The sequence below is a fragment of the Drosophila teissieri genome, chromosome X (genome assembly GCF_016746235.2).
Source record: "Drosophila teissieri strain GT53w chromosome X, Prin_Dtei_1.1, whole genome shotgun sequence".
Lineage (NCBI taxonomy): Eukaryota > Metazoa > Arthropoda > Insecta > Diptera > Drosophilidae > Drosophila > Drosophila teissieri.
In genome coordinates, this window is record NC_053034.1 from 13,210,665 (window position 1) to 13,324,473 (window position 113,809).

The following is a 113,809-nucleotide window of genomic DNA, read 5'->3' on the forward strand; positions in this document are numbered from 1 at the left end:
AGGATTCCAGGATGCCCGGATAAAAGAACATGCTGTCTGCTCCGGGTACAGTTGGCCCCACGACTGACAGTTCATTTTGTGTGGCAGGAGGTTGTGCTTGGATGCGTCTTAAACTTAAGAGGATAGCTATCGATAGCTATCAGGGTTTGCTTTAATATTCCTATATCTACTGCTTTAAATAATTATATTTAGGGCAAATAGATAATAGTATATGTATATATTTGACTTACTTTATAGCGCAGTACATGGATACCAAGAGAGCTGAGGGCAGGATGACAATGATGAGACCCATGGAAACAGCAAACAGATTGAAGTATCCTACCAAACAGAAGAAAAAAACAAATATTTATATCTTTTACCTTAAGATTATATACCCTAATATAGAGGTATATATTCCTTAACTCACCATCGTATTCAGCCAGTGGATCGTCCGAGAGAGCAGTGGCATTTCCAGAACGGCTACTTCCACTTGCGAGCAAGGGAGCCATTGCCGATGCAGATCCCGATCCCGATCCTGAGCCAGATCCCGATCCCGATCCAGATCCGCTGTCATATCGCTGGAGCAGCGTGGCATTGACCATCTCCGCCACTGGGAGCTGTTCGCGGTGCAAGTGGCTGGCGGACTGGCGGTGGGGCTGGTGGCTCAGCCCGCTGGCCACGCCCACCTGCTGCTGGCGGTGCGCAGGGCTCTCGAAGGGATAGGAGCCCTCAACGCCATCAAAGCCGCCGCCTGCGCCATCGTCGATTAGATCGCCACCGTACTGGATGGAGCTCTCGATCACATCCGGTTCGCTGTCAATGCTGTTGCTCTGGATGTCGTTCTCGTAGATGCCAATGCCGTTCTGGCCCATTCCCAGCTCGCCCGGCATGTAGTCGATCTCCTTGAGCTCGATCTGCGGTGGCAATTCCCCGATGACGGGCACACCAATGGCCAAATCCGGCAGCACTGCCGGCTGGATGATGATATCCTGCTGCTGCTGCTGCTGCTGTTGCCCCGGTGGCAAGGTGGTGCTCCAACTCTGCGGCTGTTGCTCCACCTCGATGACCGACTCACCCACATAGGTGACGTCCAGCGGTGGTGCGCCATCGCCACTGCTCGACGAGGAGCTGCGGAAGATCTTCAGTCCATCCGCATTGTGGTGCAGTGGTGACAGGATGATGTCCTCATCTGCCTGCTGCGCCTGTTGCGATTGCAACTCTTGCTGCCGCTGCCGCTGCTGCTCCTGCTGCTCCTGCTGCTGCTGCTGTAAGTCCATCACATAGCTGGCGGGGAAGAACTGGTTCTCCAGCTGGAACTTGCGCTGCTGCTCATCCACCGGCACCACCGTCGGCAGCGATTCACCCACCTTGACTTCCGTGTTGGATATGTAGAAGATGGTGTCCGAATCGCGATCGATGCTCGGCTTTTGCGGTGGTGGTGGCGGCGGCGGAGGCGGCGGGCGTGGCACTGCACCACCACCACCACCACCGCCGTCCTTCAGATCGGCCATGAAGAGCTCGTCGGCATCCTGAACGGATTGCGGGGGGCGAGCGGGCGGCGGGGGTGCAGCCGCCGCATCCGAGTTGCGGAAGGTGAAGATCGGATTGATGTGCTCGCCACTCGCCGAGGCGGAGGAGCCGCCCGATTCCGAGCTGCTGTTGTCCGCACCACTGTCGATGATCTCGACCACCAGGATCTCATCGCGCGACTTGCCCGGCTTGTCGGCCACCAGCGAGGGCTGCCGATAGGAGAACTCCAGGTCCTCGCTTTCGCTGCCAAATGCCTCGGACACATTGATGTGGATTTCGATGGCCGCCGGCTCTGGCTTGCCCACCGCTGCACCGCCAAAACCAACGACACCACCCACACCACCAACACCACCCGAGGCCGGTTGAGTGGACACATCCGCCCGATCGATGACGTACTGGGTGAACCGCTCCTGCGGCAGCGGCATCTCGTGCGACGGCTTGGTGGTGCCAAGCTCCACCGGGCTCTGCGGTGGTGCATAGAAGCCCTCGCTGTCGCGGAAATTCGTTGAAGCCACTATGGAATCCACCGTGGAATCGTACACCTCGATCTGAATGTCCGAGATCTTGGACTCGGTGCGCGGTGGTGGTGCAGCCACCTCGACCTTACTTGTGGGCAGTCGAGTGGTGGTGGTGGTTTGAAAATCGGGCACCTGGAAAACGGTGGTGGACAGCACCGAGGCCGCTCCTGGCGGTGGTGGTGCGTGGGTGGTGCTGGGCTCGGGTATCTGCTCCAGCAGCGCCGTGGGCGCCAGAATCTCCACCAAGCGGCCATTCCGCAACTGGCTCTCAATCGAGGCCACGTGCTGGTGGCTCGCTGGCTGTGGTTTCTTCAGCGGATGCACCACCCCGATGGTTCGCTCGCCCATAAATATCGGTCCCAGGTAGCCATGGTGCGGCGGCGCCAACGTGGATGGGTTCGGTGGTGTCCTGGTGGTAAAGTCATTAGGTAGTGTGGGTGGTGCCGTGGAAAATATCGCTTCCAGGAAGGCAAGGTTCGAGGGTCGCAGCGGCGGGAACGTGAACGGAAGCGGTGGTGCTCTGGTGGTGCTGCTGCTTAGCATTGTGGTGGTGGTGGTGGTGGTGCTGCTGCTGGTTGTGGGAATCCTTTCCACTTCCGTTTCAATGGTGGTGGTGGCCACCGTGGTGGTGGGAAAGTGCTGCTCCAGCAGCTGCTTCTTTTTGGTCAGCTTGCGGCCATCGTGGCCACTGTCCAACGGTGGTGCCGCAGTGTGCTCCAAGTCCAATAGCCGCACCACTTGCAAATCCTCCTTAATACTTTCTTTGCTTGGTGGTGCTGCTGATTCTACGGTTGTTGTGGTACTTCTCTCTGTCGTAGTTCTTCTGAGTGTTTCATTGCTTGCAGTTGGTTTCTCAGTGGTGCTGAGGATCTCAGTGGTGCTAATTTCAGTGGTGCTACTTCCTGTGGTGCTCCTTTCAGTGCTGCTACTTTCAGTGGTGCTACCTCCAGTGGTGCTACCTCCAGTGGTACTACTTCCTGTGGTGCTACTTCCTGTGGTGCTCCTTTCAGTGGTGCTACTTTCAGTGGTGCTACTTTCAGTGGTGCTACTTCCAGTTGTGCTACTTCCAGTGGTGCTACTTTCAGTGGTGCTTCTGATTGCAGATGCTTCTGTCTCAGCGCTAGGCCCCTCTACTTTATCTGTGGCTCTTGCCATCTCGGTGGTGGTGGTAGTGCTGGTGGCGGTGGTGCTGCTGGGATTGGGTGTTGCCTGTAGCACCACTGTAGCCACTTTCGCATGTTTCCCACCTCTGGTGGTGCTCGCCTCCATCAGCGTGGGCGTATTGCCCTGCACTCCGAATTCCAAATGGTGGTAATTGTGGTGCGGCTGCTTCTGCGCCACCACCACCACCGCTGCCGCTGCCGCTGCACCACCCACTGTGGGCGCCGCCCAAGCGGCACCGCAGAATGCTGTGGTGGCCAGCAGAAGCGTCAACCAGAGGCTGCCACGCCCCCGAACGCCCAGTGAGGGCGACATGTTGCTGCCGGGCATGTTGCAGCTGGCTATGTGGCTGCTGTTGCCGCTGTTGCTGCCGCTGTTGCTGCTGCTACTGGTGGTGCCTCCTTATTGACTACGCTTCTGGGAAATGGAGATTTTACTTCTGTGTTCGCTGCACGTGTTTTGTTATGTAAATTCAGTTTGAATTCTGCTTGACTGGAGAAAAATCGTTTCGCTGTTGCTGCTGTTGCTGCTGCTGCTGTTGCTGCTGCTGCTGTTGCTGTTGCAATGTTGCTGCGGTTGCCTTTGGCACTTAATTTCCCCCTTTGCTCGGCTTGCTGTTGGCACTTGGCATTGTGTTGTGGCTCTTGAAACTGCAACTCGGCAACGTCGTCATCATCGTCATCATCGCAATCGTCGTCGGCATCATCAGCATCGTCATCATCGTCATCAGCGGCGTTGCCGTGAAATGTTGCTACTGCAGTTGCTGCAGTTTTCATTCATGTTGCTGCCGCGCTATTGTTATCGCCGCTGCACTCGTGGATGCGGCCATTTTCTGCGGCTGCAGCGCCGCTTCAACCGCTGCTCACCGTTGCCGGCGTGGCGTCCTTGCCACGTCTTTGTTGTTGGCTTAATAATATATGTATATGTGCACTGCTCAAAAAACTGTGACAGTGAGTGGGAGAGGCGACCCTTTTTTCACTTTATTCCTTCGCTTTGCTATAATCCGTTCTTGAATACCAGTTGTGGAATACCAGCTTCAATATCTGCTTGTTGCAGCCTCCTTCGATTTCTATTTGGTTTATTTCGCCGTCGCTGCAATGGCATCCTGAATGGAAATGAAATTTGAAATAACGAAATCGGCAGAAGCAACAATTTAACTCATTGTTGTTGCCGCTGCATCGCATCGCATTGCATTGCTCAATGGCAAATCCAATGAAACTAATGAAGCAACAGCAATACGGCACAAAAAAAGAGGAAAGAAAAACGTGAAAAGTGTTTGCCAGGATGAAATGTCTGCCATAAGGACGAGAAGGTATGACGAGAAAGTAAAGGAGAGAAAACCAGAAAATAAATACAGCGCGAAAGAGTGAAGCTTTTGTTCAAAATGTAGTGTACTCGAGTGCGGTGCATAAATAAATATTAGATTCAAAATAATTGATATTATAACAAACAATAATATTGCTATACTATTGCCTCACCACATAGACCTTTGTACATTACATTCCTGCACTCTCATGAAAACTTAAAGCGACCATTAAAGTGTTTTATCCTCAATCAATTATCTAGCTGCTTTGATTTCCCCAACTGCCCGGATATATTAGCCACAACTCACGGCATACTTCTAGGTGCCAGATCTAAGAAGAACCGCCTTAATTTAATTTAGGTAACTGGCCACAGAATGTGCTGCAAGGAAGTTTAGCCCACAGAGAGTTCAAATTTAAGCAGGGAATACCTCCTAGACACGGCCATCCTGTCCCTTTGAACCCTAACTCTAACTCATCCTCAGACCATGCAAATTAAATATATAAAGCCTACAGAATGATTCGATTTCACAGCCCTGCGAGAAAAGGTTGAGTCTACACTAATATAAATGGGAGCATAGATATAAATGGGCGAAAACCGCAGGCGGGTGGGGTAGGAAAAAAGCTTTCAATTCGCTCATCATCATGGTCATCGTAACAAGTTGCTTATCATCGCTGCCGCACCACCACCGCCGCCGACCTTTGACCCTTCATTTCGCAACTATTGTGGAACATCAAAGGGCGCAAAAAAGGGAAAAGTTTGCGGCTGTGGAAAAACAAATGGGCGCAAAAGAGGCGCAAAAGGAGACGCCACACAAAAGCGGAAGCGTCATAAAGGCGTCGATAATGGCAGCCGTAATGATATGAACGGAATATCTATTTATATATACACAAACTCGCATTATAGACTCGTAAAACGAAGTCCCCCTTTCATTCGGGCCACAAAAAGTGGAGCCTAAATAAATATCACACAAACAATAGTGAATTCACGGAAAATTTAAAAAATAAGCTGCTGTAAGCTTGTGGCACGCACTTCATTTGTAAAGCAAATAAAGAAACACACATAAAAGTGTATAAACAAAAAGCGTGTGCAAACATTTATGTGTGCTGTTTAGTTTGCTTTGTATTCATAAAACATATGCAAAGAAAATAAATGCACTTAAGCTCTTCAAATTATTTATGTTAAACATTAAACCCAATTCGTCCTTTTACTCAAAACTTGGTTCGCAGTTTGACGCCATGCGTATTTGTTGATATATGTTGATGTATGTAGGTTTCAGACTCACCGCCGGCAAAGTTATATCTCCCGATTCCGCTCGCCCCGCAAGGTAATCCAAGGGTCCTTGCAGAGCCAAAAAACCCCACAGATTTCCACAATCTCTTTTAATTTTGATGATAAATAGTCACTTGAAACTGTTTTTTTTTTGTTTTATTTCAGCTTTTCTATATGTGGTTGTTAAATAGTTCAATCACTGGGGACACTGCAAAAAATTGAACAAAAAAACTAGAAACGAGAATACACCGCGAGAAACCGCCAGAGAACTCGATGCTGTTATGACAGCGGCAACAATGCAAAAAACGCGGAAAAACACGCAAAAACGCGCAGGAAACGCGCCAAATGGCTGGATGATTAACTGGGAATTCACATGGATTTCACAGGATTTTCGTAAGGATTGCTATAAGGAGTGGGCGTTGGGCTGTTGGGTGGGCTAGGTGTGCGTGGTGAGTGGGGTCGGGAGGCCAGATTATAGACTCACAACTCCTTTCTAGAATTTAACCCGCTGATGAAGCTGATTCTTTGGCGGCCGTTGATTTAATGGCTGCTACTGCTGCTGCATCCTATTGCTCCGAAAACCGCACGCAAACTGCGCAAATTTCCAAGCATCCTTTGCCTTAAAGGACACTCGACGGCACTTCGGATGAAATCCTGCCGATTTCTCCCGAACGCTCAGCGAACTTCGGATGCCAAAAGTATTGGTAAACGCGTTGAATACGCGTGGAGAGTTGTGGAGACTTTTGCACTCCAGCTGTCTGGCGGTTCGTGTCGCGGCTAGAAACCGAGATGTCAAGTAATAACTTATTTTACGCTCTCTTTTCAAAATACATAATTGCGCTTTTGTTGCAGAAATAACACACAAATTAGTAGGTGTCAGCTTTGATAATAAAATGTAGTACGATTATCATACACCTTCCAGTCTACATGGGAAAGCTTTGGAATATAATTAAATTTTCTGTATAACTTGGCTAAAAACGGTCAGGAAGCCAAGATAATTACAGTTTTTTATTCCTAATTACCAATACTAACCATCCGTATCACTTTTTGACCGACTTTGTTAAAATAATTACTAGCCAAATTTTCGTATTTTTTGTAAGGGGTAACATCATCAAAAATTTCAAAAAATGTGAAAAAATAAAATCTCCGTTTTTGAACACAGTTCGATTTGAAATTTAATTACGAATTCAACGAGGTATGACATTCCATATTTGGACCAATATTTCGAATGTTCTGATCAAAATACTGATATTTAAATCGCAAAAACACAGAAAACCGATTTTCGGCCAAAATCCAAATATCATTATCAAAAATTGGAAAAATTTTGAAAAAAAAATGTAATTTTATCTGTAAACACAGTTCGATTTGAAATTTAATTACGAATTCAACGAGGTATGACATTCCATATTTGGAGCAATATTGAAAATGTTCTGGTCAAAATACTGATATTTAAATCGCAAAAACACAGAAAACCGATTTTCGGCCAAAATCCAAATATCATCATCAAAAATTGGACAAATTTTGAAAAAAAAAAATGTAATTTTATCTGTAAACACAGTTCGATTGGAAATTTAATTACGAATTCAACGAGATATGACATTCCATATTTGGACCAGTATTGCAAATGTTCTGGTCAAAATACTGATATTTAAATCGCAAAAACCCAGAAAACCGATTTTAGGCCAAAATCCAAATATCATCATCAAAAATTGGAAAAATTTTGAAAAAAAAAAAAATGTAATTTTATCTCTAAACACAGTTCGATTGGAAATTTAATTACGAATTCAACGAGATATGACATTCCATATTTGGACCAGTATTGCAAATGTTCTGGTCAAAATACTGATATTTAAATCGCAAAAACCCAGAAAACCGATTTTCGGCCAAAATCCAAAAATCATCATCAAAAATCGGAAAATATTCGAAAAAAAAATTTTTTTTTTTTGGTAAACACAGTTCGATTGGAAATTTAATTATGAATTCAACGAGATATGACATTCCATATTTGGACCAATATTTCGAATGTTCTGATCAAAATACTGATATTTAAATCGCAAAAAAACAGAAAATCAATTTTCGGCCAAAATCCAAATATCATCATCAAAAATTGAAAAAATTTTGAAAAAAAAATGTAATTTTATCTGTAAACACAGTTCGATTGGAAATTTAATTATGAATTCAACGAGATATGACATTCCATATTTGGACCAATATTTCGAATGTTCTGATCAAAATACTGATATTTAAATCGCAAAAACCCAGAAAACCGATTTTCGGCCAAAATCCAAAAATCATCATCAAAAATCGGAAAAAATTTGAAAAAAAAATTTATTTTTTTTGGTAAACACAGTTTGATTTGAAAATTAATTACGAATTCAACGAGGTATGACATTCCATATTTGGACCAGTATTGCAAATGTTCTGGTCAAAATACTGATAATTATAACCGCAGAAAAATAGAAAAGCGAATTTCGACAAAAATGCAATATTTACGATTGGTATTTTCGGTATAATGTCAAGCAATTTTCGTTATTTATATCAGTAATTACATTAAAGACATAACTCATTTTTATTGCATTCTAATGAATTCAAATGAGCTCACAGTGGAAAACAGAACATTTGCCTGCATTTCTTGGAATCGCTCTGAAAGCATTCCCTCACATTGCATTCCTCGTGGATTCTCGGTGCCAAAATATTTTGCATACTATATGTATATATGTATAATATATAGCCATTTGATCATGCAACACGCATGATAATTCGCATAAATAATTCGCCAGAAGGATTACGTAAACATTTCGGTTTGTGGCCCGCTGTCTCTTGGATCTTTCTTCTGGAATGGATTGGCATGCACACTTCTTTTGTCTACGCTGTGGAATTCGAGGCGAGTCCCCGCGGGCGACACTCCCAAATGTCTTGGTCTTTGGACTCGAATCCAAATCCACATCCACATCCAAATGCGAGTTGGACTGCGTCTCCGTTTGATGGGCGGTTAAATACTGGACGTCGCCAGACACAAGACTAATGCCAAGCACCGTTCGATTTCGGACTTGGACTTGTGTACATACTCGTATGTCAATTCCCAGATCCCCTTGCCTGAATAACACGCTCCTTCTGGACACTGAAAAATAATGCATAAAATTTAATAAAATTTATTTAATAAAATATAATTGATATCAACAAATGTATAGCAATTAGTGTCTTCATATTAAGAATGAAAAGTGCTCTTTAGTTGGAATAGCTACTTAGTGGCCAAACATTATTTGCAGTGCAGATGTGTGTATCCGTATCTGTATCTGTATCTGTATCTTATGTTGCCCGTGGGTGAGATTGCTTTAGCAATTTGCCTGGCAAGACCATTTGCATTTTGAAAAATTAACAATGCGCATACCTGTAGCACCGCCACCACCACCACTAGCAGCAGCACCACCCACACAGGTGATAGAAAACTTAATTGAATTCCCCTTTGGCTGCCTCTGCCCATCGAGCACATTCAATTGCTGACCTCAACAAGATTCATTTGGCAGTTTGTTTGTCTTGCGCTTTTTGTTTTTGTGTGTGTGTGTATTTTTTTGTGCCCCTTTTTTTCTGCGGAACGCTTTCTTCTCTGCCAGCCGTTACACGTTCGAATCACTCCGAGGCCGGCCGCATTTATCGAGCGTAATGAGCGCGCAGCCCCGAATCCCCCTACATACCCCCGAAATGCCACAAACCGCCCCTGGATCGGCGCGGCGCAGTTCGAGCCCCATTAACACACAAATCCAAAGCGTTTCAATTGCCGTCGTAGTCGTAGTTGAAGTTGAAGTTTAAATTTAAATGCGATTCAGATGGACATTGCGTAGGGCTTCTGGCCTTTGGCCTCTATACTATACCCTTTATCGAGTGGGTACTGCGGTGTTGGTAAGAAATTTACACAGCAAGTTTGAAATAGGTAAAACTTAAAGAGCATTTGCAGAGCCTGCCAGTTACGTGGTTTGCATTTCGGGGTTAATGTTATTGCCTATGCGGCATCAATCAATGACACGACCGCCAAATGCACAGCAAACGGCCAGCGATTTTATCGGTTCAAGTCGCATCTTAACGGCTCATTTTAATTTGAGTCGAACGCACTTGACGCCACCAGACACATTCGACTTTAGACGTTAGACGTTCGACTTGAGACTTGTGACTTTAGACGGCCTGCCTATGGAAATGCAATCCCGCAATTGGCCGCCCATGGCCATGAGTGCAACTCCAATAGCAAATGCAATTGCAACAGCAACTGCAACAGCAACAGCGACGACATGTTGACAACCGGCGTCGATTTATATGCGCAGCTTTTCCATTTTCCAACGTGCCCCGCATGCCGAAGTGAACCACACCACACCAATCCGAATGTGAATCCGAATCCGAATCCGTTGCTAAATTTGCCCGTCAATTGCGATTCGCATTGCCAATTGAAACCGAACCGGTAAATGCAGCTTAAGCTCCTGCAGCGCATTTCAGTTAATTCCACGGCAAAAAAAAAGGATATCATATCCAACAGGATATAGGATTTGATATAGAGGTACAAAGCCTCTATAAGAATCCCTAGTCCCTCGCATCCTGAAAGGTAACCCAATTTTAAAGTCAGTCATCAATAAAGTATTATTTCTTAAGCCTAGCAACAAGCTTCAACACATTGTAAATGAATACGAGTACAAGTACAGTACGCTCTTTTGTAAAATTATAAATGCGTTTCTTGGTTTATTAACGCGGTATTTTGCGTCTTCCTGCTGCAATAAATCAGGCCATTGGTCAGACAATCGCATCTCGTTTATTTTGAAGATCGCACTTATGCAATCCAGATGCTTATCGCAGGGCTCTCATCTGAATTGTTAAATATCCCACCGCCGCCCAGAGTTTATGATCGTTTTATGTATGAGAAATATTTCGGGCTTTGTTTTCGTTTTTCGTTTTTGGTTTTTAGTTTTTTTTCTGGGTGCGGATTGATAACCAAACTTTCGCATTTTTCGGATGCAAGTTTTCAGGGGCGGCTGGATATGATGGTGTTAACTAAGGGGCGTGGCAGATTGAATCATCAATGGCCGCGAAAGCATTTCACTTTCGCTTCTTGTCATCGTTCGTTCATTCGTTCATTCGTTCGTTTGGTCAATTTCTTTAGGTTTCTTGTAGTTTTTTCCCCCCATTTTTGGTATCCGTTTCCCCCCGCGACAAAAGTTTCACTTTCTTTTGAGTCATCCTCGGTGGACCTGCGGCTCTTCTTTATGACTCCATTTTACGTGGGTGACAACGCGATTGCAACATCGCTGGGGAGACAATGGCCCAACTTTGTTCGCATTTCATCATCATCTCGCAACAATTAACGGGCATTATTGTCCGGGGCAGCAGGTTTATTTATTTGTTACAGTAGAAATTGTTAAGCAAATATTTTGCCTCGCTGCAAAAGCACCGAAAAATAAGAAACACAAAAAACCTGTCGAGAAATTCGAGAAAATTGTTGTGTGTGCTAGTATTTGCACAGTTGTTGTTGCACTTGTTGCTTGGCCGATGTTTTCGTTTTCATTATTTCAAAGGGTCTGCGGTGTAGTGGGGGGAGTATCATATCAGCATGAGTCAAAAGCAGACAACTTTCTTTCATCCGCTCCTCGATTCTGGCAAAGGCCCCTCAGAGTCTCGGTTTCTCAGCGTCTCGCAGTCACGTTCCTTAGCCTGCCCTGAATTGCTCAGAGTTCATTTGCCGCAATTTTTGTGGCCATTTTTAAGAGCTCTTTTCTTTTCATTTCTTTTCATTTTAGTTTTATTTATTTTTTGGCTTGTATTTGCGAGCCATGTTGGGCCGGACGCCTTTATCATCGAGTGTCCGTCAGCCTGTGCCCAGAAATCATAATTCGCTAATAAATTTCCATTTCCATGTCGCGTCGTTTCGGGCGCTCGTCTTGGCAGGTTGAGCGTTTGCGCCAAGTGAAAGTTACCCCGAATCCTCCTCGAAAATTCCCCCGCCGGATGACCTCTTTAAACGCGCCCAGCAAGGTAGGCATTCCAGCTGAAATACTTGTGCGTAATTTGAAAAATAAACAAGTCGACGGATTTGCCGTGAATGAATCACATTTATTTAGATTTAAGCCTATTATATATTATACAAATGTGATACCAAATTTGGGCCTAGGATAAATAAGAATTTATTTCTTAAACAGTACTATTATAAATGAATATTATGATTATTACATTTTTCTTTTAAGAACTATTATTTAAACAAAAACCTGTAATTAAAATTACAAAGAAAATTTGGCAGTGCCGAGGGAAGCGAAAACAAAAGACTTAGGCCACAAACTCGAAAAGTAATTGAAGCAGAATGCCAAATTGACTAATCTAATTACACTTCCGCTCAGCGGACTTTAGTTTAACAACAAATTTCACTCTCGTTTTCTGCTTAGAAAAGACTCCGACTCATAAACTCGTTTTGTGGCACGGCGAGGAGAGGAAGAAAAAAAAAAAGGAAAAAAAAGAGAGATGCCCGTAAGTATAATTTCACTTTTATTAAGTAATTTCAGCGTGTGTGTATGGCTGAAAACCGCAAAGAGTGACACTTGTCAATGGCACATACCGAGATAGTCATGCAGATACTTGGATACTTGGATACTAAATGTAGAGGAAAGCACGCGGCAAATGAAACCATTAAGAAAGTAATCGGTTAAATGAATAAATGTGAGGGCTTTGGGGCAGTCATCTCTCTTTTATTTTCTCGTATTTTCCAGATGCGTGTGCGCTGATAGCACACACTAACTCTGCCACCGAGAACTAAACTTTCTGGGCTGCACATTTGGCACAGAGTCACTTTAGAAATGGATGGAAATGAAGATGGAGTTGGACTTGGAGGCGTTCAATCAAAGTGATGAGAGTTGCTGCTGCGGATATTTCACTGCCATTAAAACGCGGCCAATGATAAAAATCAGTCGAGAGCGGCATAAATGAGCCAATTTCAGGCTACACTAGATTTCTGTGTCTCATTTGGCTGGGCTGCCAGCAGAACTTACCATTCGAATCAACCCCGATCTTCGGGGCGGTCGCATCAAAGTCAACTCTGGATTTTTCAACACTTTCTCTTGCCTCCAATTAAAGTTATGCCCTCTGATTTGGATATGCACCATATCTGGGTAATTAAAACATTAACTATTAGCTATTACCTTCAATTTTAAAATTCTGCAAACATATTTACATTAATAAATTCATTAATAAATATACAAAATATTTACAAAATTATAGCTACTGTTAAGATTAAATTATATTAGATATATCAGAATATATATTGATTTAAACACTGCTATTTTTTGTCACTTCCAAACAGTTGACAACTGCTGGCTGTCATGGCAAAATTTGTGTTTTCCATTCTGCTGCCAACTTGACTATTTTTCTCACGCATTTGTCACGCGGTTTTTCTTCGTCTGTTTTCCCCCCCTTCCCCCGCATTTTCAATGAGTGGGTCATCAACGCTGTCAGTTTTGGCCAGGCTGTAAATTATATTAACTGCATTTCGCACACACGCTCTTGCACAATTTTCATTTGTTTTTCCCCGGCATTTTCGTTGACACTTCAATTTTGTAACAAAATTGGGTAATTTTAGTGTTGGAGAAATGTATAACATATCCTTTAGGTATTTGGCCAACCATACTTTTCCCAGGCCCCCGGGTAACTTTCCCCCAAATATTTGGCCAAAAGGGCAAACCAACATCGTTTGTTGTCTTTCTTCATTCGCGTTTATTGATTTTTTGAACGATAAGCGTTGCAGTTGCAATGGCTTTTGGCTGCTGTCATTGTTGTTTGGGTTTTCCCGTTCCCAGACATGTTTTTCTTTTTATGCATTTATTTTTTTGGCCAATTGACACATCCCGATTGTCAGCTGGCTGACCTTGTGGCAGCTTTCACGTTGCTGCTACCGCTGCTGCTGCTGCACATTGCTAGTGGCTGGTGGCATGGCGTTGCAGGTTGCAGGTTGCTGCGTTGCGATGCGGAAATGTTTGCCCGCCGCCGAATCCAAGCCCCGATTTTGGCCGCACTGGCTGCACTTTCAGGCCAATCGTCACACGTCTCGATTCGCTGACAACCTGCAACTGCAGCAACAGCAGCAGCAACAACTGCAGCAGCAGCTAATCATAACACCAGTCAATTTAGCAACCAGCGACAAGTGCTTTTTTCGCCGCGATTCTGGCGCTTGTGCAGTAACTTTCTCCCGACCTCGTTTAGTTCCCCGATTCCCCAATTCCGATTCCAATTCCGATTCCTAATATAAATTATTGACACAGAAATTGCTGTGGCGTTGTTTTCGATTTTGCTCTTTGTCTTAAGGCTACAGATAGAAAAAATAGTTGCAATAAAATAAATCACTGACAAATTACTTACTATTTACAAATAAACAACATTAAATTTAAGCTACTGTTTAAATTATTTTTTGATATTGATATTAAATAAGCATAAGGATGAACTTGCTAAAATAATCTAGATCTTTAGTATTGCTTACATATATTCCCAATTAAACTTGTTCCTTGGTTTATTGAATTTCGCTCAGTGCCTTTCGATTTGGGCGTCTATTGACCCGCTGAATCATAAGCAGTTCAAGCCAAAGCCCCAGAATTGAATATTTCTGTAGAAACTTTTCGGCAAAGCCATAATCATAAGCAGCCAGTCCGCCGAAATGTATTTGCATATTTCCCCCCTCCGAAGAAACTCGAAGAATGCGTTAATTGGCCGGGCAGGCAGCCAACTGAGCAAACAGTTAGCCCTGTTCGAGCCGAGTTCTTTAACTCCGGTCTTTGGTCTTTCATTCGGGGTCTTCGCTGGGTCTTCCATTGGGTCTTCCATGGGTATTCTTCCCCAGGCGCTGCTGCCAGCCAATAACTCACCTGCCGCTGATGGGCAACGCTTAGCAGCCTAACGAGGCGTTACTCTGCTCTGGCCAACAACAACAACGACAAAAGCACTTGACACCTGCCCATCGGGCGGAGATGGGGGTGGTGTTGGGTTGGAGATGGAGATGGAGGTGGGGGTCCATCGAAAGTGAAGCCCATTGGAGGCCCACAAAGCCATTGAATGGACAGGGCCATAAAAGAATTTCGAGAATCCCCCAATGAAATTGATACGCTCAAGCACTTTGCTTTGGGAGCTCTACTCGCAATTGGGCAAGAAAGTTGGCCTTCACGTTTTGGCAGGGGAAATCAGAAAGTTTTGGCAAAAAAATGCATAAATGCAAAGTGTATTTGAAATCAAATACTAAATAAATATATGTATGCGAAATATTATTATTGGAATTTAAAGAAATTATTAAAAGATGCCACAACTTTGGAACAATATTCGGGAAAACTAAACATAAAGTACATAGCAAAAATTTAACTTTGATTTGAATACATCCTGCAGAATTGTTCAATAGAAGCCTATCTATCTATCAGCTGTAAAGTATTCAATTAAAACTTGTTTGCCGCACTTACCACCATCTTTATGTTCAGACTTCTCTTCATTAAATTATCATTATCAAAATGAAAGTTGGCGCTCGGTTATTTCTTCACTCGTTTGTTAGTGCGTGCGATGGGCAATGGGCACGTAACTGCTGGCCATCAATAAAATTGTCAAATTGGCAAAAATAAAACGAAATGAAGACAGCAGAGAAGTCGTGCATAGAATGCGCAAATGAGAAATTTGAACTTTTATTTTGAGTGGGTGTGAGTGAGGAGCAATTAAATGCAAATTTCTCCATCAGCCATCGCTGGTCATTTCCCTCTATTCCCCCCTTTCTCCACCCTTCCTCTCTCTTTCTCTGTCTTTCTCGCTGTCTCACTCGCGCACCCACTCGTTCTCGTTCTTGGGCTATATCGAAAGACTCAGGCAACGAACTCGAATGATTAGGGCCAGTCGCAGGTCGCAGGTCGCTGGGATCAGCCAGCAGTGTGTGCTAATGCCACAAATTATTGTTTTCCCGGCAGATGAAACATGTCATCTCACTGGCATTTTTTCGCCGCCTGGCTGTTGCTCCAAATGAGCTGCGATTGCTCCATTAAGGTGACACAATCCACAACGCTACCTCTGTCCAGAGCGACCTGATCCACTTGAGACGCCACCAAAGTCTCAAGTCTACTTGTGCACTTCGAAATACTGCTTGTATTTATTTTACAATTTAATAAGTTTAATAATAAGTTTAAACCGGATTTGACAAAGATTTGGCTAATATTTCAAACACATGTATTACTATTGCTATTTTAAATCTTAAATAAATTAACCTGACCAATTAATGATTAATTTTCCGAGTGTAAGACAACTGCCCTCTCTCCTCCTTTGTCAATGGCTTTGTTTTTCTTTTGATGGTTTTCTTTCTGTTTTTGCAATATTTATGGTTGCTACTGTCACACAGTCGCCGGTAGTTGGTGGTGCAGTGGTGCTGCTGCTGTTGGTGGTGCCTTATGTAAGCTCTGAATTCTCTTGGCTCCGCTCTGGACATCCACTTCTTCGGTTGCATTCATCATCGTCATTAGTGTCCAAAAATGAAATGATTGCAAATATCACAAACGCAACAAAAGAGCACTCCACTTGTCAGTGTAACAAGTGGTCGGTGGGGGTGGTGCATGAGTTTGGTGGTTTACGGTGGCTTAGGTGGTTTGAGAGGAGCAGCGGCAGTGGCTCAAGTTGGCATAGACAAAAGACAAGAGTTTTACTTTCGTTTCACGTCAGACCAGGCACACAAACACACATTTCACTAAGGGGCTTGCTTGCCTCTTGCAATTTTCTTTTTATTGTAATCTGTGGAAGGGGCGGATTACCTATCCCTTGCACTGTCCATCGCCTGGTGCCACGCCCCGCAGCCACTTTCGGTGGGCGCCCATTGCGCAATCATAAGCATATGCACCCTCCTCCTGCAACCCCCCTCACAATCAGCCCCCTCCCCTTTGAGGGCCCTCAGTTGCCACCGTTCAAAACCGAAAAGTGTTTGGTAATCTGGCGGGTAAAACTATCCAAAACCACCAATGGAGAAAAGTGGAAAAGCGGATGTTAGCCAACGCAAGATATTTGCAATTGCGAAAACCATCTCATAAGTTTCCTTAACTCAAGGGGATTAATTATTACTAATATATACATAACTGAAATATGGAATGCTTATAGCTCAAGCCATAATAAAATATTACTATTTATTTTATCTTAAAATGGAATCCAATCTTTACAGCAAGAAAAGTACATTCTTTATCGTAGAAAAGCTTTTGATAGTTTACTTTCCATTATCTAAAATGAAACCCACAAACAGCAGCCACTCGAAGTTAATCTTCGCTTTTTCATAATCAAATGCCCATCGAAGATTTGTAGGCCGCAAACTGAACTAGTTTTGTATAGATTTTCGAGGTGAAAAACGGGAAAACAAATGCTTGGAAGTGGAGCACAGTTGTCTACGCTTTTGCTGGGGGGTCCCAGAGCCTAAGGTTGATTTGAAAAGCTGAACAACTGAACAACTGGAAGGGAATATGCCCCATGGGCAACGGCAACGGCAGCAGCAGCAGCGACTCAGAACATTAATCTCGCAAGTCTCGGCTGGAAATTAAAAATAATAAAGCACTAAATGGAAAATGAAGCGAGGCTGCGAGGAGGTATGGAATGGAATGGGTTGGGTTGGGTGGCCACGGAATTGGCTGGGCAGGGAGCAAGCTGGCTCAGATGCAGCAATTCGCTCTGCTTGGCTGCGTCCTAGATTCTCCCAGTTCCAGCACTACGTTTTCCCATTTCCCGAGCCCAGCTTTTCCCCGAACTTGTTGCGTGTGCCTGGCTGCGTTGATTTCCTTGTTGTGGTCACTCCACACTAACCACCGGCCAGCAGTCACTGGCCACTAGTCACTACTCACTAGTCACTAGTTGCTACTCCCAAGCCGCTGGTGGGCGTCGTTCGCGGAGGAGGCGGAGGAGCCAGCAGCACGTGGCTATGTTGCCCGTAATGACAGTGAAAGAAATAAGTTTACATTTTGCATTTACATTATAGAAACATTGTTGCTGTTTGAAAAAGAAATGCAACTCTTCAAACAAATGCAGTTTGCATATTACAGAAATCACATATACATTTTTGTAAGTATTCTCAAGAAATAGGTTTCGATTTTGTCCAGAGAATTAGATACAGTTCCGGTTTCATTTCGATTTTCTCAGTGCATTTACAGGTTGTACTTGCTGCTGCCTGGTCAAGCAAGCGGAACAATGGGCGGCTGTGGAGCCGAAGAAGAAGCTCCAAGACCAAGCCCATCGAGCATCCACATCCACATCCCCATTCACATCCACATCCATATCCCAGCTGCGCCACTGCCATCACCACCAGGCAGGCACTTGCTCCAGCGATTTTCTAATTAAATGTTGCCACAAGCCAACTGCCTGTTTGATTTTGATTTTGATGTTGATGTTGGCCAACCCGCGGGGGAAATGCGATGTTTGGCAAGATCGAACATGGACCAATCCGTGAACCCAACTCGACAATTTCTCAGCTGGCCCCCCGGGCAGTCAGTGCGACACAAATGCCAGCTTAATCGTCGTGCGAAATATAAGGCAATCGAGTTTGGATCAAAAAGTGCAAAGATGTCAGCAAAACACCAAAACAATAATCGTTTAAAAATTACTTGCGTTATGTTGAACTCAATAAAATATAGAAATATAAATCTTATTATTAATCTAATCTTATCTTAACTTTTTCTCCATTTACTTATTTCCATTCTGTTGCATCTTTCCATCTGGTTTATCTACTCAATCGCCTTTAGCTGCTTCATGTGGAGGCACATCAATCGCTTTCTGCCCCAAGCTCCATGCCCGTGGTCATCTCCAGTTTCCAGATCGTGTGCGGAATGCTCGACTGCACTTTGCTCGCAACCCAATTCGATGTCACATGGCCAATGGCCCACCTCGATTTTCGATCTTGGCCAGCTCACGATGATCATCATCATTAGCTGGAGCATCATTATCTGGAGCATTTTTAGATTTTTGCATTTTTGCATTTGGCCCACATGTGTCACACTGCACATAACGAGTGCGATGTGTGTGCGTTGGCCGGACATTGTGGAATGGAGAAAAACTGGGATGCTGCAGTGCAGCATCCCCATGGATGGGATCTGGATCTGGATTCTGTGCGCTGCTCCCATTTGCCTGACCATTTGGCTTACTTTTCGCCGCTGCTTCGTGTGGCATGCAAATGCGGCATTGTGCAACGTTGGACATCCCAGTGTTCAATTTGCAACGTCTATTCCACGTTGAATGCTCACGTCCAGCTCCAGGTCCACAAATCCACAGATGTACAGAGCCACAGATCCAGCAGGTTACCAAGACCAGATCCATCGAGGAATTCTTCTAAATTGGTGCACTCACACAGGCGCGTAGAGTTGATGGCAGCAAGAATGGTGCACTGCAGCGAAATTTCATCGCAAATATAAGCTACTTTTCTATAAATGCTAGAAATTAAATAGAATGAACAAATATTAGGTTTTGATGTTAGCATATTTCATTGTATGCTAGTAAAGTATTTATTATATATTATTTTCTCCTTTTTTTATATTTTTTCTGAGTCAGTCTTTCTATTTGTCTTTTCTGATTGATTTTTCCCCAAAAATATTATCTGATTTTTTCTTAGTGCCCCGTTACAGTTGCATAACCTGTATTAGTTGTTATTACCGTTTTGGAGATGATGGCCCCAAGAACCGATTGGCTTGTCCATTGATCAGCGGGCCCTGAATTCTGCTTCTGCTTCTGCTGTGGCACGATGATCGGTGAGGTGGGGGGACTCGACAGTTGGCACTTGCCAAAAGCGCAGCAAGTGCTCACGCATGCAACTGCTTTGGCAGCGACGCCGACGCCGACGCCGACGGAGGCAGCGACAGCGACAGGTAAACCAGGTAGCTTACAAGCTTACAAGACGCACGGCGCGACGTCTCCAACTTTCAGTTGCTTTCGAGCTGCACAAGGCGACGGTTTACGACTTGCTCGCTTACCACCGGGTGAAAAGAGAGACTATCTCTAGAGAGAGAGAGAGCGAGCGAGAGAGATAGAGAGAGCGAGCGAGAGCTAGCGAGCGAAAAGTGAAAGACCGAGAAACCAGCGAAGAATTCTTCGTGCGCGATCGCCGACTTCGAGTAGCTTCAGTTGCCCTGCAGAATTCCCAGCGATCGGTTCGTGCAGCGGATTCTCGCGTCGCGACTTACCACCAACCATCAAAATTATTATTTGCAAAATATATTTTTTTCAAGTTCGGTGCGCAGTGTGATTAAAATAAATATTTTTTTTTTGTTTTATCGAGCATCGATATCGAACCCAACACACAACACACTTCCTGGCATGTCGAGGCAGCAGTTGAAACAATCCGAAACTCGTGCCAAGTGCTAAAATTCCACGGAAGTTGACAAGTGTCGCCAAGCGAATTGCGCAAAAGTATCGAAAACCCAAAGCAAATATTTAATCTAATAAATTTTGGAAAAAAATTCAAAATATATATTAATAACGGACGGACAGGAGTGACAGCGTGAGCGAGACAGCAACAATGCACCGCACGCAGCCGTCGCTGCCGCTGCCTCTGCCGCTGCTGGCGTTGGCGCTGGCTTCGGCGCTGGCTTTTGCGCAGGCGCAGGCGCAGAATATAGGTGAGTGTGTCAAGCGAAAGACGAAAACAAGAAAGAAGTGCTGCGAAAGGTGCCAGAACGACCAGCGGATACCCTGCACCATGGGGCATATGGGTTCTCTACGAATGCATCCCTAGGAATATTCCATAGCATTTCTCCTGAAAACATCATGCTTTTGCAGGAACTTTCTTCAGTTCAATATTCTCCAATAAAATTGCATCGCTTCTTACAGAGTATTTCAGTTACATTCATTTTCATTCACTGTTCAAGGGAAAGTCATCAGCGATTTTTAACTGAATATTAGTTAGATTTGTTGCACATCAGCTTGCTTAAAGTTCAACATGTTCTATGCATATATTTTTATTTAGAGAGCTTTGGGAAAACACCTTCGGCCATCGCCTTGACACGTGGGAACTTTTGGGATGTTTAGTTCTTATCCGGCGCATTTGCATACACTATGAAATCTTAATTGGCTTGGTCTTAACGCTTAAATCATTCCCAAAATTAATTCTTCCGACACTTAGACAATGCCTTTATCACTGCGAACCATCTGCAAAGCATTTAATTTATTTATGCTGCCACTAAATTTATGTGTAGATTCTAAGCCTGCAGAATATTCAGGCAATTGAAGTGAGACTATCACATATATTTTGCATCTGAAATATCGCCTAGTTGCGCATGCCCCATGTTGCAGGGTATTTTTCAAAACCGCAGCAAACGGCACACGGAGCCAAAGCAAACAAATTTTCTCTCGTTCTCGTTTGTTGTGGATCCCACTTGTTGCTGTCGCTCTGCTTCTTCTTCTTCCTTTTCTCCACATCTTTCTCCAGCGTTGTTGTTGCTATTATTTTTGTTGCCCATTTTCATCACCCATTTTTTGTTGCACTTTCGTGTGTGAGCGGCGCACCTTAAAAAAAAAGCCAATGCTTTTCTGTTATTTTTTTCACATTTCATTTTTTATTTGGTTTTTGCGCACATTTTATTTTTTTTTTTCGGCCGATTGTTGCTTTTTTTGATTTCCGGTTCTGGTTCGAAACAAAGGCAACGCTTTATAATTTGTATTATTTTTAATTCGGCTGCCTTTGCATTTTTCCCACGTTAATAAACGGGCGTCCAGGCTGCTGGCTGCTGGCTGTTGGCCATATTCCAGTTCCAGTTCCAGTTCCACACCCAGCCCACTTTTGGGTTCCAGTTTTGGTTACTTGCTGCCTTTAGCACCACCGACCGAGTCAAGTGCTCTCTGCCGCCGGTTAATTGTTTCGTGGGATATGCGACACAAAAAAAGAAGGCGTAGCGTTGGGGGGCGTGCCACTCGGGCATTTGCCAGGAAACGGATGTTTGAATGGGTCAGCAAACAAGCGAGGCACACGAAAGACTTAGGCAACAAACTTGCCGCATGCACGTGGCAAGTGCACCGCGAGAAATAAGATATGAAAGAATGCAGGTAGCTTAGCTAAACGAAATGTATAAAGACTTATACTTAAACTATATAGCAAATATATATAAAATTTAACAGCAACAAACTTTTCAAAGGCAGCCATCTAAATGCTATGCTTACACCTTTCTCATTACCCAAATAACAAAGTATCGATAGTTTTACTGGGTCAACGCGAAGAAAGAAACACCTGTCACCATTGGCCATATTCAATTACCTGTAACATATCGAATTGCAAACAAAGAACCCAAATTGTAATGAGGAAATGAGGAGACACAAAGGCATTAACTTTTACTTCAACACTTTTACCACCGGCACTTGCACCGGCACCGGGAGGAAAATCTTGTAAATTAACTTAAATTAATCACAGACGGAGGCAGAACGTACAGAAACTGAAATTAAAAGAAAATTTATGATCTGCGGCAGTCATTCCACAATAAAAGCGACAACAAAGGGGGAGAGAAAGAAAAACACCAGCGGAGTTCAGTTAAAATCTGTAATGTTGGGAAAGTTTTATACATATACTTCATACTTACTTACTACATACATAACTACTGCTTTCCTTCGTATTGTTGACAATACGAAAAGTAAAAGTGCCAGGCAGCGATGGCGAATCGTTGGCTGCTGGGTTGATCGAGCATATGCCCAACATCTAATGGCCAAAATATGATGATACCATGATGAGCACTGAGTTGGATGCACAGAGATGGGCAGATTGGGATGGGCATGCATGACCACCAGCTCATCATAATCATCATCAGCGGCAGATGCGGCAGATGCGGAAGCCCGTCGCCTCTTAATTGCAATGCGAAACTTCAAAAGAAACACACTCGTACTCATAGACAGACATAGTATACTCGAAGTACTTGTACTCATGCCTTTTGTAACTGGCTTGGAGTTACCTGAAACGATACCTTTTGCCATCTGCCGATTGCTGCACAATGAACCGCAGCAATTTGTTTGCTTGAAAGGGTGGTGCACGCATGCCTGCCTCCTTTTATATTTCTTTATTTTTCTTTTCCATTGCGGTCTGTGGTCGTCGTTTTTACATAAGACCTGGGCCTCTTTGCCAACCACAAGGAAGTAGGAAGCTTTGCTGGAAAACCTACCACTGTGCGTGGGACAGCCAGACCTTCGAAGTCCGCCGTTTTCACTTTCAACTGATATAGTTATAATGTAGTAATGATGATGTTGATGATGATGATGATGTTGTTCATGCGGGTGACACTGCCTGCCAAATGGTTTCAATAGTCCCACTTGAGCATGTGCGACTTGAACTATTTACGCAACTCTTTCGAGTTTGTTTACATACTTTATGTTTTTTATTTTTGAACTTTTTTTGGCTCTTATTTTCCTGGCACGTAGGTGGGCTAAGCTGGCCTTGGCAGGTAACCATGCACTCGATATGTAAATCATCACCAGGAGTGACGAGCATTCAAAGCCAGTTGCCGCAATGCCAAGCAATTGAACAAGAAACTGAAGCTGAATAAATTCAGCTTACATTTTTGTTGAACGAAATGCCTTCACAAGAAAATGGGTAATTTCAAATATTATGGGCACTTAATGCATATTGCAAACAACTAAGAAAGATATTTCTCCGAAACAACCATTTGAGTTATGCAAACATTTGGACTAGAATTATTCACAGCATACACAGTATTACTTATCTCCATGCGAAATCTTACACCTAATCTTGGCTAATAAGATGTCTCTCTGGCCAAATGCTGCCATGCCAAAAACTGCAAACTGGCGAAGAGTTACGATGGCGAGGGAGTGTCTCTGTCATTATCCAAGCTGATCTGATCTGATCTCATCGCATCGCATCGCAGCTCATCCCCAGACAGACCATAGATCTCAGTCGTTTGTCTGGAGTGTGGCATAAATTTCAATCATTTAGCTGATTTTTTGTGGGCTGGGCCAAACGCCCCACTACTGCCGACGATTCTCAGGCGTGAGCGGTGTCATAGTATCTTTTTAATTGCCATAAACATAAATGGCATACTGCAGCTAAATATTTTTCATATATAGTATCTTGATCTCGCCGCGAAATACAGAAATCGTAAAAAAAAGGAAAATAAGAAATAAAAACAAACAGCACCCGTGGTCTGTGGGCAACTTTCGCGTTTTGTTTGCTGGCTGAGATGGTCGTGTGTGAAATTTTAATGTCGCAGTGAAATGCTCGAAAAGTGAAACTAACGTCTAATAAATAAATGAAATTGTTTGCTATTAGCAGCGCATTTAAATGCCACCAAGAAAGTCGCCGGCGAAAGAGAAACACACATGCTGCACAAACAAAACAAAAAAAAAATAAAAATGGAAAAAGAGCTGGGTAAAAATGTTGGACAGAATTTATGCGCGTTTTCTTTAATATTTTTTTTCGTTTGTTTGTTTGTGTTTTCTTTCAATTTAATTAATTGTAATATATGTGCGAGTGAGTACAAGTGCAATTGTGCCGCTGTGGCCACTGCAAATTGGCCAGCAACGTGATTCACGACTCACTTGGCAGCCAACCACCAATGCCACCAGTGCCAGTGCAAAGGCAAAACAATTGAAATTGTTATTAATAATTGCTTCGTTAATAACTTTAAACGCTGTTGGAGCGTTCGAGCTGTGCGTTTCGTCACTGGCCCAAAAAAAAACACAGACAACACAGTTGCAAATTGCCATCGAACGCAAAATATATGAAAACGATCGTGAAACACTCGTAGTGACTCGAGACTCAGTGGAGAGCGATTGATAATTTGGCACAGCTGTCGTTAATTGCTGATCGATTGCATTGATCGAGGTCTCAGGTGTGAAAAGTTAACCAAGGTGTAGCCAAATGGATTTGGACTAGTTTACAGCTTGGGTTTTGGAAATGGTGTTTCAAGAAATGAAATGAAATTTAGGTTTTATCATACATATTTATAAATAATTATTATGATGTTGAGCCGCCAGGCACCGAATTTCTTTGTGCATTTTCCCTAAGCCTTTTTCATATTTTAGCCATAACGATAACACTTATAATAACAATGGCCATAACAATAACCATAGATTATGATGGGGCTGGCTACCTAATTGCGGACATCGGACATCGGACATCGGACATGGATGTGGATGTGGATGTGGCAGGCAACGCATGGAAATTGCAATTTGCTTGGCTCAGTTGTACTTTATGGTTGCTGATGATGTTGCGAGTGTTGCTCATGCTGCTCATGCTGCTCATGTTGCCTATGTTGCTTATGTTGCTCGTTGCAGTTGCTTTTGTTCCGCTTGCACGCTGAATGGAGAGGCGATGGCGCCATCTTCATTATGATGAAGATGATGATGGTACCGATAATGGGGGGGGCGGGGAGTGGGGCAAGTTCATTGACTGCTTCTCCGCTTCTCTGGGCAATCGGAAGTGCAGAGCCTCCAATCGGCACAGGCGCAGGATGAGTTGGCACTTTTGCAGCTGCGGCCAATCAATAAGAGAGCAGCCATTGCAGCAGCAACAGCAACAGCAGCAGCAACAGCAACAGCAACAGCAGCAACAACAGCAACAGCAGCAGCAACAGCAACAGCTACAGTTATGTCTTGTGGCAAGTTGCTACACCTGATTCCGAACCCCAATTTCCCATCTCGCTCCCGATCTCTGTGATGTCGTAACCAGCCCCACCAACTAGCGGTAAAAATAAATTCAAATCGAATTCCAACAAATATCGATTTTATTAACAACACCGCCACAAAGAAAAAGGTCTAAAGTGAAAATATTTATGACAAAACTGCGGTCTCCCTGCTCAAACATTTTTGGGATTTCTATTCCCGCTGAACCGGCTTTGATTTCCTTTTCGTATTGGGGCCAAGCTTTGATTTGTGGCTGCCCATTTGCATAGAAGCGTTGACAAAAGTCCAAGAAGTACCACAGAGAAAGGCCCAAAAAAAAAAACAAAAAAATAACAGCTGAAATTGAAGAAGAACAGCCAACAAATTCTCGGCTTTGTGTTCTCCTTTCTTATGCAAATTGCCCTGTAAACTGTTGTTTTTTATTCTATTTCTATTTCTATTACCATTTCCATTTCTTTTTAACTACTTGTCTGCACTGGTGTGTGTGTGTGTTTTTTTGGAAGCGGTCTGACCAAAAGATTAACCCCAGCGTTTGTCCACTTTTGGTGGCAGACACAGACCACCAGCCCAAAAAACAAAACACCGAAAACCAAAAAAAGAAAAGCCCATAAAACTAAAGTGGGTGCAATCTTCGCATAGCATTGAGAACGTTCGCAGCCAAAGCAAATTAGGCACAAAACCAAAAGGCGATGCAAAAGCCACAGAAATTAGCAACTGCAATGAGAACGCATCTAGAGTGTACAGTGGGCGCCGGCTAAGTGCCACCGCTCGCCTCATTTCCCCACCGCAATCACTCACTGTGAAATCTTGAAGTCTTGACTGTGGCACGAGCTGCAAAGCGGCGATGTTGCTGCCACTGCAGGTGTCTTGCAGCTGGCAAACACACTCACACACAAACACACACTCGCACACTCACACACACTTACACACACACACACCCAGCTGGCATTCTATCTTAAACTGCATTTGGGCCGAAGTGACCCAGTTTGCAACACAGCACAGTGAAACAAATTGGGCATGCTTTTGCTCGCTAAAAAAGGAAAAATGTTCTAAAAGCGATGGGGAATATTTCGATAATTGATTTAATATATTCGGCAAATAATATATATATATATACATATATACATATAAAGTATAATAGAAAGTAAAGTATATAAGCTGTAGAAGCTGATGAATTTTGCTTTGTGCAGCGAGGAGAAGGACAACCGCAACTGGGCTGATGATGTTGCACATTGATTTGCTGGCCGGTGCTTGGAATGCGGTCAACTGGCAAACGGCAAACGGCAAAGACGGCTTACAGCTTCCAACTTCCAGCTTCCAGCACCTATATACATAGTCGAGTATCCAGTATCTATGGTCTATGGTCTAGAGTCTAGAGTCCAGCATTCAGCAGCGAGCATCGTCGGTCAATGTCGTCGATCGTCTTTTTGGCTTGCGCCGCTGGTCCGCTGACGATTGCCGTTGCTTGGCCTTGCTTTAGAAGCGGCAATCAAGCGTTTCCTTTGCGGCAAAAGTGCCGCAAAATCATATCGAACCTGTTATAAAGCTGCGAGTTAGACCCACCGATCTGGCGATCTTCGGAGGGGGTGTCATCGGGTGAAAGATGCTGCCAATGCCAACGGAATGGATGCTGTCATTGTGGAGAGCAGCAGACAGCCAGCAGCGATTCTGCGGGTTCTTCTACCGCTGACACTGCCACTGCCGCTGCTGTTGTTCTGCTGCTGTTGTTGTTTTACGTAACTGTTTACGCTTGAAATTTATTGTTGCCGTGCGTACCGTTACATAAAAGAGCGACAGGGGAGGGGAACGAACCAACTGGCATGTTTATTTAATACGCTTAGCAGCTCTTAGCCAGCCAACTAGCTCGCAGACGTTCTTTGATGTCTCATTTACTGCGCATGATGGGCAATTTTTATGCGCAATTAATTCCAAGAGGCAAGAACGAACGGCTGGCGAGGAATACCAAAAGCCAAGGGCAGTAGTCGCCCCAGCAGAAACACCGAAGAAAAAAGCCATGGCCTGCTTAATTGAGTGTTTTCGGGCTTAATAATAGTCTAGGGACTTTGATTATAGTAACTTAAATGTGTGCGTATTCATTAGAGTTTTTAATAATATAAATATAAATAGAAATATGCTACACTGTTTAAATTTAAATTTATAATTTATTTTATAAATTTGTATAGCAACAAGTTTTCGCTCAGTGTGATGAGTAATGCGTGCCCAAAAGTCGCCCATTGATAGCCAAGTGAGATCCTCTGGCGGAAGTTCAAATCAAAAGACTTAGGCAACGAACTTGCAGCTTGCACAAGTCTCGTCTGGCCAGGCGCATCCGCCAGCAAATCCAGCAAATGCAACAAATGCAACAAAAGTAACAAAAGCAACAAAAGCAACAATGGCCACATTGCGCAAGCCGACTCACTTGCGAAATCTTTTGTCGATGTTCTCCGACTCGCTGCGCGTGTGTCCGTTGGCTTGTGTGCGATTTTAACGAGGTTCTACTAATTTGGCTTACCAAAAAATAAAGTAAAAAAAAAGAGAACTGCAAACAGCAAACAGCAACAGCAAACCGCTTAGCAAACTGGGTCAAGAGAAGAAGCTGCGTGAGAGCCCGGTCCATTCCAGCGCCAATTTATGTAAATCCAAAACCAATCAGCGGCCAAAACGCTCTTCCCCCTCTCGATCATCATCATCATCGTCATCATCATTATATTGTGGCCATTATGACGGGGAGTTAACGGTTAGAGTCGCTTTTTTCGACCAGACTCCCGCCGCTTTGGGTGAATGGAATGAAAATTTCTTTTTTCTTCATGGCATTTATTTTGCTACGGTAGGCAGGTGTGTGTAGGGTTTTCCCTCGACTATCGCAATTGGGCCATCGGGTACTAGCACTTGCACTTTCCGCCCAAAAAAACACGGCAAGATCTTAACATCGAGATCAGCAGATATAGATATAGAGTAATCGACGAAGCGTAGGCGCTTGGCAATCAGCGCATGACGTCCCAGAACTGCACTCACTGCAGAAAAAACCTTTGCGGCGAACTGAGACTGAGATCTGGAATCTCTAGTTTTTCTCGACTAAGTTTCCCACTTACTGAGAGCCGACACTAATTAGCGGCTGGGTCAAGAGCCGTCCCCAAATGAGCTGGCCAAATAAAAAGCGGGCAGAAACAATAGCTGCTGCCCTGCCCACTCCGCGCGTAGAAATTCCTTGAGGTGTGGACTTGCATTTAAAATGAAATTAGCCGACATACGCAAATTGCAGACTGCAGACTGCAAGTATGATGGAAGATGGGGAATATGGCAACTGGAAACTGGAAAATGAAGAATGGATAATGGGGAATGCAGGCTGGGCCTGGGAGCGAGCCATAAGACCACAAGGCTTAAGTGGGGGTCACCATTAGCCATTGAAGTGCAACTTTCTACGCAGCGATTGCAGGTTCAGCTGCACTGCGAGCTGCAGTTTAAGCCACTGCATCGCATTAATTGAGGGCTCCACTCGAGCGGAAATCGTGGACCATTCACACTTGCCACTCTGACTCGAAACTGGTCTTTTGCATATAAATAGTATGACATATAAGTTATAACCTTTTGCCAAGAAAAAACAGATTCATTTACATTTGCATGTTGCAAAACTAAACAAATATTATTATTAATATTAATCAAATTAAAATTATTAGGGTTTAAGTGTATATATTCTTATCAGCATTTCTGTTTCCTACCTTACACACATTTTCCATATTTTTTTATGATTTTTCAATGTGAAAAACTGTTTCCTTTCCCGAGACCGCAGAAACCAAAAATTAATTACAGCTTTCGTTTTTTTTTAAGGCACGCTTTTCCTTCCTCCGCAGATATGCAATAATTTTTCTTTTCATTCAATTCTGTTTGGTTTTTTCTTTTTCGTGAACTGTGCAAATAACAATTTCGATTTTGGTGCTACACCACAGCACAGTTTTGCTGGCAAAAAGCAAAGAAAAGCAAGGAAAAGCAAAGAAAAGCAAAGGCAATGGCAATCAAAGAAAAGGCGTTGATGGGTAATTTGTTACAAGAGCAACAACGGACCATGTCCGAAACTAGTTGGAGATTATAACGGTTATTATGATTATAATGATTATTAGATGATTTAGATCCGCGCACAATGAATATTCCGACTTCCATAATGTTGGATGTTGCTGGTTGCTGAAGTTGCTGCTGTAGTTGCTTGTTCAACAAATTGCTGCTGTTGTTTTGTCAATGGTAGCGTGCTTTTTTCGTTGTTGTTGTATTGTGTTTTGTTTTATTTATTTTTTTTGTTGCTGTGCGGGGCTTATGTATATGTATGGGGGTACTGGGGTATGGGTATCACTTTCACTAAGTTCGCGCACATAGAAAGCAAACGAAAGCAACGCAAACGGCAATGGCAACAAGTTGCTGTCTGCCTTTGCACTTTAAGGTATTGGCTCCCACTAGCAGCTCTATAAAATACAAAAATATAGAGGGAAAAAACCCGGGCACAGAAAAACCCAAAGTACAGATCCCGAAAAAAAAAATTGTATAGTGCCAAAGACTTGGAGCCGCATTGTCATGCATCGCCGACTGGGCAACCTTTGGTTTGGTTTGGTTTCTTTCTCGCTTTTCGACGCACAGCGTGGGAGTCGTCATTAAGTCTAAAGTTGGTTTGGGGGGGAACTGTAACTTGTATTTTAACTGAAACTGAAACTGAAACCGAAACTGAGGCGAAACTGAGCCGAAATTGAAAATGCCTCATGAACTTGATTTCTTAATTTGCGTTTGCCCTGCATGACAAATGACTCGCCTAAAAGTTGCCTTTTGTTAATTTCAATTTGCCCGAACTAATTTGATTTGCGCTGCTCTCTTCAGTGGTGGGGGGTATTACTTTTTATATACACTTTCTGCCCGCCTTGGAGTGGCTAAAAAAAAGGTAAAAAAAAGCGTTTGGATGAGTTGTTGGCTAAGAAGAAACCGTTATGATGAAATTGCACTGGCATTGGCAGCGGTGCATCGAGATTGTATAAGAAGCTGCTGTTGCTGCTGCTGCAGCAATTGGCTGCAATGTGTAGCAACAACTGGGCAAGACGTGTTTTTTTTTTCTTAATTTCTCCCCTTTTTCTATACCCATTACTCGCAGAGGGAAGGGTATACCAGGTCCAACCACCACAGCTGCTTAAAAGAGTATGAAAGCTAATGGTATTGGGTTTTATTTAAGCTGCTAGCTGAGGAGGTGGTATCGAATAGTCGAGACACTCAAAGTGTGCTGCTGCAGCTGCTTGGAAAGTTGCACTGCCGCTAGTTGGCTGTTGGTCAAATGATGTTGCAGTTATTCGACCATTTATGGCATGAATCGCCGCCTGGCTGACTGCCTTTTTGACTGGCCACAGAGTTCCCACTTCGCCGATTATGCAAAGTCGCACTTGGCAAAAAGAACAATTTCAGCAGTTGGCAATCGCCGGGGATGAATCAAACTCATGACATTGGATTGGATAGCTGGATGGTTGGATGGTTGGATACCCAGATAGCTGGATAGCCTGGGAACTGCTCAATTGAATAACTAATCATGTTGTAGCAGCAGCAAAAGCAGCAGCAGCAGCAACACATTTGATTATTGCACACGGCTGGCTCGCATTTTTGCATAGATACTCGTACAAAAGCGGCAGCTACAACTAAATTGATGTCTGTTTTTTCCTGATGTTTTTTTTTTGTTGTTGTGGCCATTTTCTCACGCTTTGCATTGACAACAACAGCAACAACAACAACAGAGGCCAACCAACAACTGCAGTCGAGAACATTTTGCAATCTGCGAATGCCAGAGATTTTTCGCCTGGCGACGAACGAATCGAGTGACCAAAGTGGAACGGAACTTGCTTAATTGTCAATCAAGTGGTGGGGAAAATTCCCCCGACAAAGCGGCAAAAGATATAACACGTAATAATTGCAAATGATTTAGATGCATTGATTGGAAATGAAATCAAATCAAAAGGAGTCATTATAATATAGTAGAAAACAGAAGCAACAAAATGTTTCTCTATCTTTGTTTAACAATATAACTTACTCATAGGCTAATTAAATGATATTTTCTTTCACATATGTACATCTCTTTAATTATACCTAAATAAAACAATAAATACTTTACGCTATTTCAATCAGTATTTAATCTGTTCATCTGTTCAACCAAATCAAATTCGAAGCTTTCTCCTCTTGTCTAAATTCAATTAAATAATATTCAATCATTCGCTCCACTCTAGAAGCTTAGAATCAATATTATCTCATGCCCGTCGTGCGACTTAATCAACATTTAATCGAGAACCTTAGTGGGGCATTAATTTGATAAATGATGGGGAGAACATACATACATATCTATAGCCAAGCAATTCAATTCGCTGAGAACCCCAACGAAACCTAATTGGGAAATCAATCAACGATGATGTGCTCGCTTTGGGGGCAGTGCAGTGAAGACTCGGTGATGAGAAGCCGAAGACGAATACGAGTAATTGATGGCCATATAATCTAATAATAATTCGTTTCTTTTACCTTGCAGATGCCGGCTGCAGTTTCCCGGGATCGCCGGCGCACAGCAGCGTCGTCTTCTCCAATGCGAATCTCACCCAGGGCACGGTGGCCTCCTACAGCTGCGAGCGCGGATTCGAGCTTCTGGGACCGGCGCGGCGTGTCTGCGACAAGGGGCAGTGGGTGCCCGAGGGCATTCCGTTCTGCGGTAAGCGAGAAGCACACACAAATCCAAACAGCCAAACAGCGAAACAGTCAAACAGCGAAACAGGCAAACAGCCAGGCAGCCAAACAAAAGACTGCGGACACGAACTTGCCGTTGCCGTTCGTCGTCAACTCAATTAGCGCCTCGGAGGCGACTTCGATTCCAAATCGGACGTGGCCGCTGACTGGGAACTACTTTCACCGCCACAAAGTTGGAAGCGTTCTCAAAATATAGCTCAACACTGAAAGAAATTACATCATTTCTAGATGAAAGCCATAGTTAAATATAATACAAACATTTAAATAGATTTCTTAGAGTTCTTTGAATATTAAAAAAATAGATAGATAGAATCAAACTCAAATTTGTAAATGAAACCCAAAACTTCCACTTCATACTATATTTTTTTGATGCATGCTGTGCGCCTTGAAAGAGAGCAAATGGCATTCCAATTGAATGCAAAGTTGTTAACCGAAAGCGAAACATGATTAACAAAACGCGCAAAATTGGGCTAAAATCCAATGCGTGTGTGTGTGTGTGTGTGTGTGTGAAGAAAGACTGGCCAGCGAAGAAAGACGGGGCGCGGGGAGCGAGAAGCCGCGAAGTGGGAAGAATTCAACAATTGCCGCGCTCGATCGGATTGACCCACTTTTGTGACTATGAACGTAAAGAGCCAACGGACATGAAATAATCAAAGAGTAAAACGTGTCGGGCACGAAATAAATAAATGTTCTAACTGAATTTTCCACCAGACATGCACTTCCGTGGGCAGAATACAAAAAAAAACGGAACGAAACGCAAATAGATTGCTAGTCAATGAATACCGGAATTTGTTGAATGAATTGATCGATTGGGGTGGGCGTGAAATTATTCTAGTAAAAAAGGCGGCCCTGTAACGATCCATCAACATTTCAACGGGCTCTTTGTTGCCAGAGATCTCAACGATAAGTCGATCGATCGGAGGCAGTAGTAGGTGTTGATACGCGTTGATAATGCCTGAGAAAATCTAGGCAGTTGAGGGATTAACAATTGAAAAGGCTTTGATAAGATAAATTAAAGAGTAGTTAAAACTTATTTGGATTAGAAAGCCATCCAAGGAATACATGCATGCATCGAAAGTAAAATGAAGACAAACGCTATTTATGATTTCACTTGGACTGACCCAATTTGATTTTAATTCCTCCACTCCATTAATATTCCCTTAAAATTCTTCGACACGAGGTCGATTCAATCGTGAGCTCTATGGAGCTGCTGCTATATAGCTGCTGTATCTGACCCCTAAATCCCCCGCCGTGTTGGCTGATTGCAAGTTTATGGAATACAAAGCGGAGATCGCCTGAACTGAAAATCGGTTTTTCTCTGATCTGTGTGAGATGTGTAGGCCAGGTTTTGATCCAAAGTGACTCAGCAGGCAGGCGGCAGCTAGAGACAGGCGATCGGAAATTAATTAAATGAAATTAAAAGGCATTTGTCACACCGGCAAACACCTGCTGCCTGCTGCTACACAGAGCGAAATTGGGCGGGGGCTTGGTCCCACTTAGAAAGCAGTCGTCGCAAAAAAGCACAAGCCTTTCCAAGCCGTTGAGCAGTAAAAAAAAGTACAAAAATAAACTCGGATCCAAAACCAAACCCGTCTTATCCGACAGATGCATCTGATTAATGAATCCCAATGCCGCAGAAGTGCGTGGCGAGCGATGTAATTAAGCCCGGCCAGGTGAGCAAGTAAAAGTTGAGCCGACATTAAATTTCACTTTTGCTTTTTCGGCCAGCGCACAAAGATCTCTCAGGTCCGTCTCAACTAAGACCAAGTTAACTGAAAACTGAAAAAAGACAATGGGCCCGGGCCAGAACGAAGGTCTCTTGACAAATTCGCCAGGCAGAACATTGTTAGATTTTTTCCCCCCTTTTTTTCCTTTTTTTTTGTTGGCCTTTTCGAGTTGTTGTTATTGCTTTGTCTTCACTCGTTTTGGCCACAAACCGTGTCAGGGCCCGCAGCCAATTAGCCGGGCCTTGGGCCCACTCTGGGAACTCCGGTGCTCCGGACCAACTGAATCCAACTGGCTAGCAGATCCCAAGACTGATCTGCATCGCCGCATTGCGCCTTGAATGCCCAAATAATTACCACTGACCCCCATCTTATGATTTGCTCATCAGCAGTGCAGTTAGCAGAGATTATAATTGAATCTGCATAGAATTATCACAAGGAAAAACTTCAATAAGAAAAATAGTTGCTTACTTCTAAAGTTTTTTAATCAGTTGATTTACCTACCTAACTACTTTATGATTAAACAATCGATTTGGCTTACAATTTACTTACAGTTTTGAACGTCGCCGCTGGCAAGGCGCCCATGCAAATTTCCACCGATGGCGCCGGTGCTCCACAGAAGGCCATCGATGGCTCCACATCCGCCTTCTTCACGCCGGAGACCTGCTCGCTGACGAAGGCGGAGCGCTCGCCCTGGTGGTATGTGAACCTCCTGGAACCCTACATGGTGCAACTGGTGCGCCTGGACTTTGGCAAATCCTGCTGCGGTAAGTCTTGCCACTAAAATTCCAAATTTTAAGTCCCCTCACTAACTTGGCCAACAGAAAATTCGAATAAAAATGGAAAGTGCATGCATACGCCGCACTTTGTTCCCTTTTTCGGTTGCCACAATTTGTGGCAACTTGGGCGAGTAAATGGCGCTTAGCCCGTGGTAATCCTCGAGCAAATTGATTAAATTGAGCAACTTTTTCGGCCCAACCCTAAACCTGTCGCAAACATATAGTCGATATGTATATATATGGCGATAAAGTCGAATAATAGACCTGCTTGGACCACATTCTATGGACGAAACTCTCTTTCGCCCGACCGACAGTTCAATGCCCCCGTTTTCCCAGGCTGCCAGTCAGCCAGTCAGGCAGTCTGCCAGGGTCTATAGCCAGTCTATAAGTCTGCCCAGGCTACCAGGTTTTCGAGTAGCTCTCCAGCTTCACTGGCTGAAATGGCAAATGCTGCACGATCTTCTTCCCCAAACAGCGTCTTTGTTTTATGAGAGAGAAAAAAAAAGGGTTGCCGAAACAGCAACGGCGGCAAAAGCAAACAACTGCCAGCCAGTTTTCCCTAATGCTTTCACTTGCCAGCAACCTGAAGTCCCCCATCTCCAACTCCAACTCCAACTCCATCTCCCACTCCATCTTCATCCTCGCCTCCATCTCCATCTCCATCTCGTTGAATCTTTGGCTGGTTATGTGATTTTCGTGCGGCTCTGGCGACGACAGCGAAGACTCCGACTGCGACTTCGACTGCGACTTTGACTTGGTCTTGGACTCGGTCTGCAAGCTGAGAAAAAACCCAAGAAACCCAGACCCAGTGAGTCAGTGCGGCCCGAAATTTATGATTACTTTCACTTGGCCGACGATGAGGCCGAGTCGGCGGCTTTCAGCCAAACCGAACCGAACTGAACTGAGCTGAACTGAACTGAACCCGCCTGACCCGCTGACAGACAAAGCCAAAGCCAAAGCCATAATGGTGACAACAGGAATACCAGTGGAAATAGCTGAGGCTGTGTTTGCTCACTGAAGAAGGAACTGCTTAATAAACTTGTAGATCTCAAGTGATTACCTAACCCAAGGCACTCGCACTGCCACCTTCTATTGGTTAGCAAATCAAGAAGATATAAGCATAATTTACATCATCATTTGTTTAAGAAAAACGTTCAAAGTGAAAGATTTTCATCTGTGAATGCCACTCGTTTCGATGCTAGTTTCAAAATGTTAATACTTTCTTGCCAGTAATCTAATTAACCTTTGATATGATCCCCTTGCAGGCAATAAACCCGCCACTATTGTGGTGCGCGTGGGCAACAATCGACCGGACCTGGGCACCAATCCGATCTGCAACCGCTTCACGGGCCTCCTGGAGGCCGGCCAGCCGCTCTTCCTGCCCTGCAATCCGCCGATGCCGGGCGCCTTTGTGAGTGTCCACCTGGAGAATAGCACACCCAATCCGCTGTCCATTTGCGAGGCGTTCGTCTACACAGATCAGGCGCTGCCCATCGAGCGGTGTCCCACGTTCCGCGATCAGCCGCCTGGTGCGCTGGCCTCGTACAATGGCAAGTGCTACATCTTCTACAATCGCCAGCCGCTGAACTTCCTGGACGCGCTGTCCTTCTGTCGATCGCGCGGCGGTACGCTGATCAGCGAGAGCAATCCGGCGCTGCAGGGATTCATCAGTTGGGAGCTGTGGCGACGTCATCGCAGTGACGTCAGCTCGCAGTACTGGATGGGAGCGGTGCGCGATGGCAGCGATCGCAGCAGCTGGAAATGGGTGAACGGCGACGAGCTGACCGTCTCCTTCTGGAGTCATCCCGGCGGCGATGAGGACTGTGCCCGCTTCGATGGCTCCAAGGGCTGGCTGTGGAGCGACACCAACTGCAATACGCTGCTCAACTTCATCTGCCAGCACCAGCCGAAGACCTGCGGCCGACCGGAGCAGCCGCCCAACTCCACGATGGTGGCCCTCAACGGCTTCGAGGTGGGCGCCCAGATCAAGTACAGCTGCGATGCCAATCACCTGCTGGTGGGTCCGGCCACGCGCACCTGCTTGGAGACGGGCTTCTACAACGAGTTCCCGCCAGTGTGCAAGTGTATGTATCCATGCCAGTTTGCTGCTCCCTGATTCATGCTTATTAATCTCTAATCCTTTTTCAGATATCGAATGTGGTCTGCCGGCCAGCATTGCGCATGGCTCGTATGGCCTGCTCAACAACACGGTTGGCTACCTGAGCCTGGTGAAGTACTCCTGCGAGGAGGGCTACGAGATGATCGGACGCGCCCTGCTCACCTGCGACTTTGACGAGCGCTGGAATGGACCGCCACCACGTTGTGAGAGTGAGTATAGATGAAATACTGAGTGTAGAGCAATCGATAGAGATTCCTAATCCTAATTCCAGTTGTGGAGTGCGACACTCTGCCGGGCAACTACTACAGCACCATCATCAGTGCACCCAATGGCACCTACTACGGCTCCAAGGCGGAGATCAGCTGTCCGCCCGGCTATCGCATGGAAGGACCTCGCGTGCTCAGCTGCCTGGCCAGCGGTCAGTGGAGCAGCGCCCTGCCGCGTTGCATCAAACTGGAGCCATCCACACAGCCCACGGCCGCGCCCACCGTGCCAGTGCCCTCATCGGTGGCCACGCCCCCGCCCTTCCGGCCCAAGGTCGTCAGCTCGACCACCAGCCGCACGCCCTACCGCCCAGCAGTTTCCACGGCGAGCAGCGGCATCGGCATCGGCGGCAGCTCCACCAGCACAGTGGGCACGTATCCCAGTCTCAGTCCCACGCAGGTGGAGATCAACGGCGAATGTGAGTAGAGCTTATGATCCAGGATCACCTGGCGTTAATCCTTACCAGTTTACTGGCCATTTTGCTTATAATTTATGATCATCTTCCATCCGCAGCTGAATCCGAGGAGGAAATCAATGTTCCCCCCGTGCCCGGCACCGTTCGCGAGGAGTTCCCACCACGACGCACCGTTCGCCCGGTGCTCATACCGAAGAAGCCGAACAGCACGCCGGCCGCCCTGCCGCCCACCACCCACCAGGTGCCGCCGCAGCCGCCGTCCACCTACGCACCCACACCGCCGCGCAGCTCGCGACCAAGTGGCGTGCCGAACAGCGGCGGCGGCGGGGTGGAGACCACCACGCGGAACACGCAGCAGATCATCGCCAACTCGCATCCGCAGGACAACGAGATCCCCGACAGCGTCAACATCCAGCAGAACCAGTCGCCCAATGTCAATGTGCCGTTCGCCGTCGACGGGCCCGATCGCAAGGAGACCAAGGAGGCCAAACTCAATCTGGGCGCCATCGTTGCTCTGGGCGCTTTTGGTGGCTTCGTCTTCCTGGCCGCCGTCATCACCACGATCGTGATCCTGGTGCGAAGGTGAGTCCTCCAGCTGGCGAAGTGGGCACAGCAAATTGGGCAGCAGATATGTATGTTCTGGGTCAATTAGGTTTTCTGAAGATGAACGTAATCATAGCGATGAACGGTTAACAATTTGAACTTGATCCCTTTACATTTATCTCAAAATATATATGTAGGTATTGCAATTAATTAAAAAGTTTCTTTACTTCCCATTAACATAATATGTATTTTCTGAGATACATTTTCTAGATACATTTTAATGTACATTTTTTGAAATACTTGGATAATTCTTACTTAAAGCCTTCAAAATGCAATACTGTTGCCAAGCTAAAGCAGTTAACATCATTTGATGTAGGTTAAATAAGATCAATATTTATTATAATATTATTTATGCTGTGTGTGGAGGAAAGTCGATGTCGTTGTCGGGGTCGGGGTCACCACCTGCCCAGCCCAGCCCAGCCACCCCCTGTCCCTTTCTGCTCCCCTGTCTCTCTCTCTCTCTCTCTCTCTCTGCCTCGCTCCCTCTAGCTCACGAACGCTGTCTCCGTCTCGCTCTTAATGTCACAAACTGTCTCTCTCTCTCTCTCTCTCTCTTTCGTCGCTGAGTGCCCCCGAAATTTTGGATGATTTTATTTTGCTTTCAGTACTACCCCCGGAATTTAGAATCTATCTCTCTGTGAAAAACCTCGTGAAACACTCGCACACACACCTGTACAAAAAGAGAGTCTCTCACGCACACGCACACGCACATGCACACGCACACGCACACACCTGAACATCGAACGCTTTCTCCTTCTCGTTGTACAACTCTCTTTTTTCGTTTTTGCTTCTCCCACTCTCTGTCTTTTGGCAATACCATTCGTCAGCACCCCGAACAGCCAACGGCGGCACCTAGCCAAACACTTAACCGCTTACCAACATCATCATGCTCATCATCACCACCACCAGCAGATCCAGCAGCATTTCCACCACCGCAACCACCAGCAGCACCACCAGCAGCAGCAACAGCAGCAGGAGCAGCAACACCAGCAGCAGCAGAAGTACGTTCAGCAACAGGAGCAACTGCATCAGAGCCACCGGCAGAAGAAGCAGCCAGCGCAAACGAAGAAAAACCAGGGCGGGGGATTCGGAAGTGGATTCGGCATTGGGATCGGGATCGGGATACCGCGACCGAGTCGATTGCCTAGCTATGCAACGGCGACGGCCACCAGTGCCACCAGCTACGCATCCACCGCCCAATTAACCCAGAGCCACCTCTATCCCGACGGCGGTGGCGGTGCCGGTGCCGGTGGCTATGGCAGTGGCAGCCTGGGATCGAGCAGTGCTGGTGGCCTGGCCCAGGCGCCCTCCATGTGGTACAGCGTGCTGGCGCTGCCCTTCGATGACCAGAAGCTGGGTCGCCGCGAGTTCAGCAGCTATGGACGCGGATATCGTGCCCGGGCTGGGCTCTTTAGCAACTCCCATATGTAGAATGTGCGACAGGAAATGGAAAACCAATGCAAAACCGATGAAAAACCGATGGAAAACCGATAAAAAACCGATGGAAAACCAAGCCAAAGAGACCTGCTACTACCTGGAAAACTAAAACTACCAACTAAAGCTAAAAACAATCGTGCCAAAGATGCAAGACACAAAAACGAATTAAACGTAATTAAGAGCAAGAACAAACAATGCGGCCATATGCACAAATGTAAGCAGCACCAAAAATCAATCAATCAGTCAGTCAACAACAACAACACCACACGAAACAACAACAACAATCAATCAGACAGTCAGTCAGTCAGTCAAACAAGCAACACTGAAACAAACACCAACAAACAAAATACTGAAAGCTGCGAATGCTGTGGGCTGTGAGGCGATAATCCTACTCCTTGCTGTTGCACCTCCATCAATCAGTCAATCAAGCAATCAACCAATCAATCAATCAATGCATCTATCACCCACCAACAAGACTCTCTCACACACACAACCACACACACACGCAACCACACACACATACAGAAACACTGCACGCCTGGTTCGCTGTCTCTGTCTTTTTGTGCCTGCCTGTCTCTTTCTCCAGCCCTCCATCTGTCTCTCTCCAATCATATCTATCCGTCTCTGTCTCTGTCACTGTCTCTGTCTCTGTGTGCGTAGTTCTCCGTGCCTAACCCTCTTTTTTGCCCGAATTTGTGACTAACCCAACACTGTTTCGTCCTGGCATTCAGTATTTTCTAAAAATAGTGATAAATAGCAACTAATGAATGCAAAATCTTGTAATCTCTTCTCTCCAGAAACCGAACCACGCAACACTATCGCCATCGCGCCTCGCCCGACTGCAACACCGTGGCCAGCTTCGATAGCTCCACCTCCGGATCCCGCAATGGACTCAACAGGTGGGTTAATTGAATCAACATCAATCAATATATTATATCATATTATAAACTCTTATGCGTAGGTACTACCGCCAAGCCTGGGAGAACCTGCACGAGTCCGCCTCGAAGAACAGCTCACACAACGCCCTGCGCCGCAAGGAGACCCTCGATCCACCGAGCATGACCCGATCCCGCGACAATCTGCGCGACAACATGCAGCGATCCCGCGAAAATCTCGACAGGTTAGCTAATATTAGATGCCCCCAAATACAGATCATTTCTAAGCAGTTGTATCCAAAAATAGGTGCGGCAGGGACAACTACGGGATGCGGGACGACTCCGAGATGGTGGTGTCCTCGGTGGTGTCGGATGTGTGCCTGAAGGGCGAGAAGAAGCGCCACCATCACCATCACCACAAGAGCAGCTCCCGCAATGGCGACTACCGCGACCGGGATCACTCCTCCGGCAGACGCGAGCACCACCGACATAGCGGAGGCGGCGGTGGCGGAGGAGGCGCTGGTGGCGGCCACTATTGACCAACCATGGTCATCACCATCAACGTGGAGCGGCAGTAGCCAATCGAACGATAGTGGCCAGCAGCAGAGTCGGCGTAGAAATCGGACTCGGATTCGAATTCGCACATGGATTTGGATTTGAATTTGGATTTTGACTTGGACTCGGGTTCTTGGTTTTGGATTTGGATTTCGATTTTGATTCAGATTCGAAAATCGCGATCTGAGAACTGCAAAGCGAGCGCAACAACGAAACGTTTTTTGTTTAATTTTAGCAACCGTTTTTTTTTCGCGCATTAGTTATGTAAGCCAGAGATCGAGAAAAGGGTTCGGAAACAGCGTGGAGAAGACTTTTCTGTTTATAGTGAAAAAAAAGAACAAAATGTTAAAACACCAGCGCAAGAGATCCTTTAACTTGCAAGTCAATACTTAGCTATATAATCGAATCGTATGCAAAACTCCGAAATCTCCGGGGATTTTAGAAATATCTACATGAGAACTTTTAGGAGAAAAAATATCCCAAAAATCAATCTTCAAAAACTTGAATCTCTTATTGGTAATTTTGCCTGATTATTTGGCTTTTTATGTGCCGGAGTTTCGGGGATGGTCCCATTTATAAGTATATATGCACTCGTGCTAAGATTTCGTCCGAACTCGTATAATTTATTCGCAAAGCTTTCGTAAGGTTCTTAGTTAAATTCTCTCTATGAATTAGTTGTATGTAAAGGCGTGCAAAAAGGGCAACATGGCGAGGCGTAGTATTTAGATGCAAGGCACCACTCCACCCACATCCACATCCACCTCCCCCCCGAAGGTCACTCCACCACCCCCCAACCCCCCCACCCCTCACCCTTCACCCAGCAAGCAGAACGCAGAGCTGCAGCCAAATTATGTGCAACTTGGTTTCGTTTGAGGTCTCAAGCCAAATCGACTTGCTCATAGTCGCAAATTAGTTACGTAAACACTTACACTAGATAGAGAACTACCCATATCCATTTCGCAAGAAAAATTCCCAAAAAAGAAAATTCAAAAACAAAACACCAATCGGCAGCAGCAGCAAATAAGAGAGCATACTGTATAGAAATCTGCACAGGATCGAAAGAGCATATATTATTAGCCCCAACTCACCAAGCTACACCATTCCATTATGTTTTTGTACCTACCCATTATATATCGCCCTGTATTTGTATTTCTAGAGTCTTGTAATTTGTAGATTTTGTTTTCGAGTGTGTATCGTCGAGCGCTTAGTTTGCAATATTATTTGAATTTCGTGCATTATTTCCAATGTAAATAATAATAATTTATTTCATAAATAAAACAATGAATATTTTTACTAAACAAGTGCGTCATTTCCTACCTTTCTGGTTGGTTGGTTTTAGTATTTCCAATAAATTCATTTTGTATTTGAACTCAAAGTTCAAAATTGGCGGGCAGTGCCTAGCGCCATCTATGGGCGTTTTGTTGTAGCAGTCGATATAACATAGCTGAGCGCTGTTAAAGTGCCAACGTGCTACGTGCTGTTGTGCCATCGCATTGCCGGTCGATAGTAGTGCTGTTAAGCGCAAGTCTTCTGTTAAGAGTAATGTATGTTGTTGGTATTTTTTGAAACGAGCTTGTATATTTAAATAAATTGGTAAATATGAATGTTAATAGTTTTATAATAACAGAGACATTACTTTTAATTGATCTATGACTGCACAAAGTGACTGTATGTTGTTTAAGTATCTTTGTAATGCAGTAGTTAATTAGCGCACTGGCAACTCTCCGCCTGCTAAACTGCCAATTGGCAACTCCACAAATACCAGTTTTGGGTATTTAAGCAACCCTGCGCGCCAGAACTATCGATACTCGCGCAACGCGGCCACACTATTCTCTGCTCACCTCCAGCGTCTCTTCTTCTTCCCTTTTCTTTTTGCTGCGCTTCCGGAGAAGTCGTCTTTGCTAGAAGCCACGTGCTAAATTTGTAGTTTGCAAGTTTCGTTCGATTCTTGAACCGTTCGCCACGAGAGATGGTGCGTAAAATGTGCTCGTTAAACCGAAATATAGTTGCCGCATCTGCCAAGCAGTATATTTCGAGTGCTTTCCCCCCCGTTTCTTATTTATTTTTTTTTGAGTGTGCCGTGTGACGTGCAAAAGCAGAATTGCTAATACCCTGCGTTTCCATTACAGACGAAGGGTACCTCCAGCTTTGGTAAGCGCCACAACAAGACGCACACCCTGTGCCGTCGCTGTGGCCGCTCCTCCTACCACATCCAGAAGTCCACTTGCGCCCAGTGCGGCTACCCCGCCGCCAAGTTGCGTTCCTGTAAGTCATGATGCACCAATTTTGCCCCCGTAACCAGGTTAATAATTGTATTCCCCCCTCCCGTACGTTAGACAACTGGTCGGTGAAGGCCAAGAGGAGGAAGACCACTGGCACCGGTCGCATGCAGCACCTGAAGGTCGTGCGCCGCCGTTTCCGCAACGGATTCCGCGAGGGCACCCAGGCCAAGCCCAAGAAGGCTGCGCAGTCCACCAAGTAGGAGGCTCTGTGTATATCCCATGATCTATATATCCCACACCACCGGGTTATATAGACGGAGGTATAGCAGCTGCCCTTATAAACAGAGAACGACAGCCTCCAGTTGATCAACGTGAACACACCATCCAAAATCCACTGAAAATGGCCCACAACATGGCTAATAAATCGCTCGAGCGCTAATAAATGAACGTTTTTTTTTATTAAGTGAAACTGGTGAATATTTTTTTATTGTTTGTGCAACGAAAGTGAAATGTGACCGAAAAGCAACCAAAAGACAGCGTGCCAACGGCCAAGATCCATAACCCAGCGCTTGTAGGGCTGATTTCCTCGTGGTTTTCGCAGAAATTGTTTGTGTCTGCTGAAAATCCACACGTTTGTAGGGCAGGCGTTGAAAACTAGAAAATAACGCCTTTATAAACACATTACTAGTCAGTAATTAAACGTAGAGCTTTAGTTACTAAACAAAAAGCATGGCAATTCATTACACATCGTAAAATCGCTGATTAATGTTTTACTTGAACCTCATTAGTTTCTATGCAAAAACATCTTTGGAAATAATCCTAAATCAATCTAAAAAGCGTTTCAATTGCATTTGATATTTATTTTACCTAATTGAATCTGAAGAATAGAACAGAGTAGTGAAAAACGTGTTTTGTTCATAATATGTTGGTTTTCGATTAATAAGAAATGTAATTCATTGTGTTTTTCAGACAGAGAGAAACTTTTGATGAAACTATTAACATTTTAGACACAGAAATGCAAAAGAAAGAGTTTGTTGGACTTAATGTGCTTCACTTGGATTTATAGCAATAGAATTGCAGTTGGTTCTAAAATAATTCGGAGAAAACACTGAAATTGCAGGTGGAAAATATATCCATTCTTAAAATAAATGATGTCGGACAAAATTCAACACAAGCGAAACAGCAACCAGAACCAAAATATACATAAATCCGTATTTTAAAGGTTTATTCCAAACAACTAAATGCTAGTATTTATCGGCTGTAGCAGCTATCAGCAATTAGTATATATTTGATTGGAGTTTGTTGCAAGTTGTAGGTTCATTTATTTGTTTTAAACAGATAGCTGCAGTTAGCATAAAAGCTCTATAAATCTGAACTTATTCAATATAATAATTTAGTCACAGAAAGCATACTTGTTTTTACGAAAGTTTGGCTTTGCTAAGTCTGCAGATTATCAGTAGTGGTAGTATTGACGATTTGATTAGGGTATAGAATGTATTAGAATTTAGAATCGATTGAGGTTTTCGTTCTTACAGTTTTACAGCATTGATGTTGGCCATCCAATAGCTCTAAACCTGTACCAATTGGTTGGCGTCCGCTATCATGGCATTTCAAACTGTAAGCGGCCCTCTTATCACATTTCACAGTGACTCCAAAACAGTATGCTCTGAATTCGAATATTGCATACTTTTTTGAGTAGCTCAAGCACATAAATCGATTGAAGGTTTTGTAACATATTTATATATTTTATTAATTAAATTACCATTTAAGAACTGACACTCGACCTCGCTTAAGGCAACGTAAGTATTCTAATAAACATGCGCACCGAGAGTCTTAGTCCGGAGCCCCAATATCATGTTAAGCCCATGGTATAGGGGTTCCCCAGCACTGACTACCTCTCGAAGCCCGGTTTAGCAAGCAAGATAATATCGTACATCAAGCAGTGATTGATTGGTTTATGACTACGAATCGGTTCGGTTCTTAATTGTCGCTCGATTTTGACTAATAGTACAATTTACAATGTATAAAGCGTTCCACTAAAACTAGGGGCGGTTTTGGATTGAGTTCGGGGTAAATGTGATGGCCACATGGACGGATTGGATGGGATTGTTTTTTGTTTTTTGGGGATTTCGCTGGGGGTCACTAAACATATTGCCACTAAATGCTAAGACATTTACAAGTTATACATAGCTAAGAAACAGTGTGTGTGTGTGTGTGTGCATCCAGGCTAATCGGAGTGCGGATGATGCGACTGTAGGAGGGCAGTGGTGCTGGGCTGTGAGGCTAGTGTTGTGGTTGTCGATGTCGTTGGTGTCGCATCCTGGGACTCCGTCCCATTGGCTTTGCTATCTTTCACCGCCTTTGCGGCAGTGGGTCGCTTGATCAGCAGCTTCTTTAGATTCTGGAACGGCGCATCGAAGAGCACCGTCAGCGCCACGGACGCCAGGAAGATCGATATAAATTCGTTGGTATCGAGCTGTGATGAGTAAATGTAACAAAAAATACAATTCTCTGTACAAGCGAGACCTGGGGGATACCTACAATAATCGAAACAAAGTTGTAGTAGTGGTGAATGTGACGCCTTCGGCCGACGTTGAAGAAGAACACGGGGAACTGCGTCAGGTAAATGGCATACGATAGCTTCGTGGACACCTGGAAACCGCGCCAGGCAAACAGCTTCGTCAGTTTATCTGATTAAAAACGAACAAAATATTAAATAGATTAAAAGCTCCAAACCACCATGGATAGTCAACACCCACTTGTGTAACCATTATGGGAGACAAAGACGATCCAGGAGAAGAACAGGCACCAGGCGATCGGCGCAAAGGCGGCGTATATGGCTGCATGGGTGGAGTTGTACACGTAGTTGATGTCACCCATGGGCGCGGGTCCCAGCAGCGAGGCCAGCACACAAACGGTGGCCACCAGCCATCCAAGTCGCAGCTGCAGGCTGCTCAGCCGGGCGTTCTGGTACTTGCGCAGCACATAGCCCAGCAGGATGCCCATGATGTACACCGTGGAGCGGTGCGGCGGGAACGAGTACATGTAGTCGGCGGTGCGGAACAGGCGCTGAATGCTGTGGATATAACACAAAAATACATGTAGCTTCCCTATCTTGCACTTGTACTCATTGTGCCAAAACTCACTTGGTGCCAAAGTAGATATAGTTGGACAGCTGGTTGACAATCGTGGTGTAGTACCTGGCCGCCGTTCCCACCGTGCACAGGAGCAGCAGGGCGAAGAGCCCGCGTCTTGGCCAGCGCCACAGGGCCAGAATGAGGAGCGGAGCCACCGCAAAGAGTTCCGTATCGATGCCCAGATGGTGCGTGTGCGTCAGGCACATCTCGCTGAAGCCGAAGTAGTTGTGGATGAAGAGCAGGTTGCGCCACCAGTTCTTCTTGCAGATGTCCGCATGGTGGCCCACCACCAGGTTCCACTGCGGTCCACTGCCCCACAGTGGCAGCACATACGTGCAGAAGAGTATCAAGGCGGCCAGCGGCGGAACAATCCTGCAGCGGGTAAGCCAATTCGATTAATACAAGCAAGTAACCCACACCTTAATTCCACTCCTCTCACCTCATCAGCCGACTAATGTACTCGTTCTTCAGCCTGATGGGCTGCTGCTTCATCAGGCGACCAAACAGCGAGTAGGCGGTCAGCATGCCGCTGAAGAGCAGGAAGGGATCGGTGTAGAGGGAGGCCGCACGGCCAATGACCGTCCACGGCTGACCCAGACTCTCGGACATGGCGGTGCGATTGTTGTACGGATTGAAGAACATGGCCATGGACTTGTGCGAGAAGATCAGCATGATGGCGTTCAGGAAACGGATGCCATGCACCGCCTCGATGTCGCCAGGAGCACTGCTCGTGCTGAAGAGCCAGCGCAGATTCTTGTCCAACGAGAAGGCCGTGAACCAGGCATCTGGAAATGGCATCAGCATTAGATATAGATCAACATTAGATATATTAGATGAACTCACTCTGCTTGGGCTGCGACTTGGTGGATCGATCGTAGATGGTGGACAGGATGGCCACGGAGAGCACGAGCAGGAAGAAGCGCACCGCCCACGTGGTGTTGCGATCCCAGGGCCGCTGATCGCGCACCTGGCACATCTGCGGCTCCACGCGCACGTTGAAGGTGATGCCCGTGGCGGCGGTCTGGTTGCCCAGGTACTCGGCCACACTGTACTCCACATCCCGGGCGGAGCAGCCGGAGGGCACACACAGGCCCCAGTTGATCAACGAGTAGCGGGGCACTCGGTGACCAGGCTGGAAAGTAAAGTATGATGAGTATGATGAGCCGGTGACGCAGGAGAACCGCCCCATCCTCTCCAGGCTAATGGAGTGCTGAATCAACTGGGGTCGCCGACCCCTGCCTACGCATCCATTACACTCGAAATCATAAAAACAATGACTAGTTGAACGGGATTCGAGGCAATACAATTAAGCCAGGTCGCGTTTGTTCCGCCTGTACACTTGATCATTTTGCAATTAACATTATCTTTATGTGTTCTAAACTAAGTGATCTTTTCAACGGTAAATTACGTGTCTACATGGGTTTTTCAATTATGCGACTTTAACTACTCACTCGAAACTGACATTTTTCCTGACTTCATGTTGCAAAGAAATGTGAGAACAGTAAATAGGTTACTATGGGAATTTCACAAATGTTGCCATTTATAAATAACTTGTTGAGATTTTCAGTTTATCAAAATATGCGCATGTATAATTGAATGCGCAACTAAAATGTATCTTCTAATTTGAATATTTAAAAATATTTAAACTAATTAAAAACTGTTTCGTTTACTTTATCTTTCTTTAACGATTTTTAACGAAATGAATATATTAATCATTGTGCTGACATAATTGGATAAATCACAACAAACAATTTATATTCAAATGCTTTTCTTTGTTCTTTTTTTTTTCTCATGTAGAAATCCGTAAATTGTCCGTACGGTTGTCCGTTTGTCCGGTTTCTGGGTTCACTGGCCTGCGTTTAGCTTACGGCTTCCATTTCTGCGCTATGATTCGGAATTTGCATTTTACGACCATCTATCGCATTTGATTACTTCGCCTTGCTTTCGGCTGTCAGTTTTCGTCTTTGGTCAAGTTCAATGTCGAAGTCCAACATTTTAGCGGACCAATGTTAATCAATTTATTTGGCCACATTTATACTTTCTTATACACCAGGAAAAAAGAAGTATGATTTTGAATATATATTTAATTTACAAGTGATTCAGTGCACTCCCTTGATTTGGTATCTCGGTCACGTGCTCCATTAAAGGAACTTTGCGATGTGGGAACTCGAAAGTGTGGATACTCACGTCGTTGAACTCGCTCTTGAAAGGTCCATGTGATTGGATCAGCTTGAAGAAACTCTTCAATCGCTTCGAGTTGTGTGGCAGAACTGGCTGGGCATAGGCCAAGCAGTACTGGCCACGGATGACGGAGTCTCCATCCTGGTCCTGGCCCGCATCCTGATCCTTCATCCGCTGCTGAATGGCCAGGCACTGGTCAAAATCGCCGGGTTGATTGATGTTGCCATTCAAAATACCCGAGTTCAATTTGCCACTGGAGTCGTGCACTATGTAAAAAATAAGGAAAATTTATATTAAAATAAAATAAGAAATCCCTCTAAGAATGAAATTTAGATATAAGCATTTTACCTTTGCATTTCACCTTCCATTTAAATGCAAATTAAATTAAATTTCTCCTATTTCTTTCATTCCTAGTAAACCACACCTCATTGGTTGATGTGTCTATTGAGAAATGCTCTTGATGTCTTCCTCAAATGTCAATAAACTTGGCAGAAATTAGCATATTTATATGACTTGTTTTTATCAGTCGGTCGATGAAAAATTCCCAGCTAAATCGTAAACTTACTTTGATTCTGGTAAATAGTTGGCTACTACACATCTCAGTATTTTCACTGCCTATACTTTGTTAATTATGTGATCTTCGAAATATGAATACCCATTCGTTTTGCATTCATGTTGCGACCTCAGCCTTAGGGCATTCTTCTTATTCATTCGGTTGGAGATTCCTCGAATAGCTGAATATGTGATCCATTCACGTTTCGCTTTCGAGCGCTTGAAGTGCGTGGCCGCGGGGGGAGGTGTTTTTGGTGGGCGGTGGGCGGCGGTAGGCGGAGCGACTGTGACCTTGACTGTGATCGCAACTCGTAGCGCCTCTCGTTCTGATTCTAAACCTCTGCCGACGTCGACGTTGCGGTCTTTTGTGTCAAGTTCGCGTTCGCAGTGGCAATTGAAATCGCTATTTTTGCTCATGTTTGCAATTTTGCTGCTCTTGGCTGGAAATTCGCTAGATGCAACTGGCATTGCCACATGCTCGATCATCTGAGTGTTGGTGTGTGAATGTGGGTAAAGTTCGACCATCGGCCTTCACTTTGGATCACACACAGCTGCCAGCTACAGTGCAGGCCACAAATGTAAGTCATTGGCTTTCTAAACAACTCTAAACTACTTCCTACACTATTTCTAGTGTTTCTAATGCTTTTTTTCTTGTTGAGGCTAAGTATTTCAAAGTATTTCTTTCTTGTTATACCTCAAAAGTAACTTTTTCATGCTACAAAATATTCATTCCTTTCAAAATAAAACCTATCATATTCTAGTTATTATTATATTTATATATTATTTACATTTGTATGTACCCTATTATCTCAGCCATAACAGTATCATTTGATGCATTCGACTTTGGGGTCTTTCGATTCATGTCGACTCGTCTGGCGGTCACGTCGAAGTCGAAGTCGAAGTCAACTGCGACTGCAACTGCAGCTTCACCTGCTGCCAGTTGGCAATGACTCCAATTCGAGCCGAACGTCCCCCGACTGGTTCTATAGTTCTATGGTTCTACTGTTCTCCGGTTCTCCGGTTCACCAGCTAGCTCTCCGGTTCTATCGGCCATCCAAGCATCCAACCATGTAACTATCCACTTGCAGAACTAGAACCACAACGCCAAACTGGCCAATTTGTTGACTGTCATGGCGTGACCTTGCAATTGCCCCCAACCCAACCCAACCCAAGCCAACCCAGCCTGAACCCAACCCGACTGAACCACCAGCTCTCGATTCAAGTTTGTTTACCCAGCTTTTGAGTACTCACTCTTCAGAGCCCACAGATCGAAGTTGTCCAAGGCGTTCAGAAACTGATGCATCTGCCGGCGACACAAAGTCGAGGCATCCGGATTTCTGGCCGCATCGAATGGTTGCGTAATGGCCAGAAAACGCTTGCCAATGTTGTACAGGTAAGCTGGAAGTGGGGAAATTAAATGGGAGAAATTATTATTTAATATACATATATGTTATATAGTCAACTTGCAAGCGGCTAGTTAACTTAATTGTACGATATTGAAATAACTACGTGGCTGCCTACTTAATTATCCAATTGCTGCTCACATAGAATTAAATTTGATGTTATAGATTTGAATGGTTCCATTTAAGTAAAGGAAATTCGATTTCGTAATGCACTCGTTTTTAAGAAATAAAAAAAAACCCCGTGATTCACTGTAACCCAAATAAACAAACGCTAACGTAGTTGCAAGTCAGCGAAGCCATAAAATTATTATTCACTTTTACAAGCAAACTCTAACCCGGGTTTTGAACAAATATGAATAATTTTCTAACAGCTCGGAAAAACACTTACACTGGCTACTTGTGTGCTATAATTTAAACAATTTAAACAATCATCATAACGGAAATTACAATGCATCGAAAAGATTTTGGCTTAAATCATTGGTAATTGCTTATTGGCAGTCATTGTTATGCATTTTTGATAGCTTTTCGTTGGGATTTAATTTGATAACCGCTGATTATGGATCACTATGTTAATGCTAAACAATTTTGGTACCGGATTTCGGACTATTAATCCGATTTGGATCATGCAACAAAGTGATTTTTCGACATTAGCCGTATTATTTATATGATATTAATACACTTTCAATTTTACAACATTTTTGCAGGATGTGTGCTATTAAATTTGAGAACATAACTGGATATTATTGATTATTATTCATTACAATGAAAATTGTGTTGCTTAAATCGTTTTTTCAAAGTAGTAAGGAGAAATCACTCGAATTGTAAATACTCTATACTTCTTTTGAGAGTCTTGCATTTGGCCCATAAAACTGCAATAATTATTGATTGTACTACTGATCCGCAGTGATGTTCTCTCAAAATGGAGCCTGTTTATTGGCTGCAGGCCATTTGAACCTCAAAAGGCGCACAATACGCACATGTGGACGCCAAATTGGACAAGGTCAGGCCCCCGGGCACGTGGCTTATAGAACAAACAGGAAGTCAACCCAGCCAGCCATTCATTCAGTTCCAAGATGGCTAATGAGGCGCCGCCAGAAAATGGTAATGGTGGTGGATGATATCCCCTAGATCTTGGAGAGCTTCCAGGTCCGCGTGGCCCGGCCGTCATCAGCATGCCAAAGTGGTGTCCCAAGCCAAATTAACATTTCATTATCATGCTGGCCACTTTTTATGCTAGACAGATCTCATTTCAAATGCCGATCGCGTGGCTCCAGCCATCGAACATCAATATATCAGTCCAGTCGCCGCCTGCATCCGTCAACTTATTTTTCCATTTTTCGGGGCGTAGAAGGGGGTCTCCAAAAGGGGGAGTGGGGGTCTCCAAAAAGGGGCGTAGAGGGAGGGGGTATCGCTGGGCAGTCCCCAAAGTGCTAAAATGCGTCAGAGTGCGACGAGATGTGACTGCCGAGTGCCTTCCCGCCACCTGTCGTCATATTCTATATATATATGTATATATAAGCATATATATGTATCTATATCTGAACTAAATTTGGAAAAAGTCGTGGAGAAGTGGAGAATTCTACAATTGTCAGTCGCGTCATGAAGATGCGGCAACAATGGCATCCGTGCGAAACATTTACAACCGGCTCAGCTCATTAGCATCGCAAATTATGAAGATTCGAAGGCATTGATATGACAAAACCGATCTTGAGGATAGTTTGTAAATGTGTCGTGAGTTAACTCACTGGTAACTCCCTTGGGATACGACTGCCAATGGAGCGGGTACATTCCAATGTTCTAGGAAAACTGCGGTTCAATTTCATTTCACATCACGACACTTTAAGGCACTCCCACTTTAGGGTTGTGAAAATATTACATTTACTAAGTGGGATTCAACGCAAGAGAGTTTAAAGCGCAGCTTAGTAAAAAGATAACCATTTATGACACTTTTATTGAAGATGCTCATAAAACGCAGGATTCAAGAAACAAGCCCCTCACTTAATTATTATGCAATTCAGTTCCAACCAATTCCATCTAAGCCATCAAAGGCCATCAAAAGTTTTGGGGAATGGTAAGTGGAATGCTAAGTCCATTGAGACTTTTACGATCTTCCAGGTTCAACGCATGATCGTAAATGCCGCCGACCCATAAAAGTCAAGACAATTCACTCGTACAATGAAATCGAAATGAAAATCAAAACGGAAATCAAAATGAAAATCAAAATGAAAATCAAAATGAAAATCAAAATGAAAATAAATATGAAAATGAATGTGAAAATAAATATGAAAATGAAAAGTAAATTGGCAAGCGAGAAAATGGCAAGTAAAAGATATATGTATGTACATATGCTAAATGGCCAGCGGAGAATGTCATGCTAAACAAGAATCGCACTTTGGACCGGGCCAACAAGTGGCAACTGGCTGCCAGTTGGCGGCTTAATTAACCGTCTATCTCAGCCGAGCTGAGTGTGCGTTTCGTATTCGTCTCTGACCCACTTGGCCGAGTTGCTAACTGAAAAACTGAAAACTACTGAAAACTGAAAAACTGATATAACTAAAAACTGAGCCGAATGCCAAGAGCCAACTCAACTGAATGGCAGCTGGACTCGCGTACATTGGCCAATATTCCTGCCCAACAAATTCGCGCAATCCTGCGCAAACGCCGAGATATTACAAAAGAGCGTTCTAGTTAGTGGATCTGGTTTTCGCTTGCCACCAGCCAGAATTGTAATGCCTAATGGCCAATTGTGGCGGTGAATGGGCCATTTAATGTCTAGGCCTGACACGGTTGCTTGGCTTTGATTTATATGAACTATAGCTACAGTATTTGCTTGCTTTAACTCCTACGAGTATCTGGTTTGATAGTGCAGAATGATTTCATCTTGCCAATTAGCAGCGGATTATCTCGCAGAATCTCGCATTTTTCGTATTTGTTGGCACCTCTCCTGCAAACAGTCGAAACAAATCGATCGCCAGTTGTCACTTTGGGCTCGTAAACATTTTCGCCAGCCACTGCAATGCGATCACGATCGACTTCGTCCCCGGATGAAGCAGCATTTTGTTTGTTTGCTCATAGTGCACTGGGAAAAATCACTGCCTTTTTCCATTCTCTTTTTGCAAAAGATGCAAAAAGAATATTTATTCTTGCTTCTTTGCAAAATGTTGAAATAAATCCGACAACTAGATGGATTCTAAAAGTATTACGAATATTACTAAGAAAACGCGAACTTTTTACGGTGCACCACTACTCAACTTAAACCGGGCTTTAAAGTCAATATTTATCAAGTCAATTGGCAGTTTAACTTCGCTTTGCCGCCGAACAGTAAAAAAGAGCAGCTTGTCGAACTAGCCAATTTGCTACCGTTTATTAGTTCTTGGTATCTCAACGGGTTAAGATATCTTAACCTTCTGCTGCGCGACTCATCATCGCCGTCATTTCCATTTCCATTTCGATTTCCATTGCGATTTCCATTTCGATCATCATAACTATTTGGTGAATCGTTATTCGCATTATTTTGGCCAAATGGCTGGCTGGTGGGTAACACGTTTCGCGTTATGCACATTCACAGGTGCGACACAGGAAAAAATAAAAAATGTTAAATAAAAACACAACACAACAGCAACAGCGAGAGCAACAAATCGGCGACAAGCAAACCACTCGGCGAAGATCGATTACAAACAAAGCAGCCACAAAGTGGGCAAAAAACCAAAACCAAAACCAAAACCGAAACCGAAACCAAAAGCCACTTAAGCTGGGTCGTCAAATGGGCTGGGCACTGGGCACTTTTATTATGTTATGATATGGGTCCGTTTTTTGTTTTTTTGTGGGAGGTACTACTATGAGACTATGACAACAACTCGCAGGGGAGGAACATCTTCATCGGATATAACACTCAGAATCGTTACGCACAGGCACTTTCGAGTGTCGGCACTTCGCGTCGAGGAAGTGTTATTGGCATAACGTTAGGTAATGCTCGATGGTGCTTATATGAGATGGTATCTGAAAGTATCTGATATTACGATATTCGTTGCGATATTAGCTACGATATAAGGACTGCGTTTAGATAATAATCAATGTAAATAACTTCCAAACAGATAATACATGTCGTGCATTTCGACATTCACTAAGTGCGACAAATAATTAAGGCTACGATAAATAAATGCATAAATAACCACATGAGCTGCTGCTGGATAATCTCAAGATGCTGCTCGGCAATTAAGATAATTACTTCTGTAATTTAAGACGATAACACAGCTGAAACAATTATATATGGGTTAAACCTCCAAAATGCTCAGAGTTCGCTTACGTGCGGCGCGACCTTATCACATTATGCAGAGCACAAATGCAATAAAATACAAAGAAAAATTGTCTCGTTTACGTGAGACTTCGCACATTGCCTTGACTCGGTCAGCACTCCATCTCCAACTCCAACTCCATTCGCAGGAATGGGTTTTGGAAAACCCCCTCTAATCAGCCAAGCGAAATGAGGTCCTAACTTGAAGTGCAAATATTTGGCACCGGAAAGGAAAATAACACAGATTCAACAAGGCCAAACCTTTTAACAAGAATAAGTGGCCAACAAAAGGCGAGACATCGATTAGATAAGCCGGGATTTTGGCTCAATTCACGGGATTTGGTCAGCCGGAAGTGGCCCAAAAAGGTGACGCATCTTGGCCAAATACGAAACGGTCAAGCAATTGCTTTTGATTTGACGCACGCGCCTCTTATGCAATACCCATCGAAAATCCCATGACAATTGCAGAAATCGCCGATTGAGCGTTCAAAGTGCCCAAGGCCGCGATGTGGGCGGCATGGGAAAGTAATCGGTAATGGATCGCCCACTTGATCCCCCACTTGATCCCCCACTTGATCGCCCACTTACCCCTTTCCTCCTCCTCCACCTGGTCGTCGTCCTCCTCCATCGCCTGCTCCATCTGGTGTATCGTGTAATTGGCCGGCGCCACCGCATGCAACTGACTCAAATTGGCCGTCTGGTATTCCAGGATGGTTGTGGTCGCATCGTCGGCGAATAACTTCAGGCTGTAGTTGACCTTATCCTCGAAAATCGATGCGATTTTGCTCTCCAACTTATCGGCAGACACATCGCCAGCATCGGAGACGCCATTGGCTCCGCCCAGCAGATTGTCGCCCAAATTGCAATTGTCCTTCAGATTGCAGGTGGGCTGGACCACGCCCTCGAGCGCCTGACTACTGGCCAGGGCCAGCAGTAGTAGCAGTGATGGAATATGCCGTGACATCCTGTCAAGGATCCTGAATTACTTGCAAATGCGACTTATGGGTTTTCAGTTGTTCTCCTGCACATAATCAATCACAAACAAGCACACACCAGAGCAAAGGACGCAAATGAGCACCAGAAAAAAATATATATCGGGAAATAGGAATTATGGAAATAAGTTTGTGTTACAACGGCGGCGATCGATGATTTTGCGGATCGTTTTGTGTTCAGCGTTCAGCGAATTAAATTAAGCGACCGCCAAGACGAAACATTCAACGTCAACTGATTGTCCAAATGCCGCCGAGCATACGAAGACCGCTCAGGTTCGGCGGTTCGGTGGTTCGGTGGATCGGTGGGTCGGTGGGTCGGTGGTTCGGTGGTTCGGCGGCGGTTTAGCGGCTCAGCAGCTCAGCGGTTCGGGGGCCTAAAACCAGGGAGGCTCTATGTATAGGTCAGTATCTGTGTTGGCCTAATACAGCTACATATGTGCGTGTGTGTGCGTTAGCCGCAGACCGAATTTCAAAACCAAATGCAGGCCGAATTTTGAGCGTTGCATCTATAGCGATTCCGAATCCGAATCCGATTCCCATTCTCCGATCTCCGATCTCGCAGCTCTGAGAATTGCATTTGAAGTGCTCATTTCAGCCGAGAACCGCAGACTCTTCTTCCCACATTCGGCACTATCTTTTCAGCTATCGACTGCCGCTAATTGTGGCCATACTTAGGCCGCTGATAAGTGGCAATGACAAATTGCTCCGTTGGCCTTTTCAACTCGAATCATCGTCTGGAGATCGAGAAATATGTTTTCGTTTTCCCAAGAATTATCACTTTGCCTTATGGAAATGCGAAATAATTATATGCATTCTTTTAATATTAAGTATATACTTATACTAAAAACATGACTTCGATATTATTAAATTAGAATATTTATTTTTTTGCTATTATTAAATTAGAATATTTATTTTTTTGCTATTATTAAATTAGAATATTTATTTCTTTGATATTATTAAATTAGAATATTTAATTGTTGGTATTTTATTAAATTAGAATATTTAATTGTTGGTATTTCATGTTTTGCGTATGTGTACGAAATAGAAGGGAAATTTAGCAAATTGGCATGACGCGACAGAATCGACAGCGGTGAAAGATTCCGAAGAAAAGGTGAATAACATCAGCTAAGCTGTTAAAAAAATATGAACAAACAAAACAACACTTTGAGGTCAAATTGGCCATGAAGATGTTTCGCAACAATTTCTTGCTGATCAATCGCATTCTGGACATCTAGTCGCAAAAAGTTTGGAAATGCAGCCAATAATTACAGCCAATTTGCCAATTTGCCGACATGGGCCAATAACTCGATGATTTCGATGATTTGAAGATTTGCGCGTGAATCTCCAATGACTACACGAAAAAGGTAGATGATGATTAAGAATTTACCAGAACTTTAGCACCACCCAAAAAATGGGGCAAGTCACAAATCACATTCGCAATAGAAACTGACGCAAATCCCCACTGAAAGTGAGTCCGGTGTGGTGTGGTTGGTCTGGTCTGGTTGCCAATATCAAATTACCCAAGCCGACCCGACGCCGGCAATTTGCAGCTCGGTTAGCCATATGGCTATGTGGCTATATAGCCACCCGGGCTCAGTTCGGAGCTATATCCACAGATATATGTATCGCTTTGGACATATCTGGCCAGCGGGTTCTTGCAACAGGCGCCAATTGCAAGCGGAACCAGAGCAGTGCCAACCAAAACAAAAAAAAAAAAACTAAAACCAAAAACAAAAACCAAAAACTACAACAAAAACCAAAAACTAAAACAAAAACCAAAAACTAAAACAAAAACCAAAAACATAAACATAAACAAAACACACATCGCCGTCCCCCAAAAGCCCGCAGGCTTATCTATGAGTATACGTATTTAAAAAGTTGAAACGAGGCTTACGACTTTGAAGATACTATCTTTTCATAAAATATTCATACCAAATAATCCGGTTAGTAATAAATCATTTCATATCTATAATTAATCCCATGCCAAAATGTATATAAAATCATTTAGCTATAAATTACTTTTTCAAATCTTTATTTAGACATATACTTTCAGAAGGAAATTAATAGCAAGATAAACCACAATAAATAAGGCGGTTCTAGTACAAGTTCTAATACATTTTGGGTAATAAAATATTGGTTTTTAATCTGTATATATATTATCTTAAAGTGCTGGAAAGGTCAGATATATATGTGTGCTGATCTACCTATTAAAACGAACCAGATTTACAGGGGATGCGAAAATAACCATTCTCTTTCGTCGGCTCGAAAAAAGGAACAATGTGGCAATTGACTCTGCGGCTGCCGCTATGATTCTACACTGATAAAAAAATATATATATTGCAGGGTATATGAAAATTACAAACTCTATAAGATTTACATTGGAAGCCAGTATTTTTAGTGATCAATTGCCATCCAAATGGTAAGCTCATTTGGTTGAGGATGGAATTAAATTTAAGTGGCATTTAAAAGGTAACAATATTTTTGAAAATGCACCTGTGGCTGCGACTGCGTAGTCGTGTAGTTTTGGCCATGTCTGTTGGGGGGCCTGTGGCAATCTGAGCGAGTTTGGTTCCGCGGAACCAAGAGCCAACGTCGACGGCGACGGCGACTCATTAACAGGCCAAGTTGCAAGTTGCTGTTGCGATTTTTGATTTTTGATTTTTCAAGAGGCAACAACCAACGTCCAAACGGCAACGTGCAACACTCGACGTGCGGCTCCAAAACGTGGCTAACCAACTGACGGACGGTGTGACTGACTGACTGACTGCCTGAGTGACTGACTGATTGACTCAAGTTTGGCAATTTTGTGAAGTTTGCGTGGCTGCTTTGCCAATTGAAATGTTGCCGTCTTGGCTTTTTGGCATTTCGTGCGAATTTTCCCGGCTGTTCGACTCCATTAGCCATCTAGAATTCTTGTTTGCCTGGGCAAACAGAGAGGGCCATGCCATTTCATATCTTCCCCCATTTGCGGCGCTTCAAATGCATTCGAATGCACCACACGGAACCGGTTCGCCCCGGGAAAACAAAGAGTGGTTTCCAAATGGTGTATATACATACAGTGGTGTCGTATGCAGTGTGGTGTCCAACATGCACATGCTGCGACATCCAAAGATCAGCGATCCAATGGCGAAAGATCAAATCCATCAAATGCGATGGCAACACTCGTGGATCGGCCAAAAACCAACGGGGCGTATTGATAACACGATGTACGTATCTGTTTGTTTGCATGTTGTACAAATGTGTTTGCTGCTCAAAAACACACATGGAGTTGCAAATCGAACAATAAATAGTGTGCAGAAAATGCAGAGTCAGTGAAGTTTTGGTTTTTTAGAACGCGTAAAAAGTGGCAAAGCAGAAAGTGCTTAATGCCAATGGAACTTAATGAGTCGCGGGACAGAAAAAAAAAATACTCAAGAATTGCGTAAAGAATGTGTGTAATTAAAAAACAATTAGAAGGAGAAGAAATATTATTGAAAAAACATAGAAATTAACTTTCCAAGAAATAATTATATAAAAATAATTGTCTTACAAAAACGGATTAGCCAATGCTCAGTTGCTCAGTTGGGCTCTTTGCAATAGTACATAATGAATACATTTAATCACCTATAAATTTAAACAAATGTGCGTTCGTTTTTGACACACGCATCTTTTTCCCAGTTTTGGGTTTCCCCAAACCAATCAAAAATCCACTTGTGCATGGGTCAACGTGGGAAGTCAATGGGTTAAGAGCTCCTCAAAAGGCCCCTGCATTCGCCTATGCATTTTGATGATCAATGCAATGATGATCATAAATGCGGATGATAATGATAATGATGATGCCCATCAAGTTTCTTGTCTAAGTCTTTTGTTTTGCCACAGTGGAAAGATTGTGTTGCGTTATGCGTACATCACACTGAAAGTTGTGTTTTTTAGTTAATGCATTTCACAATTAATTGTGATAAATGTGGAATTTAAATGTATAGTTAGTGTATTAGATAAATTTATAAACATAATTGCAATTAACTCTAATAGTATACATTTAAATATTAATTCTATAAGAGATTTTTTCAAAATTACCTCTTCAAGCAGCCCCACCCCACCCCCCACATTTTGGTTCGCTTTCGCTTTTTGGTTTCCAACTCCTGCAACGACCTTGAGAAGTTGTAACCCATTTTCATTTTCAATTTCGATTTCGGCTTCAATTTCGCTTTCAACGGCTGCCACTGCAACGATTTGTATGTGGAATTTTAAACAGTTTCTTTGTCGTATTTCGTATGTGTTTTGAGTTGGCCCACGATATGCATATGATGATGTCGATGGCACTTGGCTTGGCCGATAGCCCAGCTCCAAGTGTCTTGTTGGCTCGAAGGGCACTGTAGCTTGGCTAGTTCCAACTCGGAATCGAATTGGGATTGGCTTTTAGCCAGGCCCAAAAAAAAAAGAAGTGACCACGTCACCGGACATCAAATCCATCCGAATCACATTGCATGTGGAATTCGTGTTTACTTTTCGGTCTTTATTTTATTTAAACTTGATTATTGCTTTTTTTAAGTTTTCAGCTTAATGGCTCTTTGTCCAATTAACGAGTTGAACTAATGCTAAAGTTCAAATTCAAATCGCGCTGCGTAATTAAATGTAATTAAATTTTTCAGAATCTCCCCGACAAAACATTATTTTAGTCGCCATCGCCATCACCACTAGTTGAGGTTGTGAATTTTGATTTAAATTTGTTTAATGCACGAATTTAATGAGCAATTAATTCGCATAATGACTCCACAATCATCAAATTTGCAGCACCCGGGGGGCAAAGCAACAGGTTTATGCTCCGGAACAAACAGCTTTCAAGAAGTCCAGCGATCTCTGTGCTCCGGGTGAAGATCATACTCGTAGAATTAAAACAGAAATTAAGATTGATGGTCTTTAAATCATTTTTCCTCTTCAAAACACTGACACGCGACACATAAAAATGTGCCCTCCAGCTATTTATGCCTAAAATGCCTAGGATGTCAATCAGTTTCTGAATATGAGTATTTCTGGTTATAAATAACTAAATGACAACATAAATTTATGCAATTTAATAGTTGTCAAATAATCATAAACATAAATTTATGCAATTTAATAGTTGTAAAATAATCATCAACATAAATTTATGCAATTTAATAGTTGTAAAGTAATCATCAACATAAATTTATGCAATTTAATAGTTGTAAAATAATCATCTATAGTTTTTAGAATACTGGTTCGTTGCTTTAAGCATATAAGTAGTATAAATTCAGAAAGACCTCCAGAAAAACCCTGATAGTAACGCCGATTTCCCGACTTAATTTCAATGACTTAATTGTTACCTTAGTTAGTGGAAGTGAATGTTCCACGATTTTTAAGGAAGTTTAAGCCATGTTCCGCAGTAATAGCTACTACATTTACACATCCAAGTTGTCGGATGCATCATAAAAGTGGGCAAAGAACAAGGAAGTCCGACATCAAGCACACATTGCCACAAAATACCTCCATGAGCACTCGCACTTGTATGTCCATAAGCAAACAACTAAATCCACATTGTACAAGTGAATAGCTAAAAACGAACAACTAACAGCAGCCAAGCAGAGATGAAGAGCGGGCAAATGCCATAAAAACGATTTATGTTCGCGTATTTTACGCCTCGAAAAAATCCAAGCGAACCGTAGTTACAGTGGTGCGTACAGTGCGTCACAGAGCTGTAAGGCAGGTTACTAAAATGGATTTCTATGTATATTTCTTATACTAACGGAATTTATAACATACTTGTGAATATAATTTATTTTAAATTTTTTGATAAGTGTTTCAAATATGAATGTGGATTTTTAATGTGGTAATTTCAAAAAGTTGCAGCATTTAAACTTATTTTAAACACACTTTTTCCAACTTTTAATGAAGATGGCACCTCAGTTTCGTCGCGCACTGTCGCCAAAGGCATGTGCACATAGCCACGCTCATATGGAAACGACTGTCTGTTTGCTTTTGGCCAATTCATAAAGACGACTTGAGATCAGCCTCCCCCTTCGCAGGTTCAAGGCCCCACAATAGAAGCGCTAAAACAAAGCTGCGTGTTTACATTGCCAGAATCTAGCCATCGAATTTGTGAACAAGAAGAATTGATATTCAATGTTTGATTCTCTCATTCTGTGGCATTCCAAATACCAGTATCCATGGGATACGGATACCATCCCGTCCAAGTTCCGAAAGTGGTTTGCCAAATCGAATATTCCGGACTAAGATTGATGGTGCGATGCGATGCGATGCGATGCCAAAACTAGTCTCAGCATTTGCATACATTTAATTTTCAACTTTGAGCACTTATAGCCAATGCGGCGCCTTTATTCCCAAATCCATGGGATGCGGTAAACTGAAGGTAAACTGAAATTTTGGGATTATGTGCGATTTTTACGGCCCGGAAATGTGCGAAGCATTGAGGCGTGGTAGGAAAACAGAAAACGATACATCCAATGAGCTCCTCGAATATAGTTCAAATAGTAATCGCTGAAGCTGAACGTCTGTGCCGCCCATTAGATCTTCCTATTAACCCGATATTAAACTATACATATGTATATAGTGTCGAGTCATTCAATCTGTATTGACTCAAGTCATTGACACGTCTATTTTGGGGCCAATGAATTCAGACCGAATTGATTTTAAAACGATCTGCATAGAGAGAGTGGTTTTAATGGCGCTGTTTCGATTCTTTATGGCACTGCTTAGAATATAGAACTTGCGGTTTTTCTTAGGTCAGGTTTGGCTCTAAACAAAATGCAAATAATTGGTTGGCATTTCAAAGATTTGTTCTATATAGTACTCTTCTTGCCATCAACTAGGTATTCATTAAAGCCAATTTATAGGTAATGTCATTTGAAAGGTAACCAATATCATCATTAACTCAACAATGTGTCATGAAAATACAGATTCTCATTGTTAGTATATTTGTGTGTACATTCACTTTCTGTTTCTTCTTATTCAATTATCATGGTGCGTTAGCAGTTTCTTATTTAAATCAGACTTTGTACAGTCTCCGCACTCAAGAAGCGGTAATCGAGTCAACAAAAAATATCTGAAATTTATGCATTAATAATGAATCAGCAGAATCCCGGAATATGCTAATCACACCGGTACGTAATTCTATTCTATTTCTGGACTCCGGTTGCCATTTAAGGGTCGATCAGGTATATTCTCAACAGTATACTCCGAACAGGTTAAGATTCATTCTTAGCCATGGCTTTTCTGCTGACCCATCTGCAGTGTGTTTACCATATTATAATTCATTTCTTTTTTTCTTGTTGGATTGTGCCGTCCTCAGCGAATCCGCTGGCATGCCAAGGCTATAGACATACTGGCAATACTGGCTATATACACAGATATCTAGCTATATCGTGTATTGGGGCTTGGCTCTTGCTGACAATTTGGTTTATTTGGCAATCGGTTTTTGCTGAATTCTGTTTAACTGCCTTTAATTGTGGCGAAGACAACAGCAACGGGCCCAAACTGGCAACCGGTTCAGGGTGATCTAATCTAAGGGTCTTTGCTGCTGCCTTTTGAACATCTACCTTTTTTTTCTCTATTTATTTGTTTAGTTTTCTTTGAATCCGATTTGGCCGATTTAGCCGATTTAGCCGACTTAGCCGATTTGGCCAACACCTGTCAGCACGTCCACATGCGAAATCGTCGGCGGGAGCTCCCCTGGATTTCTGCTACCTAGCCAAGGTAGCACTTATTGGCCAACTGGGCGCCCGGCTCGAAGTCCAGCTCGCAGTCCAGCTCGACCTTGACCCACCCTATAAGACCATGTTGTGGCCAGTTATTTGCTGGTTATTCGCTGGCTACTCACTTGTTTTTGCGAAGTAAACAGTTGTTGACATGGGCATTGGCAATGTGCCCACACACACTTGATATGCTTACTACCTAAAGGTTCGCATTTTAAAATTTAGATGTTAATTCTTACATAAAATAATAGTTTGCCTAATTTAAATATGACTTCTTAACACAAAGAAATACAAATAAAATTTTACGAATAAATGGGAATGTTTTGAACAATATTAAAAATTAATCTATTAAATTTAACATACTCCTCTCACTTAACATTAGACAAAGCTTAGATCCACTGTCGCAGCCTAAAAGTATTCCAAATAATTTGAAGATATTCAAAAAGCTCTCGGGGCATACAAATGTAGCAAGCTTAACATGCAAATTAATCCAATAAATATTAAAATATCTATCTTTCATTATTGTAAATAAGTAATAAGTTATTCTTATTTTTTCAAGTGCATTTAACCTCCTGCTATGAATCTCAACAAATGCCATCCGCAATTGATAAGCCTTATATACACAGCCTAGGAATAGTTGGGATGTGAACAATGCAGTTTATTGAAATTATACTATAATCCGATTAATCACTCAGCCAGTAATCAGTCAGCCCGTAGGTTAAACTATCATATTCATTTAATTACACTGATTAGTTTTGTCTGCCAGGTGTGTGGTTTTCGCTAGTTCAAGTTACTAAGCGGGTAAACAACTTTGTGAACTATAGGTTTTATTGTTCAAATATAACCGCCTTATATAGTTGCACAAGATAAGATATGGCGAGAAAAGGAACACAACCTAATTTTAGTTTATTTAGCCAGTGAAAAAGATGAACTTTGCCCTCAATAGCATTACTGTTCATATAATGAATTTGTTGTTTCACACCTTAAGATGAAGATGAAGAGAAAAGGAACCAGTTCTAAAGAGCAGCTTTACTATAACATACTTAAGAGACATCCACATGTTCTAAGTGGGTCAACGGCAACCTCATTTCTGCCGTTCGCACGACGATCGTTGTAATAGAACTCGTTTTTGGGTCTGGCACCGATGATATACATATGTATGTAGACCCCCACGTTCCGTCGTCCACTTCATGGGGATCCTCAATTTGGCGAGCGGTTCGCTACACCTGCTCGATCGTATGCATACCTTTAAACACTTTTCATTGAATTGAATCATGTAGCTGACATGTTCAGTTAAAACTGTTCAAAAACTACTACTTTATATAGTATGTATATGTATAATATAATATAGATGAAGTATATGCAAGTAAGATAGCAATATTCATCTTTTCAGCACATCTCTAAAATGTATTGTTTTCCGACATAATCAAGTTGCGAGCACGTCAATTTTTGTTTATGACCAAAGCGGTTTGGGGCGTACTTTGAACCATTAATCAGATTGGCTACGCAATATTTTGTAGCTGTTTGTAGGTCAAAAAGTGGTACGATCTGGAAAAAAACAAAACGATTGGCAAAAAGAGAGAAGAACTATAATTTTTTGAAAACCTATTGATATACCATCTTTTTGGAATCACGATCGCACTTCCGTTGTCATAAGCCTGGCGTCCCCGCCTATCGCCAATCGGAGGGCATCCAGAGTGCCCCACCTTGGCGATCTGCTATCTGTCGAGACCCAGAGCTCGGACCATATACCACATACCACATATGTACGCCGCACACTACGAGTATACCCCCAGACCCACAAATCGGACAGCTGCGTTCCGAGTGGAAATTAGTTGCAAACGAGCCGCACCGTCGAGCAGTTCGCACAAACTTTAAGTTCGCGAATTCATCACTCAACCCAGTACACACTTGATTTATATAGCCGTCATTCTTGGGGTCGTTGGGCCAGTACTGAACTGAAAACGGTGGCGAAATGAGCACTTTGGCACTGGTGGCTTTCGTCCTGTGGGCTGCCTTTCTGCGCTATCTGCCCAAGATTCTCAATTTCCTGAGGCTCCAGAGATTCGCGAAAACTCTGCCGGGTCCCACGATTGGTGAACTGATTGCGAATGTAAAGAAAGGCGGTGAGTTTGTGCAAAGTGACTTGAAAAAGTGCATGCAAATGGTTCTACATTTTATCACGCATACGCAGCGTTGCCCTTGCTGGTGTGCAATTGACATAACTTGCAAGGTCGTTAACTCTACTTTAAATTGAATTAATGTTCATGTAAACGTGCCTCATATTCCGTATATACTTTGTAATGTTTATTTAATAAATTGAATTCCTTTACAAAACTGAACAGAGATCCTGAACTGGCTGAAGGAGCTGCGGGAGAGGCATGGTCCGGTATTCCGCATCTGGTTCGGCAAGGATCTGATGGTGATGTTCACGGATCCGGAGGACATCAAGCAGCTGCTCGGCAACAACCAGCTGCTGACCAAGTCGCGGAACTACGAGCTGCTGGAGCCCTGGCTGGGCAAGGGTCTGCTCACGAATGGCGGCGAGTCCTGGCATCGCCGCCGGAAGCTGCTCACGCCGGGCTTCCACTTCCGCATCCTTGGCGAGTTCAAGGAGCCCATGGAGGAGAACTGCCGCATCCTGGTGCGTCGACTGCGGACCAGGGCCAATGGCGAGTCTTTCGACATCTATCCATACATCACCCTCTTCGCCCTGGACGCCATCTGCGAAACGGCCATGGGCATCAAGAAGCACGCCCAGCTGCAGAGCGACTCCGAATATGTGCAAGCTGTTCAATCGTAAGTACTGTTTACTGCGCAGAATTTCCAATTGATTTTTTTTAAATCATTCTAATATTTTATTCAGCATTTGCCGTGTGATGCACAAGCAGAGCTTCTCCTTCTGGCAACGACTGAACGTGTTCTTCAAGCACACAAAGCCCGGCAAGGAGCGGGCGTCAGCTCTGAAGGTGCTCCACGAGGAGACGAATCGGGTGATACGGCTGCGCCGGGAGCAGCTGATCCAGGAGCGCAACGAATCCCGCCCAGAAGCGGAGCAGGACGATGTGGGCGCCAAGCGGCGACTGGCCTTCCTCGACATGCTGCTGCTCACCCAAATGGAGGGCGGTGCGGAGCTGAGCGACACCGATATCCGCGAGGAGGTGGACACCTTCATGTTCGAGGGCCACGACACCACCAGTTCGGCCATCGCATTCGCCCTGAGTTTGCTGTCCAAAAATCCCGCTGTGCAGCAGCGCGCCTTCGAGGAGGCCACCGAACTGGAGGGCAGGGAGAAGGAATCGATGCCCTATCTGGAGGCGGTGATCAAGGAGACGCTGCGCATCTACCCCTCGGTGCCGTTCTTCTCGAGGAAGGTGCTCGAGGATCTGGAGGTGGGCAAGCTGACGGTGCCCAAGGGCGCGTCCATAAGCTGCCTCATCTACATGCTCCATCGCGATCCCAAGAACTTCCCCGATCCCGAGCGCTTCGATCCGGATCGCTTCCTGCTCAACGAGAAGCAAATGCATCCGTTTGCCTTCGCCGCTTTCAGCGCGGGACCTAGAAATTGCATTGGTAAGATCACCCGGGGAATCACCTTATCTGCTTCAGAAGTTTGTTGTAAAACTGAATTTTTGGTTTTAGAAACTGCGATTTAAAATATTACGAATTTTAAATAAGGGTGAAGGTCATACGAATTTGCTTTCCAAAAAACATTTCCTAATTAAACAAGTGATAAGAGCAGGAAACTTTCGGATGCTTGGTTGACAAGAAGATAGAACAGTTTAAAATAGGCTTGTTTATTATTAGCGCACTGAAATCATATTTATAAATTATTTGTTGATAGTGTTAGCATTATTTCAAAATACACATACCTCACAGATCAAAGTTCATAAACATAGGATGAGTACTTATAAAAACAAAATGCAGCCAAAGATTATTTTGAAGACTAAAAGCTAGTTGATGTGAGCAAAGGCTTTACCGCGAATCTTACAGTACTTACTGTAGTACTTACTTAACTTGTTTATTTGCAGGTCAAAAGTTCGCCATGCTGGAGCTGAAGACCTCGCTCTCGATGCTCCTGAGAAGCTATCGCCTTCTGCCCGACGAGGATCACCAGCCAAAGCCGCTGGCCGAGTTGGTGACCAAGAGTGGAAATGGCATTCGACTTCGGATCTTGCCACGGGATCAGAACGAAACCATAAGGCCATAAAGCATAGGGCCATTATCTCTATCTATGATTTCTATATTTTATAGGCCACCATCATCGTGTAGATTAAGTTAAGTTAAGTGAACAATGAAAAACATTTCTGGCACAGTGACGCACTTTGAGAGGCGCAGCTGGGGGCCCGTTTCTTATCACTTACAACCTTGCCATATAGATTAGAAAAAACTTGGATCATTGTTTTGTTTTTTTTTTATTTTTTTGTTTATTTTTCGCTTTGAACTTTGAAAAATACAATCGATCATATACATATATACACGGCTAAAGAGGTATATATATATGTGCATGTATATGGGTGCTGGGCTTTATTTGTGGTTAACATCCAGAGCCAGCAAACAAAAAAATAGTTATACTTTTGTATATTTATTTATATATATATGTATTTTGGGTGTACGCCGATCTCCTTCTACAAACTACATACACAGACATACTTATTGCTCTCCAGAGTCCCCGTAAATCGAAAACTATCCGTCGTCCGTGCTCGTGTTCCCTGACAATTCCTTAAACTAGCGATCCCAACAGATCTGAACTTAGGACCCCTTCTTGCTGCAATACCATCGTTTAATATTCCTTGTACAACTAGTTAAATTCCTTTACCATAAATATATATTTATATATATTTACTTTATGTATGATCGTAGTTGTCTGTTAGATATTCACATAAACATATTTTTGGATTTCTATATTATTATTTTGTTTGTTTCTTTGTTTGTTTGTTTGTATTTAGTTGGTATAGTATACTATATCCCTAACTAGATTGCCTTCAATTTCCGTTTGTGTGTGTCGGTTGTTGTGCCCTCTCAAAGGGCCCACTATGAAGTCAAGTCCCGATCTGAGTGTATATATATGTGTATATATATTTGTCATTATCTATTTTGTAGGTAGGTGTAAGCGAGTTTTGTTTTTTGGTTTTGTTTGGCGCTTTCTGCCTTAAAGCTTAGCAGGAAACAATTCGTCTATGGGATTAGTTAGAGGCGGCTAATGATATGATATGGCTAAAGTAGGTTCGAATACAGTACATATATATATGTACGTATATATATGCATATAGCATAGCTGATGTATCGCGGGGCTTTCGGGATCCGTGCGGGATGAGGAGGAGTGGAAGATTGGAAAATACTGTAACTTTGGCTCTAGTGGCCGAGGAGCATGCCACGTTTATGCGCAAGGTTAAGTTGTTCGCCATATATCATTTTGATACTTCGTATATTTACAGACAGCAAACCGTTTTAACATAATTTGTTCTCCAATATTTGATTTTTAAATATATATGTATTATTCATAGAGTTGATTGTTTTGTTTTTAAGCATATGCCCACTTCTTTAAGTATAGCATGTATTTAAATTTATCCATGTTTAAGTAAACGGTGGGAAATTTTAAAATTTTTCAAATTTTTGTTCTGGGAAGATTAGAAACATTGTGACATTACAATTTTCTGTCTGATAAAGTTACTATTTTACTTTGTCCGCTTATCAATTTTTCCTCCATAATGGTATAGTTAATTATGCGCATAAACGTGGCACTCATTTCTGGCTGTTTTCGTGGAGGCTAGCAGGGATCGGGAAAGCCGCGCTTGGAGTGATGAACCGTCTTAGTCGGTCGACTGCCGGGATCACAGCCAGGGGATGCAGATGGTGCGGCAGACGTCACGGCGATGGGCATGTGGATGTGGCTCCTCGCCCATCTGTCCGCCGCCCCCGCCACCGCCTCCTGCCCCTGGATTGGCCCCGCCCCCTGATCCACCTCCGCTTCCGCCGCCTCCAAACTTGAAGAACGAACTCCTTCGTCAGTGCTTGCGATGCGCCTGCGGCGAAGCGCTGGCAATGGAGCCCGATGCCGAACCGGAGCCGGAACTGGAGCCGGATATCGAACCGGAGCCGGATCCGTAACCGGGCTCAGCCTCCGGCATTGACTGCAGCACAGCGGCTACGCTGCCGTGGCTAGCGCGCTGCTGCGACTGTGAATGCCCGTGATGATTGGAGGCGGACGACGATGACATCGATGCCGATGCCGATGAGGATGTGGATGATGATAAAGTGGATGCCCTGGTCAGTCCACTGTGCCGCTTGGGTATCACGAAGGGCGGCGGCGGCTGTGGCGTATACTGTGGCGGTGTGGAGTTAGCCGATGCCTGGCGGACAAAGGATCGGGCCGCCGGCACCGATCCGCTCCGTGAATTGGCGCCCGTGCGCGGCGGTATGGCCGGCGGTGGTCCGGGTGGAGCGGACTGGGGTGTCCGTAGCTTTGGCGGCGGCGATGAGATTGAGGCCAGGCTCTCCGTGGAAGGTTGCGATGGTACGCGCGGCGGCAATTGCGGCAGCTTGCCGGGATTGGATGTGGGTGGAGCGGGAGTGGGGGGAACGGGCACCGTGATCGGAACCGGACCAGATGCGGTTGCCACCTGGGCGGGCATCCTGGCCTGCGGCTGCACCGTGGACATGGTGATGGTGGGCTTTTGCATGGGCACCGTGTGACGTATGGAGATGCTGCCGGCTTGCGATTTGCCACTCATCCGGCTGGGATTGGCTTGTCCGACTGGAGCAGTTGTCGTGGGCACTGCAGATGCTACTGTTGTTGTTGCTGCCTGATGTTGCTGCGTCGTCGGTTGATGTGTCTGGTGCGGCTGCGGCTGCTGCTGCTGTTGCTGCTGGTGCTTTTGCTTCTGCTGGGCATGAATGTCCTGGATTTGCGGCGTGATGACCACCGGATTCTTCTTCTGATCCTGACCGGCGGCCACGTAGGAGAATACGCACAGCACCGAGTAGCAAATCTGATCGGACTACGGAGCGTATACGTAATTTGTAAGTGCTGCTTTAATGGCCACTTTCTTGTTTTTTTCAGTATGAACAGTGTGTTTCGTTCTTTAAGTGAAGTGGATGGGTGGTTTTTCTTTGGGTGAGTGGTGCTTGCACATCACAACAAGGCAAAAAGGCATAATTAAAAGCATGCGACTCGCAAAATTGGAAGTAGAGACAACTAACAAAATTAAGTGAAAGAAAGAAACAAAGTGAATATATTTGGAAAACATTATTTAAGAAAAAAAAATCACAATAAGCCAAACCAAAATATTATTTTTGTTGTTTATGCTCTGATTTTTGTTGTGGTGTTTCTCTTTCAGGTGTTACAGGAAGTACATACATACAAAGGAGTTACATAAAAAGGATTTTTGATTTTATTTACATAGATTTCACAGATTAGGCACATTATTTAATCGCTCGCCAGCGGTGGTTCCTTCGCTTCCAGTGTATCCACAGGCTGTATCGATGTATCCGATTCCATCGTTCCGGCTATGCTTTTGTTGGTGACTGTACCTCGCTCGTTATTCAGATGACAGATGTAGGCAAACTGCACGGAGGTCACGCGATGAAAGCTCAAGACAATTTCCGACGCCTTTGGTTTTAATTACACATTTGGGTGTTTCGATTTCAGTTTCAAGTTCAATTGGTGAAGGTTATTTGTCGGTGTGTGGTCGTTTTATATTTGGGTTTGATGATATATGAGTGGTGTTATTGGTGTTATGTGTGTTGTTGTTGCAGGCATTGTTTGTTGTTGAGTAGTTGAGTTGTCGTTGACATAGAAATATATTCACAAAAAACGAATGCAAAGAACGAAAAGGGAAACGAAAACGGAAACGGAAAGAAAAGAAAAGTTGAAATCAAAGAGATTATCTCAATATCGTATATACAAACTGTCGGTGCAATTGCATGTGCCATATCATACAGTGGTAAACAAATTCTGAAATCTCCATATATGTTGCTTGATATTTCGATATATATTGAGATGGGCTTTGGGTTCACATTTGATTTGTACAGAAATTTGCATAACTCGGCAGGCTTAAGCAAGTTTATGTACAGGTTATTCGAATATTGATAGTTCCGAAACGGAACGGGATGCAACTCGGAACAAGTGGAATACAGTGCATGATGGCTGTGTTGGCGAATAGTGGTTGAATTGTAGTTTAGGCACTTAGCCACTTACCATGCTCGACTGGTACTTCCGTTGAATGAGATTGCGCGTCTTGGGATCTGAAAAAAGAACAGAAAATACAATGGTATTACTTAGGTTTGGAAACAAGCACAGGGGGCACTACTTATACAGTACTTACTGTACTCCTCCAGTACAAAAATGCCACCCTTCTGAGTGAAGCACTTGCGGATGTGGTCTAATCGCACGAAGAACTGAAATACGGGCAGAGAATGGAATCAGTTAAGCTTCAATGCCTGACGACTGTCATTCTTTCTTCGACTTCAAGGCTCCGTTACAAAACGGAACACAAGAATGGAACATAACGGAAAGGGGGAAACGAATCGAAACGAAACGAAATCAAGCAAAACGGAACGCAACTTAAAGTAACGTTAACGGAATGCAAATTATAAGGTGGTTCAAACCAAAAAGCTTTCACACAAACGCTGTTCAACAGAGGAAGAGACTGGGTGATAGGCAGAGTGGGAGTTAGAGAGAGAGAGAGAGATAGTTGGAGAGCGTTGGAACAGAGATAGCATTTACGCGTGGGCAGTAAAATGTAATAAATTATAACAATTGGGAGGTTTTTGTCGGATTCCTTAAATAGTTCTCATATTTTGGTTTTTTACTTTTTCATAAAGGTGTATCGTCAAAAGTACAGTTACCAACCCAACGAAACGAAACGGTATTGGAACACAAGCAAGCAGGCAGGCAGGCAGGCAAACAAAAGCTAAATGCTACGCAAGCGCATTGGTCAATCCTATCGATCTTATAGACGCAGGCAGCAAGACAAGTACACCAAGTACAGTTAACGACATTCATTTATGTACACGGCACGCATCAAGTGCTTTTGGCGATAATCAGTGCTCAGGACTAAAAACGAAACAAACCCAAACGCAAAAATTAAATCAAATGGAATGGCAAAACGTAAGACTTAAAGAAATTCAACGAAGGGACTCAGACCGATTGAGTTAGAGACAGAAAGAGAATGCAGCAAAATCAAACGAAAGTTTGGTAATTAGTTTGTTTTACTTCCATATTTAAAGAAATTGTAATTTTTTTAAGTTTTTTTTTTTTGTTCTTTTTTGGTAAAGGACGTTTCCAATTAGCACTTGTGAGATGGTCGTCTACTAGGTAGTTGGAATTTTGGATATGGAGAGGCATTGGTTCTATTCATAATTATGGTATTTATTTAGGAGCGTTGTTCACCTGAGCAACCCCGATTCGCACTATTACAAACGCTAAATGAATAAATTAAGGTACAGTGTTGGGTGTCCGAGTGTATGCACTTCTCTAGAGAAGTTGTTATAATTAAAAAAAAACGTATTTAAACAAATATTTCGTTTATTAAGGGGTTATATCAAATGATTTTCTAAGGGGGAGCAACCCTTTTATTCCGTGAAAAGCAATAATTAGATTTAAGTAGAGACATTTGGTACAATCGATTCGTGGGTCGATGGATTTATAGAGATTTTGTAGTCTTAATAGGGTTAATGTTTGTCGGTTGGGAAATGGGTGATATGGGAGTAAGGGAGAATTACGTGTAACAGCATGCAGCATGTGGCGCTACCACTAAGAACCAGTGAATATAATCGTAATAGGATCAATATTGAGCATCCTACTCAATCGTATTACTCTATACTAATTTGTGTTTTTTTTTTGGCTCGATATCAAAGGTTAAAAGAAACAAAAGGTAAACAGAGGTAGAGACAGGCTGAAAATGATTAAATTAGAAAGAGATAGATTGCGAGAGAATGGGAAAAGTAGGGCAGGAAAGCCAGACTTCTAGCAATAGCTTACAGATATTGAAAAGAAAATGCCAGCAGTTGTGGATTTTAGCTTACGACTATATTAATGGGGTTTCTAAGTGGGTATTTTTCCTCTAAATGTACGGTATCATTAACTTTTTGTCTCATTTTATTTAATACTTTCCTTTAGTTTCTTAATTAATAAACTACAACTACGATTGGTGTTTAATTCTTTGCTAAACAAGTAACTCTACACAAGCAAACTCAAAATCAACACTAAGTAATCTTTATTGGTCTATTGTTGGTAACTCGGTTTTGGTTGTCTGGCACACTCTATAAGGGAAGTAGAAGGAAACGTAAAAGCAAAATGAGGCTGGACACAGGGTTTGTAATTCATTTGTAGTGATCTGTATACTGTATTATTTAAAAACTTAGGTTTACTGCAACGATAAGAGAGTATTTCTATTTGTGTGACCACTAAACAAACCCTGCATCATTTTCAAACGTTTTTCTAAGTGCTTAGGGGGCTGCTTTCCCTCCAAGTGAAAGGTCATCTAACTTGGGCCGCAACCAACGAAACATAATGGTACGGAACTAAGCGTAACAGAACGGAAAATAACGAAACGAAATTGAATGGATTTATTCAGCCACGTGTATATTCAAGTCTGAGCTGGTGACATATTTCATTTGTGTGTGTGTGTTATATAACTAAAATCGTGATCATGTCTAGTTAAATGGAAAAGATATCGGACAGACTAGGACATATGCAAGTGGAGTGAATCGTGTTAGACTGTGGTGAGTTCTGGTGCAGTCCTTGCAAGGACTTTAAAGTGATTGCACTTGAACAGTGCAGTGTGCCAAGCATGCTTAAGTTCAAAGTCTGGAGGTTTTCCTTTGAGCACAGTGTGACCATTACTTTGAGGTCTTGTGTTATCTTTTGTGTGTGCTGTCTAACATAAAAAATAAACGTAAATCGCTGGTGGCTTGGTAAATGAAAATCGATAACGTGTAGACAACTGGGGGGCGCAAATGATAAACGGGTAAATCCAACGTTAATCAATAACAGTAATCAACAATTGATAATCGGCAATCGGTAATCGGCATTAAGGTATACAAAGTGTACGGCTCAGTTTCAATTCAATTCAATTCAATCAAGTTCAATTCAACAAACAAACCAACTAACCAACCAACCAATCAATCAACCAACAGTTCAAAAACGAAAATCTCAGTTGGATTAGAGAGATATAGAGAATAAAACACAAACAATATGGGTAAATAATTTACATTATGGTATATATATCATTTGCGGCTTAAGGTTTAAATTCAATATCAACTACAAATTTTTTTGTTTTTTTTTTTTTTGTTTTTTTAACTGTTTAATGCCATATCAGATTATTTTGTATACTTTTTTGGTTTTTACCTTTATTGGGTGAGTGAAAGTGAAGGATAAAATCAAGTGTTATGAACGCAAAAGAGTCCAAGTTAAAACTAAAGGCCAACGCAAACTAAAATATATATTTTCTATTTTTCTTTGATTTCTTATAAAAGGACATTTTGGTTCAGTGAGTGGGGTTGAGGTGGGGAAAAAGAGGATGGGTTCAAGGATTCGGTGGTGGGTGGTGGACAGCAGGGTATTTAAAGAACAATAGTTGCTTATAAATTTAAGTTCAAATATAACAAGAAATTGGTTCATTGCAATACCTCGAAATCCTTTATCGTTTTTTCAGACATTTTCAGATCGTTTTATCATAGATTTTTGATTATATTTCGATTTTTGATTTTTGATTTGGTTTTTGGGTTTTGTTTTTGTTATCGTTTGAAAAGTAGACCAATCATTGGAATAATACAATTCAATTCGGTTCGGTTCGTTTCGGTTTGGTTTCGGATCGGATCGTTACGTTCCGAATACGGAACGTGAGTTTTGGTTGGTCCACAAAGGAGGGAGAGCGAGCAACGGTGCAGCGTTCCGCGTTCGACAGAGAATATCAAACAAACAACAAAGAAAATTATAAAAAGGAAAGTTGAGAAAACTGTTTTTTAAACTGTTCATTCAAATATTTTTGTTTCATTTTATTTTCTGTTCAAAGATTTCTAAATTGCTGGCGAATTTTGTATTATTTTTGTATATTTTGATTTTTTTTGTAGATAGACTAAATAGAAACGATATGAAATGTGGTTGTTGTTGCTGTTGTTGTTATGTTAGAGTCGGTTGCTTAAAGACGGTGGGACATTTTCTGGGAATTTCTTAATTTCGGTTTTGGTTTTGGTATCGGTATTGTTTATCGGCTTTACAACGGTAACAGTGGAGATATCATGGGGTTAGGACTTGTCTACTATAGCTTAAATTAATTTTTCTGTTTGTACTTGTTGTTTTTGATTATCATACTTAAGGAACAATTTGGCAAGAAATCACTACCATAAGAAAAACTGAATGTAAGAACGCAATCGAATTAAAATGGAACGAAGTGGAACAATGGAATCGAAAATGGCGTAAGGCAGAAAATTCTGAGCTCACGTAAAAACTTCTTATATATCGCATATATAACACGGAAAAGATAAAGATTCAGATTTAGAAGAAAGACAGACAGAGACAGATATATATATATATATATAAATATATTTATATATAAAGAGAAAGTTATTTATATATGTATATACGCAGATATGTTAATAGAGATAGCAAAAATAGAGACAGGAAACCAGAAACTCAAATGAAAACCAACCAAATCGAACTCAAAACGGAAAACAACAAAGCACTTTAGAGGATTTTGAACAAGGACCATCTCAAAAGTTACCAGCTTAGAATATTGATGTTTCTTGCTTAATAATTTTCTTTTGATGCATTGCTTTTTCTATGTCATATATATGAATATATATAGATTCATTATTTTTGTTTTCAATAGCGAGCTCCGAAAGGTTTATTAAAAACTTAGGAAAATAAAATTACAAAATTAACATTATACCTTAGTTTTAACCCAGAACCAATTAGACCACTGTGCTGCGCTTAATATCTCCCGTATCAAAGAATGAAGGGTATTCTATTTATTTATATACAGAAAACAAACCACTTTGCCAAAGTAATGGAAAAAAGGGCATACAAAATTGAATGGACTCGAACAACGTTCGAGGGACCTAGTCGAAATGGTCGAGGTACAGGTGTATTTTGTAACCTAGTTTAAATGTTACTTAATATTTGCTGGTAGTTTTAGATTTTCATAGGGTAAATCGATTTTTATGTGGATATGAGGAACACTTTTGTCGTGGGTGCTTCGAGGGTACATACATACAAATATCGATTTTGTTTTCTATGAAGTACAGTACTCTTAGGAACGATACTAATGGGTAATCGTAAATCGGTAATTTGTTATCTGAGTAATCGATAATAAAGACAATCAAAATGAGAATAAGATGACAATATCAACATATCAAACGGTGAGTATAAGTAACCAAACGTAAGGATCGTTAGAATGACAATCGTAATCGAAAAGAATGAAAAGGAGAATTGGGATTTCTTATTTTTCTTTTGCTATTGGTTTTGATGGCGTTATCATTGAATCGGTTAGATAATAAATAAAATAGAGAGTATAATGAATACAGCATTCAGTACATTCACTAGCACAATATATGGGTATGATATAGATGGATTTTTCTGCATATATATATTTATTTGTTCATATATACTTTCACTTGATCGATTAGAAATTGGATAAGATAAAAGATTCGATTGATTTTTAAATTTTTTTTGTGGATTATATAATGACTTAGGATTAATATAAGTAGATATATAAGAAGGCGAGTCAAAATAAAATGCCAAAACCAAAGCCAATGAACAAAAGAGAAAGAGTTAGAGCGAGACAGATAGATAAAGAGAGAGATCGGTAAAATATAATACGTAAGTGGGTTTAGCTTGGGTAGTTGGATAGGTGGAGACGGGGTTCCGGTTATGGCTAACAAATGAAAAGACCCGAAAAGAATCGGTTCAGGCGTCGATGAAGTCCGATATCCCGACCTTCATGGCCAGGAATATTGAATTTAACATATATTCTCACATTCAGTTTCGGTTATAGACACCATAGCATGTTCTTAATTAATATTATTAAAGCAGACTGGGCGGACCTACACAAGTCTCCTATAATCTGTTTCAGTTGATCATTCAAATTACTATTACATATGTATGTAGTTTAGACATATCGGAAAGGGACGAACTGAAAACGAAACATATTTGATATATATATTTATACATATAGATGTATGTATATTGAGAGGGCCCTTGATCTTGATGCAGTCGATACACACACACAAGAAGAAAATTATTGGTAATTGATCGAAATTATATGTTGTAAAGAAAAAAAACCCAAAGAAAGCCAGACTGAAATGAAAACTGAACCAAACGAAAAGAAACGAAACGGAACGGAACGACTGAAAACGAAACACTGAAACGAAGGCAGTGGGAGTATGTATCGATATCTGGACAGATAGACGCGAATTTGTACGAGTATAGTCCTAGTTTAAGTCTGGATTATTTGGGTGACCCAGGTCAATACCATATGTAGCGTTATATTGGATAATCCAATTGAGGCGTATACGAGTATATCTTTTTTCTTTATTCTGTATGTAAATCCCGTCATTTTTTGGGGTCTGGTGTTTCATTGGTATGTTGACCCAGATCAACACCATTCAGGTGACACCCTTTTTTGCTTTTCAATTCGCTGTTTGGTGAAAAATATCAAGGTCCTCTCATTTATGCTTCGGATTAAGGAAGTTTATCATAAGCTTACAGTGTATCTGTACTCAATTAGATATGGATCTGGTTTGGGGGATTCGTTTTGGGATATATATGCGTTGCTTGATGAGGAGTGGTGTACAAAAAAAAAGAACGAATACTAGTAGTTTGAGGCATTCGGAGATGAAGCTGGTTGGCTGTGTATAAGTTTTGGATGTGTTACAATGTCTTGTGTATGCCAAGTGTTGGTGGGGAATTCGATGTATAGCAAATCAATATATCTCAGGCACTCACCTTGCTGTTGGAGAACAACAAACCGACACCCTCGAGGCACACCTGCAGCAGGCCGCCCTCGCCCGTGTTCATGTCCTGAACGGGAAACTCGCCGCCCAGCTCGGGCACATTGGTGGGTGTGCCACCCCGTTCCATGGCCTCCTTGATGCAATTGTACAGCTCCTTGCACTGCACGGAAAAAGCGTAATCATTGTTAGGATGGGTTACAACTTTGCCTTGCCAAACAAACAAAATAACACCCACCTTTCGTGTGTAGTATTTGTGCAATTGCGTTTGACCGCCATTGCGGCGCCACAGGCAGAGCAGCTTGGTCTTGGGTGAATAGGTCATGTTGACCAGCCGCTCGTACCACCAGCGCTCCACAATGGTGCCATCCACTGACCGCAGTACCAGACCATCGTCCCGCACCTCCATGAATCGCAGTGGTCCATTTACATCCGTACCCTGGTGAACGGTGAAGCTCTGGCGGTGCAGCAATCGCGAGCCCAGTGGCTTTAGATCAATGTCATTGCCGTTCTGCAAAGAAAGTGTATTTTGTAAAAGATATATACATATGATGGCTTCTTAACCCTACAACCTACCAGATTATTTATCTGATCGACCACATTGTGCACCTCTTGGGAGTACACTAAGCCAATATGACTCTTTCCAAGAAGACGTCGGATCTTACGTCGGATCTCGTCCTTGGTAACATTCAGCATCACCAGGATGGCCGTCAGGTTGTAGAGCATTGTGGATAGCAAACGGTCCTCGTCGTGTTCCAGACGTTTGCGCTCCGATTCACTCAGTGATTTGTAGCGTTCCATCATTTCAATAGGACCCTGCAAATTAAGCGAAATGTTAAAACTATAGACGGGCAGCAATACCAATCAAACTCACCTGATCCATGCCGATCATATCACGCTCCTGACTAACAGCGTCGAGGAAGGCGTCCTCCCAGAATTGCATTTGGTTCCAGAGATTGAGGCGATCCTTGCCCAGCAGTCCCTCGAAGAGATAAACCCGCGGACTGTCCGGCGAGGGAGAAGATGAAGTGTTGATCAGGTGTCCTCCAGTGTAGCGAAATCCGGCACTAAGCGTCGACTTGCCAGACCACAGATTGCCAGAACTCTTTTTCGAATCCTTCGACGTGGTTGTCTGCAAAATGAATTTCGACTTAGATTGAGTCGCACGTTTTGATCTTTGGAGCTGATTTAGGACAATAGAGGATGGGGACTCTCAAGATTAAAGTGTCTACCCAAAGCTTATTACAGGAAATGGTAGACAACTCAATTACTTGGTAAGGTTGTTAAGGAGGTTTTGTAATGATTTCCCGAATGAAGATTTTAATGGCACTCAGATTTCTCTTTCGGTTTAAGGAGGTTTCTGTTTTTGTGCCAACTTCAGAATATTTCATTTTTCTTCAAATTGAGTAACTTGCCGTATTTGTGAACCGCTGGGGTACTTACATTTTCGTACTCGGTGTCTGAAACCGTGGATCGGCAGCTGGAGGGCAGGCGGACGCCCAAGCTGACAACGGAAAGCGCCCCCGTGGAGCCAGCAGCCTACGGATTACACACACTGAGTGTTAGAGTACTCTACAATCGGGTATATCGGTTGCAAACGGTAACGATACGGGATGTAGGCGGAACGGGTGGCGGTTGCGAATATATTATATATAGATACGGTTGAGAGGTTACGGTGGGAGGATCGAAGGATCGGAGGATCGGCAGACTACATCGATTGACACTCGCTATGCGACATACATACATGTAGTATATGTTACATACTGGTGGATACTGATATATATGCTAATTGGTACTGATTTAGCTATTTACTGAAATGCTGATAGGCGAATCTACATACGATACGATATATATTATATATACACACTGTGCGAAATACAGGATTGGTTTGGCAAGCTGAGAACAATTGGCATGGATGGAATGGACGGCTCTAAATGACTGAGTGGGGTATTCAAATCTCGAGGAACTATACTAGTAGCGAGCAACACAACTTACATCTGAATCAAAGGAGGTGAGCATGTTTTTCAAGGCACTTCTCTTCTGCGACAGCATGTCCTTGAACATCTCCGTGGTGGACTGGCCATCCTGGCTGTCCGCCGACGACAATCGCCGGTTGATCGGTGCACCCGAATGCGAACCACCTGGTCCACCCGGTCCACCGTGTGCCAATTGAGTGGAGCTCTTTCGTGATTCCTGAGGCGATGCCCACTCACTGCCCAAGGCCGAGTGGGAACCATTTGGCGAGCTGGGCGATCGCAGGTTCTCCCTACTGCCCATCGGACTGGCGGCGTGGCTGGAGAGCAGGCTGGAGGACATATCACTGCCCTCGGTGATCTCCTTGCTCCAATAATGCGTATGGGCCACCTCCATCAACTGGAACACAGACGCCATGCCGCCCAGTCCGAAATTCGCAAAAGTCACGTCCAATCCGCCGGCTATGGCCTGGATGCACTTCAGCATACCCTTCCACACGGGCTTCGTCACGCACTGCAGGGAGAAACGAGGGCGTTACTTTGGCACTTCAATCTTGCACATTTTGGAAACTTACCACATCGTCAATATGATCATCTGGGGCAATCTTCTTGTCCAGCGTCTTATTGAGCTTGCTGAGCACGAGTGTGCGATAGGACTCGTCCTCCATTAGCTTCTTAAACCGATTGAGCTTCAGCCAACCGACTCCCTCTCCGGCGAGCACCTGGTTGGTCACATCCTTGAGGAATGTCTGGTTCTCGGCATTACTATGCGAACGCTCCTGGTTCTGCTGGCGGGTCAGCTCCTCTTGTGTTTGCCTGGGACCCGAATGCTTAATCAACGGCGTCCGCTCCACGAGTCCCTTGCGTCCAGGGAAGGGATCGAAATTAATGCCCGACTTGGCTTTGCCAGAGGAAACATTAGCTTGCTTTTGTTGGACAGGAACCGGCTTTTGTTGGTTCTCTGCAAGTAGAGAAGAGAGAGATTTTTGATCAGAAATGTTTCTTTAGAGTATCATTGAATGTGACTTACTTTTACCAAACATGCCGGAGAACATGGTGGATGTGGATGAGGCTAGCCCATTGAAATCCGTGCCAATGGCGGAGAAGAAGTTGTTGCCACCACCCTGTCCGCCAGATTGCTGCACCTGCTTGTGGGTGGCCAGCTGGGATCCGGGTGACTTTGGCGGTGGTCCAGCTCCGCCCGCCGAATGCTCCTCGATCTTAATGATGCCCTTTTTGGTGGCCGCCTCCTTGGCCGTTTTGGTGAGATCGCCCAGCGTCGATTTGCCCACATATGTGAGATCCTCGAGGGTATTCTTGCTCACCCCAGCCGCCTGCTTGGACACTTCCAGGGCCTGCTTCGAAGCCTCTCCAGCCGCCTTCTTGGCGTGCAGCGTAAACTATGGATCCGAAATCGAGAACGTATTAGTAATCAAGACCCAAATGGAGTGGTATTCCAAGTCTACACAATCGCCTAAGTGGTGCTAACAATCAAAGCTTGAGTCCCTCAACCCCAAGTGATACCGGATTGAGGTCTAGTTTGAAGCAATCTACAATGGCACTACGAGTCCCAGGAGGGAGTCAAAGAACTGCGGAAAGGTGCGGTGAGGATGTGGGTGTTAGGATGCTTAAAGGAAGGACTTTTGGATATGAGGTGTGGGTGCATTTGAATGGGAGAGAAAGTGTGGGTTAAAACTTAAGGGCAATCGTAATAAAGTATTCTATGTAATTTCAATATGTTCTTGGATGAATAGCATTAAAATAGAGTCCAGAGGACCATGAGGTTGTAAGCCAGACTCACGTTGTTCAATTAATGACATTGTGTATGTGGTGTGCAGTGTGATGAATAGAAAAATGGTATATGATTATGGCAATGTTTATGATAGCGCTGTTGGATCGTTTCTGGATGGGATGGGAGAGTGCGTCGGGAGTACCAACCTTTTCGAAGGTATGACGCATTTTGTCGTCAAGATCTTCGTCCAGCGCATGCTACAGTACGGTACATTTATGTCAGGTTCAATCAACCAACGCAAATAATCCATTAAATTAATAATAAATAAAGAAGAAAAAGTTGAAATTATAACCACGTTGACGGACGGAAAGAAAGGCAAGAAAATCAGATCAACGATCATAGTACAACAGCACATCTAGTTAAAAGTCCAGCCCATTAGGAGAACCTCGATGTCACTCACCTTATCCACGTGGGCCAGCAGACCCTCCTGGCTGCTCTGACGCGTTGTTTCGCGCACCAGCTCCTTGGCATGGGAGGCAAAGTTCTCGAACAGGGAGCTCTGGGAACTCTGGCGTCCAGGACTGCTGGAGCTGGAGCCGGAACTACCAGTTCGGGCCAGGATATTGCTTACGCCAGGCTGCTTCACCGGTGGCGTTAGTGGTGGCTATAAGTGGGGTAATATTATTGAGAAATAAGATAAAGAGTAAATAAACGTAGACTTACCGGAATCTTCTTTTCAGGTCGCGAATCAGAGTCGCTGGGATGTCTGTGTAGCTTCGAACTGGCGGCTATGGGCTTTCCGGTGGATCCCGTATCGGATTCCTGTTCAATGCTCGCCATCTTAATGGTGGCCTCCAGTCGCATGGCCAACGGAGTGGCCAACTCGAAACTGGGTGCAGCCGCTCCACCGCCAACTGCTGTCGATCCCAGAGTTTGTCCGCCCTTCGGCTGGAAATCAAACTCCGAGTCGCGATTGAAGCTGGGCGAACTCAGATCCGAGCGACTGGAGGATGAGGATACAGGGCTATCGGCACGCTCCTCATCCTCCTCCTCTTTGCTGGCCACCGCATCGGCAATGCCTTCCGGATACTGCAGCTTGCTTGGTGGATGATACACCAAGGCCGGGTCCAAATTCGAGGACAAAGTCTGAGGAACAACATGTGGCCGATTGTATGACCCAAAGACATCATGCAGGCTGGGCGAAAGATCGGAGGAGGCCATTTCCGACACGAAATCACTGAGTGAGCTGTACGATGAGCTACTACTATCCGCTCCCTCGGAATCCGAACCACTCTCGTCCGTCGGCTGGCACTCAAGTTGTTTTAGCGATCTCAGGGCTCCATTCAGTGAGCTGCCATCATCCCACACAGAGAAACGGATGGGGGTCAAAGCGTGGGCGAACCACTTGGGCTTATCGCCCACCTGCATGGGATCCATAACGCCAGTCTGCACACGAAGAAACGCCACATTGGTGGGCGTTAGTGACCATTCGGCCAGGAACTCCACGGCCTGCGTCCTGGCAAATAGATTCAGAAACTGCGAGGCTCTTGGTCGGGAGCGTAGGAAACTATTGATCTGGAATGCCACCACTGGACGTGGATACAGTCGCAAGGTGCGCGTGTGCTCGGCGAAATTGGCCAATGTGTTTTGAGCATTGAAAAATCGCACCATCGCCACCCGCGTGGCCACGTCCACGGAATCCACATCCGTTCCGTAAACGAATGGATTGAGGGCTGGTGAGTTCATTGGACTCGGTTGACGGGAACTGATCGTTCCTTGGGCGGACATCGAGTTCCGTTGACTGGCCTGCGCCGAGTGCGGCGGCGTCTGGAGCGGAAGTCTCACTTGGGAAACCCTGTAAGATAAGATATAGATGTCTTAAGACTCTACGTCTCTACTGATCATATCCACTTACCCTAGCAATGGTGGTTCCTGAAGACTATCCCGCACCGATGGCAATAGTTGTTGTGAGGACACCGCCGTATTGGTGGCCGTCATCGAGGTAAGTGCCTGTGGAACAATCCATTTGGAGTAATTAGCGCGGTGTCAATTTGCAGACTAGCCATCTAAATTAGGACTTCAACTTGTCTAACTATAAGATTTTTGGGGGTTTTTTGGAAAGCTTTTTGGGGGCATAAGGCCACTTCGGTTAGTAAAAGAGTTAGTTACTCGGGGTTGTTATAGAAGTTGATAAACGGAGGGGAAGTAGGAAAGATTGGCAGGGCATGCACACGAAACACGTAACACTAAGGACAGCGACTGATAGGTTGAGAATATGATTGGAGTTTCGGGTGGAAATTTTTAAATTTCCTGCACTTTGAAAGTTTTTCCTAGCTAATTGAAAACCCGACTTTGAGCTCCGATTTTGAAAGTTCAACATTAAGAGAAGGTCGTTACGTCTATGTAGAATGACTGTGCATGCGGTTAGTTCTATGTCAAGTACTTTTTCGTTACGATTATTCACATATAGTTAGTATAATAAATATGGATTATGTTTAGTATGTACAAACGGTTTCAACTCAAAAATATAACTATAAACCAAACGTAGTTAACATTTATGCGAACGATATTTACACCAAGTCCAGCTTCATCCATCAATAGCATAGCCTGCCCATGTTGTTGTTGGAGATATACGATTTGTTGTTGTTGTTGTTGTAGTAGTAGTAGTTGTTGTAGTTAAAGTTGTGATCGAGTATTATAAATTTCATATAACAGACAATGCATGAGTGTAAAAAGTATAGTATTAGAGTAGAGACAGAGATGGACACATCGATAGGCAGAAAGAGAGGCAGTGAGTACACAAAAAAAAACACAATGAAAGAAACAGAGAGAGATAGAGAATTGTACAAGTGTAAGAGGCGTTTTTGTCAATGAGATATAGAAATAAATTGAAATTATAATATCGCCGGGGTGCTCTCTTCATATATTATTTGCCGTACGACACACAATATGCCACAGAATGTGGTAAGATATATCATTTGAATTAAAACAATCACACCAAAGTTGAATGGAGCAATGATAACGATTATATGACAGCGATAACGTTAGCTACAATGAGTAACCGCCGTTTTTGCATGCATCTGCTCTGGGTAATTCCCTTGGGGTTGAATTCTCCCCAGAGGCAGATACATTTTCAGTTAACATCGGGTAAATAGACATGGAAAAGCGATATCCAGTTGTGTGCCGCGAATATTTATAACGTTTATAGAATGTAAGTCGCGGAAACCGCATGAAAGTGCCTAAAGTAGAAAAACATATTCTTTAAATTCTGGAAATTCACCTGTTTTTTAAATTTACACAATTACGTATTTAGAAAGTTTCAAACTTTACTTCTTCTATTACTACTGTTCGGGCGCCACTGGCTGAGTATCTTTACTGAAACTTCAAAGTATCAGAAGGTCTTGAATTTTGCTTCAGTCAAATCATTGACTTCCATTTCAATCACTAGCCCGATGTCGGTGCGTATATATTCATATTCATTCTCATCAGTTGTGATCAGTTAGAGTGATGTACAGTCCCCACATCGCCCTCTTATCGGCCGTGCAGGCCAACGACACGCGCCACAATGCCACGCTGCGTTTCCAGCGTCGTGCCACGGATAACGTCTACACGGATCCACGTCTGGAGCAACTGATTGTCTATCGGGCCTTGCTGCAGCACCTGCTGCAGCAGAAGACCCACTATGACCACGAGCGGGAGCTGGAACTCCAACGTCTCGAGCGCTTCCGCTGCGAGGGAGTCAACGAGCGGCGTCTGCAGATCCAGGAGCAAGTGCTCAAGAAGGCCCAGGGCATGCTGCCTGGCATCGTCTTCAAAATGCGCAACGAGATGGACAAACTAAAGCGCTTTCTGGACATCGACAAGGACCAGGAGCTGCGCCAACTGGACACCGCCCTCTACGACCACTGCGTCGCTCTGCTCAATAACTGTCAGTCTACACTGGAAAATCTACATTGAGCTGCCACGTTAAATTTCATCATTCTCATTTGTCAAATTAAATAGTGCAAGCAAGAAAAACCAAAATATTTAAGCCCTTATTTTCTGTTGGGTGAATTTCCAAAATTTTGAAAAATATGCCTTTCATTGCATCCATTAGGTTTCAGAAATTTGGTTATATACAGGGGTCTAAGGATAGGGCTCTTGGGCTTACCTGCTTGAGGTGGTTCTTCAGAATGGTGCCCTCGGGCTCAGGTAGCGGTGGTATTTCTTCGTAGCCACCAGTCGGTGGCGTCAGTTTGGTGGAGTCCAAGTCGACCACCCAAATGTCGTCCGGTAGACTAAGGGCAATATGTTACGATACAATTTCTTACAAGTTCTTTCTAACAAGTTCTTTAACCTACCGGAAGTTCTTTTTGTAGACCAGGAACGAGGCGGGCACCCCGATGACGAAGGGCGTGGGTGCCAAAAGTAGCTGCTCCGCACAACTGAGGCAGGTGGGCAGCAGCGGGATGACCGGGAACATGTACTCCAGCGGATACAGCATAGTGACGAATGCCATTACCGACATGGAGAGGGCGTTGTAGTCGCGCGACTGAAACAGCACCTTGTTCTCCTGCATAATCAGGGTCCATACCTTCAGGCAGGTCTCCACGCCCAGCAGCTCCAGTGGCAGATGGAGCGGGAAGTCCACCAGGGAGAAGCGAGTGTGGTCAGGCAGTGCAAATAGCAGTGGCTCATGCACCGTCGGCGACAGCACCTCAACCTGGAGAGAAAAGTGTTATGTCTTAGGCATATGCACTCTAAATATATGATCCTTGGAACTCACCTCGACTCTGGTGGATCCCGGCACAGGAACCGGCGTGGAGAGAAGTCGCAGGATCCAGGTTTCGATTTCGCGCACATCGTGCAGGACAATCGAGGGCGTAGCATCGCTGACATGGCCCGTCAGCACCGTCCACACATTGTCCCGGTTGATCTTCTGGGAGGCACCCACCCGCTTCGGCGACGAGGATTCGTTGCAGGCATCGATGAGCTTCTTCAGGATGAAGAGGCATTCGCGGAAGGTGGTGAAGAACGGATGGTGCGAGATGATGCACAGCGAGGTGAGCGACTGGTTGCGCAGCTTCGTCCTCTTTCGCGAGGCGCGTGGCGATGGCGAATGACTGCCACCGGACTCCGAGTCCGCCGAGGGAGCCATCAGACCCAGTTTGGGCACTGCCGGGCTCGCCGACGGGTGGTGCTGTGGCTGGTGGTGCGAGTGGTGTGAGTGCAGGCGCTGCTGGTCCGAATCCCGACGCGAGGTCAGTTCACGGTCCGAATCGCTAGGCGCTACGTTACTTCTGTAGTCGCTAGAAGAAGTTAAGAGGCCGTAACTATTATGGAAATGGTTTGAGATGCGTTAGACATGCTTTAGCAATGAAAAGTGTAGTTTTTTTTAATATACTCTTATCTCCACAACGCCCACAAACGTCTGGCACACAACACTTGCCTGCTAAATGCGGAATCCGAGCTGCGTTCCATGCTCTTGCGCCACGACTCCCGCCGAAAGGCCGAGGAGCGCCTTCCACCGCGCCCTCCGCCACCTGCTCCTCCTCCACTGGCGCCCCCATGGCCACCAGGTCCTCCATTACCCGGACGATCGCTGCCAGCTCCCGCCGTTCCCGCCGCCGAACTGGGTCGCTCGATGGGACGGTAGAAATTCACGCATATGCCATAGCGCGTCTTGCCCGAATCCTTGTCGGTCAGCGCGAATACAAAGGAGGTCATGTCCCGAATGGCGGAGCCAGTGCGTCGTGGGCCAACGCTGGTGCAGCCCTCCGGCTGGCAAAAGTACACCATGTCCAGGGGCAGCGGGAAGTCCGCATGGTCCGATGGGGGATAGCGACGCAGCAGGTCGGGCACCTGTGTAAGACAAAAATTAATAGAAGCCGAACACCTGGATTCCGCCAGAGGACGCCACAGATCCTAGTAGCCTACGTAATCAATGGCCGACTTACCTGCACTGGCGGGGCCTTGAGGCCCTGCAGTCCTTTTGGCATCGGAGGCGTCGTGTGTGCACCCACTATGGCCATGTAGTCCACCAGACGGGGACAGAGGGAGGCTTTCTGCTGGTCCGACATCCTGGATTGTGTTTGCTGTCATTGAGAGGCAAGGAGAAATGGGAAAACATGAGTTGCCATGGCAGTAAGGATGACGACGAAAGGATTATTTATCCAAGGACTGTTGCATGTAAAAGAGTTTCAAGGCTGATATCATTAGCAGTCAGGCGAAGCTTATTAAAAACTGAAATCCCTCTTCAGGGACACCTAACTAAGTAGTTGTCGTGCTAGCTATTATATTTTAGAGTGAGTAACTTAAAGTCTTAAACATATGTACATGACTTTCTAGTTTTCGCATCCTTTCAGTCAAATCAAATCAAATTAATCAAGGCATGACAACTCCTCTGGGATTTCCACACATTTCGGGTTAAAGTCAGTCAGTCAACCCAGTGGCCTTTTCTTTGTTGGCTCATGACCTTGCCGCTGGCAAACTAGGGATAAATAAGGTGGGATGCCAATGAAGACAAGCTGGGGAGGGCAAACAAAGCTAGGTCGAGTAAATTGAATGTCATAGCAGAAATACTTTAAAGTGCCCAATCACAAATTGCAAATCCCCATTGACGTCAGCGGGAGTGAGCTATTGCTATTGGGCTCTCTGGGCCCATAAGGTGGCAAGATGTACTGTGGGTGGTCCAAAGAATGCCAATTTAGCCCACTTGGCATGCGAATCCCTTTGCAATTCGCCACGTGGAATTCGCCCCAAGGACAAGGGAAAATGAAGAAAATGGCAGAAAATGGGAGAAAGGAACGCGATGCTATATTAAAATCGACAACCAACATCAGCGCATCCATCACAAATGAATATCATTGACAGGCATCGCGCACTCGGAATTAGTCAATTATTTCTTAATCGGATGGGCACCAAGTGAACGATGGCATTCTATAATGGAAGCCATCATTCACTGAGTGCACTTAATTTATACGGTTTCTGAATGTAGGTCTGCTATTTTTGTGTAAGACTCTTCAACTTTTCAAAGTCATGTAATATATAAGTACACAGACATTTTACATTAAACATAACTATGTACTTGAGAGAGTGGAACACTTTGTGCATTCTTTTGGGGGCGCGCAAAAGTTTTCCACCAAAGGACTGCCGCGTTCACTTGGTCAACCAGTTCATCAGTCCACCTCCCACCACATGTCAGGGCGAATCATGTCAAGGCTACAGCTGCAGCCCCAATCCCCCCTTTCTTACGCGTTTCGCGAACAAAAAAAAGAGTCCACTGAGTTAATGCCACTTTGCGGAGACCCCCACCATACCATACCATCCTCAGACCGCAGACTCCGCGAAATGACATCAGCCTGGACGTGACAGGCGTTACAATATTAATACCAATCCCTATTTCCCATTCCCGGACTCCTTTTCGACTGAGGTTAAAAATAGTCCAGAGTGGCGGGGATAACAGCGAAACTGTCATTAACCAAAAACTGTTCAACGTCGTGGACAGCGTGCGTATTATGAAATCATCCGCCATCGGAATCGGAGATGTGACGCGTGGCATGGTTTCAAGTGCTCCAAGAACTTCTGCCCGTCACTTGAGACTGAAAGTCGGTCGTAATAAGGAAGTGTCCTGCCTGAAAGGCGCCAAACCTATTTTCTGACTACAAGGTTTCTAATTGAAATGAAATACATTGAAAAGGTACTTAGCATGGTGGTGTGGTTTTTGAATATTTACTTAACGTCAACAATTACTAGAAATTGTTAAGAATTACTAGAACTTCCTTCAACGTGAATGGTTTTATTCTGTGTGTAGAGAAGAAATAAAACTGAGCCAGGAAATGCATACTTTTGTTGTTGGAAACTCACAATAGGAGTTTATAACAATCGCACTTTCTTTTAAGCCGGATAAAGCAAATAAAGTGTTTCTCGTCGTGCGTCTAGGCCCCAATTGCGCCTATGGTCGTGTAACGCGCCTCAGGGTAAGACACGCAACGGAATGCAATGGAATTCCTCGCTGACTTAAGCGCGTCAAGGAAAAGGAAGAGGTTCATGGAAGCTGAGCGGAGCTTGAGGAGAAAGCCCTCCTGTCACCACTCGAGCCACTTAGAGTGGGCGGCCTGTCTGTATGCCAGTCGAGTTGTGCTTTGCAATTTCCATTCAACACCCACATCTCCTACTTCGGCATTACTTTTTATAATTTTTTTTTTTTTTGCCCTGTTTCATTTGCATCTCCTACTCCAATGGTGTGAATGACTTGTTGTTGGCCCGCTTGTTTTTCTGTTTTGCACGTGCCACCGCTGGGGGCGGGGCACTGGACTTCGGATGGTGAATGGTGGATGGTGGTTCCTCCTGGCCATGGTATCATAAAATCAATAAAGGGCTCGGCAATTGCATTCCCTGACAACAAGCTGAAGCCACATCATCCATGTTTGTGTACATCTGCATGTACATGCATACATATATAGTATATACAATCAGACATCAAGGCCAGGCCACAAATGTTGATGCCCAATGGTCTTATCATTCGGGTATTAACATGCCCCAACCATAGTACGATAACGCTCAAAACAATAGCACTGCACATCTGTATACGTCTTTCCAAATTTATGTATTCTAATTTAAAAAGAAACTCCTCAAATTAGTCTTCTTATCATTTAGCTTTCTTCTAAAAATCATGCATGTATTGTTAAGAAATATTACTATTATTACTATTATATCATACAAGAATTTTTGTCGAAATGCGTCTTGGATATGTAGCCAAACTTAAACCTCATCTGCCATCTAGCGCTGCATTAGTCATGTCTATAATTGTTCTTAATTGGAAGTGTCGTGAAACAACCCCTACTATATTGTTTGTAGATAATGTAAGCTGAGTCAATTATGGGTACATGTTTTTTGGGGGGCTATTATCGTGACCGCATCTGTGGCTGTGGCTGTATATACAATACATGGTATGCAAAAACCCGGGAACAAGCAATATGCTAAGTAAAATGCCTTGGATGTCGGATGTCGGGTTTTTCGGCCCTGACAAAACTCCCGCATAAATTCCGAGTGCTCTGCGCTCAAAAGTATGCTACCGATTTTGGCCCCAAAATATATGCGCAGAACACAACACCGAGATGTGTATGTATGTGTGTATGCGGAATGTGGATAAAAGGGGGCGGACAAGGCTAAGCAGCAGCGACACACACATACACATACACACATACCAAGTAAATTTGTACGTTCTAGCGTACGCAACAAGGTCACTGGAAAAATCGTTAAGAACGAAAAAAATACACACTCGTTGGCGGAATGGAAACAACAATGATACAGTATATGGCTTGAATGTATGGTACATGCACGGTATAAATACTTTTGGGGCTCAATTTTCGGGAACTCCTTGTTCAAACACTCACCTTAGTTTGCTAGTTATTGTTTGTTTTTCTTCAGTTAATTATAGGTAGTTTCCCATCGGAAAGTTGCATTCTGCTGACATGGCTAAACACGCACAATATTCACCGGACCAACACACTATATCTATGTCTTTTCAATTGTACAAAACAGCAAAAAAAAATATATATGTGTATATATAGGCTTTTCTTTGCTCAGCTCTCGTGGTCAGTTGCAGACGAAGGACCTCTGCATAGCAGGTCGTTAGCTTCTGGTTTTCTGTAGCTGACTGCGCGATGGCCGTGGTGTGACTGAATTTTCTGGCTGTCGGGCCGAGCAACTTAACCACCAAAGGACGCCAAACCAATCCCATTCCCACCGCAATGCCCCTGCTCGGGCGCCAATGCAATGTGCGTGGTGGTGTTGAAATTCCTCTGCTCTGTTCGGGCTGGAAAAGTACCGTTGCGAATGACACGAGGCGATACGAAGGGCCGCGAAGTCGGGTGCCGAACAGCATTTCCATGCCGCACTTGTTGGATTCTCGTTTGATGGCCAACACTGCGCATGTCTCGCACATTAAAGTTGATGCCACTTTGGCGATGGCACTTCGTCGCTTTTGGAAACTAGCTTTTTTTGGGCCCATGGATATATAGGGGGTATCTCTTAAAAAGGCTATAATATGAAAACTCATGTCCTTGCTTTTAAGCTTTTGCAATATTCGGATTCCTAGGGTCTACATGTTAACTTAAATATTTGATTTACTAGGTCCGCATTAAAATGATTATTTATGAGGTCAGCCAATTTCAAACATACTATGGATGGTCTTAGCTTTATAGCTTATGTTTTTAGCGGCACTTTTGCCCATATTAGGCAAACATGTAGCAACATATACACACATGCATATATAGTATATGTGTAGTAACGTTTTCGAAGCGAGTGATTCTGGTGGCTCTGGAGTAGCTGAACGGAACAAGCGGATGCCCAAATTAAATTAAACCTGCAGCAAAGCAAAGTTTTAAAGTTCGCATGTATGTATGTACATATCCGCATAGCGAGTTAGGCAAGTTAAACGGGAAAGGGTTCTTAAAAGGATGCATGAATCTATTTCATGGCACACCAACAAGAATTTAAACTTGAATTATCAATAATAATACTAAGTACCAAAGCGTTTTCTAAAATCGTTGTACCTTAAGCCGAAACATTAAGCGAAACAGATTTTAAGAACATCCACAACAGCAAACTTACCTACTTACCTAATTCCAGCATGAAAGGCATACCCAAGGCATTACAAGATTAAGCTGTAAGACAATTACAAACAGTTTGAAACTCACGTAGCTCCACGGATAATGTGCAATAAGATGGTGGCTTTACATAAACCGTTTTTGATATTTATTGGACAGCCATTAAAACAAAGCTTTTATATAAATGCATGCACTACAGTTGAACTGTACGCTAAAGTTGTTGCTTAACAAACTTAAACAAAAAAAAACTGATATATAAATGCAGGTTAACAACAGTAAAAGTGGATAAACGGAAAGTTAGCCATGTGCGCCAGGAGCTTAAAGTAATCGAGGAGCCGCTCAAAGTGGCTTACCTCCTATAAATGCACATTTTGGGGATGGGTGGCGGCACATGGCGAATGTTCCAGCTCAAAGCAGATTGTCGTACAATTTACAATATTTGATATGTCTAGATAAATGCATGGGGAAAAAGCCTCATCCGTAAAAGTAAGCGTTTTTGAGTTAAATGCTCTCTAGTGCAGTAGGAAAAGGGCAGGATTCTCCAGATACTGCTTCCAGACGTTGGAGAAGCTGGCCATGGTTACGCCGTCGATGACGCGATGGTCGGCGGACCAGCTTACGCTCATAACGTACGCCTTGACCACCTCATCCTTGTCGTTGAATCGCGGCACCGCCTTGGTCCTACCCATAGCTCCGATGGACACCTGGGGTGCCATTATACAAGGATGTGTGTAGGTACCGCCAATCTGAAAGATTCACCAGAGCATTATAATTTTCGCAAGTATTCCAATGTTTGAATTGTACTCACCACTCCTATGTTGGAAAGCGAGAAAGTGCCATCGGCAAAGTCTGCCGGAGACAGGGAGCCAGTCCTACCGCGCTCCACCAGTGCATTCAGATCCTTGGCTATCTCGATAATAGTCTTCGTCTGGCAGTTCTTAATATTCGGCACCACCAGACCCTGTGGCGTATCGATGGCTACACTTATGTTGTGGGCACCCTTAAAGATTAGCGATTCGCTAGCCAAATCAAGGGAACTGTTTAGAATCGGATATTTGGACAGCGCAATGCTGGCAGCTTTGATGCAAAACGGCATGAACGTGAGTTTGGGCACACCATTATCCTTGGCCACCGCCTGCAGTTGGTTACGGAATTGCATCAACTGGGTCATGTCGATCTCGTCACTATAGGCAAAATGGGGGATTTTCTGTGGCGGCCAAAATAGTTCAATCATTAATTAATCAGTGCCTAAGTTTGAGAAGCACTTACCAGGGATTCCGTCATCGATTTGAGCATGGCCTTGCGCACTCCCTTGAGCACCTCGACGCGATCAGCAGGCACAGAAACATTCGCTGCTGCAGTGGGGGCAGCACTTGGCGTTTTGGCCACCAGTGTGGGATGTGGCACGTTGGTACCAGGAGGAACGTGGCCCAGGAACTCCAGGATATCGCCCTTGAGCACACGACCATTCTTTCCTGTTGCTGGCACCTTGGCCAGATCCAACTGGTGTTCCTTGGCCAGACGACGAACCGAGGGCGTCGCGGGTATGATCACACGACCGCCTGACGGCGTGGCGCCATCATCTTCAGCTGATTGCTTCTCCTCTTTTTCACTCGCAGAACTATCGGAAGATGTGGAGGACGAGGACGAGGAAGAGTCCTCCGCCTCATCTTCCTCTTCATCCACCACATCAAAATCGAGCAGAGGCTTGCCGACCAGCGCAATCTCATCGATTTTGTGGTGAATCTTGGTTATCTTGCCATCATAGCGACTGGTGATGGTCACCGATGCCTTGTCGGATTGCACCTCGCAGAGATTGTCGAACTGCTCCACGGTGTCGCCCACTTTCACGAACCACTCCTTGACGGTCACCTCGCGGATTCCCTCGCCAATGTCGCTGAGGTTGAAGGAGACCGTCTTGTCCAGGCTGGAGGTCACATGCAGGCAGCGTCTCAACTGGATAAAAGAAAAGCATAATATTTAAATGGCAATCGGAAATTTAAAACCATAAAATTATTTACAAAAATCAATTATTTATGCATGGCGATATTTTAAAGTTTGGGCGGAATAACGATAATAAGGACTAATATAAAATGTGAATACTAACATTTCTTACAAATATATTTAATTTTTCAATAAGTTTAAAATGTAAGAATATTCTATTTTTTGAATATATTCCAAAATATCTGGACCTTGACGATCTTTGATCCCACTTTTTTCCTCTGTGTAAGAAAAACAAATTCCTTCGATTGGAAGAGTGCAGAAATATGTACTGCTATCTCGCCCTCTCGCACAATAGGTGTTTGTGAGATTACATAACGGCTGTGTTGTTTTTCTGTTGGCAATCAATTGGCGGTTGGGGGCTACTTACCGTGGCATGTTGGGAAATGCAGTTCCTGAGCAGCCAACAGGTAGCGCCGTTTCGAAGGAGGTGTGTTGCCATTTAGCGGGAATTGGGAACCTAGAAATGCAAGGAAAAAAAGGCGGATCGGTTCGAATCGTGGGTTTTAGCCTCATGCGATCGAGCAGCTGTGCCTGTGTGTGTTTGTGTGTTTGTGCATGCGGCAACATATGATTCTGAGAAGAGATGGACAAGCTATCGATATAACTGCAAGATCACCAATGCAAAACTTAAAATCACAAACTTAACTAATATAGCTATTCAATTATTAAAATATAAATTATTAAATTATTTAACCATTACTATTTATTTTCTCCAGAAAATGTTTTGAATAGTTTTTCATTTGACGATACTTTCTTAAAGCAATTAGAGTTACGATCATCGCCAAAGTGCCCACCACTAGGGATCCAGCTGATCGTGCATGACATGTGCTTGCACGTGTTTACCAACACTAGACTAACAACGTGAATAACAATAGCAGTGGTAAAAATGGTAAGTGCGCGGTAAATGCTGAGCAATTTATCTGTAAATCTAAAGTTGTCACACCATAAACCCTAGACGAACCTGCGTAAGGAACTGGAGAAATGCAAGCACCCTAACAGCCGGAAAACCAAGGCGCTGGGCAAGAAGGCACGTCGCCAAAACAACAAGCACAAGGTCCGTTTGGGCCATGCCATCAAGAGCAACATCACCGGCGAGAAGTTGAGCTGGTTTCTCGGGCAAATCGATGAAGGACGCACCGAACCGCTGACTCCGCAGGAACTGGAGGATCTGATTGAGCTCTATTTCACCCGATTCGACGAGGAGCTGGAGCAGATCAACTTAAAGCAGTCGATTGGCAAACATCGGGCCAATCAGCATGCTGCCCGCAAAGATGTGATCACCATAACGCTGGAGAAGGAGCGCAACGAATTCCGCAGTGGCGGCCTGGAACTGATGAACCTCTGCGATCCCCTCAAGCTGAAAATGCTGAGAGATTGGGACGGCAGTGCGCTCAGTGTACAGCACCTCAAACTCGACCTGGTCTCTTACACCATGTTGCAGCGGCTGAAGGAGAAGTCGGGGAAAAAAGAAACCAGCGAGCAAATGGAAACATAAAATAAATGTAAATTAAAACTATAATTGTTTGTTGACATTTTCATTTTGCTGTTGAACAGCACTGCTTGTTATCGATAGACGATGTGTGGTAAAATAACCTTCGGCAGGGTTGTCACATGACGTAAATTTGTTACACGGTTTCTCACCGGGCCTTCAGAAACCTAATATAAAAACAAAGTTTATAAAATATCATGATTTCATTGACTAAATTTACAACTTCGAAAGCATTTCCACATAAATGTTTATACAAATATACTAAAAATAAATGTGCAATGGAAAATAGTTTTATGCTAGAATACAGTACAGGTTTAACAAACGATTTCCTCAATAACGCGTATCGATACAAGCCTTTAGCACTCACGGCGATATTTGTCAGCCATTGACAACCCTATTCGGTGAACTTGAATTTAGTTATTTTCGTGTGCTGTGCGCCGATAAACCGAATTGTGGTGAAATATCCGTCTCGAAGTGAGTTTTATTATATAAACAAACGTGAGCCGTTCAGTAACATCCAAAATATTGTTTTTCAGCAGCTATTGACTGATACCCGATTGAAGAATGGGCAACAACGCATCCCAGGGAGTCGCAGCTCCAAGTGTATCGGCCGCCCAGCCGGTGACCACCGCATCCGCAGCCTCCGCTTCCGGCGAGAAGCCCAAGTGCAAGGCCTGTTGCGCCTGTCCGGAGACCAAGAGGGCACGTGACGCCTGGTGAGTATACACCTTGTTCCCATGACGCAACCACATGGCTAACAACTGAATTCTTATCCAATTTCAATACCCAATCCCCACCAGCATTGTGGAGAACGGCGAGGAAAACTGCTCGGCGCTGATAGAGGCGCACAAGAAGTGCATGCGCGATGCCGGCTTCAATATCTAGATATACCGACACATCCTGGGATGAGGGCTCCAGGATTATAGGATAACACTAGTCCTGCACACACCCCCAGTGCCACTCCCCTGATACCCTGTCCCTTCAACTGTTTGTTTTTGTTGCATCTCAAGCTAATTATAGAACTAAATTAATTGAAAGCCAACCGGTTTGTAATTTACTGGTTCAAGGATGCCGCTAATAGCAGTTTGCTAGTATTTAATTGGTCAAAATGACGAAAATGTTTATATGTAACATTATGTTTGTAGACAAAATTTGTCAGTTGAAGCGGGATATTATTAATTTTTTCTCCTTCAACCCAGAATCTAGAAACGTTATGTTAATCCTCTTCATCCAAACTTTAAAAAATGTTATATTTGAGGGTTAAGCCGAAAGGGACTTGAATTTATTCAGATAAAGCTTAGGGTGCGCAAGGCGACCACGGCGGCCATGTAGAAGGTGATCAGGAGCATGGTGGCGAAGGCCAGAATCCTCGATGGCTGCGGCACCGGATAAACGGCGTAAACCAGAGTGTGTATGATCCTAGCAACGGAGGCCACTCGGAACAGTATGCAGGCCACATCGGCATTGGGATTGGTACTGATGTAAATCAAGGACATGAGAAAGTACGGCAGAATGTTCTCCATGTCATTGCGATGGGCCCTGAGAAGTTAAGAAACGGTTACTTAATTAAACTAAAGTTTCATAGCCTGCAGTCGAACTTCTCTAATTGATGTTTAATTGATAAGGCTAAAGAATTTCTACTTTAGATTATAGGTAACAACTCACCTTCTAACCCGCTCCACATTCGGATCATCGAATTGCACTTCGAGATTCTTGAAGAACAGATCCTCCTGGTTGGGAAAGATCTACAACAGCGGAAAATAACCATTTTTAGAACTGGGCTAAAACAGGTTAATCAAAATAATCTAATGTGATCACGATGATAGAAGCTTTTTAGTTTTTACCCTGCGCCGCAGTGCCAACGGTACGATTGCCAGCAGCTGTGAATGGAATGGTGGAATGATGATGACCTTTGAGCAAGTGCAGCGACATAAAGATATCATCATATAGCCTTACCTTATACCGGAAACGCTGCACGGCCGTTAGCAGCGACATGAGCAGCATCTTAACCACCAGCACCGTGGACCAAAAAAGATAGCAGCAAAAGACAGGATTCTCCAGGGTAAACATATCGCCCGGCGATGTCATCATCTTGCTGGAATTGCTAGCTGTGGCCGACATGGCGGATGCGGAATGTGTGTGCGTTCGCTTTGAGCCGACTTCGACAAATGGTAAGGCCGCACTCTCAGCTCATTGTGGAGATCATAAGCATGCGATCAAACTGGTTACGAATTGCGTCGAACTGAATCTAAGGTGCTGTGCAGCCATGGGACAAGTAGTATCTCTATTATATTTATGTGGGCCAGCTAAACTACACCTCTACGCAGGGTACACTATTATTTCAACTGATTTCTAAGAGTTTAAACATATGTTAGATGTATGCAAAAAAAACGTATTTTAATCTGAATATTACTTATATCTTTGATGTATATTTAAGGCTAGATATTGAATGAGTATTTCCCATCATTTAGGACTTAAGAAAGTATTTATAATAAGTTGAACTGAAAATGAGTACCTAAGTCTGTACCTTGACATAACTGGTGCTATTCATGCGAGTGGGTGAGTAGTTAGTTGGCTAAGTGGGGTCAGCAGTGGTCTAAATGTACTTGATACAGCAGACGAGCACGTAGCCCGCCTCAAAGCAGGTGATGGCGAAGGTGGTGAAGAAGGCCAGGGTTCTTGCTGGTTGCGGAACCGGGATGATGGCGTAGACCACCGTGTGCAGCAGTCGGGCACTTGCTCCGATCCGAATGAGCAGACGGGCGGTCAGGGGATTCGGTCCGCTGGCTATATACACCAGCGACATCAGAAGAAAGGGCAGAATGTTTTCTAGGTCGTTACGGTGGGCCCTGAAAAAGAGATTTAATAGTTTAATTAACCTTGGTTTTTCACTTACTTTAGTTGGATAACTTGGTATTATGCATCCCTATAATTAATGATAAACCCACTAATTTCACTCACCGTCGCACTCGCTCCACATTGGGATCCCCGAATCGAACCTCCGGGCTCCGACTTAGGCGCAAATCCTCCGGATTGGCATAGGTCTTGGTCTTCATTCGCTGGCGGGCGGTGAGTAGCGACATAACGAGCATCTTGAGCACCAGCAGACTGGTCCAGAACATGTAGCAACGCATTACGGGATTCGATTTGCTAAGCAGAATCAGCCGGAAGGCGGCGGCAGTGGGCGTGGCATCAGTCAGTCCGTTGTCCATGGCGAGAGTTCCTTGTCCGTCAACAGTTCGCAGATGATTGCGTGGCCCAGGTGGCCGATTTGCGGAGGAGGCACAACAGGTGACATGGTTCCCTCAACTGGCCTCATTTACTCCTTATCAATTATTTAGAGGAAATACTGCCAATCGACCCAATTTCTGTGGTATTCCTAGCCGTTTTTAAGGTCAGTTTGCCAAACATAATCCACATAAAATAACTATCTTTATAATAAGACGGAGTTTTCTTCATATTATCTACATGGTAGTAGCATAAGATTTCAAGGCGCCATCTAGCGCTCGCCTCTCAGCGAATTATACATGAATGGAGCCACCTATATTTCAAGCGTCCTCTGATAACCTTAAAGACTTTAAGCATGGCAGTTAATTAATATTAAATCATTCGATTCATTTGAATGTCTAGTAATTATTTACACAGCTCATTCGCAATTAAATATCAATTTAATATTTTAAAGAAAATTATCACCGATTCGATGAGAGGGACGGGGGAAACGGAAGCAGGCAGATATGAAAATAAGAGAGCGAACATTTCCACGCTTTGAATGCGTGGGGGCAACTATATTATCACTATCAGCTTGTGTACAAAAACCACAGAAATCATTAAAATATATATGTATATACGAATATCCATGTGCGTATGCTTGTAGAGTCATTGGTTTGTCAGCGTCTTTCGAGCAGACGAATATGAATTGAAACGAGGCAATTCGCCGTCTGATTAGATGTCTGCTGCTTAATGGAGACCCACTCAAACTCGGAACAGGGCTGATGTGATCCCCAATCTGGGGCACAGACGCATTTCGCAGGGTGCCTGATACAATACCACATATCAAGTTTCCCATAGAAATATATGTATATCCCTGTAGAGATATATAGCTCTGGAGGCAAGTTATATAAGAGTGGTACCAAGATATTGAGGTTGCACCTAGGAAATTCTCGCAAACGATATTGTAAACCCTTACTTTACACCTTTAATTTCTGAAAATTTCAGTTGTATATTAAATATTACAAATATTGTTTAACCCATAGTCAAGTTACGTAAGTTTTGTGCCAAGTAACTGGGGTTTTAGGTAAACAAAAAGCTTTAGCTTTATTTCTAGTTTGGGGCCGTCGAAACAAGTTTGAACCACTTTTGCACCCCATGGTACGAAGACACCCATTTATCTACAACCAATGACGTATTCACATGAATTGGTCTTTAGTCCCGTCTAAAATTAGTCGAAGAGTTCTTTAATTTCTGGTTTGCGTTCATTCTGTATTTCTTTTTTGTTTTTAATGGAACACACGCTCCAGCAGCAGCATCGAATTTTCTCAATCTCAAAGGCAGCGTCATCGTACGACGACGACATCACGTAAACCGTCCAAAGTCCAAACCGCCAGACGACTTTTTGTGGTCTCGGCATTCTTGTCCCTTCTAGACTTCTGTGGGTTTTCGCCCCATGACGTATTGGACTTGCCCCGAGCTCCCCTCTTCCATAGTGCTTGTATATACTTAAATCCGATTGTCGCACAACCCGGTGAACTGGGATATTTCATGACACATATGTTAGGCGTGATATTTGCAAAAAACCGTTTTTATTGGGGACTTTCTTATATTTTTCTTTATTATATTCAATAATATAATTGCATACCAAGATTCATTGGGATAAGCTGCGCAGAGGTCAAGTTACGTAAGGCTGTCCCCAGTATTCGACTACGTGTACCTTAATTCGAAAGCTTACACAACTAGTTTAGCACCCATCAATTGAATTTCTAGGTCTTTTGGCCCATTTTAATGAATCTCAAAAATTTAATCGCCTCTGCAATTGGACTCTCGAGTAATTTGAACCCGTGTGTCACTAGATTGCGATAAGCATGGCGAACTTTGTTTAATAGGTGGCTTAAAGGCTTATACCTCATAACGATAACCGGCGACAATTATAAAACAAAGGCATTAAATGAATGAAGCAGAGTATAAAAAAAGTATTCAAAACCTTCTTATCTGCAAAGCACAATCCATCTAGAAAGCAGTACGAAAAAAAAAGGAAATAAAAACTTAATATAATCAGCAAGCGACTCATTCGCCTTTCACATGTATGTACATATATAGAGGAACTCACTCACGCCGCTGATCCAAAGTCCAATATATGTCATCATTACCTGAATGTTTCCTCTTTCTATATATAGATCATGCCTAGGCCCCTGAAATTTGGCACTAGATGCTAAAATTCCCAAATCCTATGGAATTCTAGGCTCAACCAATTGGGAAAATACCCACAGACGTGCACTCTTTGGGTCTCGATAACGGACGATTGTAAATATATACATATATTAATATATATGTATATATATATATATATGTTTATATATACTTTATGCGCACTGGGGCCTGTTGAGCCTATAGTATACGGTCTGGGGCTTGTCTACGTGCGGCCAACTGCTAATCGTCTCTATATGCAGCCCTTGAGCGGATTATTCCGATTCCGTATAACTTCTGTTGATGTGAAATATATGTACAATCATATAATAGTGTATAATTTCTAACGGTTTTTTGTTTATTTTAATCTTAAAATTTAATTTCCAAATTTTTCACTTTGCCCTAACTCGGAATTGCTCAACCTGATTATCTGTACAGAAAAAGGAAAATATAAAATTGCTTCGTAATATTCTCGTTACAAACCCTGCAATATTTATTATTTTCCAGTAATCTTCGTTATCTGTCAGCGAAATCAGTTAGGTAAACATGGTTGAAGTGATTTCCTTCGTTTATTGTAATGTCCAGATACCACGATTACAAAGTCCACATAACTATAACAAACTGATCGAATCGGTTACATTGGTTTATTTACGTCCGATATCGCCGATCGGAACCCGGCCCAGACCAAGTGGTGACGATAAGTCCAGCACCTGCTCTTGGTTACAACATAAACAGTGTGGTGACGACAGTCCCGGACTTTGGAATTACGGTCTAGCCACTGGTAACCTTCCCATCTCGAGGGCCTGGCTAATATGCGTTCTGGTTAAGCCTTATCAGGCAGACATAATTACCTTATATGGCTCATAATTCACTGAGGGCATTAACCCATTTTGGATTTTTGGAAACTAGATGCTTCAAAGATGGATTCATCTGTCTTGATGTAGTTTTCATAGATCTTGCTTGAACTAAAATCCAAGCAAAAAGACTTTTCAACTATTTCCTAGAGTTTTGACAAATGAATTTTTAATTACATATATTATTAAAATGAAGTATTCTTTTAGTTTTCATTAACTTTTTATCTATTCAGAAAAATCTTCTTATATGTATATGTTAGCTTACTAATTGTAGATTTTAGGGACTAAAAACGTGGTAAAAAAAAGGGGGATGGTGCCGCTTTTTAGGGGTTAACTTTCGGAGGCTAGCACGTTTCGCTTGTAGTTCTCGTAATTTGTTTTCGTTTTGTCACCCATCGGACTTTGGATTGCCAAGCGAATTACACAGCATTCGGCAATAATTACGTAGAATATTGAATGTACATAGATGTGTGACTGTGCAGTGGCGTATTATCGATGCGGTAGCAGGGGTTCAAAGGTCGCACGAAGCTTTTGCGTGGTGCTGCCCATTGGCCATTGATAATCGAAGTGCCCCCATACACAAAAATACATACATATGTACTACATGTACATACATATATATATTGGAATGTTCTTCAATCTAAACTCTGTTTGCGCCCGACACTACGTATTAATTAATCTAGTTGTCAAGCATGCCGAACAAACATAGGCGCTGTCTCTCTGCTTTCCCCAAAATTTCTTTCTTTCTCTTCAACTCTCTTGCTTTCTAGGCAGAAGAATTGAACCCCTCCAAGGACAACAAAGAAGAATTGCACTATGAACTGTGTCGGGGTCGGAAAAACTTTAAAATCAGTTTCGAAATACATGTTTATAGATTACGATAAAAGTATTTTTTCAATAATAATATTATTATATTTATACATTTCCTTACCCCAAAAATTATTATAATAAAAAGTATTTAAACAAAACTATCCTTTGCAATAAAATCAACCATATTGTATGTTGTACTTATGTACATTATAAGTACCTATGTTCTATATTAGCTTATTAGAATTTGTAAAATGCCCATGAGTTTTGATATAAATTTTAAAACATTTCGTTTTTGCGCGTACTGGCCAAAACTTAAAGTACAATTATTCATATGATAATTATATGGAAGTCCAAAGAGAGTACTAATCTGAAATCTTTCGCCTTTAGTCTCTCTGCTCTCCGCAGTGAAGACCATCTTACAGGAGCAATCGATCTAGCTATTTTCAAGATAGATTTTGCGATTAAATTTTTCTTAGTCCATTTCAGACAATTTTATTTTCTGTTATTACGACATTTGTATAGTACTGTCGGCAATATTTATATTTATTTAAACAATTTTTAGCATGTTTGATAAAAAAATTGATTAATAGTTAATTCAAGAACTTTGCAGTTGTTAGTAATGTAAGACAATATTTTCAAATAAACGAGCTATTCATAAAACCAAGAGGTGGCTGAACAACTTTTTGGCTATTTTTCTCCAATTTCCTTATCCATTACGTGCCAGCTGCAGCATCACTGTCGCTCATAGCTTTTTTGTTGCTCGGCGCTGGCAACACTGGCGGCTCTCGCTCATATAATAAACCAGCCGCGCAGCTCGCAAATCAGTCAGAGAGTCCCAGCGAGCAGACGTGAGCAGACGTGCCAAAAAGTGCTAGGAATAAAAGACAAAAAGTGCTTCCAGAACGCAGACACACACATACCCTACATTCGCACACTCACTCGCAGATTAAGCTGTTTTTTTGTTCGTGAAAGAAAAGAAGTACGAGGCGAAAAGAAAAGTGCGGTGGCAAGCAAAAGAGCTTGATAGCGAAAGACCGAGAAGCGAAAGAAAGAAAAAGTGAAAAAGGCAGCAGAAAGCAGCGCAAGAGGAACCAAAGAGAACAGATCATGGCCAGTGCAGAGCAGAAACACGCCACCGGGAACGGAACAACCGGCAATGGAACGGCGGCGAACGATGTGGACCAGCCCAAGGATGCCAAGGACCTGTTGCCGCACCTCGAGTCCCTCGAGAGGATCATCAAATTGCCCGTGGTAAATGCGGCATGGGACAAATCCCAGGATGTCTACGGCAAAGTAAAAGGTGAGTGCATCACAAAAAAGAAAAACAAGAAAATGAAAATAAGACCTCCTCCGGGTGCATTGAACTCGCCCAAGTCCCGTTACTTTGGCACGCCTAACGGCACATATAGAGAATAAACGACCGGAGGAGGAGGAGGCAAATAGCAACAACAATTGCAGCGACCATATGCACTCGAAGCCGTAATCGAAACCGAAACCGTTGCTTTTTTTGACTTTACTTCGCCATTTTAATTCGAGTTGCAATTCGAACTCGAAACGCATATAGAGGGCAGCAGCAACAACTCTTTTTTGTTTTTTTTTTTTAATGTTTTTCGTTTAATTGGCCAGAAATTAAGCTCAATTGATATAAATTGATTGCCGGTCGTTCAATAATCGAAATCACAGCAACAACAACCATGACCTAGCATTAAAAAAGCAAAAAGGCCGGCACTTTGCCCTCGTGACGCGTTGCGTTCAAAGTTCGCTTAAAATTTACATAATAATAAAACACTTGGCCAACGCAAAAGAGAGCGAAAGAGAGAGGACGGGGGGCGACAATAAGGCCACCTCACGTAGGCTGCAGCCGCAGAGGCGCCGACAACAAAAGGGGGCTCGCTTTGATGAGAGGAAAGCAAAGCAGACCCAATGGCCGCGCCACTGGCACTGGCAGTGTTGCCAGGGCTGACCAAAAATTTAGCTAAGGTTGCACTTCAAATTATAGCTAGAATACCAATACTATTTACTAATTACTAATATCGCCGATATAAAAAACATTGAAAATTATTAGACACTTAAAAACAATTAATTGAATTTTTAATTTTTTATAATTAGTAAAACAGTAGTTTGTTAGTTCAATATATAACTTATTTCGTTTAATATTAAAATTAAACTGGTGCATTTTAGTTTGAAACAGATCTTCGGAAAACAAGTACTTAAATTAAATACCCATTACTGATTTAACAATGTCAAAAAAAGCTAGATTTGGCTGGAAACTAACACAAGCGGACAGCACTGATGCTAAAGGCTCTTGGGGTCTCACCGTCGATAGCAACAACAACAACTCTAGTTGGACTTTCGACTTGTTTGTGATATTTCGCAGTTGTTGTTGCCGCAGTTGCTGGGATTGGAATTGGAATTGGATGATGTGTTTGCCGAGTGACGAACTATCAAAGTCTAAACTGTCGGGCCCCAGACAGATAGAATAGGGGTCCAAGGGGCCGTGGGGTTCGTGAACTGCGCAGTTGCTTATCAACCAGAAATGCTACATATTTATTATTATTATTACGGTTGCAACTGATAAGCGCGCTCTCCGTACTTGTGTCACATATATGAGGTATTACTAGCCAATTCTAGAAATTCTAGAAGTTCCAGATTAAACTGGCTGTTAAATTTTAAATATTAATTGGTATTAATGTACATATACTCTGATTAACGATTTGTATACCTCATTATAATGTCAACACCTCTATTTTCAGGCAAAAATCGTGTCTTTGAATGGGCATTAACGGCGGCCGAGGATTGTGTGACGCGCGCGGTGACAACGGCGGCTCCCTTCGTCACCAAACTGGACAGACCCATCTCCTATGTCGACCAGACCCTGGTCAAGGGCATCGATAAGCTGGAGGTAAAGGCGCCGATCATCAAGGACACACCACAGGAGATCTACAACCAGGCCAAGAGCAAGGTGATTGACGTGGTTCAGCCCCATTTGGAGCGCGTTGTCAAGTTCAAGGCAGCCGGCCAGCAGAAGGCCGCCTCTCTGAAGGATCTCGCCTGGCAGAAGGCCAACGAGGTGCTGGCCACCCAGTACGGCAGTCTAGCTGTCAACGGAGTGGACACCACCACGGCGCTGGCCGAGCGCCTCCTGGAATACTACTTCCCCAAGTGCGAGTCGGATGTGGAGGAAGATAATGGTGAGTGTTGACGGAAGACCTACAAAAATAGTAGGCCAAATTTTGGGGTATTTCAATTTCTTTGGAGCCTTTAGCCTTTCTCATTTGCCATGAATTTAAGTTTAATATTAAAATTTAATAAATTGTAAGATAATTAAAGCAACTTAAATTAAAATCTTTTTGTACATTTCATTACGATTAAAACTACTTTTTTTTATTTATTTAATACCAATTTCATAAGATCATCTTTGACATCACTATAACTATTAGTTTTGTCCTGTCGTCCTTCCAGCATAATTATTAGATTTCCTATCTAGACACTCCTTTTAAAAATATATTATAAAAGTAATAATACTGTCTTTAAAGCGAATACGTTTAGTATTATTTAGCTCAGTTTTATTTAAGATCTTTGGATGGTGGAGAATATTATTTATTGGCTCCGTACCATATCTATCTGTTGGCCCAAAAATTTAAAATTAGCTTGTTTGCCTTCTGCTGCCCTCACTTTTTTTTTTTTTTGCGCGGTGTGTAAACAAAATGCTAAATATAAATCGTAAATATTTTTAATTCTCAGATGATAAACAAAATGCCGTCGTGCAGAATGGCAAGAGTTCTGAAAATGACAGTAAGTTTCCGATCCCCGAGCCGATCTTTTGTTCGTTCGATCGTTTGTTTGTTTGTCTACCACTAACACATCGTCTAATAAGCATAAAAATAGCAAGTAAATAAAAAAGCATGAACACTAATCAAGCATGGCGATAATTTCACACACAAAACGAGAACAAAATGGGAATATAATGTACAGAAATATTTACGATTTCGAGACGAGCGATAAATGTTGATTAGCCTTAAAAATTTTTCGAAATCCAGATCCTGATCCTGATCCTGGTTATGTCCCCGCCCCTAACTGTAATTAACCGCCCATCCCTCCAAATAGTGACACTAATTTTCTAAATTAATATCTCTCTCTCTATCTCTCTTTCTCTGTGCCATTTGTTAGTTATTGTTGTTGGGGAGAGCTACGACCAGGATCACGATCAAGAGATTGATGATAGATTCTTAGTGGCCGCCTCGACGGTATTTCTGTCCATGTCCCTGAAAATCATAACCGAAATTGTTGAGTACGTTAGAAGAAATCCAGAGATCGTAGGCATTATCGATAGGGAACTCAACAAGTTTATGGTAAGCACACACAAGCCCACACAGCGCCACTATTACTAATCAATCAATGACTTGTTTATAACACGTAACAAATACTCAAATTACTTTTACTGGCTTCTCTTGTTAATGGTGATTGCTTCTCCTCCATTTACTTGTAGTGCCAGTTCCCGCCAGCGAGGATCCAGTCCTACACACAGTACAGACAGTTGGACGGCTATCCAACAAGATCTCGCGTCGCGTCTATCGAAATGTCTCCCGACAGATCAAGCAGGTCCAGAAGGGCAACATCAACGACTATCTGAGCTCCCTGATAGCTGCCCTCAAGTTGCATCAGTACATCAACTTTATTAACTCGTCGATGGGCACGAATGTGGAGCAGTCTGGCGGCAGCAGCAGCGACACCTGTTCGCCATTTGGAACCACCACCAGCACCAGTTCCAGCAGCAACAACAAGGCTGTTGTGGCCTAGCCTAGCCATGTGGCCAAAAGCAAACGGGCGCCGGCGGTGACGTCTCAGTAGTGGAAAAACAGCCCATCTACAACTATATCTATAGCTAGATATTATCCTCTTGCACACACGCTCACCACCTAAGATACCCCCTACCTACCACCCAAGCCGCCCATTTTATAATGTATTTTATAATTTCTTTTTTTTTTTTGCGTAATATTTCATTGAGTACTAGCCGATACGAGTAGTACTTCCATAGAGGATCATCTAAAGTGGAGAAGGTTATTCGAACGCACACCCAAGAACCCCGCCTCCTGCGCCATCTGCTTTGTAAATATTTATTTGAAGTATAGCCCTCACCAAGCCTAGTTTGTAAGATATAGTAGTCGCAGAGATCGGGAGTCAGAAGAGAGCGTTTTTTTTTGTCGTCAATTTTAGCTGTGCTAAAGTGCCACGCATGCATTGAATAATACATAATATATATACACACCTATATATGCCTAATATATACGCAGATATATGATACATATACATATAAAGAGAAACATACGCACACGGTTGGCGTAGTGCGGTTAGCTGTACGTATACGTAATATTATACCTAATGCTATTTCTATCTCTATTTAATTTCCATTGTACGCTCGCTGGGAGCCCAACCAGCTGATGTCTAATTGCTAATGAAAATGAATTATGCCTAATATATATCCACATATATATATATATATCATATATATATAACACACACACACACACCCCCTCACACACTTGTATGGAGAACCTAGCCATAATGTTTGCTCTAAACAACTAGATTGATAATATTAAATATTAATAAAAAGAACCAACGCAAAACTGGAACGAAGAACAAGAGAATTGCCAACGAATTTCTTTCAATTATAACGATACTGCTCCTACTGCCCCCCATCTGATTGGGCGCCTTATCGGGACAGCACTCTCCGGTCCGCTGATTTATTTAGAGTTCAGTGTAGAGTTCAGTCCTCGCAATTGCCGAAACGCTGCAGCGAATGAATTTATGGAGCACTTGCTGGCCTGATAAGGCGACTATACGTACATGTTTCCGAACATGTGATATTAAAGTGCGTTTTGCTGGAAATCGGAAATCGCTGCTTTGCGAAACTAAGACCATGTGCTTCATATTATGAATGTAGCACGTTAGTCATTTTTTGTGTCTAGTAACTATTCTAGTTTTATAGCACACTTCAGTATAGTAACTACTATCTGGCTAGATAGTGCTTCCAAAGTCAAGATCCCACTTTCGTGAGCCGCACTGTCCACTGCCCAGTGGACTTGTGACTCTGTCCCTGTCGATAATGACGGCGTTAATGGCCGTGCAATTATCCGTCTTGTAGATTGGGCAAAACGTCGACGTCGGCTTCTCTGAGTTTCCTTTTCATTTCAGTTCAGTTGGCTTCGCCACTCCCCTGAATCCCCACACACCTCATTTGTATGCTCCACGTCTGGCCGATCGCCTTAATTTGCGCTCCCGACAAGAGGAACATGCCATGGGCTCGGTCTGTCCAAAGTCTGGACTAGGTTCCAGTTTGCCCGCCTGGGGAATCAATCTCAGGCTCAGACTCAGATTCAGGCTCTGCATACTTGGCATAATTTTGAGTTTTGCACAATGCATTTGGGTTGAAAATATTCATGAGTTTAGTCTGGCCAGAAAAGGGCTTTGCTAATGGTATTGGTATTTCTTGTGGAACCCATGGAACCCATGACTTGTTCGACGGGTTCCGAAACCGCAGTCGAGTAATGTGGCATACACATGGAGAAAACACTGAATCAAAGTACGATTTAAATATTTGTAACTGATAGCTGGTACCTAAAAGCAAAAGAAATTCCCAAATCTTATCGTATTTGAGAAGCTTAAGGGCTTCCATAATGAGCGATTCTCCCTATTATTCTCGTATTAGCGCAAAAAATTCCATTTGAAAATACCTTCCAGTAATAGCCTTGATTGTGTCTTATAGAGGCTTTTCGATAGAGAAACCATTATGATAAGTAAATCTACGCTTTGTCCACAACACAAGAACATCTCATACTGGCTTTGCCATTGTAGTACTTTATACCATATTGATATTGATAGGTAAATCCGATTCTTCCGATTGAAGACACCGTTCTTCAAGCAATGATAAGTAAATATTCTCTATATGTTCCATTAAGCCTTACTGCTCTGATTAACATTCCAGATGGGTAGATCCTCGGTGTAAGTGCAATGCACCGATCGTTTGTCGGTCCGTTCGATGATCATGATCATGGAGGTAAAGGTAATGATCGTTATGGGACAGCCCAATGTAATGGAAATGCCAACCGCAAGGTGTGTATATGTACGTCTACGGGGGGGCCACCGAGTGTAAAGATGTTAATGGAGCCGGACTTTGGACCTGGTCTCCCCAGCCGATCTCCCCGTTCAGATGCCGACGATGACGAGGTCTGGTCTTCCAGTCTTCGCCTGGCAACGACATTTCTTATCGCGGAGAAAGAGGGGAGCAGAGAGTGTGCCCATAAAGGCGCTCCAACTATAAACGTAATCAAGAGTAAGTACTATAAAAAATTGAATGACTTTATAAAACACACACACGCGCACAAAAACGAGAGGAAGAGTCCCAAGAAAGAGAGTTGCAACGAGAGGGGGGGGGCCATAAAGCCTCAGGATGAGCCCCCGCCTGCGGCGTAAGGGGCGTGGCATCCTTTGATCACCACGAGTGCGAGCGAGATGGCCGGGGTGCAAAGTGCAGAAAGTGGCGTGATTCTTATTATTCATTCTCTCGCTTCTGATTATTGAGTATGATATTGCACATACTCGTATGTACATACATACATATATGGGTACTAATGCGCCGACTTCTCTGATCTTGTCGTGCATCATCCTCTCTTGCGTTGCACCTTGCTGATAAGAATCTGCGTCAGAGCCTCGGATCTGGAGGTTATATCAGTTTACTCGGATAGAAGAATCGAGTGCAACGCAGCAAGCGGATTTCAATTATTTTGGGTTTTCGGTAGCAGATTTCTTTTTTTTTTAACAAGAAGTCTTTAATTTAACTGTGGACTTCTTAATTATATTGTGTACTGAAATATTTTCACTTAAACGTATACATTGGATTTAAAATCCTTTCGCGTTTTATCAATACATCAACATCAAGTTTATTAATTACAATTATTTTGGTTATTCAGTTCACAGCAGTCAGTACATAAAAACATTAAAAATTACGATGTTTGAGAAAACAAAACGCGGAAAAAGTTTGTCTATTGAATAAAAGTAATTGCGCGAACAGACATAAAAATCAATTGGAAACCGATCGATGGACGATCGCTGATAAAGCTAATGGCGCCTAATGAACGCCGCCGGATGTCCCCTCTACCACAGCCAACTCCTCAGCCACCTGATCTTCCGATTCAATTTGGCTGGCCTCGCACACTCGTTAGGCCTTGACTTTGTCGTTATCGCTATCACCCAGTGGCGTCGATGGGGGGCAGGAGGTGCTCGAGGCGTAACAGGCGGCCGGTGCCTGCATCAGAGCGAGATCAAAGTGCGGCTGCTCGCAGAGCGTGAGACTCTGGCTGAGATGGCGGGCGACCACTTGGACCATGTGCCTGGCCAGCGGCGGAGCGAACAATACGCAACGCAGGAGTGACCAGGTGGAGCCCATGAGTGAACTGGCATAGTGATCGTGCTCTGGAGGCCTTTCTTCCACACGTTTCTCTTTGATCGGTGCCAGATTCTCCGTGTTGGTGGCGTCTTTTTGGTGGTTCTTCTCCTGATTTCTAATCTTCATATTCACAATCCTTTCGTTCCTGCTCTTTTCCTGCTGGTTTTTCTTTGTCCTCTGCGGACTTTGTCTTTGAGTCTTATGTCTACGGTTCCTTCGCTTCTTATGCTGCATATCCTTCTTGTTTATAGTCATGCGATTTATGTGCTCCTTCTCAAGATCCCTTGGGCTCTCACGCGGCTCCTTCTCCCTCTCCATCTGCTCGTGGATCCAACTGATCATGCCCTTCTCCTGGACCCTGAAGCCCTCCTTGAGAAAGCTATTCCTGCGCAGGAATTGGAGCGCATCATCGTAGCCCTGCTGACAGAAATTGGCCATGAAGTCCGCTCTGCCCGGCACCAAGATTCCCACCATGCGACGCAGATTCCTTCGGGACAAGCGAATGCAAGTGTTCGCCCAATTGATGTTCAGCTGGAGCAGATGGGGGTTCTGATCCCGGGGGCATATGTCGCTCTCCCCGCAAAATGGACTCACGGTGACGGTGTGCTCGTCCAGCAGCGGCAGATTATCGGAAAAGGCCCCATCCATATAGCGAACTCCTCGAACCTGATAAGACGTATAATTCATATATATATATTCAAGTTGAACACCTGGTTTGAAATTTTGGTTTATGTATATATAAGTAATCAATTTTGATCATCTTAATTTTGGAAATAAAATTGCCTACGCAGAAACATTTAAATTTCATACGTTCCTTCATTGTTATTAGATATTTTATGTAATGTACGTGATATTTGCTTCTAATAGGTTTTTTTGATTTCAATAATAATTTTAAAAAACCCACCTGCGGAGGCACCAGTCCAGACAGTCCGGGAATGAAGCACGAGCACATGAGGGCCTGGAGGAGCTCCTGCCGGGAGCTGAACTCCGACATGACCACATTGCGGCGATCGCTGACGCGGGTGAGGGATATATGGAGGCGTCCGCTGGCCAGCAGATGGGCATCCTCAGGCAACCAGCTTCGCATGCCCTCGAGGAGGCACTCTGGCAGATTAAACCACGGACTGAAGGCGCCCAACGAATGCCGTTGTATCTCCTGGACAACTCGCAGGAAATCCCCAGCCATGCATTCAAGCGGGAGATCACAGATCAGACAGCAGGCGGCCAAGGCACCGGCGGATGCGCCGGCAATCCTCTCCAGCAACAGTTGGGGGGCGTGTTGACGTAGGCAGACGGCCACGCCCACATGGTAGATGCCCAAGAAGCCACAGCCGGAAAAGGAAAGACTCCTCCTGGTTCGGATCTTCATCGTTGCGAATATAACCTATTCGTGGCAAATAAGCGCTTCACGTGATCAGCTAAAACTGACATATAATCCGGTATGTCTGTCTCTTTTTCGCCTGATTTTTCCGATTTGTTGTTGACGTTTTTTATTCTATTTTTCCAAGTTTTCTTTCGAGCTTATTCTAGGCCTCATCAGTGTGACCTTGCAAAGTTGTTTTCAATACAATAAAATACTGATTAAAAGGGTTTTCAAATAACATAAGCTATTTGGTTCAATCTAAAATCTTTACTGTAATTTTACATTTGTGTTTCTTATCATCTTGATGTTATTTTGGGCTCCTTTTTGTATTTTTTACGCCACATGCCTAAGTGGAGAAGCCATTTAAGTAACTATTCTCAGGGGCTTATAATTTGTTAAATTTTTTGATTTATGAAAGTTTTTTGATTTTTAATTTATTCGGTTTTTGGTACATTTAAGTTTCCTTTTTAAATTTGCCGCTAATTCAGAGTCCGTTATTTGCCAGCGTTGCCGGATCTTGCTTCTAAAATCTATCTAAAAGACGATTAAATACTAGTTTTAAGTTATTTGTATATATTATAGGAAAGATATCAAATTTGCCGTCGTTATTGCTTATGCTTATTGCTTATTTATTCAGAGCCCAGTTTTTATAATTATTATTATTATAGTAAAATGGACCAAGACTTGAAAAGTCTGGGCCATTGAGTTTAAGGAGCCATAGCAACTCAGGCCTTCAGCTGAGTTGATATAATTATTTTCCAGCTATGGTCGTTATAATGGCAATGCAAATCTTTAATATATTTATATACC

The 113,809-nt window shown here is 43.5% G+C and overlaps 14 protein-coding genes across 20 annotated transcripts in view; 7 read left to right on the forward strand and 7 right to left on the reverse strand.

Annotated features, from left to right (window-relative positions):
- LOC122623319 overlaps window positions 1-3,564 on the reverse strand; it is an 11,580-nt gene extending 8,016 nt beyond the window's left edge. Inside the window, exons 1-2 of the mRNA XM_043802403.1 lie at window positions 407-3,564; window positions 231-318 (exon numbers count right to left, since the gene is read on the reverse strand). Coding sequence (XP_043658338.1) covers window positions 231-318; window positions 407-3,518 — 3,200 coding nt within the window. The 5' untranslated portion in view covers window positions 3,519-3,564. The remainder of the gene's footprint in view (window positions 1-230; window positions 319-406) is intronic.
- Window positions 3,565-19,777: 16,213 nt separating this feature from the next.
- Window positions 19,778-42,117, forward strand: LOC122623704. The gene is made up of 10 exons (XM_043803002.1): window positions 19,778-20,374; window positions 31,909-32,085; window positions 34,399-34,611; window positions 35,889-36,707; window positions 36,772-36,951; window positions 37,014-37,424; window positions 37,520-38,003; window positions 40,259-40,360; window positions 40,423-40,581; window positions 40,644-42,117. The coding sequence occupies exons 1-10, from the start codon at window positions 20,275-20,277 to the stop codon at window positions 40,873-40,875; spliced, it is 2,877 nt and encodes a 958-aa protein (XP_043658937.1). The 5' UTR covers window positions 19,778-20,274; the 3' UTR covers window positions 40,876-42,117.
- A 587-nt stretch (window positions 42,118-42,704) lies between these two features.
- On the forward strand, window positions 42,705-43,582 carry LOC122623891 (probable 60S ribosomal protein L37-A). The gene is made up of 3 exons (XM_043803259.1): window positions 42,705-42,863; window positions 43,021-43,156; window positions 43,228-43,582. The coding sequence occupies exons 1-3, from the start codon at window positions 42,861-42,863 to the stop codon at window positions 43,371-43,373; spliced, it is 285 nt and encodes a 94-aa protein (XP_043659194.1). The 5' UTR covers window positions 42,705-42,860; the 3' UTR covers window positions 43,374-43,582.
- Window positions 43,583-44,879: 1,297 nt separating this feature from the next.
- LOC122623640 lies at window positions 44,880-55,886 on the reverse strand. Its single transcript, XM_043802908.1, has 9 exons — window positions 55,269-55,886; window positions 50,235-50,381; window positions 48,438-48,697; window positions 47,094-47,382; window positions 46,690-47,035; window positions 46,260-46,622; window positions 45,873-46,189; window positions 45,655-45,803; window positions 44,880-45,589 (listed from the first exon to the last, which is right to left on the reverse strand). Exons 1-9 carry the CDS (start codon window positions 55,642-55,644, stop codon window positions 45,341-45,343), a joined length of 2,496 nt encoding a protein of 831 aa, XP_043658843.1. The 5' UTR covers window positions 55,645-55,886; the 3' UTR covers window positions 44,880-45,340.
- Window positions 55,887-65,211: 9,325 nt separating this feature from the next.
- Window positions 65,212-67,893, forward strand: LOC122625171 (probable cytochrome P450 4s3). Its single transcript, XM_043805125.1, has 4 exons — window positions 65,212-65,507; window positions 65,727-66,180; window positions 66,248-66,954; window positions 67,413-67,893. The coding sequence occupies exons 1-4, from the start codon at window positions 65,357-65,359 to the stop codon at window positions 67,589-67,591; spliced, it is 1,491 nt and encodes a 496-aa protein (XP_043661060.1). The 5' UTR covers window positions 65,212-65,356; the 3' UTR covers window positions 67,592-67,893.
- Window positions 67,894-69,351: 1,458 nt separating this feature from the next.
- Window positions 69,352-91,666, reverse strand: LOC122625170 (MAP kinase-activating death domain protein). Of its 3 annotated transcripts, XM_043805124.1 has the most exons (23): window positions 91,419-91,666; window positions 87,978-88,115; window positions 87,470-87,882; window positions 86,807-87,329; window positions 86,382-86,743; window positions 86,192-86,318; window positions 84,616-84,648; window positions 83,957-84,051; window positions 82,765-83,896; window positions 82,502-82,705; window positions 82,248-82,298; window positions 81,340-81,709; window positions 80,885-81,270; window positions 80,332-80,823; window positions 79,780-79,875; window positions 79,211-79,468; window positions 78,913-79,152; window positions 78,575-78,847; window positions 78,332-78,499; window positions 75,016-75,024; window positions 71,709-71,781; window positions 71,582-71,628; window positions 69,352-70,382 (listed from the first exon to the last, which is right to left on the reverse strand). In XM_043805124.1, the coding sequence occupies exons 2-23, from the start codon at window positions 88,098-88,100 to the stop codon at window positions 69,390-69,392; spliced, it is 6,468 nt and encodes a 2,155-aa protein (XP_043661059.1). In that variant the 5' UTR covers window positions 88,101-88,115; window positions 91,419-91,666; the 3' UTR covers window positions 69,352-69,389. The 3 variants fall into 3 exon arrangements, with proteins under 3 accessions (XP_043661059.1, XP_043661057.1, XP_043661058.1); XM_043805122.1 differs by lacking the exons at window positions 75,016-75,024; window positions 87,470-87,882; window positions 87,978-88,115; window positions 91,419-91,666 and having other exon boundaries at window positions 86,807-87,300; XM_043805123.1 differs by lacking the exons at window positions 75,016-75,024; window positions 79,780-79,875; window positions 87,470-87,882; window positions 87,978-88,115; window positions 91,419-91,666 and having other exon boundaries at window positions 86,807-87,300.
- On the forward strand, window positions 85,462-86,064 carry LOC122625172. Its single transcript, XM_043805127.1, has one exon. It carries the CDS (start codon window positions 85,549-85,551, stop codon window positions 85,996-85,998), a length of 450 nt encoding a protein of 149 aa, XP_043661062.1. The 5' UTR covers window positions 85,462-85,548; the 3' UTR covers window positions 85,999-86,064.
- Window positions 91,667-92,758: 1,092 nt separating the features above from the next.
- On the reverse strand, window positions 92,759-95,188 carry LOC122625205 (lipoamide acyltransferase component of branched-chain alpha-keto acid dehydrogenase complex, mitochondrial). The gene is made up of 4 exons (XM_043805196.1): window positions 95,005-95,188; window positions 93,903-94,589; window positions 93,442-93,840; window positions 92,759-93,379 (listed from the first exon to the last, which is right to left on the reverse strand). Exons 1-4 carry the CDS (start codon window positions 95,074-95,076, stop codon window positions 93,146-93,148), a joined length of 1,392 nt encoding a protein of 463 aa, XP_043661131.1. The 5' UTR covers window positions 95,077-95,188; the 3' UTR covers window positions 92,759-93,145.
- Window positions 95,189-95,440: 252 nt separating this feature from the next.
- LOC122625206 (translation machinery-associated protein 16 homolog) lies at window positions 95,441-96,156 on the forward strand. The gene is made up of 2 exons (XM_043805197.1): window positions 95,441-95,526; window positions 95,593-96,156. The coding sequence occupies exons 1-2, from the start codon at window positions 95,524-95,526 to the stop codon at window positions 96,130-96,132; spliced, it is 543 nt and encodes a 180-aa protein (XP_043661132.1). The 5' UTR covers window positions 95,441-95,523; the 3' UTR covers window positions 96,133-96,156.
- Window positions 96,157-96,492: 336 nt separating this feature from the next.
- Window positions 96,493-97,163, forward strand: LOC122625210 (cytochrome c oxidase copper chaperone). Of its 2 annotated transcripts, none has more exons than XM_043805201.1 (3): window positions 96,493-96,600; window positions 96,663-96,842; window positions 96,927-97,163. In XM_043805201.1, exons 2-3 carry the CDS (start codon window positions 96,691-96,693, stop codon window positions 97,009-97,011), a joined length of 237 nt encoding a protein of 78 aa, XP_043661136.1. In that variant the 5' UTR covers window positions 96,493-96,600; window positions 96,663-96,690; the 3' UTR covers window positions 97,012-97,163. The 2 variants fall into 2 exon arrangements, with proteins under 2 accessions (XP_043661136.1, XP_043661137.1); XM_043805202.1 differs by having other exon boundaries at window positions 96,511-96,600; window positions 96,666-96,842.
- A 215-nt stretch (window positions 97,164-97,378) lies between these two features.
- LOC122625207 (microsomal glutathione S-transferase 1) lies at window positions 97,379-98,288 on the reverse strand. Of its 2 annotated transcripts, XM_043805198.1 has the most exons (4): window positions 98,083-98,288; window positions 97,971-98,006; window positions 97,792-97,871; window positions 97,379-97,665 (listed from the first exon to the last, which is right to left on the reverse strand). In XM_043805198.1, exons 1-4 carry the CDS (start codon window positions 98,245-98,247, stop codon window positions 97,413-97,415), a joined length of 534 nt encoding a protein of 177 aa, XP_043661133.1. In that variant the 5' UTR covers window positions 98,248-98,288; the 3' UTR covers window positions 97,379-97,412. The 2 variants fall into 2 exon arrangements, with proteins under 2 accessions (XP_043661133.1, XP_043661134.1); XM_043805199.1 differs by lacking the exon at window positions 97,971-98,006.
- Window positions 98,289-98,722: 434 nt separating this feature from the next.
- Window positions 98,723-99,338, reverse strand: LOC122625208 (microsomal glutathione S-transferase 1). Its single transcript, XM_043805200.1, has 2 exons — window positions 99,088-99,338; window positions 98,723-98,975 (listed from the first exon to the last, which is right to left on the reverse strand). Exons 1-2 carry the CDS (start codon window positions 99,336-99,338, stop codon window positions 98,723-98,725), a joined length of 504 nt encoding a protein of 167 aa, XP_043661135.1.
- A 4,664-nt stretch (window positions 99,339-104,002) lies between these two features.
- Window positions 104,003-108,838, forward strand: LOC122622993 (lipid storage droplets surface-binding protein 2). 3 transcript variants are annotated; one of them, XM_043801833.1, is made up of 5 exons: window positions 104,003-104,490; window positions 105,944-106,381; window positions 106,935-106,985; window positions 107,361-107,542; window positions 107,680-107,961. In XM_043801833.1, exons 1-5 carry the CDS (start codon window positions 104,298-104,300, stop codon window positions 107,821-107,823), a joined length of 1,008 nt encoding a protein of 335 aa, XP_043657768.1. In that variant the 5' UTR covers window positions 104,003-104,297; the 3' UTR covers window positions 107,824-107,961. The 3 variants fall into 3 exon arrangements, with proteins under 3 accessions (XP_043657768.1, XP_043657770.1, XP_043657769.1); XM_043801834.1 differs by lacking the exon at window positions 107,361-107,542 and having other exon boundaries at window positions 104,005-104,490; window positions 107,680-108,838; XM_043801835.1 differs by lacking the exons at window positions 106,935-106,985; window positions 107,361-107,542 and having other exon boundaries at window positions 104,004-104,490; window positions 107,680-108,838.
- Window positions 108,839-111,105: 2,267 nt separating this feature from the next.
- LOC122623815 (1-acylglycerol-3-phosphate O-acyltransferase Pnpla3) lies at window positions 111,106-113,182 on the reverse strand. The gene is made up of 2 exons (XM_043803158.1): window positions 112,541-113,182; window positions 111,106-112,302 (listed from the first exon to the last, which is right to left on the reverse strand). Exons 1-2 carry the CDS (start codon window positions 113,003-113,005, stop codon window positions 111,409-111,411), a joined length of 1,359 nt encoding a protein of 452 aa, XP_043659093.1. The 5' UTR covers window positions 113,006-113,182; the 3' UTR covers window positions 111,106-111,408.
- Window positions 113,183-113,809: the final 627 nt, after the last annotated feature.

Bases quoted from the DNA above. Each gene is read 5' to 3' on its own strand.
- LOC122625210 (XM_043805201.1), top strand. From the start codon at position 96,691: ATGGGCAACAACGCATCCCAGGGAGTCGCAGCTCCAAGTGTATCGGCC. The intron at 96,843-96,926 runs GTGAGTATACAC...AATCCCCACCAG, and splicing joins AAGAGGGCACGTGACGCCTG to CATTGTGGAGAACGGCGAGG.
- LOC122625172 (XM_043805127.1), top strand. From the start codon at position 85,549: ATGTACAGTCCCCACATCGCCCTCTTATCGGCCGTGCAGGCCAACGAC.
- LOC122625208 (XM_043805200.1), bottom strand. From the start codon at position 99,338: ATGGACAACGGACTGACTGATGCCACGCCCACTGCCGCCGCCTTCCGG. The intron at 98,976-99,087 runs GTGAGTGAAATT...TCTCTTTTTCAG, and splicing joins AATGTGGAGCGAGTGCGACG to GGCCCACCGTAACGACCTAG.
- LOC122623891 (XM_043803259.1), top strand. The intron at 43,157-43,227 runs GTAAGTCATGAT...CCCGTACGTTAG, and splicing joins CGCCGCCAAGTTGCGTTCCT to ACAACTGGTCGGTGAAGGCC.
- LOC122623815 (XM_043803158.1), bottom strand. From the start codon at position 113,005: ATGAAGATCCGAACCAGGAGGAGTCTTTCCTTTTCCGGCTGTGGCTTC. The intron at 112,303-112,540 runs GTGGGTTTTTTA...ACGTCTTATCAG, and splicing joins CTGGACTGGTGCCTCCGCAG to GTTCGAGGAGTTCGCTATAT.
- LOC122625207 (XM_043805198.1), bottom strand. From the start codon at position 98,247: ATGTCGGCCACAGCTAGCAATTCCAGCAAGATGATGACATCGCCGGGC. The intron at 98,007-98,082 runs GTAAGGCTATAT...TTCCATTCACAG, and splicing joins TGCAGCGTTTCCGGTATAAG to CTGCTGGCAATCGTACCGTT. The intron at 97,872-97,970 runs GTAAAAACTAAA...CCGCTGTTGTAG, and splicing joins CGTTGGCACTGCGGCGCAGG to ATCTTTCCCAACCAGGAGGA.
- LOC122622993 (XM_043801833.1), top strand. From the start codon at position 104,298: ATGGCCAGTGCAGAGCAGAAACACGCCACCGGGAACGGAACAACCGGC. The intron at 106,986-107,360 runs GTAAGTTTCCGA...GCCATTTGTTAG, and splicing joins CAAGAGTTCTGAAAATGACA to TTATTGTTGTTGGGGAGAGC. The intron at 107,543-107,679 runs GTAAGCACACAC...ATTTACTTGTAG, and splicing joins GGGAACTCAACAAGTTTATG to TGCCAGTTCCCGCCAGCGAG.
- LOC122623704 (XM_043803002.1), top strand. From the start codon at position 20,275: ATGCACCGCACGCAGCCGTCGCTGCCGCTGCCTCTGCCGCTGCTGGCG. The intron at 20,375-31,908 runs GTGAGTGTGTCA...TTTACCTTGCAG, and splicing joins GGCGCAGGCGCAGAATATAG to ATGCCGGCTGCAGTTTCCCG. The intron at 40,361-40,422 runs GTGGGTTAATTG...TCTTATGCGTAG, and splicing joins TCCCGCAATGGACTCAACAG to GTACTACCGCCAAGCCTGGG.
- LOC122623640 (XM_043802908.1), bottom strand. From the start codon at position 55,644: ATGTCACGGCATATTCCATCACTGCTACTACTGCTGGCCCTGGCCAGT. The intron at 50,382-55,268 runs GTAAGTGGGCGA...CCCCACTTCCAG, and splicing joins GGTGGAGGAGGAGGAAAGGG to CTTACCTGTACAACATTGGC. The intron at 48,698-50,234 runs GTGAGTACTCAA...TTTTTTACATAG, and splicing joins CGATCTGTGGGCTCTGAAGA to TGCACGACTCCAGTGGCAAA.
- LOC122625205 (XM_043805196.1), bottom strand. From the start codon at position 95,076: ATGGCAACACACCTCCTTCGAAACGGCGCTACCTGTTGGCTGCTCAGG. The intron at 93,841-93,902 runs GTAAGTGCTTCT...TGGCCGCCACAG, and splicing joins AATCGATGACGGAATCCCTG to AAAATCCCCCATTTTGCCTA. The intron at 93,380-93,441 runs GTGAGTACAATT...TGAATCTTTCAG, and splicing joins CGCTTTCCAACATAGGAGTG to ATTGGCGGTACCTACACACA.
- LOC122625170 (XM_043805124.1), bottom strand. From the start codon at position 88,100: ATGTCGGACCAGCAGAAAGCCTCCCTCTGTCCCCGTCTGGTGGACTAC. The intron at 79,469-79,779 runs GTAAGTACCCCA...TTCATTTTGCAG, and splicing joins CAGACACCGAGTACGAAAAT to ACAACCACGTCGAAGGATTC. The intron at 71,629-71,708 runs GTAAGTACTGTA...TTCTTTTTTCAG, and splicing joins TTTTGTACTGGAGGAGTACA to ATCCCAAGACGCGCAATCTC.
- LOC122625171 (XM_043805125.1), top strand. From the start codon at position 65,357: ATGAGCACTTTGGCACTGGTGGCTTTCGTCCTGTGGGCTGCCTTTCTG. The intron at 66,181-66,247 runs GTAAGTACTGTT...TATTTTATTCAG, and splicing joins TATGTGCAAGCTGTTCAATC to CATTTGCCGTGTGATGCACA. The intron at 66,955-67,412 runs GTAAGATCACCC...GTTTATTTGCAG, and splicing joins GGGACCTAGAAATTGCATTG to GTCAAAAGTTCGCCATGCTG.